The 118,117-nt window shown below is 43.7% G+C and overlaps 2 protein-coding genes across 3 annotated transcripts; both read left to right on the top strand.

Annotated features, from left to right (window-relative positions):
- The first annotated feature begins 3,787 nt into the window (after window positions 1–3,787).
- CCNT1 (cyclin T1) lies at window positions 3,788–41,244 on the top strand. 2 transcript variants are annotated; one of them, XM_047786497.1, is made up of 9 exons: window positions 3,788–4,093; window positions 8,251–8,332; window positions 15,618–15,746; window positions 18,761–18,821; window positions 20,700–20,762; window positions 21,970–22,015; window positions 23,448–23,611; window positions 23,774–23,844; window positions 35,226–41,244. In XM_047786497.1, exons 1-9 carry the CDS (start codon window positions 3,933–3,935, stop codon window positions 36,633–36,635), a joined length of 2,187 nt encoding a protein of 728 aa, XP_047642453.1. In that variant the 5' UTR covers window positions 3,788–3,932; the 3' UTR covers window positions 36,636–41,244. The 2 variants fall into 2 exon arrangements, 1 of the variants encoding a protein (XP_047642453.1); XR_007135795.1 differs by lacking the exon at window positions 23,448–23,611 and having other exon boundaries at window positions 35,226–35,358.
- A 14,235-nt stretch (window positions 41,245–55,479) lies between these two features.
- Window positions 55,480–92,678, top strand: C7H12orf75 (chromosome 7 C12orf75 homolog). Its single transcript, XM_047786488.1, has 6 exons — window positions 55,480–55,903; window positions 69,691–69,715; window positions 87,240–87,275; window positions 88,086–88,165; window positions 89,039–89,073; window positions 92,574–92,678. Exons 1-5 carry the CDS (start codon window positions 55,495–55,497, stop codon window positions 89,041–89,043), a joined length of 555 nt encoding a protein of 184 aa, XP_047642444.1. The 5' UTR covers window positions 55,480–55,494; the 3' UTR covers window positions 89,044–89,073; window positions 92,574–92,678.
- Window positions 92,679–118,117: the final 25,439 nt, after the last annotated feature.

Raw genomic sequence — 118,117 nt, 5'->3', positions numbered from 1 at the left:
GGTCTGGCGTTGCCTTGAGCTGTGGTGTAGGTCTGGGATGCAGCTCGGATCCCGTGTTGCTGTGGCTGTAGCGTAGGCTGGCAGCTGCAGCTCCGATTAGATCCTTAGCCTGGGAACCTCCATATGCTGTAGGTGCGGCCCTAAAAGACCAAAAAATGAAAAGTACTAAATGGTAATGATGTGTGACACAACTGAAATGTCATATTCATAAGCGCAACACAAAATAAGATCAAACCATGAACTATAGTATAATCTTGTACCTAGAAAGAGTAGTCTGGTAAGTCTGGCTATAAGAGGAAAGAGAGCGCTATATTGTTGCAGAAACTGCAGAAACCGTGGCAGTGGAAGGAGACAAACGGCACTGGGAGATGTGGTAAGCAAGGTTTATTCAGCACCGGTTCGGGTTCAGAGGAGTCACTTCCAGAGTCTGAGTGCCAGGTCTTTGTTCTCAGCAGCTTTCATACCATACAGGGTCTTGTTTTTCCCATGTAAGCAGCCCGAGACCTCCCCCTTCCCAGAGCAGACAGTGTTCCTGCCTAAGAAACCGGGCAAGCAAGGTCACAGAAGCGAAACTGATAAGCAATGCTTGGCGCACCATCAGCAGGGCTGCTGGCTGGGACATAGGGCATGTAGTTGCTACATAATTACAAGAAGGATACTACTAGGCCAGCAGAGCTGAAAAGGCAGGCAGCTGCTTTTGCAGACAAGGGGGGTTATGTCTCTGAGTTAAATCTCCCACTTCAATATAAATTTTAAAAAAAGAGAGGAAAATTCCTGTGTTCTTTAAGGGCAGTGTATTTGAAGGCTATCATTATTTTCACATTATTTTGTATTGAAGACCTACCAGGTGCCATATAGTGTTCTGTTCAGGATGACATTTACCATCACACAGCTAGTAGTTCTCTTGTGGCGCAGGGGGTTAAGGATCTGGCCTTGTCACTGAAGCGGCTTGGCCTGGGAACTTCCATGTGCCTCAGGTGCCGCCAAAACGCACGCATGCACGTGCGGGCGCAGAGAATCACACAATTAGTTAAAAGAATAACTGGGAATTTTTAGGACATTACACCAAGAGAAATAGTCACAGAAAGACAAATACTGTATGATTCCGCATATATCAAATATCTATAAAGTAGTCAAACTCAAAGAAATAAAAAGTAGAATGGGAGGTGTCAGGGCTGGGGGAAATGGGGAGTTGTTCAATGGGTATAGAGTTTCAGTTTTGCAAAAAAAAATAAAAAGCTGTAGATACCTGTTGCATAACACTGTGAATATAGTTGACACTACTGAACTGTACTGAACTGTACACGCGAAAATGGTTAAGATAGTTTAAAAAAGGAGTTCCCGTCGTGGCGCAGTGGTTAACGAATCCGACTAGGAACCATGAGGTTGCGGGTTCGGTCCCTGCCCTTGCTCAGTGGGTTAACGATCCGGCGTTGCCGTGAGCTGTGGTGTAGGTTGCAGACGAGGCTCGGATCCCGCGTTGCTGTGGCTCTGGCGTAGGCCGGTGGCTGCAGCTCCGATTCGACCCCTAGCCTGGGAACCTCCATATGCCGCGGGAGCGGCCCAAAGAAATAGCAAAAAGACAAAAAAAAAAAAGATAGTTAAAAAAAAAAAGAATAGTGGGGATTTGAAACAAGGCATGGTCAAAAATTCATGTTTGGCAATTATGTTATCCCTGCTGCCTACTTTCAAATCATTTTAAGTCAAAGAATATTTCTTTTCTCTGATTTACACAGGTGCCCCTTTTCTGTACTGGAAGGTAGCAAGCCATTGGCTAGCAGTTGCATTGCGTGAAGCCTGATAGTTTCTAGGTCTCTTTCTCAGAAGACTGGTACACAGTCACGACAGCAAATTCAAAATGGAGTCATCAATCTAAGAAATTTAGTGGAGAACCAAACACAGGTCAGAAAAATAGGTGAGGGGAATCTGGGAGAAATAATTTTGGCTATTAAGAAGACAACATAGGAGGAGTTCCCATCGTGGCTCAGTGGTTAACGAATCGGACTAGGAACCATGAGATTTCGGGTTCGGTCCCTGGTCTTGCTCAGTGGGTTAAGGATCTGGCATTGCTGTGAGCTGTGGTGTAGACTGCAGAGGTGGCTCGGATCCTGTGTTGCTGTGGCTCTGGTGAAGGCTGGCAGCTACAGCTCCGATTAGACCCCTAGCCTGGGAACCTCCATCTGCCGTGGGAGCGGCCCCAGAAAAGGCAAAAAGACAAAAAATAAAATAAAAGATGACATAACTAAAAAAGTGCTTATTCAATTAAAAAAAAGCATGCAACGGAAGAAGTTTGAAATCATAATTTTTGAAAATATTTTAACTTCAAGTATTTTTTTCCTCAATTTTTCCAGAATAAAATGGAGCAAATGCTAATTGTAGGCAGTGTATGGCAGAGGAGGGCCTAGAATGGAAGAAAATACTTTTGAGAATGAATTAGAATCAAATTGAGTGGGAGCAGCCTTGTCTAGAAATGACAGAACTCAAAATATTTATTATAAAAGACAAGATTTTAATATTACCCAAATTTAATCAAGGTGAGTGTTCCCAAAAAGCAGGAGTACACTCCGCTAGAATGGAGAGAACAATGGAATTAGACTTGATTTTAAAATCTACACTTATAAATGGTGTAGTGTAGGACAAACCACTTAATCTCTCCAAGCTTCAGAGAGGTTTATTTTTTATTTTTTTATTGTTGGTTGTTTTGAGCATTTGTTTGACAAACATTTATTGACCACTGGGGCCAGAACTGTACTAGGGAGGTGATAGATGGATACAAAAATGAAAATGGGTTGTTTTTTTTTTTAAAAGGCTGGTATGGTCCTTGCCCTCAGTTTCAATATGCTATAATAAATATTATAAAAATCTACTGAATTTTTTTATGTGCCAGGTACTGCTCCAGGTGCTTTTAACTCAAATCTTCATTTAATCCTTTTCAGAATCTAAAACGTATATACAGTTGCCATTTACATTTATACAAGGGGCACAGACAAGTATCTTGTCTACGAAGGAACAACCCTCAAGCGTTGGAGCCGGATACAACTTGATAGAGGGCAGAAATTTACAAATTTGTGCATGCGCAGAGTGGTAGTGGAAGCTTTCCACAAGGAAGGAGCAGTTTAAATTCACCCGATCGCAAAACATAGATTAAAATATTATTTGGCGCTGTGCCGGTTAAACTAAACAGTATATTTGAGTCATTCACTACTGTGGTTAGTACTAAATTATTACTACTAATTCCATCTTATTCCCTTAAATTGGCTCACCGCGTCGAAGCTTTAGGAGTTTCAAGGCATTAGTTACATATTGTAAAGCGGCTTCTCCAATGGGTAATTTACATTGTTATCAACAATGCAATAGCTTTCCCGTTGCTTTATGTTACGATAGACGATAGGGCTACTCTCTGATTATTTTTTTCAGCTTTTGACAGTCTCACTTATTTCATCTGTCAAGTTGCGGATGTGCCCCATCTTAAGCGGTCACCTTCGCCACGAGCGAAGTTCACCGCGGAACCGCCGAGCGGCGCGTGGGCGGGCACGTCACCCAGCCAAAGCCGTTGCCCCGCCCCCTCGCTCAGGGCGCGAAGGCTCAACCCAGTTCTCGCGGGAGGAGACTTTTTTTTTTTTGAACGAGAACTCCTAACCCCACCTCGTGCCTCCAGGGTCACGTGATTGGCGCCTGCGTCCTAGGCCCAAGGTTTTTCCGGTCTCCTGCTGGCTGTTAACTCGGCTACAGGCCGACTCGAGGCGCTTTCCGGAAGTGGATCCTTTAACTAGCACCCACCCACCCGACGGAAGCGTGTCACAACCTAGCCGTCCGCCCCCAGCGGAAGTTCGTCACGTCGCAGTAGCCCCCGCATAGCGGATGTGTGTCGCCGAGAAGGTGACGCTGGGAAGTGCTTGCAGCCTCCGCCGCTGCCTTCTGGTTGAAGCACTATGGAGGGAGAGAGAAAGAACAACAATAAACGGTGGTATTTTACTCGAGAACAGCTGGAAAATAGCCCATCCCGTCGTTTTGGCCTGGACCCAGATGAAGAACTTTCTTGTCGCCAGCAGGCGGCCAATCTGCTCCAGGACATGGGCCAGCGTCTTAACGTGTATCCTTGCGGCCTAGGCCTTCGGCCTTGGTGTAAGTCCCGCCCTGCCCCGGCGTCCAGGCCTCAGGGTCTGTCAGACCGAAGGGAAGTGGGTGGGCCGGGAGAGACTGAAATTAAGAGTTCCGCGGGAGGGAAGCGAGGCGAAGTTAATTTCCCGCTTGTTCACCTGTGCCACCAACTTTGCTGGGAATTGCGTATCCTTCCCGCTTTGTGTTTCAACGAGCTTTTACTAGTCGTTAGTCTCTTGTCGGTGTGTTCTAATCGTCTACTCTGCTTTTCTGCTATGCCCTAGGGATCTCGTGGAAGTTTCACGCTTGATGATGCTTCCTGAACTTAGTGTGTAATAAGAGTTTTGAGAAAGTTCACTCTCTGAAGGTCTTTTAAAATGGTTGGTCTAGAATGAATGCTCCAGATTTGGCTCCAAATCCGTTCCTCCCACTTAGTAGTTGTTTAAGAAACCTGTCAAATTATTGGTTTTCTTGTCTGTAAAATAGGGTGATACCTGTTGAATTTGATTTCCATGCCTAACTAACACAGTGCTTAGTGCTCAGATGTTCAAAAAGTAGCTAGTGCTAGAGTCTTACAGCCTTTCAGAGGAAGGGAGGATTTCAGTTTAGATTTGCAGGGATGAAGACCTACAGACGTAATGTTTTAAACCGTTTATGAGATACTGGGCTTTTAAAGTTACTCAGGATACTAATGTATATTCATTTTTCTCCTAATTCAAAGATTTAGTGATTTTTCCCACCTTCAAGTGTTTTTGTCAGAAAACCACATATGGTAGTGGAGAATGCTAATATAGTTTTAAAATTTATTTCCATTCTGGAAGTGACAAGTTATTCTTAGATGCAGCTTCCATTTAAATGTGTGCCAGCTGTGTGTTTGTTTCTTAAGATTGCTCTCACTTCAGAAGAGGTGTCCTCTTTAGTGCTGGTATCTAATTTGTTTCCTAATAAGCCAGTCGGTATTGAGTTACACCTTTTTTTCAAAAAATTCTGTTAAAGTGCATCCTAGCATTTTCCTTTTTACACGTATGTTATTAAGGTTGTTGCCATCGTGGTATTGTCTCATCTGTGTATAGCTCACATTGTGTTCCAAAGTCTTTAGAAGGCATTAAAATTTTTTCTTTTCAAGGGAACTCTTGAATACTATTGGTGGGAGTATAAATTGGTGCAGCCACTGTGGAAAGCGGTATGGAGGTTACTCAAAAAGCTAAAAAGAGAATTACCGTATGTCCCAGCATTCCACTCCTAGATGTGTCCAGAAAACAAAACAAAACAGAAACACTAATTTGGAAAGGTATTTTATTTACAATAGCCAAGACATGGAAGCGTCCTAAATGTCCATTTCCAGATGAATGGATAAAGAAGAGGTGTATATATACAACGGACTGTTACTCAGCCATAAGATAGAATGAAATAATGCCCTTTGAGGCAACATCAGTGGACCTGGAGATTACCACGTTAAATGAAGTTAGTCATAGAAAGGCAAATGATAAATAATACCACCTATATGTGGACTCTTAAAAAATACAACAAACTAGTGAATGAAATAAAAAAGCAGGAGTTCCTGCTGTGGCACAATGGGCCTGGTGCTGCCTCTGCAGCACCAGGATGCAGGTTTGATCCCAAGCCCTGCATAGTGGGTTAAAAGATCTGGCATTGCCACAGCTGCTGCATGGGTCCTGCAGCTGTGGCTTAGATCTGATTAATGGCCCAGGAACTCCATATGCTGCACGGTGTGGCCAAAAATGAAGGAAAAAAAACAAAAACAAAAAAAGCAAACTCAAGTATAGAGAACAAACTGGTGGTTACCAGTGGGGAGGGGAGAGAGGGGTGCTATGAGTGGGGGAGTGGGAGGTACAGACTACTGGATGTAAGTAAGGTAGGCTATCTTTGTACAGTACAAGAATATAGCAGGCACTTTGTAAATGGAATGTAATCTTTAAACATTATTTAAAAATGAAACATTCCCATCATGGCTCAGTGGTTAACAAACCTGACTAGCATCCACAGGGACGTGGGTTCAATCCCTGGCCTTGATCAGTGGATTACGGATCTGGCGTTGCTGTGACCTGTGGTGTAGGCCGCAGACCTAGCTCGGATGCTGAGCTGCTCTGGCTCTGGCGCAAGCTGGCAGCTACAGCTCCAGTTTGACCCCTAGCTTGGGAAAAAATCGGGAAAAAGAGTTTTTATTTTCAGTGACTATCAAATCACTGGATGAATATCAAGTCCTGGTGTTTCTGGCCCTAGGGATCACCTTATGAGAAGGTTTGGTTGCCAGAGAGGTAGAATTGCAAAGTTAATTGCCAGGGGCTTAGATGGTGAGATCAGTGGGGACACACCTAGGGGGCAGATCAGGGAGGGTGTTTAGGGAGGTGAAGAGATAGCCTGTACTAGTGGGTTACCTTGGTAAGATTTTCAGTAGGCAAGTGACGGGTTTAGATTACAGTTTTGTTTATATTTCTTTTTTTGAGGGGGGGTCTTTTTAGGGCCACATGTGCGGCACATGGAGGTTCCCAGGCTATGGGTCTAATGGGAGCTGTAGCCGCCAGCCTTCGCCACAGCCACGGCAACGTGGGATCCCAGGCACGTCTGCGACCTACACCACAGCTCACGGCAAGGATCCTTAACACATGGAGCAGCGAGGCCAGGGATCAAACCGGCAGCCTCATGGTTCCTAGTCAGGTTTGTTTCCGCTGTGCCACAAGGGGAACTCCTTATAGTCCTTCTTGATCCACACATATTGAGAAGTTCGCTTGTTTATTAATTCAGCAACTTTACGGTGAACACCTGTTATGTATAAGGCATTGTGCTAAATGTCCATTGGAGGTTAGTGATTTGATGAAAGAACAAATTTGCCTTTTAATTCTGAGAGGTAAGTATGATTTTCTTTTTTCTTTTAAATGGAACTATAGTAGGTTTACAGTGTTGTCTTAGTTTCTGGTGTATAGCAGAGTGGCCTAGTTTTAGATATGCCTTTCCATTATGTTTTTTTATTATAGGATACTGAATATACTTCCCTGTGCTATACAATAGGACCTTGTTGTTTATTTTATATAGTAGTTTGTATCTCCTAATCCCAAACTCCTACTTTATCCCTCCCCACCACCTTTCCCCTTTGGTAACCATAAGTCTGTTTTCTATGTCTTTGAGTCTTTTTTTTTCCATAGATAAGTTCATTTGTATTTGTGTCTTTTTTTATTTTTTAATGTATTTATTTATTTATTTATTTTGGCCTCGCCTGTAGCATGTGGAATTCCCAGGCCAAGTATTGAATCCGAGCCACAGCAGTGACCCAAGCCACTGCATTGTGAATGCTGCATCCTTAACCTGCTGTGCCACAGAGGAATTCCTATGTCATATTTAGATTCCACATATGAGGAATATTGTATAGTACTTGTCTTTCTCTTTCTTTCTTTCTTTTTTTTTTTTTTGTCTTTTCTAGGGCTGCTCCTGCGGCATATGGAGGTTCCCGGGCTAGGGGCTGAATCGGAGCTGTAGCCACCAGCCTATGCCAGAGCCACAGCAACGCAGGATCTGAGCCGCGTCTGCAATCTACACCACAGCTCACGGCAACGCTGGATCGTTAACCCACTGAGCAAGGCCAGGGATCGAACTCGCAACCTCATGGTTCCTAGTTGGATTCGTTAACCACTGAGCCACGACGGGAACTCCTTGTCTTTCTCTTTCTGACTTACTTCGCTTAGTGTGATAATCTCTAGGTCCATCTGTGTTGCTGCAAATGATATTTCATCCTTTTTTATGGCTGAGTGATATTCCATTGTGTGTGTCGTTTTTACTCATTCATCTCTTGATGGACTTTTAGATTGTTTCCATGTCTTGGCTATTGTAAATATTGCTGCCATGAACATTGGGATGTGTGTATCTTTTTGGATTATAGTTTTGCACAGGAGTTGGGTTGCTGGATCTCTTTTTAGTTTTTTGAGGAACCTCCATCCTGTAACCAACCACTTACATTCCCACCAACAGTATAGGAGAGTTCTTTTTTTTTTCTCTACACCTCTGAGAGGTAAGTATGATTTTCATTTAGGAGCATCTGTTGTGCTTGGCTGCATGGTCCTTTGGGGAGGATATAGAAGTTATATTTTTGGGAATTGTACTACCTGTTTTGTGGCCTTAACATGAACATTTTAGCTCACAATTGACTATCAACACTGCTATAGTATACATGCATCGATTCTACATGATTCAGTCTTTTACACAGTTCCATCAAAATGTAAGTATAACTTTTTTATGTGGTATAATCCTTTTGTGATTAATTCCGACTTCGTATTTTCTGTTTGATACTTGCTGCGAACTGGGATTTGAAGTTTAGAATTTAAGATTGATCACTTTCATTAGGTGTCAAACCGCCATTCTGAATCCAGCCATCCAGATTTCCTGTGAAGTGTCTAACTAGTTCTTTGATAGGTTTAGTGCATCCTTAGAGTAGCTGGATTCTCTATTAAAATAGATTATTGAATACTTAATCTTAACATTTTTTTGGTTGGGGGAGTAGCATTAAAGGGCAAACTATGCTTAATTTAAGCGTTATTTTGGAATTAGCTAATAACAGTATGGGTATAGGAAAACAAGTGAATGTATGTTATTTAGATTTTCTAAAAACCTTTGATAAAATTCCAGTCAATGACCAGTTGGAAGGGGTGGATACATTATGTAATGACTGGGGGGTGACTTTTAAGACACGAAAAAGAAAATAATAGTAATAAAGGGATTTTTTTTTTCTGGACAGAATTGTAAATAATACTATTTTCAGTTTTGCTACCTGAAATGGTCCTATTTATCATTATTGTAAATGACTTGGAAGCAAGTGCATAGTGATATCCCAGTTGCAGGTAAGACTATGTTTGTTTAATAAAATCCCAAGGTAGTAGGATTAACTTGATGAACACTTCATATGAATTTGTGAGTCAATTTTTTTTTTTTCCCTTTTTTCCTCCCAGCTGACCTGCAGCATATGGAAGTTTCCAGGCCAGGGACTGAACCCGTGCCAAGCTGCTGCAGTGGCAATGCTGGATCCCTCCCCGCTTTTTTTTTTTTTTTTAAGAAAAAGTTATGTTTTGAGGAAAGATGTTTCAGACTTATCCTTAGGATGATAGGTTTTGCAGTCCTTTTTTTTTATGTCACAGGAATAGAAACTGTAAAGCTAGATACTGCTCTTGTAAGATATTGATAGACTCAGTTTGGAGAGTAAATGGACAGGAAACCCTTTAGATTTGTGGATAGAGTATTCCCAGTTTTTTCTGACTTTCCAGTCTACTTGGCTATCTCTTACTCTTAACCTCCCTACCTCTAGCCATGCCCTACTCCAATTTCGAGGAACTGACTTTTTCTTTTTTTGGCTGCACCCTGGGCATATGGACATTCCTGGGCCAGGGATTGAACCTGAGCCATAGCAGCAACCTGAGCTGCTGCAGTGACAGCACCAGATCCTTAACCTGCCATACCACATGGGGACTCCAGAACACTCTTATTAAGGAAGAGAGACGCATTTCATGAGGCTGTCTGATAGCTCTGGAATAGAAAGTAGTGAATAAAGAACAGAATTTGAAGAGGAAGTCCATAGCTGTCTTGCCGATTCTAAAGTTTTCTACGTTTTTTTTTATTATGGTAAAGCTTTGAAATCCAGGGTGAACTACGTCACAGATCCGTTTCTCCACTCTGCATGTGTATATGTGTGTCTATATATTTCTTATATACCATATATATTACTTTTATCTTTATGTTATTTTCTGCATGTTAATCTTTGCAAGGACAGAGAGTCACTTTTCTGTGTATCCTCTAAAGCACCTTCAGTAAACTTGATGAATAAATGAATGATCTGGTAATTAATCCAATATTGAGAGATCCTTTTGGATTTTATGACTTTTTCCAAAATCCAGTGAGTCTTTTAATTTAATTTGGGGGTATTTAACCTCTTTAGCAAAATTGATTTAAGGCACATTCTGGAATTAACAGATGAAAAGTGTCACTCCTTTAGTAGGTTAATTCTAAGAATTTAGCTGTAATGAATCCAAATTCACGTTGGAGGGGACTTAATACATTGTTGTGATATGTATTATGTCCTGTGAAGCACTCATACATTTTCCTTGTTATTTTTTTCTTACTGCAAGGGTAATAAATGCTCATAGTAAAAATTAATATGGAAGTGTATAATGTTGCCTTTTCTTGAGCCGCTACCGTGGCATACGGAGGTTCCCAGGCTAGGGGTCAAATTGCAGCTGTAGCCGCCGGCCTACGCCAGATCCACAGCGACGCAGGATCCGAGCTGCGTCTGCAGCCTACACCACAGCTCATGGCAACACTGGGTCCTTAACCCACTGAGCAAGGCCAGGGATCGAACCCACAATCTCATGGTTCCTAGTCAGATTCGTTAACCACTGCGCCATGTTGGGAACTCCTAGAAATAATTTTTAATGAGCACTTTGGCTTATAATATCTCAGACTTTTTTTTTTTTTGTCTTTTTAGGGGTGTACCTGCACCATATGGAAGTTCCCAAGCTAGGGGTCGAATTGGAGCTGCAGCTGCCAGCCTATGCTATAGCCACAGCAACGTCAGATCTGAGCTACATCTGCAACCTATACCACAACTCACGGCAATGCTGGATCTTAACCCATTGAGTGGGGTCAGACATTTTTCTTTGCATATAGTACCAGCATTTATGTTTTTCTATAAAAATCACTTCTTACTATACTGCTCTCACACAGTTGCCTTCATCACTTAACAATATGTACTTATTGGATATTTTCTTAATTGGTTTCTCATTATTTTAAATGGCCACATAGTATTTGAGTAGTTACCATAATTTATTTTACTAGATCCCTCTTGGGTTGTTTCTAGTTTATTATATTACAAACAATGTTATAGAAAATAGTCTGGCACATGTATCATGCACTAACATGACTGTCTTACAAATTCCTCTAGATGGAATTGCTCTGTCCAAGGATATGCATTTAAAAGATTTTTGTTGTGTCAGTTTGCTCTACTGAAATATTGTATCAACATACATTGTTTCCAGCACTGTAGGAGAGGGTTCTTTTCTTTGCTTCTCACTAACAATAAATATTCTTTTTTTTTTTTGTCTTTTCTAGGTCTGCCCCCATGGCATGTGGAGGTTCCCAGGCTAGGGGTCCAATCGGAGCTGTAGCCGCCAGCCTACGCCACAGCCACAGCAACACGGGATCCGAGCCGTGTTTGTGACCTACACCACAGCTCATGGCAACGCCGGATCCTTAACCCACTGGTTGAGGCCAGGAATCGAACCTGAAACCTCATGGTTCCTAGTTGGATTTGTTAACCACTGAGCCATGATGGGAACTCCAGCAACAAATATTCTTTACTTCAGGAAATACTAAGTTCTGCTTGTCAAGCACTTAGGGAGAGTGTGGTGAACAAGATGGAGTCCTAAATAATTTTCTTAATTTAAAGTTATTCAGTTAATGAAGTTGAACTTCCTATGTCTTTTGGTCATTGTTTTTGTGAAATTGAGGAATTGACTTAAAAATTGACTTTGATTCTCTTTGTCCCTATTTTATTGTTTTGGTTGTCTTATTTATTTATTTATGTATTTGGGCCACACTCATGGCATGTGGATGTTCCCAGGCTAGGGGTTGAATCAGAGCCACGGCTGCCAGCCTACGCCACAGCCATAGCAACAGGGGATTGGAGCCACGTCTGTGACCTACACCACAGCTCACGCAATGCTGGATCCTTAACCCATTGAGAGAGGCCAGGGATCAAACCTGCATCCTAGTGGTTACTAGTCAGATTTGTTTACGATGAGCCATGATGGGAACTCCTGTTTTATTTTATTTTATATTTTTTCTTTCTAGGGCCGCATCTGTGGCATATGAAGTTACTGGGCTAGGGGTCGAATTGGAGCTGCATCTGCTGGCCTATACCACAGTTGGACCCAAGTCTCATCTATGACCTGTGCTGCAGCTTGAGGCAATGCCAGATCCCTAAACCAGTGAGTAAGACAAGGGATTGAACCTGCATCCTCTCAGAGATTGTGTCGGGTTCTTAACCTGCTGAGCCACAGTGGGAATTCCATGTTATTCTCTTAAAATGGAGAAAATCTTGTATTCTTAGCTAGTGTAAGAATTCCTCTTAGAGACTGCCTTTAATGGGAAAATAATTTGATAAGCTAGCTTGGTATATGATTCCATGAGGAGCAATGAATATTTTTATGATTGATTGCACAAAAATTAGATTTAAACTTTATTTCTTGCAGTCTTTCACTTAACTGAGATGCTATTTTGCTTTGTTAACCATTATTTGCATGTCATATTTGTTAGATTATCTCCAGTATAGTTTTAGCTCCTTGAAGGCAAAATCGTAGGCTTAAAATCTTACTGTTTTTGAGTTGTCCTTTTCCTTTTCCTCTTTTGTCTAATCAGTTATAAAGTCCAGGGTTTTTTTTTTGTTTGTTGTCCTCCAGCCTTTTTCTAGGGCCGCACCCACGGCATATGGAGGTTCCCAGGCTAGGGGTCCAATTGGAGCTGTAGTTGCCAAGCCTATGCCAGAGCCACAGCAACGCGGGATCCGAGCCGAGTCTCCAACCTATACCACAGCTCACGGCAACGCTGGATCGTTAACCCACTGAGCAAGGGCAGGGACCGAACCCGCAACCTCATGGTTCCTAGTCGGATTCGTTAACCACTGCGCCACGACGGGAACTCCCTAAAGTCCAGTTTTTAAGGTGGTACTGTTTTTTCTCTCCCTATGAATGTATATTATGAAATTAAATGAAGGCGGGTGTTTTGTGGTTGCTCAGTGGGTTAAGGATCCACTGTCACTGCTGTGGCTTGGGTCACTTGTGGTACAGGTTCAGTCCCTGGCCTGGGAACTTCTGCAGGCCATAGGCGTGGCCAAAAAAAAAATAATAATAATAAAAAATAAAAAAAAATAAAGGAGAAAAATGATTTCCTTGTAAGCTGGTGTTCAGTGATATTACTCTTTACATTTTGGCATATATTCCATTATAATTTTCTTCTTTGCATGCAAATACACATGTGTGTGGGTGTTTGTGTATATATATATAAAATTCTTTTTCCATGGTGAAAACTGAATTTCTTTTTCCCTTTATTGCTAGTGCCTACTCTAAACTTTATTTCCTAATGCCTGTATGACAATTTTCCATTTAAGAAAATTAACTTTTGGAGTTCTGCTGTGGCACAATGGGATCAGCAGTGTCTTTGGAGCGCTGGGACGCAGATTCAGTACTCGGCCCAGCATAGTGGCTTACGGATCCTGCAGCAGCATGGGTCATAGCTGCAGCTGGGATTTGGTCCCTGGCCTGGGAACTCCATATGCTATGGAGCAGCCAAATAAGAAAAAAGAAATGAACTTTTAATGTATCTTATCTTTTTCTCTTACTCCATCTACCACTGGATTAATCTTTCTAAATACTACATTTTCACCCAAAATCTTTAGTGTCACTCTCTCAATCTTTTGTGTCTCACATCCCTTTATTTATGTCCTTTAACTGCTCAGTTTAGTGTTCACAATGTGCTTCATGTCCTGATTCCCAAACCCTTGTTCATGCCCATTCACCTTTGGTTTTTCTTTGCTTATCCTAAGGTCTAGTAGAATATGTGTAGGAAGTTCTATATACAATTGCCACAAATACGAAGGAAGAGAATTGTTGATTATGAATTGAATATGTGGAGAAAAATCTGTTCTAGCAAAGTGGAACATAACTGCAGGGATACAAATAAATATTAAAATGCTTGTTAGTTCTACTCAGTAATTAAAACAACTTTCACTTTTATAAAATTATTTATTGCATTTCTTTGATTCCTGGTGAATTCTAGTTCATGCCATTGCCATTTTTAATTGACTGGAATATTCCTGTTAAGATTCTAGAGAGGGAGTTCCTATTGTGGTTCAGAGGGTTAAGAACCCAGCTAGTCATCCATGAGGTTGCAGATTCGATCCCTGGCCATGCTCGGTGGATTGAGGATCTGGTGTTCCTGTAAGCTTTGGCTTGGATCTGGCATTACTGTGGCTGTGGTGTAAGCCAGCAGCTGTAGCTCCAATTAGACCCCTAGCTTGGGAACTTCCATATGCCACAGGTGCAGCCCTGAGAAAAAGAAAAAAAAATATTCTAGAGAAGTTCTACTTCCTGAGGTTTCCCAGATCATCCAGCTACATTTATGTCCTATCGCTCTAATTTCTTGCTGAGTGTCTTGAGTTTTCTGTCTCCTTGTACATATTGGCTTGACTTTTTCTTCCCTGTAAATACCTTCTATGTATAACCTGTTGAATATAGTACTACACTTTGAATTCTTTTTTAAGAATTTTTACTCCTCCCCATATATAAGCATTGAATACAGTAAAATTCCTTTTCTAGTGTACAGTTCACTGGTTTGTAGTATATTAAGAGCTGGGCAACCATCACCATGATCTAATTTCAGGACATTTACATCACCCCAGAAAGAAACCAGTCATGCTTTAGCAATCATTCCCATTCGTCTCTTGTCTCAGCTCCTTGCCACCACTAGTCTACTTTTGTCTCCGGATTTGCTGCTTCTAGACATTTTGATTTACTCCTTAAAAAAAAAAAAAAGTATGTAGAATGATTTTACAAAAAGCTTAATAATCTCACTTTAAGTAGAAAGCTGTCTGTTTATATCAAGTGGCTTCTCCGTAGATAGTTTTTTTTTGTTTTTTGTTTCTGCTTTTTAGGGCCGCACTTACGACATATGGAGGTTCCCAGGCTAAAGGTCCAGTTGGAGCTGTAGCTGCCAGTCCACACCACAGCCACATCAACACCAGATCCGAGCCGTGTCTGTGACCTACACCACAGCTCATGGCAATGCCTGATCCTTAGCCCACTGAGTGAGGCCAAGGATTGAACCCACAATCTCATGGTTTTACTAGTTAGGTTCATTACTACTGTGCCACAGTGAGAACTCCTGCATAGGCAGTTAATTTTTTTTTTTGTCTTTTTGCCTTTCCTAGGGCCGCTTCTCGCGGCATATGGAGGTGTTCCCAGGCTAGGGGTCCAATCGGAGCTGTAGCCGCTGGCCTACGCCAGAGCCACAGCAACACTGGATCCAAGCCGCGTCCCAGGCTAGGGGTCCAATCGGAGCTGTAGCCACTGGCCTACGCCAGAGCCACAGCAACACTGGATCCGAGCCGCGTCTGCGACCTACACCACAGCTCACGGCAACGCCGGATCCTTAACCCACTGAGCAAGGCCAGGGATCAAACTTGCAACCTCATGGTTCCTAGTCGGATTCGTTAACCACTGCGCCACGACAGCAACTCCATGCATAGGTAGTTTTTAATGAGAGTTTGTTGAGGGATTGTTGAAGGTTTTAGGAAATGGACGTGGATTAACGGAGAGAAGATATTTTAAGTAGAGGAGAAAACAAATAAGGTAACAAAGTTGAGGTAAGCAAAGAAGTTGCTTTAGTACTTAGTTCTTATTTAGATCTACCTTGCTATAGAAATAAACAAATAATAAATGTGATTTATTTTTCTCTTTATCCAGTCCGTGGCTCCAGCAGCTTTATTTTTAGCAGCCAAAGTAGAAGAGCAGCCCAAAAAATTGGAACATGTCATCAAGGTAGCACATGCTTGTCTCCATCCGCAGGAATCACTTCCTGATACTAGGAGTGAGGTAGGGGGTTAATTAATTACATCTTTTTTCTTAATTTATTCTGATTATATCTTAGTTTTATAGCTTTGATTTGCTGAAGTCTGAATGGGGGCTATTAAAGGAACTTTTTTTTTTGCTTTTTAGGGCCGCACCTGCAGCATATGGAGGTTCCCAGGCTAGAGGTCAAATCAGAGCTGTAGCTGCTGGCCTACACCACAGCCATAGCAACCTGGATCTGAGCCGTGTCTGTGACCTACACCACAGCTTAGGGCAACATCATGTCCTTAACTAACCCACTGAGCAAGACCAGGGATTGAACCTGTGTCCTCATGGATGCTAGTCAGATTTATTAACTGCTGAGCCATGACAGGAACTCCAAAGAAACTTTTAGTGTTTGTTTTTTCCTTAACAAAAACAGAAATTTTATGGAAAATTTGATTGTATTCACTCTGGTAAAATTGGAGAATACAGAAAAAAATATTAAATATGTCATATATATATTGATATACCTAGATGTAATTTGGACCACAGATATGTAAGTGAACCATTATTCCAGCCCCCCCACTTTGGCCATGCACATAGTGTATGGAATTTCCTGGGGCAGGGATTGAATCCGCATTACAGCAGCAGGCTGAGCCTCTACAGTGACAACACCAGATCCTTAGCCCTCTGTGCCACCAGGGAACTCCAGGTTCTTTTCAATGAGTAGAAAAGACTTATTAGTGTATATATTTCCTATGTGTTTTTTCACTCAGTATATGGCTAATGTTTTCCCTTCAATTCTCCACCGAGATAGGAGAGTTCCTTGGTGGCTCAATGAGTTAAGCATCTGACATTGTCACTGCTGTGGTGTGGGTTTGATCCTTGCCTGGGAATTTTTGTATGTCATGGGCACAACCCCCCCCCCCAAAAAAAATTGAGATGGTATTTCATTATATACATATATATATTATTATTATATTTTATCCATTTTCTGTTAAGATAATTTCCAGTTTTTCACCAATATAATATCATTATGAAGACCATTCTTTTAGATAAATTTTTGTTAATGGATTTTTAAAAAATATCCTGCTATGTGTATGTGTGTATTTAACTTTGAAAGAAATTACAAGTTATATATGCTTATTATAAAATAACTCAAATGGTTAAAAACCATTTAAAGTAAAAGTTAAGAGCTCATCTCCCCTCCTTCCCCTAAGAAGATGCCAATTACAGATATATTCTTCTACATCTTTATCCCATGTGTCTATGTATAGCTTTTTATCCCCCTTTCATCCTTCTTTGATGTTCTTTAGGAAGGGAAATTCTCCTGGCTTTAGAGGTCAGTGACTGGGGAGTGATAAGTTCGGAGAAAAATTATGGATTTCTGCTACTAGATATTTGTCTCTTACAATGAATGCAGGAGTCATCCTATATTAAATAAGTGGAATTATGTGTTCTTCTGATCCTATTAGAAAAGTTGGGAGCGATTTTTGTTTTGTTTTGTTTTGATAATGGCTGCTAATTACATGAATTACGTACGTGTTTGCATAGCAGTGTCTTGACTTCTTTCATTTTCTCTTTGGGCTGCACCAGTAGTTTTTGTTGAAGGGTTGAGGTCTGGACTGTTATTATTTATGTTTGAGACTACTAAATGCCATTGGATAGAATTGACCAAATAACAAAATTTTATTTATTTAGTTTTTTTTAAATTTTTTTGTTGTAGTTGATTTACTGTGAACAAAATTTTAACAAAATAAACCAAAAAATAAAATGCCCACTCTTTCCCCTTCTTTCAAGTATATTTACACGACTTCTCACCCTCTTAGGAGGTGAGAAGGAGAAGATACTTTAACTATATGGAAAGGAGAGCTAGCATAGTTTTAAGTCCTTATTGGACTTATTCCTTTTTCTTTTTTCTTTTTTTAATGATTTTTATTGTTTCCATTATAGCTTTTCCATTTGGTTTACAGTGTTGTCAATTTCTACTATACAGCAAAGTGACCCAGTCACACGTATATATATACATTCTTTTTCTCACATTATCCTCCGTCATGTTCCATCGCAAGTGATTAGATATAGTTCCCTGTGCTGTACAGCAGGATCTCATTGCTTATCCACTCCAAAGGCAATAGTTTGCATCTACGAACCCCAGACTCCCTCCCTCTCCCCCTTGGCAACCACGAGTCTGCCAGGACTTATTTCAAGATCATGAAGTTCAGTGGAAAGTGAAAGGCAACATAAGTTCTCTTAACTCGGCCTGGCTCAAGTCCATTCTCCTAGAGTTCTAGACCAGTGCTGTCCAACAGAAATATAAGAGAAGTCATATATGTAATTAAAAAAATTTAAACTTTCATTAAGCTTTATTTAAAATCTTTATTTAAAAAATTGAAATTAATGTTCTAATCTGTTATATTTAACATAATAATAGTGTGTTTAACCCCAAAATAGTGTCATTTCAGCATATGATCAATTTTAAAACACTAATGAAGTGGTTTACATTATTTTTTGAACTAACTCTTCAAAATTCACTCAGCACATTTCAGTTGCTTGATAGCCATGTGTTAATAGCTATAGCAATGGCTGGTACAAATCTGAAATGGTTTTTTTTTTTTTTTGGTTCCTTTTTCCTTTGAACTCTTCTGTGAGTTTTAAAAATCTAGCATTACTCCAGAAGGAAGGTTTAACAGGAGTCAAATATTTGAGATTGCCTGCAGTACTGTAGGAGGGCTCTGCATTATATTTTAATGATACTGAATAAAAGATATATTTTAAATTTTCTTATGTCTACATCGTATGAACTTTAAAACCTAAAATGTCAGTCTGAAAATTAACCAAATCTCTGGTGCTTTTACTGTAGCTGGTTTTTTTGTTTGTTTGTTTGTTTTTTAAGGAGGATCTGTACTGATAGGGATAAGGATTCATTTCAGTTCCTACTCTCCCTTATAACTCTACTTTTGCCTTTTGTAGCTTTGGTTTCCCTTGGAGGTTTTTAAAATTGTTTATTATATATTATCTTTTTTGGGGGAATAATTTATGTATCTTCTCACCTGTAGGCTTACCTGCAACAAGTTCAAGATCTGGTGATATTAGAAAGCATTATTCTGCAGACCTTAGGTAAGTTTCTTTTCCTTTAAGACATTAAAGAAATATATGTGTAATATAACAGTTTTTAAATTTGCAAAATAAGAAACAGGAAGAGAATCTCTTGGGAAGGTTTTTGCACTTTTTAGAGGTTGTGAGCTCAGAGTTTAACTTTGACCTATACCGCAGAGAAATACAGACATAGCTGACGTTTGAAATAGCATTTAGCAGGGTTTTTTGTTTGTTTGTTTTTTTGTTCTAGGACTCATGATTTGATTTTTAAGATGTGGCAGTGTTTAACTTTCTGATAAATAATGGTAGAAACTATCATTATTTTCATCAGAGACTGCCTTTGGAGTTCCCGTTGTGGCTCAGCAGGTTAAGAACCTGACATCTCCGTGAGGATGCAGGTTCGATCCCTGGTCTTGCTCAGTGAGTTAAGGATCCAGCATTGCTGTAAGCTTCAGTGTGGGTCACAGATGGGGCTAAAATCCAGTGTGGCTGTGATGTAGTAGGCCAGCAGCTTAGCTCTGATTGGAGCCCTAGCCCAGGAACTTCTATATATGCTGCAGGTGTGGCTGTAAAAAAAAAAAAGATTTTCTTGTTCTTTGGTCTATATTTTTCTCTTTAGGTAGGGGATGATTTCATGAGTTGCATTGCAAAGTTACTGGTAGGGCTATATTTTTTTACATACACACACAGACACAATGAATTTTCTAAATTAGTTTCCGCTAATTTATTTTAATTATCTGAAAAGTAACCGTATTTTAGGGGACTGTGATATTTTTCTTATGGAATACTTTTTTTTTATAGCCACACCTGCAGCATATGAAAGTTTCCCAAATATGGGTCAAATTGGAGCTGTAGCTGCTGGCCTATACCACAGCAACACCAGATCCAGGCCATATCTGTGACCCATGCTGCAGCTTGCAGCAACCTCGAATCCTTAACGCAGTGAGCAAGGCCAGGGATTGAACCTGCATCTTCATGGACACTGTGTTGGGTTCTTAACCCGCTGAGCCACAACAAGAACTCCAGATTTTTATTAATACTTTAATGTGGAAACCTGTGAGAGCTAATTTGTAAGAATCAATTATATTTTAGAATAATTTACATCATGTACATTTCACAATAGAATTTCTTTACTTTTTTTTTTCCTTACGGCTGCACAGGTGACATATTGAGGTTCCCAGACTAGGGGTCAGATCAGAGCTACAGCTGCCGGCCTACACCACAGCTCACGGCAATGCCAGATCCTTAACCCCCTGAGCGAGGCTAGGATTGAACCCGAATTCTCATGGATACTAGTTACATTTGTTAACCAATGAGCCACAACGGGAACTCCATAGAATTTCTTTGCTTGTATCTAGAAAATTTTATTTACGTACGCAAACAGAAACCTCACTGAAAATTCTTATGGATATACTGATCTTCCTTAAGTAACTTTGGTGAAGATCATTTGGAGTTGGATAAAATGATCAGTATTTATTATAATTATGATGATGAAAAGGAATAAAACTCAGGTAAGAGAGGACTAGGTTTTAAAATGTTTTCTCAAGATTAAGCTTTTGAAGCTAATCATCACTTGAGTGACTGCTTCTTCCAACCATATACTACATTCTCTTGTTCCCCAAAAATGTTTTTTGTCTAGAGGTTATTGGTAGCTCAGGGATCTTGAGACTGACTTCGTTTTTTTGTCTGAGTGGTGCCTCCTAGCTCAGTATATGAGCACCTTAGGAGATAATGTATCTTACAGAAGAGCATGCCTCATACTTTGTGCGCCTCTCTTAGCCTCTGAGCATGCAGTTTTGGGACGGGAAGGTGAGGGGAGGCCTTGAGTGGTAACTCAGATGAAAGAAGTTTAAAATATTTGGGGTATCTTTAGCTTTTTAACCAGTTACTTTTTTGTAGGCTTCGAACTAACAATTGATCACCCACACACACATGTGGTAAAGTGCACTCAACTTGTTCGAGGTAAGGACTCCTAACTTGAGACACCGTCTTAAATTGTTTTAAATTTTAGAAGCTAAGGTTTGCTGTGGACAAATACATCACGCAGGTGCTTTGGCCAAAATTTAAATTAAAAAACTTACCTGGTTTAAATCAAAATGAGTGGGTGGCGTTCTTCTGTTAGGTTCTTGTACTATTTTGAGGTGATCTCCAGATAGAGAGAGCTTCTTGAGGATATTTTTCAAAGCTGGGGGCAGATTTTGAAAATTCACTAAAACATAAGAATCTAACAGAAATTTTAAGGATGTCTTGGGAGTAGGTGATCTTGATTTGGGGGTTGATTGTCCTAGGCACTCTTAAAGGCTACCCAGGGGTCATCTAGAAGTTATTTGAACTTACTTTCATTGTTGTTAAGCTCTTGGCAGGACTTGCTTATTATTCTGATTTAACTTTGGTAGCTGTAATTGCACGAAACCTGGTTCCTCTTATTTATTTAAATAGTAGTATCACTGTGTAGACACCATTGTGCATTTTAGTTTTGTAGACTTAATTGATAGCACTTATTGGTAGCCTTTATTGTGTGTTTTATCTGAAAACTCCTCAGAGTTTTCCCTGAGTTCTTTACATTTTAAAAGCATTAAAAAGTTTATGTTGAGCAAGGATAGGGTTAAACAGAGATGGATAAATGCTAATATTTAAGGAAGATTAAAAATTGTTTTGTCCCCTGGATCAGGTTTTTGGGGGTTTTTTAATTGTAATATATTTAAATAATTTTTGTTACTTGCTGATTTTTCTAAAATCTATCAAGGTCCTCTGGATTCTAATCTTGCCTCCAAATTAGTTCTTCACCTACCTCAGAATTTCTCAGTGAATTCTTACTTCAGGATCTCTGGGTTACTTGTTAAAAATGCTAATTACATTCAAACATTTTGAGTCAAACTCTAGGGAGGGATGTCCAGGAAATGCATTTTAAACATGTACCCCTGATTCCCTGGTGTGCAGAAAAAAAAACTTAAATCTGGAGTAGCGTAATTATTAATAGTATAATTGGACATTGCTTAATCTGTCTCCTTTGATAGTAGAATGTAAACATCAGGTGTTCAGGGACCATATCTCCCTCATTCACCACTATGCTCTCTGCCTTGGAAATAGTAAATACTTGCTGAATAATTGTTGAACATGAATGGAACTAATAACTTTCTCCCCACCCCCCTTTTGTTTTTTGTTTCAGCAAGCAAGGACCTGGCACAGACTTCTTACTTCATGGCGACCAACAGGTTTATATTTTAACATTTTCCTCTTCTATTTTTGGTATAAGCCTTTTACTTGCATTAGAATTGTTGCTTTTTGTTGGGTCTATGGAAACACGACAGGTCTGGCACTTAGTAAACGAGAAGCCAAAGACCTAGGCAAAGATCTTTGATATGATGTGTCATAGACAATTCTCTGGTAGATGTTGATTTTTCTGTAGTTTTCATGCTATACCTTAAAATTTCCATGCTGCTTTTTTTTTTTTTAATTTGTAAGGTGATAGAATTATTATTGCTGATTGCTTGATAGCTTACTTAATTCTGTATTTTGTTACTTTGCTTTAAAATACCAAGAGTATAGTTCTAAAAGTTTGTTTAAACTTGGGGTTCATTGACAGTGACTAAAAATCTAATTTGGGGAGTTCCCATCATGGCTCAGTGGTTAACGAACCCAACTAGGAACTATGAGGTTGTGGGTTCGATCCCTGGCCTTGCTCAGTGGGTTAAGGATCCGGCGTTGCCGTGAGCTGTGGTGTAGGTTGCAGACGCGGCTTGGATCCTGTGTTGCTGTGGCTCTGGTGTAGGCTGGTGGCTACAGCTCCGATTGGACCCCTAACCTGGGAACCTCCATATGCCGCGGGAGTGGCTCAAGAAAAGGCAAAAAGACGACAAAAAAAAAATCTAATTTGGGGGATCCTGCTATAATTATGATATTTTAAATGACTCTTCTTCTTCACCCACTCCTAGATAAATGGGCATGTATATGTGTAAAGAGTTGTGAGACTTTTCCTTTCTCCTCTTTTTAAAGAAAACAGTATATAACTTGGGTTACAAAACGACTTGTTCATTCTCATCTCCAGTTTATTGGTTGTTCATGGAAAAAGATGCTCCTAATGACTGTCAGGGCTAAGAAGTTCATTTTTTTAGCCTGATGGGAGAAATTTTTAAACTGTCAACTCCATACTTGAGAAAGTGATTGTCTCTTTATTATCTTAAATAGACCAAACTGATGGTTGGCAAGAGACAAGATAATTTTTAGGGTATTTCTAAAGACTTAAGGAAAACTTATAAGATTTTTGATATACGTAATTGGTAAGTTTTGAGCTTATTCTCAGGATAATTGATCCTTCACTTTAAAAAACTGAGTACCTATTCTTTTATTTTTGTTTTGATTTTTTAAATTTTTTTGGTCCTTCATCAGTTTGTAGATTAAATGATGTGTGGTTAAACCAACAAACAAAAGTTGTTACCTGAGCAGGTGAGTTAATGGAGAAATCTGTTGAGTGCTGGATTAGAGCACTGGATATTTTTTTGCCTTTCTTGCTCTCCAGTGGTTTTTTTTTTAATTTTTAAATTTTTTTTTAGTTTTCTCTCTTTTTTTAAATAATGGAGAGTTTTAACTTTGGGTTGAGAATTGAGAGCTCATGACACTCTCTTGTTTCCTTCCCTCTGATGTCAGCCTGCATTTGACCACATTTAGCCTGCAGTACACACCTCCTGTGGTAGCCTGTGTCTGCATTCATCTGGCTTGCAAGTGGTCCAACTGGGAGATCCCAGTCTCAACTGATGGGAAGCACTGGTGGGAGTATGTTGACGCCACTGTGACCTTGGAACTTTTAGATGGTAAGTTTTAGAGTAAGGGACCTTGAAAAGCACTTGCTCTCGATCTGTCACATAGCTGCCCAAAGGTGACTTGATTTCAGATGAAAATAGTTAGTTGAGGTTATTCTCATTTCATTATTCCTGCCTCTGAATTTTTCTTAAATGTTCTAATTTCATTTGTAGAACTGACACATGAATTTCTACAGATTCTGGAGAAAACTCCCAGCAGGCTCAAAGGAATTCGGAATTGGAGGGTAAGCATTACTGCTTTCAGCTTGTGGAATAAACCGTTTTTTCCTTTTCTTCCTCCGTTTTCTTCTTTTGACTGCACCAGTGAATATACCAGAAGTGGATATGTACCCTGGATTAGGAATTCCCCTTTTTGTAGTTACGCAATAGTCATTATTTCAGCTTAACAGCTTGGGTCTTGGCCCAGACGTCAGTTGCTGTAGGTGACAGCAGGATTTATTTTGTGTTTTGCAATTCTTGTGATATAGTCATTTGGTCACATTGGTTGAGTACTTTTTGTGTGGAGACTCTTCACGGGAAAAATTTGGCTTTTCTGAGTCACAGAATATTTGGCCTCTGGTAGAGAAAAGACACAGAGTTAGGAGGTTAGAGCTGGAATCATAATTTTGTCTTTGAAATTATGTTTTTAAATGAATTTTAGAATTTTTAACATAGATTGCAGTCTAAAGTTATTTTTCAGAGTCTTATGAATACTGGAATTATCCACCCCCCCTTTTTTTTCCAGTGTTGGGGAGTTTAAAAATATTCCTTGCATTTCTCAGAAATCTGGACTGATAGGATTAATCTCATTCTCCTGAGTTGAATAAGTATATAATACTACATTTGACCTTGGCCAAGAAGTGATTACATGTACAATATTGTTTTTTTAACTCTAGATACTGTTGACTAAAAAAAAAAATACAACCTGAAAGTTGAGAGTTAAAGTTTTATTTGGGGTGAAATCAGGACTTGAGCCTCAGGCTGTGGGGAGGTAGTGCTAGGATATTTGAGTTTTGCAACAAAGGGAAAGTAGTAGGAATGAAAGATTTACAGATAACCAGATTTACAGAAAACCAGTTTATGGGAAGATAAAGGTCTAGGCTTACTGGAATCACTCCTTTGATATGCACCTCAGCTGTGGGCCAGTCTTTGTTTCTTTTCTAAGTTCCCTCAGGGCTCCCTGGCCTACCCTTGGGAGTGGCTGTTCTCACATATGTCTGTGACATCATTTGTTTTGTCCACTAACTACAGCCGTGGAGGCAGTATTTCAGAGCTGAGATTCTGCCCCGAAGAGGGAAGGAGGATGAGCAAGATGTAAGTCGTAAAGGTGAAGGGGGAGGTGCGTGCAGCCAGGCACACAGTTTACAGAAGTTTGCTGCTGGTCCCCTGAAGGTTGCTGCTGGTCACAGATATCAGTTATCACTGATGGATGTGCTTTTCTAGATATGAGGAGATGCTGCAAGAGTTGGACTCATGAGATCTTCTCCTAAAAATAACTAACTTTCTGAAGACCTGTTTTTCCAGTTTTCCCAGAGCGCAGAGTGCCTCACTTCTGGTCTCCACCCTGAGCTCCGCTCAGTGGGTGCTGGGAGTTGGCAGCTGCAGTGGCTCATGTTTTACTCCATGTAGAGGCTGCTGGCAAGTGCCAAACTCCAGTTCACAATACTGTGCTGTACGGAAGATCTCTGGGACGTAGTGATCTGCGTAACTGCAACTTCGTACCCTTTGACTAATGTCCTTGTTCCCCCTTCCCTCAGTCTTTGATAACCACTGTTCCACTCTCTGCCTCCATGAGTGACTAGTTTAGATTCCTCATGTAAGTAAGATCATGCAGTAATTTGTCTTTCTGTGTCTAGCTTCTTTTACTTTAGTAAAAGTCCTCCAGGTTCATCTTTGTTGTTGCAAATGACAGGATTTCCCACCTTTTTTTTTTTTTTTTTTAAGTTGCAGGAAAATAATTTACTATCTTAGCCATTTTTAAGTGTACAGTTCAGTGGTATTACATACATTTATACTGTTGTGCAACCATTATTACCATCTATACCCATATTTTTCATCTTAGAAAACTGAAACTTTATAACTATTAAACGATAACTGTCTATTCCTCCTGACTCCAGCCGCTAGCAGCACTATTATACTTTCTGTCTTCATGACTTACACTACTCTGTTAGTACCTACATACCTCATGTAGTGGAATCACACATTATTTGTCTTTTTGTGGCTAACTTATTTCAATTAGCATAATTTCCTCAAGGTTCACCCATGTTGTAGTATACTGTAAAAATTTCATTCCTTTTAAAGGCTGAATAATAATATTATGTGTATATACCACAGTTTATATATTCTTCCATTGCTAAATATTTGATTTGTGCCTGTGTTTTAGCTGTCGTGAATAGTGTTGCTATGACCATTGGTATACAATATCTCTTTGAGACCCTGTTTTCTGTTCTTCTGGGTGTATACCCAGAAGTGAAATTGCTGAGTCATATGTGAGTTCTATTTTTAATTTGTTGAGGAACCACTATACTGTTTTCCATAGTGGCTGAACTGTTTTTCATTCCCACCAAACAGTACACAAGAGTTCTATTTTCTGAGGTCCCTCACCAACACTTGCTTTTTTTTTTTTTAAAGCTTTTTAGGGCTGCGCCTGTGTCATATGGACCCTCCCAGGGTAGGGGTTGAATCAGAACTGCAGCTGCCAGCCTATGCCAGAGCCATAGCAATGCCAGATCTGAGCCACATATTTGACCTGTGCTGAAGCTTGCAGCAATGCTGGATCCTTAACCCACTGAGCAAGGCCAGGGATCAGACCCTCATCCTAATGGATACTAGTTGGATTTTTAACCCGCTGAGACACAATGGGAACTCCAACACTTGCTATTATTTTTTTGTTTGTTTTTTGGCCGCACCCTTGGCATATGGAAGTTCCTGGGCCAGGGATCAAATCAAGCTGCATCTGCAAGCTATGCCAGATCCATAACCATTGCACTGGGCTGGGGGTCAAACCAGCAGTACCACAGAGACAAGCCAGATCATTAACCCTCTGTGCTACAGTGGGAACTCTGCTGGCGGTAGCTATCCTAAGGGGTGTGAAGTGGTCTTTCACTGTAGTTTTGATTTGCATTTTCCTAGGGATTAACTCATGATGTTAAGCATATTTTGTATTCTTATTGGCCATTTGTGTATCTTCGGAGAAATGTCTGTTCTAGTCCTGTGCCCCCCCCTTTTTTTTCCACTTTTTGTCTTTTGGGGGGTTTTTTCTTTTTTTTTCTTTTTATTTATTTTAATTTTTTATTGTTGTTGTGTGTGCCCATTTTCGAATTGGGTTCTTTCTCCATTGAGTTTTAGGAGTTCTGCATATTAATCCCTTACCAGATACATAATTTAAAAATATTTTCTCCCACTATATGGGTTTCCTTTTACTCTGGGTAGTGTCTTTTTTTACACCCCAAGCTTTTTAGGGCTGTACCCATGGCATATGAAAGCCAGGGATTGAACCCACATCCTCATGGATACTAGTTGGGTCCTTTACCACTGAGCCACAATGGAAATTCCTGGGTAGTGTCTTTTGATGCACACAATTTTAAATTTTTCATGAAGTCTTTTTTGGTTACCTGTGCCTTTGGTGTCATGTCTAAGAAATGATTACTAAATACAATGTCATGAAGCTTTTGTCTGTTTTCTTCTAAGAGTTTTATTGCTTTGGATCTCAGATTTAGGTGCTTTATCCACGTTGAGTTAATTTTTGTGTATGGTATTAGGTTGCAGCCTCATTATTTTGCATGTGGGTGTGCAATATTCTCAGCATCATTTGTTGGAAAGACTGTCTTTTTCCCGTTGAAATGGTCTTGACACCCTTGTCAAAAATGATTTGACCATATATGGGAGAGTTTATTTCTGGACTTTCTATTCTGTCCCATTCATCAGTATGTCTGTCTTTATATTAGTACCACATTGTTTTGATTACTGTGGTTTTTTAGTAAGTTTTGGAATCAGCAAGTGTGAATCTTCCTGTTCTTCGTTTTCAAGATTGTTTTATTTTTTATTTTTTTTTTAGGGCCACAGATGTGGTGTATAGAAGCTTCCAGGTGAGGGGTTGAATCAGAAAGACAGCTGCTGCCCCATGCCATAGTCATAGCAAGGCCAGAGCCGAGCCATGTCTGCGACATACACAAGCTTGTGCCAATGATAGATCCTTAACCTACTGAGCGGGGCCAGGGATTGAACCTGCATCCTCATTCCTCACAGATACCATTCAGGTTCCTTTTCCTTTCTGCTGAGCCATAACAGGAACTCCAAATCAATTAAGTAATTTCTTTTTAGGGCATTTTCAAGATTGTTTTGACAATTCAGGGTCCTTTGAGATTCCATATGGTTGTTTTTTGTTTTTGTTTTTTGGGGCCGCACTGAGGCAATATGGAAGTTCCCAGGCCGCACCTGAGGCACATGAAAGTTCCTAGGGATTGAACTATGCCACAACTGTGACGTGATCCATAGCAGTGATAATGCCAGATCCTTAACCCCCTACACCACCACAGAACTCCTGGGATGAATTTTTTATTTCTGCAAAAAAATTTCATTGGGATTTTGGTAGGGATTGCATTGAATCTATAGACGTCTTTGGGTATTCACATTTTAATATTCATGTTTGAATTAATGTTCAGGTCCAGAAATGGGATGAATTTCCAGTTATATTTCTTTCAGCAGTGTTTTGCAGTTTTCATTGTATAAGTGTTTCACTTTCTTGGTTAATTCCTCAGTGTTTTTATTCTTTTTGATACTGTTGTAAATTAATTATTTTCACAATTTCCTTTGAAGATTGTTTATTGTTTGTGTAGAAAGATGCAACTGAATTTTATTTGTTGAATTTGTATCCTGCTACTTTGCCAAACTCATTTATATTAATTCTAATAAAACTAGGAATTTTTTTTTTTTTTTTTTTGGTAGAATCAGAGTTTTTCTCACATATAAGCTCGTGTTATCTACAAACAGATAATCTTACTTCTTATCCAGTTTGGATGCTTTTTATTTCTTTTTCTTGCCTGATTGCTGTGCCTAGGACTTCCTGTACTATGTTGATTAGAAGTGGTGAAAGTGGGCATCCTTTCCTTATTTCTGATCTTAAAGAAAGCTTTCAGTCTTTTACCGTTAAATATGATGTTCAACTGTGAGGTTTTTTTATATAGCTTTTATTATTATGTTGAGGTAGTTACCTTATATTCCTAGTTTGTTGAGTGTTTTTATCCTCAAAGTGTGTCGAATTTTGTCGGATGCTTTTTCTGCATGAATTGAGATGATCATTTGATTTTTTTTCATTCATTCTATCCATGTGGCATTCCATGTGTTGAACCATCCTTATATTCCAGGAATAAATCCTACTTGGTCGTGATACATAATTTTTTAGTGTGTTGCTGAATTCATTTTGCTAGTATTTTGTGAGGAGTTTTTTTAATCAATGGTTATAAGGGATATTGGTCTGTAGTTTTCCTTTCTTATGGTGTTTTTGTCTGGCTTTGGTATCAGGGTAATGCTGGCCTCAGAGAATAAGTTGAGAAAAGTGTTCCCTTCTCTTCAAATTTTTGAGTTTTTCTTTCTTTCTTTCTTTCTTTCTTTCTTTCTTTTTTTTTTTTGGTGCCACACTCACAACATGTGTGTGGAAGTTCCCAGGCCAGGGATCAAGCTGGTGCCACAGCAGAGACCTGAACCACTGAATGACAACACCAGATCCTTAATCCACTGAGCCGCAAGAGAGCTCCTCCACTTTTATTTCTGATTTTAGTAGTTTCAGTCTTCACCTTTTCTTTTCCTTTGGCTGCATCCACGGCATGGGGAAGGTCTGGGGCCAGTGATCAAACCCATGCCATAGCAGTGACAACACCGATTCTTTAATCTACTGTGCCGCAAGAGAACTCCTTTTGCTCTTTTATTCTCAGATTTGTCGATTGCGTTGACCATCTCAAAAAACCAATTTTTGTTTCGATTTTTTAATTTTTTCTATTTTATCTCTGCTTTAATCTTGATTATATCTTTTCTTCTGTTAGCGTTGGGTTTAGTTCTTTATCTAGTCCTTAAGTTAGTTTATTATTTTGAGGTATTTCTTTTTTTTTTTTTTTGGCGCCCTTTGGCATAGGAAGTTCCCAGACCAGGGATGAGATCCGAGCCATAATTGCGACCTGCACCACAGCTGGGCAGCACCGGATCCTTTAACTCTCTCTGCTGGGCTGGGGATCGAACCTGCATCTTGGTGCTATGAGACGCCACCAATCCACTTGCACTACAGTAGGAATGCCTTATTTTTTAATGTAGTGTTTTGTGGCTATAAATTTCTCCCTTGGCACCACTTTTGCTGCATCCCTTAAGTTTTTATTTTCTAAGAAATTTTTTTAAATAAAAAAATCTTTTGTTATAGTTGATTTACAGTATTGTGCCAATTTCTGCTGTACAGCAAAGTGACCCAGTCATATATTCGTATACATTGTTTTTTTAAATACTATTTTCCATCATGGTATATCCCAGGAAATTGGATATAGTTCTGTGTTCTCTACAGTAGGACCTTGTTTATCCATTCTAAATGTTGTAGTTTGCATCAAACTCCTAGTCTAGTCCCATCTCTCTCCTCTCCCCCTTGGCAACCACAAGTCTGTTCTCTATATGAGTCTGTTTCTATTTTGTAGATAGGTTCATTTGGGCTCTATTTTAGAGTCCGCATGTTAGAGGTATCATCGGGTATTTCTCTTTCTGACTTTACTTAGTATGAGAATGTCTAGTTGCATTCGTTTTGCTGCAAATGGCATTATTTCATTATTTTTCATGGCTGAATAGTATTGCATTGTATTTATGTACCACATCTTCTTCATCCATTCTTCTGTCCATGGACATTTAAGTTGTTTCCCTGTCTTGGCTATTTTGAGTAGTGCTGCTATGAACATTTGGGTGCATGTGTATTTTTGAAATATCGTTTTGTCTGTCCGGATGTATGCCCAGGGGTGGGATTCCTGCATCCCTTGGTTTGCAGCCTAACATATGGTCTATCCTGGAAAATGTCCCATATGTGCTTGAGAAGAATGTGTGCACTGCTGTTTTGGGGCAAAATGTTATTAAGTCCTATTTCCTTATCTTCTGTCTGGTCTATTTTTGTGAGTGCGTTATTGGAAGTCTCCAACTATTAGTGTAAAACTGTTTTCTTTTTTGCTTTTTAGGGCTGCACCTGCACATATGGAGGTTCCCAGGCTAGGGTTGAATCAGGGCTACTAGCTGCTGGCCTGCACCACGGCCACAGCAACTCAGGATCTGAGCCACATCTGCGACCTACACGACAGCTCACAGCAAGGCCAGATCCCCAACCGAGCAAGGCCAGGGATCAAACCCGAGTCCTCATGAATACTAGTCCGATTTGTTTCCACTTCACCACAATGGGAACTCCCTGTCTATTTCTTTTTAATTCTCTTAGTTTTTGACTTTGTAAATTTTGATGATCTGTCATTAGGTATGTAAATGTTTATAATTGTTATGTCTTATTTCTGTAGCTAGCCTTTTAAAATGTATACTGTCCTCTTTGTTGAAACATTTTTTGATTTAGAATCTGTTTTGTCTGCTATTAGTATAGTTATGTCTGCTCTCTTTTGGTTATGGTTTACATGGTATATCTTCTTCCATTTTTTCATTTTCAGTATGTTTGGGTCTTTGGATCTGTTACTTGTCGATAGCATATAGTTGGAGCATATGTTTTTATTCATTTTATGTCTTTTCCTTCAGAGTAAGTAATTACAAATAAGAAAGGCAGTTCCCGTCGTAGCTCAGTGGACATGAATCTGACTAGTATCCATGAAGACATAGGTTTGATCCCTGGCCTCACTCAGTGGGTTAAGGATCTGGTGTTGCCATGAGCTGTGGTGTCGGTTGCGGGTGTGGCTCAGATCTGGTGTTGCTGTGGCTGGCAGCTGTAGCTCCAGTTTGACCCCTAGCCTGGGAACCTCACATTTTGGTAATTCTCGCAATATTTTAAAGTTTTTCTGTTGTTATATTTGTTATGGTTATCCGTGATCAGAAGTTTTTAATATTACTGCTAGGACTCTCTGAAAGCTCAAATGATGGTTAGCATTTTTTAGCAATAAGATATTTTTAATTAAGGTATGTACTTTTTTTTACATAATGCTGTTGCACATTTAATAGACTATTAGTGTAAACAATCCATAGTTTTTTATGTATTGGAAAATGGAGAATATTGTGTCTCACTTTATTGTGGTATTTGCTTTAATATAAATTACGTGGGTCTGGAACTGAACTCATGTATCTCCAAGGTATGCCTGTATGCCATATAGCTTTTTCATTCCTCATTTCCTGCATTACTGTTGTCTTTTCTCCTTCCTTTTTTGTATTCTAGGCTATTTTCTTTGTGTTTACCATGGGGCTTATATTTAACATCCTGAAGTTAAAATACTCTAATTTGAAATTTACACTAGTTTAACTCCCACTGACATGCAAAACTTCTTTATAACTGAATCCTCACCTCTTTTGGTTGTTGATGTTATAAAATTAAATATTTATACATTGTGTGCCCCCAAAACAATTCCTCTAGATGCATTAGGTTCTTACTCTATATGAAAAATAGTGTTTGGAATTATAAACCAAAGTTACAGTAATATTAGCTTTTACACTATTTTTTCTTTCCTTAGAATGCATTAGTCTCCTAAATCATGTAGAAAGAAAAAAAAAATTAAAAACCATTGTTACAATACTAGCTTTTATAGTTGCCCATACTTTTACTGAGATCTTTATTTCTCTGTATGGCTAGTTACTGTCTTGGAGGACTCCCTTGGGCCTTTCTTGTATGCCTGGTCTAGTGATCACAAGCTCCCTCAGCTTTTGTTTATCTGAAGATATCTTAATTTCTCCCTCACTTTTTGTAAGGAAATTCTTTCTGGATAAAGGATTCTTGGCTGATGGTTTTTTCTTTTAGCATTTGGAATGTATCAGCTCACTCTGTTCTGGCTTCCAAAGTTTCTGGTGAGAAATCTCACAATCTCGAGGATCCCTTGTGACAATTTGCTTCTCACTGCTTTCAAAATTCTCTGGCTTTGGCTTTTGAAAGTTGGAGTATGCTATGTCTTGGTGTGAGTCTCTTCGAGTTCATCTGATTAGAGTTCATTGAGCTTCTTTTAGGTCTCTGTTCATGTTTTTCATCAAATTTGGAAAGTTTTTAGCCACTGTTTCTTCAAATATTCTCCCTGCCCTTTTTCTTTTCTTTCTTTGAAATTCCCACAATCTATATGCTGCATATGCTGGTCTACTTGATGGTGTCCCATAGGTCCCTTGGGCTCTGTTTGCTTGCTTCAGTCTTATCTTTCTATTCGTTAGACTTGATAATTTTCATAGTCTTGTCTTCAGGTTTGCCCATTCTTTTCTGCCTGGGGAGATCTGGCCGAATCCCTCCAGTGTATTTTTCAGCTCCAGGATTTCTTTTTGGTTTCTTTTTAAGTTTTCTATTTATTTACTGATACTATCATTTTTCTTTTTCTTTCTTTTTTTTGGGGGGGGGGGTCTGTTTTAGGGCTGAACCTGTGGCATATGGAGGTTCCCAGGCTAGGGGTGGAATTGGAGCTGTAGCCAATGGCCTACGGCACAGCCACACCAGATCCAAGCCACCACTGCAACATTAACGTACTGAGCGAGGCCAGGGATCAAACCCGCATCCTCATGGATCACAGTCAGACTCATTTCTGCTGCACCACAACGGGAACGCCTCATTTTTCTTTCACATGTTTTTTTGACTTTGACATCTTCCTATTTATTTGGGGTGTTTTTCTCTTGTTTCTTTGGCTGGGCCTGTGGCATGCAGAAGTTCCTTGCCCAGGGATGGAACTCTAGCCACTACAGTGACAACACTGAATCTTTAACCAGTAGGCCCCAGGGAACTCCTTTTAGTATCTTTAAGGGGGTTATTTCAATGTCTTTGGTAGATCTGCCCTTGGGTCTCTTTCAGGGATAATTTGTTTTTTTTTCCTTCGGGCAGTACTTTCTTTTTCTTTATATGTTTTGTGATTGTTGTTGTTGAAGACTAGACATTTGAATCTAATAACTGGTAACTCTGGAATCTGATTCTCTTCCCCTTCCCCTGAGTTTGCTGGGTTTTTTTTTTTTTTTTAATTGTTTTTGTATAGTTGGGGTGGGTTTGGGGTGGGGGGTTGATTTTGAAGAATGTCTCTGCTGAGAATCAACCTGATGTGTAAACTTCAGGTCTTCGCAGTCCTTGTCTGAGTATTTCCCTGTACATTCCTGTATATGTGGTTGGTTTTGAATGTCCTACTCTAATATCTATTTCCCAAAGCGGGGGAGAAACCAAAAAATGAAGTTAAGAGGAAGGGTATTAGCCTTTTATATCTGGGGAAGTTCTGTCAACCACAGGGGGAGGGGATTGCTCAGTAGTGGAGGTAACAACAAACAATGGCTCTCTGCCTCTTTGTACCTCTGGTCAAAAGCAGCAATGAGCAGTCACATCATAGATCTCCAATATTTGGGGATTAGAGCCCTTTTTGCTGAACCTAGCTTCCGCAAGCTGTATGCAAGCCACTCTAAGAACAGGTGCACAGTTGGCTGGGGCTGGGAGCTGAAATTGAAGGAAATTAACCCCGATTTACTGTCCAAGTCTTACTCTGGAAGTTAAAAGCCTTCAGCAGACTGCAGCATTCCAAAATAGTTATATCCGATAGAATCTGCCTGTGCAGTTATTGTCTAGGTGGGAGACAGATTCCTGGTTGTTTCCTACTCTGCCGTCTTCACATTCTTCACAGAATCTTCCTTCTCTTTTAAGGCTAAATGATAATTCATTCTATTTATAGACCACTTTTTTGTTTGTTCATTTTGCTTTTTAGGGCTGCACCCACGGCATATGGAGGTTCCCAGGCTAGCGGTCCAATTGGAGTTAACAGCTGCCAGCCTACACCAGAGCCACAGCAACATCAGATCTGAGCTGTGTCTGCAACCTACATACACCACAGTTCACGGCAACACCGGATCCTTAACCCACTGAGTGAAGCCAGAGATCGAACCGCAATCTCACGGTTCCTAGTCAGACTTGTTTCCACTGCACCACGACAAGAACTCCCAAGAACTCTTTTATTTATTTATTTTTTAAATGGCTGCATCCACAGCAGATGGATGTTTCAGGGCCAGGAATTGAATCCAAGCTGCACCTGTGACCTTCACTGTAGCTGCAGCTATGCAGGATCCTTAACCAACCACTCCAGGGCTGGGATCAAATCCGAGCCTCCATAGTGACCCAAGTTGCTGCAGTTGGATTCTCAACCCACTGTGCCACAGTGGGCGCTCCTAGACCACATTTTAAAAATCCATTCATTCATTGATGCACACTTGGGTTGCTTTCATATCTTGGGTATCATGAGTAGTTCTACAGTGAACATGGGAGTTCAGGTACCTCTTTGGGATCTTATGACCCTTGATTGTAGCTTTAAAAAAAGCTGATGGTCATCTCATCGTGTTAGAGCCGCCTCCTGGTTGTGGGTCATCTCAGACTTGCAGTGTCACAGCAAACAGTTTACTCATTTCAGTGTTTTTTTCCATTTAATAAATTACCTGAGGTGAAAAGATGTCATTTGCTTCATTCTAGGCATGCCAGGCTGCCAGGAAAACAAAACCAGATGACCGAGGGCCAGATGGGAACACTTCAGAGCAGACCATCCTCAACATGATCTCCCAGAGCTCTTCAGATACAACTATCGCAGGTTTAATGAGCATGTCGGCTTCTTCTACCACAAGCACAGTGCCTTCCCTTCCAGCAACTGAAGCATCTACCAGCAACTTAAGCAGTGTGAAGATGTTGCCAGGCGAGCGTTGGCTGTCCTCCCACCCTCCTTTTAAAGTAGAACCTGCTCACGGTCACCGGACTAGTGAGAATGTAGCACTTATGGGAGTCGATCATTCCTTGCAACAGGATGGTTCAAATGCATTTATTTCTCAGAGGCAGACCAGCAAGAGTGTGCCGTCCGCTAAAGTGTCACTGAAAGAATACCGTGCAAAGCATGCAGAAGAGTTGGCTGCCCAGAAGAGGCAGCTGGAGAACATGGAAGCCAATGTGAAGTCCCAGTACGCATATGCTGCCCAGAATCTCCTGTCGCACCATGACAGCCATTCTTCGGTCATTCTGAAAAAGCCCCTAGAGGGCTCCGAAAACCCTGAGCGGCCTTTTCTGGAAAAGACTGACAAAACCGCTCTCAAAATGAGAATCCCAATGACAAGCGGAGATAAAACTGCCTCCTCCAAACCAGAGGAGATCAAAATGCGCATTAAAGTTCACGCTGCGGCTGACAAGCACAATTCTGTAGATGACAGTGTCGCAAAGAGCCGAGAGCACAAAGAAAAGCACAAGACTCACCCCTCTAATCATCATCATCATCATCATAATCACCACTCACACAAGCACTCTCATCCACAGCTTCCGCCTGGTCCTGGGAACAAGCGCCCAGGTGACCCCAAACATGGTAGCCAGACCAGCAGCTCAGCACACAAGCCCTATAGCTTGTCTGGCTCCTCGTCCTCTTCCAGTTCTTCTCGTAAAAGGCCCCTCCCCGAAGAGATGGCGGGCGCAGGGTATGATCATGCAGCCAAGACTGCCAAGAGTACAAAATCCTCTTCCATCAATTTCTCCTTCCCTCCTCTCCCTCCGGTGGCCCAGTTGCCTGGGCATAGCTCAGACGCAAGTGGCCTTCCCTTTTCTCAGCCGAGCTGTAAAAGTCGAGTTCCTCACATGAAATCGGATAAAGGCTCCTCTGGAGCCAACGGTCACAATGCAACCCAGACCATAGACTATCAAGATACTGTGAATATGCTTCACTCCCTTCTCAGTGCCCAGGGTGTTCAGCCCACTCAGCCCCCTGCATTTGAGTTTGTTCATTCTTACGGGGAGTATCTGAATCCACGAGCTGGTGGAATGTCCTCCAGACCTGGCAATGCAGACAAACCCCGGCTCCCACCTCTACCATCAGAACCTCCTCCACCACTACCACCCCTTCCCAAGTAAAAAAGAAAAAGGAGGAAAAAAACTTCTTTAAAACCGTATTTTTTTTATTATTTTTAAACTACTGATTCTGGACTAAGAAAGTTACTTCCCTTATGAAATATATCACCCATCCTGGACTAGGGGATAAATTAATATGGAGACATAGGCAGGAGGGTGGTCGAGGACCTTGGTTCTCTCTCCTGCCTCAGAAATTTAACTATGTTATTATAGTTTTTACAGGTATTAGAGAGGTGAGAATGTGTTAAAGCTGTGAAGGATTCAGAATACTTTCTCTGTTCTTGGCCTCTCCACCTCCTAATTAGGTTGATTAGAATTGGTATCTTCCCTCTTCTTGCCAGGACTGAAATATGGAGGGTTTGTTTTATCAAACAGTTGTGGATCCTTTTGGTGTTTAATATATCAGAAGAGAGGAAGTATTTAAATGTCAAAATCTTTTAAGAGACTTTTAAAAAATAATTTAAAGAAAGTAAGTTATCTGTTTAGTTTTTTATATAATTGGGGAGGGGTTAGGGGCTTGGCTGTGTGTAAGAGATACATGGCAGTGAGTCCCGGGGTGGGGGTGGAGGGTGTGGGGTGTGTGTGTGTGTAGAGGGATGGGAGGATAGGATTTGGGCCGTGAGGTTTGAAATAGGCTCCGACCCCTTGAAGTGTTGCGACCTTTAAGTATGTATGTTAGTGTGGGTATGTGTGTTTTTAAGTGTGTGTGTTTAAAAATCATGTTTTATCTTTCCCTCCCTGTCCTTCACCCTTTTCACTTCCCAACAGTCTACTAGAGAGAACACAGTGTGGCCTTTAGAACATAAAGGAGGGAAGAGGCATGTATTCAACATGGTATTTTGCCCTTTCTTTGTGTTGTAATTGAGGGTAGCCTTCTAAATTCTGGTTTGGCAGGTGCAGCCAGTGGTCCGACTCTGGACTCCATTATAGAAACTTCCTTTTCACCCCGTCTTCTTTCTGATGTAGAACAAAGGTGGGTTGAGGAAGAAAGTTGGAGAGCTAGGCTGGCTTCCGTCCTGCAGAATTGGATGTGTCTTTTTTCACGTTGGACTTTGGGAAGGTGCTAAGTGAGAACAGTCTCAGGGTCCCTGAAGGGAAGGGTCATGTGCTGTCCTTCCTGTGAAAGCCCAGAGCATTTGTGAGAATGGTTCTGGGAGAAGCCATGGAGCTAGAGGATACTGAAAACAATGAAATTGTGATTGGGGATTTTTAAGACATTATATTTTAAATTATATTATGAATGTAAGACTTGCTTTTTTATCTGTATATCTGAAGGAAACAGCTGCATCCTCAATTTCTGCAGCCTATATGACTTCAGAGATTGGAGCTTATGGATTTAACAGTACTGGTGCCATGAGGGTGAGCAGGACAGCCTGCAGAAACTGTTATGTTTAGATTGGCCCTCTTTGGTGGCTTTAGCTTCTAGGCAGAAGTTCTTTGGGAGATCTCCAAGCTTGCTTTAGAAAAATGGATCAGGAGCCCTGTTCTTATGAGTGCTGGATTATCCCAAACTATAGGAGTGAACATTTTTGTTGAGAAAGGAAATCTTTCTAAGCCAAGTTGTCCAGCTGAAAAATGCCAAATAGCTACAGATCATTTAATGTGATGTTCTTTGGTCTTTATGGCATTTTTTTTTGCCACGGAAAAGGTGATGCAATTTGAATTTGTTTTCTTGTTTTTAATGCAGCTTCCTTCACACTAAATAGTCTTTATGGATAAATTAAAGTTGTGTCATTGGAAGTCACAGGGAGGGAGGAGTTGTGCCTGTGCGCTGCTGCTTGCCAGGACCAGGTTGGGGGAAAAACTGAGGCAATTGGAACTGACGATGCACTTGCCTAATATGGGAAGGAATTTGTACAATTCAACGTTAACTGAAGGTGAATTAGTGTCCTGCATCTCCGCATATTTGAAGTGTTTAGAGTGCCTGCCATTGCTGTGTGAAAGGAGCTCTCTGATCTGTATGTACAGTAGTAATACTTTTCTTGAAATGTCGCTTTTATGGATGACATTTTCCTCTTTCTCCTTGATGTTTTTCTGTGTCGTACTAGGTAATTGGTAGATGTATGGTGTGTTTACTAAATTTAGGCTTCCTCTTTGTTTTGATTTTGTTCGGTGGAGTCGGCTTTCCTTCCTGACCTTCCGCAAAAGTTATTTAGTTTGCATCTATATCTTTGTGGATTTGATGATCCCTGATTTGATTATGGAAGTGTCATTTGCAGCTTTCAGGTTTTCTCATCAAAGATCACATATTTTCTAATCACATTTACTCCCCCACCAGAGAGATACACACATCCACTCGGCCTCAGCAGTTTTCTGTGGCAGTCTGTAGTTACTTCCTTAGAACTTTGTCAGGAGTGACTTTGAACAAAGTGCTTACTAGAGCCTAAAAGCTGCTTTATGCTGCATAGTCTGGCTTTTGCACTAGCAGATCATTGCTGGTCTAGGTCAGTTTAGAGACTTTTTCTATATTAATGCCTCCTGATAATGTTGTAAGATACTTACAGTGTCTACTTTTAAGATCTGTGCATCTGTCATGAACCTCCTTCTGGGCTTTGCATGAAGTTGCTTGGTACCTTGTCTTTGGGTTAGCAGATGTGCCTGTCAGCTAGCGTGCATGTTATCCAAACTCCATAGACTTAGGCTTCAGAATGTTGTGTGGTTTCTAAACTCTGTGTCTTCTCTACCTTTACCACTTCAAAGGGTGAGAAACGGGACTTACACACCCAAAGTTAGTCTAGTGAACATTTCCTCCCTCCTTTTAACCTAGACTATCCAGGATGAGTGGTGGTAAGCAGGCCTGGAGCCTCAAGTTCTGTAAATCTCATTCCTCAAACTGCTTGAATTTCATGTTGGCAAAAACAATTACCTGTGAATTGTCCTTAGGGCTTTTAATCAGATACCTGTGTTGCTGTTAGCTGAACTAGTGAAGCATTAATCTAAAGCTACATTGGTCTGAGATATCAGTTATGCTTTTTGGACTTAGAAAATACATGGGAATTAGTCTAGTCTTTTCACTCATGAATCAGTGTGTTTCCATATCTGAGACCCTCAACTTCCTTTTTTTTTTTTTATATATTTTAGTGTTTTGATTTAATGGATCCTTTTACTTAGTCCTCTGTTGTTGGCTTCACCAGTATTAATAGAAAAATTTAAATCTCCAGTTGGAAACAGCAATGGATTAGGATATAGAAATAAAATCATGGTAACATCAGTGCTGGATTTCCTTAAGCCTCTGCTATGTAATTCTCTATTGAAAATCCGTACCCCTTAAACCCTGTGTCTTGACAAAGGCAATGAAAGGGGTCTTAATTCCAGTAGGGTTGGATTTTATACATATCTGTGTTTCCCACAGAAACATAGGACTGTGGGAAACTTGGGAACTGATTAAATTTTAAAGGTTTGTTTTGTTCATTGTTTTGATACTAATGCTAGGAAAAGGGATCTAGAACATCTTGAAGTCAGAATACAAATATCATTCCCTTGGGTTTGGGAGAATTTAAGCAGTCTCTGCAACCCTTCACATGGTGAGAATATAAGCCTTCTGTAGTCCCACTAAACTTTCGGTGACTTTGCTGCCTCCCCCAATTTCTCATGTTGCTGCTTGTTAACACCCAGCTTGTAACTGAGTGTTTGTTCCTGGTGGTTTAAAAAGGGTTCATGTTGTATCAAACTGTCAATTTCTATCTTCTTATCCCTCTGCGGATGTGAACTTAAAACAAGCATGGTACTGTAACCCTGCCTGTTGGAGTGGTCTGGAAGGAGAATCCTTTTTTAAGTGGGAGACCTTTCCATTTTAATGTGTCTAAAGTTTTTAGTATGAACTTGGCGTTGGAAGAGGGACGGGAGCAGGGCGGAAAGAATGTTTCCTAAAAGCCAGTGTCTACTCTTCCCCTTTATGAGTGTGTATTCATAGTGGATGAAAAGAAGAGAGAGACTTGGGTTTGTTGCCATGTTCAGCATGAAGAGGGATGCTTGACAGCATGGTAGCTGGAGCCAGAGCACACATGTCTCCATCAGGAACACGGCTGTTGAAAGCTGAGGGCTTAACTGATTAGTGGGTGATCACAATTGGAATTGGTTACAAGGTGGAAGTGCTGGCTGGGTTAAGTACCCCAAGAAAAGAATGCAGCAGACTAACAGTGTTAACCTACATTCTGGTTTTGAACTGATCTCCCCACCCTGCTCCACACACCTAAAATTGTCTGTTTTCTTATCTGACCAAAGAGCAAAGAAGGAAAAAAGTAAAACACTTTACCAATCTATGTCACTCAGGTACAATTTTGTGGTAATATTGTTATCTGTTTTTTCTTTGTATTGCCCTTAAGAGTCCTCTCTCGGCATATTATCCTGCTCTTGCCTCTGTCCCCCTTGGGGCACCTCGGTTCTGGATGCTACCCCTGGGATCTCTACTGCTGTTATGTGAATGATAAGATGTAAGTGACCATTATAGTAAGGGCTCTTTGTAAAAAATTAAAATTTTTTTTAAAAATTTTAAAAAAGGATGTTGTATACATTTTATAGTCTGGCTGTCAGTTTGATATCTTGCTGTCAAGTATGTTTCTCGATCTGTATTTATCCATCCCATCAATAAATGTTAATGATAAAACACTCATCTCGTTTCTGTATACTGAGTCTTCAAGTGAGTCTTGATGAATTTATTGATACGATTATAGTTTTTTAGTTTTGGTAACATAGTATGTATTTTCTTACTGAACAAGGTCCTGTGGGGATTTTTAGGTTAATTGAAAAGCCCTAAGATACGATCATCGCTGTGAACCTGATAGATAAAGTGTGATATAGGCAGAGGGGAAAAAACCCTCATTCTGCATTGTTGCACAGATACTTGGAAGGGTAACTTGTACGCATGAAAGTATAGCTCACAGGTGACAGCACATGGACTGCTTATCTAGCAAGGGTAGGGACAGCCAGCAGTGGGTGACTGTAGAAGGAAATCAACCTTTCCCTCTCTTGAGAAGCTGACTGTTCAGGCAGGAAGAAGAAGCATTTGAGAAGCAGTGCGAAGCAGAATACAATATATCCCTAACATCCAATGCCCAGGAGCTGTTGAACAAGGTGCACATTTAACCAGAAAAGTCTTTGGGGAGGAGTCGAGCTACCCTACCCGTTAGATGGGGGCATGAGAACCGTTTGGGTGACGCAGGCGTGCACCCCCAATCCTAGTGCTTTTGTAAGATCACTCTCAATAGAGGAATGTGATCTTTCCCCAACCTGGAACTGTATACGAGGACTTCCTGTATTTTCCACTCAGTGAAGATTCAGTGCATTTCTCTGGCAGAGTGTTGAGTCTAGACCCTAAACTGGAGAGAACCATCTGGATTAAAGCCTCTGCTACATACAGGGCAGGGAGCTTTTGCTTTCTCTCTCTCTGATCTCCACTCTCACCTGTCTCCCTCTTTCTCTCGCTGTCTCTGTCTCTCTCAATAGCAGTCAGATTGTCTGTGCCCTTGTTTTCCCTCGAAGAGATTCCCTAACTGGGCTGATACATGAGCACCCCCGTGCCGGAGCCGATGCTCCCCAGGTGTTCCCCACAGTACAGTCATTCACGTAGCTTGTTGGGTCTGCCGTGTAAACCCGAGATTCTCCTTTTATGTGAACCAGAAAGTCTCTGAGTTTGCATGGTTGTGCGTATCTATCAGAGCCTATTTTCAGCACAGGCTGAGGCTGTAGAAATTCTTTGCAGCAGCAGAGTCATTTCAGAAGTGTTCTGCTTATGGTAGTTGATTGAATTGGTGGGTTGTTTTTCTCCCTGAGATATGTAACTGGCAGCTATCTGATCATAACTTTGTGGGCAGTTTATTATTAGAATGTTTCTGTAATAGTTCTTCTGTTATTTATGTAATAATAGTCTGAGGAGGCAGGGAAGAGGAATCGAACAGTTATTTATCCTTTTACCAGCGTACTCGGGGAGCTACCGTAATTCTTTGGGGTCCAATTACTTAGGTTATCTCCTTACCCTCAATTAGATGGATTAAAAAAAAATGCAATTAAGGGCTACAGCTGCAGCCTATTGGGGTTCTCAGGCTAAAGGTCGGATTAGAGCTGTAGCTGCTGGCCTATGCCATAGCTACAACAATGCCAGATCCAAGATATGGCTACAACCTACACCACACTCATGGCAACGCCACATCCTTAACCCACTGAGCGAGACAAAGGATCAAACCTACGTACTCATGGATGCAGGTCAGATTCATTTCCGAAGAGCCACAATGGGAACTTCCTGCATTTCCTTTTGATGTAGCTGACTGTGGTCCAGCCTTAAGCCACCTCTGTAAATGGTTTGGTAGTATGGAAATTCTGCTGCTGTGCTTAGCATGGGTTTAGGCCATGTGCAGGAAATATAAAATGTTGCTATCATCAAAGCAGTCACTTACATCTTACGCTGCTTCCCCCGAGCTCACTTAAAGCTCACTTAAAGCTCGCTTGGGCCCCGGGCCCACCATCCTTCCTACTAAGCTTTAAATATGCTAGATTCATTCTTGTTTTCCATGAGTTTGAAATATCTGTTTGAAATCTCTTTGCTGAAGAGCTGATTTTGTTTATTTATGTATTGTCTCTTTTGTTCCTCTTCCCCAAATGTTGGCCTCATGAGAGGCTCATACATCTTGTTCACAGCTGGACCCTGAGCCTCTAGACCAACATCCAAACTGTCAATGGAATTTTTGGGATCTTAAAACATTTTTTTGGTTGAAGCAATAAATACACATATTGGGGAAACAGAGAAGATGCAAAATCATGTCCTAAATGGTGTGGCATTTAGGACATGATGTAACACTGGAGGGAATGCAGTAAAACCAAGCAATCTGGGAAGAGGTGGGACTCGATTAGACTTTGAAGAATAGGTTGGATTTGGATAAGTGGAAAACGGCAGGGAGGGCGTTTTTACAGTGGCATGAAAACAAGAAGAGAAATGGGCTCGGTGCGTTTTAGGGCAGTGAGGAGCCTGGCCTGACTGGGCGAGGAGTTCACGGTGGTCACAGGATGTTGGAAGTAAGAACAGCCCAGATGGGATGAGGAAGACACCGTCAGTAAGGCCTGAGAGGAGGCTCTGGAGCCAAAAGAGCCCAGTTCAAGGCCTGCTTTCGTCATTTATCAGCTGCACGACCTTGGGCACGTTGCTTAAACTGCCTGTCCCTTAGTTCTTCAGCTGTCAAATGGGAAGGTACTTACAGAACCTATTCGAGATCAAAGGAGTTAGTATATGCCAAGGGCCTAGACAGCGCCCTGCATGTTATAAGCACTCAGTGTGCTCTTGTTTCTTATTACTATAGGGAAAGACATTCATGACTGGGGGAGAAGGAAAGAGTGAGCATAGAGAGTGACCTAATTTAACACTGCCGATGGGGGGCGGTCAGTGAAGCGAGAGGGGTGTTGGCGAGTGATGGAGGCACCGAGGTCAGGGACCCCCTGGAAGCCAGCGGGGCCGAGGATGGGCTACATGTGAGGGAGGAAGGAGGAGGGAGACATCAGAAATGGACCCAAGCTGTTCAAGCCTGGAGATGCTGCTTCCGCTACAGGGAAGGCGGGAGGATGCAGGTGATCCACGTGGTCTTGGCTGTGGCACGTTTGCCGTGCTGTTGTTGACTGCAGGTGTGGAAACACCTCTGCTCAGACAGTTCTCAGGGATGCCACAGCATCGGGAGGTGCACTCGTTCCAGCTCCCCAGAACTGCTGGTGCGTGAACGGTTTGCAGAGGCGACCCGCGTGAATTATTCAGTTCTGCCATGAGCCACTGGGCAGACATGGCTCAGTATAGACATGGCTTAAATGAGAGCAGCTAAATGTCAATGGCTACCTTATGTCTACTTCTGTGCCTGTTTTTGTGTGTGAATTTTTATCTGCTGACAGCATAGCTACTCCACAGGGACAACCTGTCTGTCAACAGAGATTTTCTGTAAGCACGTCCACGTTCCTTAAAGGAATTTTATTTGGGACAGCATGGATTGGACCTAGCGGATATTTTGCTCGGTGGAATAGGTCCCACAGAGCAAGACAGAGACTGTGTGTTCCCCCTTCTATTCAGAATCTGCAAGATGAAACAAACGAATGGCTGTAACAAGAGGGAAACAGACCCACAGAAACAGAGAAGAAACTGGCGGTTGCCAAGGGGTGCGGGTGGGGGTTGTGGGTGAAAGAGATGAAGGGGATTAGGAGGTACAAGCTACCAACTCTAAGATAAGTAAGAAACGGGGACGGGGACGTAAAGTACAGCACGAGGAATAGAAGTCAATAATAACTTTGGTGCCTGATCTATGAAAATACCGAGTCCTATGTTATAAATTTCTAAGTGGTGTTAATTTCAGGTGTATATTTCTAGGACACATTAACCTGAATTTTTCCTCCATTATTGGAGAAATGACTTATGAATTGCTCTCTCTGATTATCTAAAGCAATGTTTATTTTTCAATAAGCTAAACGAAAGCTGTTTTTCTGCTTATTTTGGCCAAGTCGCGACTATGCCAGAGTTGTAGAGCTATCATTGGTCAGAGGAGGGACATGGCAAGCTGTCAATAGTACAGGGAATTTTGTTTATTTTTCTGTAGTTTGTTTATACAGTTCTCAGAGGCATGTTTTTCTTTTATACACCAAATAAAAAGGAAACCGTTCCTGCGTACTTTTATTATTTCCCATAAGAGCCATAATCGTTTCTATTTCTAATCACTTATTGCTGAAAGAGGAGTGATTTGTCAATCTTTAGTACCTGGTGGAAATTCATGTACATCATTTTGGTTTTGGGGTGTGTGTGTGTATGTGTGTGTGTGTTTAAGTTATCACGACTCAGTCTGAACAAAGAGATACAATTTAAAATGTAATTTAGGAATTCGCTTACTTGTGGATAGTTCCAGTATGTTACACAAATTCTGTCGAGTGCATAGAGAACAGTGATGAAAAGGCACTCACAGGCTTTTTTTCAAACGTAACAATATATGTGATCTTCCTTTTGAAAGAGGTAAATATTTCCTTTATGTTAGAATTTGGAATGTGTGAGGAAACTCGTAACAATAAATACATGACTCCAAACGATTTTGAAAACACACCAGGCAGTACAGCTCAATCTTTTTAACATCTAAGACTGATTAGATCGCAAAGAAACATCTGTCTATAGGGACCACGGTGTTCTAAGTACCTACTCAGTATCTGTGAACCGATGTAGGATCTTGCAGCTGGCTTGCTTTTATCATGCACTGGGAAGGAACGTTTGTCTGTAGAACGTATGCTGTGTCATGTTAGATGCATTCTCCGTAGCTGTTCATTTGGCTCTGTATTTCTTTTCAAAAGGGAACGCCTGTGTTTGGGGGAGGGGGGAGGGCCAGGGCCGAGAAAGTGTGTTGGGTTGAACAGTGACCTGTGCAGAGATGGGTTCGCATCCTAATCCCTGAAGGGTGTGAATGTTCTCTTGTTTGGCAAAGGGGTCTTTGCAGATAGAATGCAGAGAAGGATTTTTTTTTGTTTGTTTTGTTTTGTTGTTGTTGTTATTGTTGTTGTTGTTGCTATTTCTTGGGCCGCTCCCGCGGCATATGGAGGTTCCCAGGGTAGGGGTTGAATCGGAGCTGTAGCCACCAGCCTACGCCAGAGCCACAGCAACGCGGGATCCGAGCCGCGTCCGCAACCTACACCACAGCTCACAGCAACACCGGATCGCTAACCCACTGAGCAAGGGCAGGGACCGAACCTGCAACCTCATGGTTCCTAGTCGGATTCGTTAACCACTGCGCCACGATGGGAACTCCCAGAGAAGGATTTTGAGGTGAGGAAAAGGTCCTTGCTTATCTGGGTAGGCCCTAAACCCAATGTTCGGTGTCCTTACAAGAGACAGATGCGGAAAAGACGGATACCAAGAGGAGGTGATGTGAGCGCAGAGAGCCCGAGCCTGCCAAGGGCGGCTCGGTGTCCGCAGATGCTGAGAGAGGCTGGGATAGGTGCTTCCCCAGAGCCTCGGTAGGGAGTGTGGACCTAGTGACACCTTGATTTTGTACTTCTGGGCTCCAGAAGCCTGAGAGCACATATTTCTGGAGTTTTAAGCCACTTGGCTCGTGATGATTTGGTACAACAGTCGTACGAAGCTAATAGAGTAGGTCCATACTCCCTACGTCTAAGACGATTAGATCGCAAAGAAACATAGGAACCGAGATGTTATAAATATCTGCTTACTATCTTTGAACTGATGTAGTGTCTTGCAGCTAGCGGCTTGCTTTTATCAGGCACTGGGAGTAAATTGTGGAATGTTTGATATGTCCTGTTAGATTGAATTCACTGCAGATACTAATTTTGCTATATATTCCTTTTCAAAGGTATTTTCTGGTTTTTGGAGGGTGGAGGAGGTCAGGGACGAGAAAGTGTATTGGGTTGAATGGTGACCTGTAAAAAGATGGGTTCACGTCACAGCCCCGGTCCTGAAGCTCTCTGGGGTCCTGGCACGAGTCCCCTCATTAGGACGAAAGAGGCTTCTCACCCCTATCACTCAGGAAATTCCAAGGGTTTTAGAAGCTCTGTGCCAGGAGTGGGGAATAAAGACCAAATGCCTTTCTGTGAATCCTCACCATCAGATTAATGTTTGAATCAGTTCGGGGTGCCATGCACTTTTACGTGACTGAGACTTTGACTTTGGGACTCATCAATCAACTTTTAAAATTTTTTGACCAAAGCAAAAGGCCCTCCTATTAGTGCACCTCGGCTCTGTTTAAACAGTCGGGAGTCATCCTGGCAGGAGATGAAGTGGTACGAACAGGGATAAACGCCCTGTTTCGGGGGCCTAAGAAAGAAGTAGATCCATCACCGTAACTATCTGCTTCATAAATGATGAATCACATGAGCCATAGACACGGCATAAAGCAGACGGGATTTTGCCGTTATCCCAATCATTCTAGTGCACGTCTCTTTTGCGGAAATGATCTCGAGTAGATCTCGCCATCTGGTTAATTATCATCAATACCGATTACGGGTGTCGCGTGATTGAAAAGTTGCGGTGAGGGTAGTCATGATTTTTCTATTTTTTTTTTTTTCTTCTGATAGGTAAGAAACAGATGTATTAGGCTAGGACGCTTGTGAGAGATGCAAGCGGGCAGGCAAGGAAGCTCTGCCTCTCCTGTTTCTAATCATCTTACGATTTTATACTTTTGCAGGACAAGGTATTTCATGTTCACATACCTAGATATTGAGAGAGATTTGCTGAGGGTTTCAACAATTACAGAATTTTTTTGTTTTTCTCTGAGTAGCTGTGAGTTGGGGAGCTGTGTTCTGCCTGCCCTGGTTATAAGCTTATCATTTATCCCACGTTTCCTCGCTTCTAAGAGGCCTGTTTTCTTCCCTTAAAAACGGAGCGCATGTTCCGATCACATGTATGTACTTGATGTCAAGTGTTGGATTTCTTGGCCCAGTTCTCACCCTCGCAGGTTCTCAGTAGCAGGTGCCCTTTAAACGAGGGACATTAGCGAACAGAGGAAATGATGTGCTGACTTCCTTGTGGAAGGTGACACCAGGCATCGGCCTTGGGCCTGCTGGGGTGTTAGGTGGTGAAGCCAGCAGGCAAGGGGCCCCGAGGGGGTCCAGGGCCTGGTGCCATCAAGGTGAAGAGGATGCAGGCTTCCTGGGGGCTGGTTAAAATAAGTACCAAGGAGACAAGGCGGGCCTGTTGTGAAACCACTTTCGCGCACATGTCCGGTGCTTGGTCTTTCTCAGCCGCCTTTGAGGAGCTGAAGCAGAGGCATCTAGTGGCTTTAGACTTGGGGTGGAATTCCCTTGGGTCCTCTGCTTTCCCTGCCACCCTGCCGCCATGCTGTCCCTGAGCTGCAGTGGGCTGGCTTCTGTCTGCTCTGCCTTCCCAATGGCTTGTGCTAGATGGCCCTCCGTCTCCAGAGGCCCCGCACCGGCGGCCCTCACATTATCATCAGTTCTTCTCTCTGATGTCACCGAATCAGTTCTCAAGACCTCCGGCCCTCCCCTCCTTTCCCCCTCCCCTCCCCTGCACACAGCAACCCCCCAAGCCTTCCCCCTCCTTTTCCATGCAGATACGAACATGAGGATATTTATTTTCTTTCTAGACTTTCTTCCAGATTCTCATGCTTGTTTTAACTCTGCAATAAAACATTCATTTTTGTGGGGTTTTGGTGGCAGTAATCCTTTATTTATTTTTTCCTGTCAAAAACACTCTACTGTTACTGTTTTTGTTTTAGGGCTGCACCCACGGCAAATGGAGGTTTCCAAGCTAGGGGTCGAATCGGGAGCTGTAGCCACCGGCCTACACCACAGCCACAGCAATGCAGGATCTGAGCCTCCTCTGCAACCTACACCACAGCTCAGGGCGATGCCAGATCCTTAACCCATTGAGTGAGGCCAGGGACTGAACCTGCGTCCTCACGGATACTAGGCAGACTTGTTTCTGCTGAGCCACGAAAGGAACTCCTAAGATTATTTTTAAATTTTAGAATTTTTTCTTTTTTTGCTTTTATGATCTCAGATTTCAAAGCAGTTTTTATTTCTATAACTTTAATGGTAGTTGTAGAACAGAAATGTTTCTCTTCCCTGAGTAAAGATTAAGTTTGTTACAATGTGCAGGTTTGGTCAACATCTTAAAAGAATTTATTTAAGACACCGTCTTGATTACTGTCTGCTCCGTTTTGAATGTGCAGTATTCCAGATCTTCAGTGAATATCACTAGGGTAGAGTTCTTAAGATTTTGGCCATTCCTTTTCCTGCAGACTTGGTTTCTTATTTCATAGCACATTTTCCTTTATCTTCACAGCTCTGTGACTGGCTGAAGTTAAATCCCATTTCATAGATAGGGAAAGTGAGACGCTAAGGAAAATGTAACTGCTAATACTAACTTAGCTATCTTTATGTGCCAGATTTTGCTGTTTGTATCTTTTCATCACCTTTACCATTTATTAAAATTTTTTTTTTACTAAAATATAACTGACATATGATTTTGGTTTCAGGTTTATAACATAATTCTATCTATAGTGACATGATCACCACAGTGCATCTAGTTACCGTCTGTCCCCATATGCAGGTGACTTTTAGGATTTGCTGTCTTGGCATCTCTTAAGTGTGCTCTACAGTGTTGCTGAGTAGAGACCCTGGGCTCTACATGGCATCCTCATGGCCTATTTACTGTAGAACTGGAAGTTTCTACCTCTGGGCCACCTGCACTTGTTCTGCCCATTCCCTAAACCCCTGTCCCTCTGGCAACCACCACTTCTTTCTCTGTATCTACGATTTTTGTTTTATGTTTTCATTCTTTTTGTTTTTCAGATTCCACATATGCATGAAACCACACCACTCGGTGTTTGTCTTTCTCTGTCTGACTTATTTTACTTGGCATCATTCTCCCAAGGTCCATCCATGTTGTTGCCAATGGCAAGATTTCATTTTTTTTTTTTCCTTTTGGCCACACTGGCATCATATGGAAGTTCCTGGGCCAGGGATGGAATCTGAGATGCAGCTGTGCCCTATGCCACAGCTCTGGCAAAGTGAGATCCCCTAACCTACTGCTCCGGGCTGGGGATTGAACCTGAGCCTCCATGGTGACTGGAGCCACAGTAGTTGTATCCTTAACCCACTGCACCATAGAGGGAACGCCTCATTCTTTTATTATCTATTCTATCTTCTTATATATACAAATCTATATATATACCTCATATCTTCATCCATTCATCCATTGATGGACACTTAGGTTGTTGACAATTTTGGCTATTGTGAATAATGCTACAGTGAACATAGGGGTGTATGTATCTTTTTGAATTAGTTTTTTTGTTTTCTTTGGATAAATACCCAGGAATGGAATTTCTGGATCATGTGGTAGTTCTATTTTTACTTTTCTGAGGAACCTCTATACTGTTTTCCCTAGTAGCTGCAGAAAGATTAGAAAGAAAGTAATAAAGACTGGAAATAAATGAAGTGTAAACGAAACAAAAGTAAATGGTAAAAAAGTGAATTCTGAAACACCAATAAAATGGGCAAATCTACAGAAAGACTAAACAAGAAAAGAAAAATTGCAAATAAACACTGTGGGACAGCAAAAGGCAACACACCCACGGATATAAATGAGATCAAAATCACCACAAGAAAATACTGTGGTCAGTTTTATGCCAATACATTTGAAAAATGTATATTGTATTAAACACAGGTTTGGTTGCTGTATCTGTGTTATGATATGTTGTGAAATGCTATGCTGATTTGGTATGATGTGGTATGTTATGATATACCCGTTGGTATATTATGACAACCCTCACATCTCAGTGGCTTAAATATAACAGAAGTTTCTTGCTCATGCTGCAGGCTCAGTGTGGGTGTGGATCTGCCTGGTGCAGTGACTTAGGGATCCAGGCTGATGCAGGACGCAACTCCTGCACACAAGCTTCCAGGGCTCTGGCAGCTGGAGAATCTAACAGTTGCAATCGAGAACTTCTTGTGCCACAGGCTTGGAAATGTGCTGTTCAGATTTCCCTTCGAGAGAGAACCTGCTGTGAGGGAGTGAGCGACAGTCCCCTGCTCTTGGCACCTCTGGGATCTGCTGCTGTGGTCAAGCTGAGGTCGAGACCTCTCTGGGCAGCTTACTAGTACCTGGTCCTCTCTGCCCAGCATGGGGCTACCTTTACAAGCAATCTGCTTGTGAAGCTCTGTTGGTGCTGGCTCAGACTTTCTCAGAGCTGCATCACAGCCTGAGCTGCTTCCTAACCCGGTGCTGCTTATAGATCCGTCTTCTTACTTCCCACATGGGGGGTCACACCTGCAATGGAGCCTGAAGAGCTCTCCCTGCCTGCTTCTGATTCTTCTCCCCTGTATCTTTCAGACTTTGCCCATTATGTTTCTTGTACCTCTCCCAGGAACTGAGAGTGCCTCTAAGTCATATTTCACTTTTACTCACATTTCATTGGCCAAACCTAGTCGAATGTCAGTGTGCCCCTCTTCAAGGGGGTGGGACACCTAATCCAGGAGACAACTAGGTACTAGAGCCCATTTGTAATACCTGTCACAGTTACTGATCAAGCAGCTCTTAGACCCCTCTTTTCTTTGCCAGCAGAGCCCCAGTTCTGTTCAGGTGTCTATTCTGTGACTCAGGGCAAACTGTAACTTACCAGAGCCAATTATAACCATCCTATTCACCTTCCCAATATTTGGATCAGGAAGTGGCACATGATCTTGTTCTGGCCAATGAAATGGGAACGGGAAGGGTTTTGGGTGCCTCCTGGTTTTAAAAAGGGACACGAAAGGGGGGAAAAGCCTGCTCTGTGTTCCTGAGAATGGTCACGTGTGGTTGAGCTACTCAGAGCTGAGGCAGCCGTCGTGCAGCTTGTCAACAGGAAAAAGAGGAAGACCAAAATCAGACTCAGGCTGTCCAGTTTTGTGGAAGGTCCTTTACGGAAGACAAACCATGAAAACTGAGACGGACTGGACCGCGCTGTGTTCGCTTACATGTGGCTTTCTTTTTCTTGTCAGATGTGTTTCAGTCACACACGTCTTCTCCCACCTTCTTCTTCTCCCACCTTCTTCTTCTCCCACCAAGAAATCACCGCATGATTTCTTGTTTAAAGAGTGGCAAAACAACAGCTAACTGGTGTGATTTAAACTGGCACGGAGAGAGGGGGATGGGGAAGGAATGGGATGGATGGGGTGTTTGGGGTTAATAGATGCAAACTATTGCCTTTGGAGTGGATAAGCAATGAGCTCCCGCTGTGTGGCACAGGAAACCATATCTTGTCACTTGTGATGCAACATGATGGAGGATAGTGTGAGAAGTATATATGACTGGGTCACTCTGGTGTACAGCACAAATTGACACAACATTGTAAATCAACTATAACGGCAAACTAAAAATCTTAAAAAAATGAATCGGCACAGAGAAAGAAAAAATTGACGAGCCAGGAAAAGAGGCACGCATTGATGATTTTCTTCAGACTCATTGTTTTTTGAAAGCATCCAAATGCAGCTAGCCATTGTCTATAAATTAAAATAAATTCCTAAAAAGGAGACACCAGATTCACTGTCCCTCTGCATGAGGGAGAGGACTGACATTTAAGCAGCACTTACTGTATGCCTGACATTTTATTCGGAACTTTTCATAGTCTGTGTCATCAGATGGTTTTGCACTGCCCTTTGAATAGCATTTCAACTGCTTTCAAAGCTCACTACCCAGTGTGATTTGGTTACCTCCTCCGTTATCTCCCTCCATCTCTGCTCTAGTCTGGCCATCCTGGCCTTTTTTTTTTTTGGTGAGACACACCCAGCATGTTCCCGCCCCAGGACTCTTTGTACTTCCCATTCCCTCTGCCTGGAAATGATCTCTCTTGTTCTCGCATCTCTGATTTCTTCTCGTCAGACCTCAGTCAAATAGCCCTTCCTCAGAGGGGTCTTCCTTGACCATCCAGCGTGACATAGCACCTCAGCCTCTCGCCTTAGGCACCTATTGCAGTGCCCTGCTTTATATTTTTCCCATTGCACTTCAAGTACCTGAAATTATCTTTGATTTGATTTGGATCTGTCTCCTTTCATTAGATTTTCCCTCTGTGCCTTGTTCGCTGCTGTATCTCAAGCATTAGAAAAGTGGATGGCACAAACCAGACACTCGATAGCGTTCGCTGCAAGAATAGACATAGCACATCCTGGAACCTCATAAGGCAGAGTACATATTATTTACAAGGTTCGATGTCCTCCAGGCAAAGACCACCAGAAGCATCCTGGGAGGTGAACAGTTGGGTTTATTGCTCATTGCAGTGACAGAGAATGTACACCAAGGGGAACTATAAGGCATCTCACTAAGAGTGTTTTGGAAAGGACTAAAGATCTGGGTTCAAGTTAGGTAATTTTGATTGGGGTTTAAGGAAGTTTTTTTTCTTTCCTGGATTGGATGTGGTCAGAAAGCCCAATTCTATGATGGGATATTCTTAATGAATCTCACCTACAAGGCAGGAATTCTGGAATGATGCTAAAACTATAACTGATAATACAAAAAAGTTGCAACCATTCATCTTGGTCAGGATTGGATGATGTTTGGTGTTTTTGTGGTTTGTCAGGGACTTTGTTTTTGTCATATTCACACAAGACGACGGCGTGGGGTCTTATTTTTGGCCTTCCTTCCACATAGCTATTGAGGGGCTGTCTCTGTATTGATATTCTGTGAAACTGTCTTTAACAGGAGAACATGAAGACCTGCCTGTGAGGGTTAGGCCGTTTTCTGGATGCCAGGGTCTGGTTTTCTTTTTCTTCCGAGGGCCCTAGGGCTGGGGTCCAGTGTCACACAGTGAAGAAAAGCAAGAGTGTTTCTTTCGGCTGTTTGATAGTTTCCCCCTTTTTTCCATCACCAGTTCTGTATTTGTATGGAGGTAGCCAATGAACCAAGGTGGTAGAGGCCAAGGTAGAAAAGCAGGGGCTTCTAGAAGTGAAACAACTAAAACACACTATCCTTGCTCAAGAGTTAATTACCTCAGCATGTGCCCAAGTATACCTAATTTTCAAATGGGGTCTAGGGTGTCTTTTGTATTCTGAGTGATAGGACTACCCGATCCTCACCATTGCCTCAAAGATCAAGTTCAGTCATGCAGGGCCTTGGTTCTGGTTCAAGGTTTTCTCCAAACACAGTTGTACAGTTTTAGTAAAGTCTTTTAACCAGTATCCCAGCACCCTCTGGGCTCCCTCTATCCCTCTGGTAGCATCCTTGCTCTATTGTGATTCACTTGCTTATAATCTGTCTGCCTGGTTAGACTGTATCCCACATGTTTGAATCCCTGGAGCTTTATTTCCTTTTTGTTTTTTGCTTTTTAGGGCCACACCTGTGACGAATGGAAGTTCCCAGGCTAGGGGTCAAATCGGAGTTATGCTGCCGGCCTACGCCACAGCCACACCAGATGCAAGCCGCATCTGTGACCTAAACCACAGCTCACGGCAATGCTGGATCCTTGACCCACTGACTGAGGCCAGGGATTGAACCCACGGATCCTCACGGATACGAGTCGGAATCGTTTCCCCTGCGCCACAACAGGAACTCCTGGAACTTAATTTTAACAAAGGGCTTGGCACAGGCCAGACTCTCTATAAATGGTAAATGAATTTAAAATGGAGATTTAATTCCTGGCTAGAATTCATCTCACACAGCATTTATGGAGACTGTCCCATGAGCCAGGAGGACATTTTGATAAATCAGATAGTCCTTACCTTCAGGGAATTAACACCTACTCCTGACAGATTTAAGAAAAAGAAGAGCTGCCATTTATTTAGGGTCAGGCATTATGTTAGGTGCCTTGCATGTGTCTGAGTTATTGCCGTTTTATAAGTATAACAACTACCCTGTGGGTTAAGTACTTTTGCTGAGATCACACAGCTATTGAGGCGGCAGAGCAAGGATTTTACTTCACACAGTCTGACTCCAGTAATAGTTGTCTAACCATTAGGCTGAAAGGTGCCATGTAAATTCACAGTTCTGTCATTAAATCAGTGTTCAGACTTTGGATCCAGGTCATCCAATTACGGCAGATATTTAAAGTGAAAGAGGTTAGTATGACCAACCCGGGAAGATTTTATGTTGGTTCCTAGCCAGTTTGGATGGGGGGACAGAGCTGCCTTGGCTTTCTGTTACAGCAGAAATGGATCTCAGTGTTGGCTTCCGTCTACAACATTTATTGGGTACCCATTGAGCTCAAAACAGGTGTTCCCTGCCACTTCCTCCCCCCCACCCCCACATCCTGGAGCGGGGAGGGGAAGTGGGGAAAGAAAAGAAAAGGCAGAGAGGATGTGGAGGGCGGGCAGGTGGGCATCCTCTGCCACCCTGGCTCACCCTCCACCCTGCGTCGGCCACGCCCCTCGGCCCCCAAACCCTCTTTAAACTCCCGCCCCCTCTTAACGACGACCAATGCTCAGCCAGGGAGATCTCAGAAGGCTGCGGATTGGCCGGCGCCGCGGTTGCCGAGGTGACGGGTGGGTCTGGTGGGGTCTGGTAGGGTCCGGAACCCGGGAGCAGAGCTGGGCGGGCGGGGCGAGGTGGGGCAGGGGCAAGGGGTGCCCAGCGGTTTCCGCCCGGCCCCGCCCTGTTTGGCCCTGCCCAGGTCTCCCCGGGTCTGCGGCGGGAGGGGGCGGTCCCCGTGCGTCCCGGGTCCCACACGCCCCTCGCCGGCCTCGCGCTCCAGGCGCGCCACCCTCCGTCTCCGTCTCCGTCTCCGCCCCCAGGATCTGCGGCTGCCAGCTCCTGAGAGCAGCTTCCCTGGCCAGAGGCGCGATGGGCTGCGGGAATTCCACTGCCACCAGCGCGGGCGCGAGCCAAGGTGAGAGAGGCAGGCGGGTGGCTGGGGCCCCGGGACTGCGACTCGGGGGCGGTGGGGAGCCCTGCGGGGCGGGCCGTCCCTGCGGGAGAGGCCAGGAGAGAGGAGGCTGGAAGGAAAGGTGCAGGGACCCGGAGCAGGGAGAGCATCCAGCCCCCTCGCTTCGTCCCTCTTTTCGGGACAGGAGCCGACCGCCTGGTTTTGCAAAGACCTAAAGGTTGGCATTTCCCTCCGTGTGGGGGCGATCACGGCCCGGATGGGAATGCCCGCAGGGCGATCCTGCTGAGGGAGGGAAGGAGGGAGGGCGTGCGGGGAGCCCTGGCGGCCGGGCTCCCCTGCAGCGGGTAGACCCGGCACTCCCCTGGAAGAGAGGATTCCTAGTCGTGGCCTGTGTCCTCTCCCTCCCTCCCACACTCGCTCCCCCAGGCCTCGCCCCCAGCCCCTCGGAACCCAGAGGCTGTACCTGGAAAAGTGCAGCAGAGCTTTCAGGACTTTTTTTTTTTTTTTTGGTGGGGAGGCTTGCTAGTGGGGTTGAAGAGAAATGCAAACAGAGCTCTAAAAATTCATTGAGTCTGTCTTGATGTTGGGCTGCTTGTAGGGTTTCCCTGAGAAGCTGCAGTGTTGAGGCTGCCTTAGAATAATACGTGTGACAGGGCTTTTTAATATTAGCAATGATCTGTTGCTATATTTTTCGTTTAAAAAATATTGAAACTTTTTATACCACTTCATTTTGATGATTGGCAGGGGAAGTCCTCCAGATTCCCCCAGTCAGCCATGCTTGGTGTCAGATGACTTAGAACTCAAGCCTTCTCTTTCACCCAGCCAGTGTCTACTGATTTGAGAGTTTGGATCTGTTTTGAGTAGTATCTGCTGACCTATTTTGGTCTTTTGGATAAAGAGCTGTATCTCCATATCTCCTCCAATTGAGATCAATCAGATGCCACCCTCCTATTCCAGCCAGCAAATGGGAACAGTGCTCTGATGCTGCAGTATTTCCTAGGCGGGTGTGGATGCCCTGCCAAGGACTTTGTGACCTTGGGCCTGTCACTTCCCTTAACCCAGACCTTGTGGAAGACGTAGCTTAAAACTCAAGCCTTTTTCATTTATTTTAAAGTTTATTTTGATGGTCACCTATGGGATCAGGTATAGAACTCTGCTGTCACTGGCCAAGTTGGTCGTTCCTTTTTGGCTGTCAGTGACTGTGCAAACGGAGTATTTGAAAAGAGGGCACTTTCTGGGGGATTCTAGTCCTAGAGCAGGGAATGAACCCAGGTCATGATTCATTGAAAGGTTCATCTCTTACAGGTAATCTTTACCATCTCGAATTAAACTCTCGTCCTTGTGATAGGCAGAGAGCCACTGGGCAACACATCTTTTCAATTCCCGTAACAGTGACACAGAGGTTAGTTAGCTTAGTGTCTTAGGGCAAGGACAGGGTTCTGACTTGAGAGTGTCCACAGGGCTCAGCATGAGACCTGGAACAATGTCAAGGCCACATCCTGCACCAGGGGAACAACACCAGTGTGAACTGCTCGGGTCCACTTATACACGGATTTCCCCCCGCCCCCCCATAGTAAGTGCTCTAGTACTATCCAGTCTCCAGTCATTTGAATCCCAGGGTGTGGAACTGCAGAGGTGGAGGGCTGACCCTAAGTTAGACTCCAAGGGTTGGTGCCCTTAACTCTCGCGTTGTTCAAGGGTCAGGTGTCTCTCTCCCAATCTCACGTGCACCGTGGTCCTCTGCCTTCCGCTGCCCGTGCACCCTACCTTTAAAAAGGTTCAGAACAATGAGCCTCCTTACAGAAAGCATCAGAGGAAGGATTTGTAACAGGTTTCCTTCACCGCAGAGCTAATTCAGCTCATGGACATTTTTATTGATGAATGAACTGCTTGTCAGGTTTGGGGATAGAGGACGGAGTACCATTGCTAAACCAGAATGATGCCAAGATCGCGTTAGGAATGATGCATTGGTCCTGTAAGGAAAGGCAAAAATACGATTCTCTTTACAAACATTTGGTTGACCTTCCTCGCCTCCACCGCCCGGCACATCCCTTATTATATAAAGGGAGGTGCAGTTGTACAGCAAGAACCACGCTGAGTGCATGTTTTCCTGATGAGTAGCCTCGCTTTTGTTCCTGAAGGGCAGCTTCTCTCAGAGCGTGCTGTTCCCTCCCCAAGCTCGCTCTTTGCTAAAAATTACTTTTGTGTTCAGAGAAGAGCGAGAGAGCAAGTGCAGACTGTAAAAACACGAAGGCGTTATTGCCTCACCTCTTTGATGGCTCTGCCCTTGTCTGAGAAGTCACTCCCCAAACATTTTTCTGCTGGTGGGTGAGTCCAGCTGGCCTAGTTGGGGGTTTGGGTCGTTGTTATTTTGAAATTTTCCCGCAGCCGGTGGTAGGACTGCAGTTTCAGAAAGGAAATGCATGGGGAGGAGAGATGGGGTTAAGAACACTGAGCCCCAGTGCAAAGGTACTTAAATCCCTTTCCGTCGTGACCTTTGGCAGCAGCATCAACTACACCGTTGCCCAAGCTGCAGATGTGTGTTAACTGAGCCCAAGAGGAATGAAATGGATTACAGAGATGTTGTCCCCATCCTCCGGGTAATTATCATGACTGACTCCCCAAATGTCCGAGTCCTACCATTCAACAGTCATGTTTACGTTTTTCGGCAGAGACAATGTATAGAGAAAGATGGCAGGCGGGGTGCTGAGCTTGAGCCTGGAGAGGGAGGCTCAAGCTTGACATTGGCACCATGTTGGTTGTGTTATTGTGGGCATCTCATTTCACTTATTTGAGCTACAGGGTGAAAGCACTCTGTATTGTCATTATGTATCGTAATGGAATATTATCATGTAGAGGTTTTTCCCTGATTCTTTTTCTATACGAACACAGCAAATCTACTCTCAAAGGATGCCTTAGCATCTTATAATAAAGACCCCCTAGTGTAGACGCTCCATTAGACACCCTGTTTTACTCCCTAAGTCATTTAGCTAAAACCACATAATTATTTCTCTTTTTTCCTGAGCTCCCTGGACAGCTGCCTTTCTTGGCTTTTGCCTGGTGGAATTAGTTTATACGACAAATGGATATTTAGTAGTGTACTTGAGTAAATTTGATTCTGTATGTCCACTGTGGGGAGAAACTGAAATGCAGCAGAATGGTCAAACAGCCAGAAGGAATCAGATCACTCAGATCCTGGGTAATGCAGGTTCAGTTTCCCGTATCGTAGATTTCTACCTGGCAGCTTGTACACAGTCCCCCTCTGTGTGCCAAGCTGTGTCCCCTCTCAGGACGTTTCCGGGCAAGGGTAGGGACAGCCAGCAGTGGGTGACTGTAGAAGGAAATCGAACTTTCCCTCTCTTGAGAAGCTGACTGTTTAGGCAGGAAGAAGAAGCATTTGAGAAGCAGTGCGAAGCAGAATACAATATATCCCTAACATCCAATGCCCAGGAGCTGTTGAACAAGGTGCACATTTAACCAGAAAAGTCTTTGGGGAGGAGTCGAGCTACCCTACCCGTTAGATGGGGGCCTGAGAACCGTTTGGGTGACGCAGGCGTGCACCCCCCATCCTAGTGCTTTTGTAAGATCACTCTCAATAGAGGAATGTGATCTGGAATGTGAACTGTATACGTGGACTTCCTGTATTTTCCACTCAGTGAAGATTCAGTGCATTTCTCTGGCAGAGTGTTGAGTCTAGACCCTAAACTGGAGAGAACCATCTGGATTAAAGCCTCTGCTACATACAGGGCAGGGAGCTTTTGCTTTCTCTCTCTCTGATCTCCACTCTCACCTGTCTCCCTCTTTCTCTCGCTGTCTCTGTCTCTCTCAATAGCAGTCAGATTGTCTGTGCCCTTCCTTGTTTTCCCTCGAAGAGAATCCCTAACTGGGCTGATACATGAGCACCCCTGTGCCGGAGCCGATGCTCCCCAGGTGTTCCCCACAGACAGTCATTCACGTAGCTTGTTGGGTCTGCCGTGTAAACCCGAGATTCTCCTTTTATGTGAACCAGAAAGTCTCTGAGTTTGCATGGTTGTGCGTATCTATCAGAGCCTATTTTCAGCACAGGCTGAGGCTGTAGAAATTCTTTGCAGCAGCAGAGTCATTTCAGAAGTGTTCTGCTTATGGTAGTTGATTGAATTGGTGGGTTGTTTTTCTCCCTGAGATATGTAACTGGCAGCTATCTGATCATAACTTTGTGGGCAGTTTATTATTAGAATGTTTCTGTAATAGTTCTTCTGTTATTTATGTAATAATAGTCTGAGGAGGCAGGGAAGAGGAATCGAACAGTTATTTATCCTTTTACCAGCGTACTCGGGGAGCTACCGTAATTCTTTGGGGTCCAATTACTTAGGTTATCTCCTTACCCTCAATTAGATAATCGCATTCTCTTCTTTTGATGTAGCTGACTATGGTCCAGCCTTAAGCTACATTTCTAAATGGTTTGGTACTATGGAAGTTCTGCTGATGGGGGGCGGTCAGTGAAGTGAGAGGGGTGTTGGCGAGTGATGGAGGCACCGAGGTCAGGGACCCCCTGGAAGCCAGCGGAGCCGAGGATGGGCTACATGTGAGGGAGGAAGGAGGAGGGAGACATCAGAAATGGACCCAAGCTGTTCAAGGAGATGCTGCTTCTGCTACAGGGAAGGCGGGAGGATGCAGGTGATCCACGTGGTCTTGGCTGTGGCACGTTTGCCGTGCTGTTGTTGACTGCAGGTGTGGAAACACCTCTGCTCAGACAGTTCTCAGGGATGCCACAGCATCGGGAGGTGCACTCGTTCCAGCTCCGCAGAACTGCTGGTGCGTGAATGGTTTGCAGAGGCGACCCGCGTGAATTATTCAGTTCTGCCATGAGCCACTGGGCAGACATGGCTCAGTATAGACATGGCTTAAATGAGAGCAGCTAAATGTCAATGCGCTACCTTATGTCTACTTCTGTGCCTGCTTTTGTGTGTGAATTTTTATCTGCTGACAGCATAGCTACTCCACAGGGACAACCTGTCTGTCAACAGATTTTCTGTAAGCACGTCCACGTTCCTTAAAGGAATTTTATTTGGGACAGCATGGATTGGACCTAGCGGATATTTTGCTCGGTGGAATAGGTCCCACAGAGCAAGACAGAGACTGTGTGTTACCCCTTCTATTCAGAATCTGCAAGATGAAACAAATGAATAGCTGTAACAAGAGGGAAACAGACCCACAGAAACACAGAAGAAACTGGCAGTTGCCAAGGGGTGCGGGTGGGGGTTGTGGGTGAAAGAGATGAAGGGGATTAGGAGGTACAAGCTACCAACTCTAAGATAAGTAAGAAACGGGGACGGGGACGTAAAGTACAGCCCGAGGAATAGAAGTCAATAATAACTTTGGTGCCTGATCTATGAAAATACCGAGTCCTATGTTATAAATTTCTAAGTGGTGTTAACTTCGGGTGTATATTTCTAGGACACATTAACCTGAATTTTTCCTCCATTATTGGAGAAATGACTTATGAATTGCTCTCTGATTATCTAAAGCAATGTTTATTTTTCAATAAGCTAAACGAAAGCTGTTTTTCTGCTTATTTTGGCCAAGTCGCGACTATGCCAGAGTTGTAGAGCTATCATTGGTCAGAGGAGGGACATAGCAAGCTGTCAATAGTACAGGGTATTTTGTTTATTTTTCTGTAGTTTGTTTATACAGTTCTCAGAGGCATGTTTTTCTTTTATACACCAAATAAAAAGGAAACCGTTCCTGCGTACTTTTATTATTTCCCATAAGAGCCATAATCGTTTCTATTTCTAATCACTTATTGCTGAAAGAGGAGTGATTTGTCAATCTTTAGTACCTGGTGGAAATTCATGTACATCATTTTGGTTTTGGGGTGTGTGTGTGTATGTGTGTGTGTGTTTAAGTTATCACGACTCAGTCTGAACAAAGAGATACAATTTAAAATGTAATTTAGGAATTCGCTTACTTGTGGATAGTTCCAGTATGTTACATAAACTCTGTCGAGTGCATAGAGAACAGTGATGAAAAGGCACTCACAGACTTTTTTTCAAACGTAACAATATATGTGATCTTCCTTTTGAAAGAGGTAAGTATTTCCTTTATGTTAGAATTTGGAATGTGTGAGGAAACTCGTAACAATAAATATATGACTCCAAACGATTTTGAAAACACACCAGGCAGTACAGCTCAATCTTTTTAACATCTAAGACTGATTAGATCGCAAAGAAACATCTGTCTATAGGAACCACGGTGTTCTAAGTACCTACTCAGTATCTGTGAACCAATGTAGGATCTTGCAGCTGGCTTGCTTTTATCATGCACTGGGAAGGAACGTTTGTCTGTAGAACGTATGCTGTGTCATGTTAGATGCATTCTCCGTAGCTGTTCATTTGGCTCTGTATTTCTTTTCAAAAGGGAACGCCTGTGTTTGGGGGCGGGGGAGGGCCAGGGCCGAGAAAGTGTGTTGGGTTGAACAGTGACCTGTGCAGAGATGGGTTCGCATCCTAATCCCTGAAGGGTGTGAATGTTCTCTTGTTTGGCAAAGGGGTCTTTGCAGATAGAATGCAGAGAAGGATTTTGTTGTTGTTGTTGTTGTTATTGTTGTTATTGTTGCTATTTCTTGGGCCGCTCCCTCGGCATATGGAGGTTCCCAGGCTAGGGGTTGAATCGGAGCTGTAGCCACCGGCCTACGCCAGAGCCACAGCAACGCGGGATCCGAGCCGCGTCTGCAACCTACACCACAGCTCACGGCAACGCCAGATCGTTAACCCACTGAGCAAGGGCAGGGACCGAACCTGCAACCTCATGGTTCCTAGTCGGATTCGTTAACCACTGCGCCACGATGGGAACTCCCAGAGAAGGATTTTGAGGTGAGGAAAAGGTCCTTGCTTATCTGGGTAGGCCCTAAACCCAATGTTCGGTGTCCTTACAAGAGACAGATGCGGAAAAGACGGATACCAAGAGGAGGTGATGTGAGCGCAGAGAGCCCGAGCCTGCCAAGGGCGGCTCGGTGTCCGCAGATGCTGAGAGAGGCTGGGATAGGTGCTTCCCCAGAGCCTCGGTAGGGAGTGTGGACCTAGTGACACCTTGATTTTGTACTTCTGGGCTCCAGAAGCCTGAGAGCACATATTTCTGGAGTTTTAAGCCACTTGGCTCGTGATGATTTGGTACAGCAGTCCTACGAAGCTAATACAGAGGCCTTCCTGTACTTGTTCTGGGGATGGGGTAAAATTAGAACATCGGAAAATGTAGTTTAAAAAGTATCCCTGAAGTTCCCGTCGTGGCGCAGTGGTTAACGAATCCGACTAGGAACCATGAGGTTGCGGGTTCGGTCCCTGCCCTTGCTCAGTGGGTTAACGATCCGGCGTTGCCGTGAGCTGTGGTGTAGGTTGCAGACGAGGCTCGGATCCCGCGTTGCTGTGGCTCTGGCGTAGGCCGGGGGCTACAGCTCCGATTCAACCCCTAGCCTGGGAACCTCCATATGCCGAGGGAGCGGCCCAAGAAATAGCAACGCCAACAGCAATAACAACAACAAAAGACAAAAAAAAAAAAATAGTATCCCTTGAGTATAAATAATTATTTGCTGAACAGATAACAGCACAGTTTAATCTTGGTGTGATTCAGAAGACATTTCAAGGTGCTTCAGAACCTCAGTTACTTACTAGGCTACCCAATTTTTATAAAACGGGAAGACTGTCTGAGATGTTTTCCCTTTCCTTCTGGTACCATCTGGTTCTCTAATTCTCCCAGAGCAACTGGGCTCTCCTACAGCCCAGTTCGGTTCGGAGTTAGTGTCAGTCCCCGTGGGCTTCAGGGCTTCCCGGGGGCGGGATGGTCAGATGCCAGTTACAAGTCTCCAGGTTACTTGCATTTCTCGCTGACTTGGCAGCACTTGTGGGGGTTCCCACAGGCCCTCCCCCTTCAGATTTGATTATTTGCTAGGATGGCTCACAGAATTCAGGAAGGCCCTTCCCTTATTGGTTTAAGGACCAGTAATTATTATGAAGGACCCATAATAAGCTGGAGAGGTCCAAGAGCCTGCTCAGTGTCTAAGCACTAGAGTCTTTGCTCCCCAGGGAGTTGGGGTACACACCCCTCCTGCCACAAGGATGTGTTCCCTAACTCGGAAGTTCTCTGAATCCTGTCCTTTGAGGGTTTTTATGGAGGTTTCATTGCATAGGAGGACAGGGAATGGGGCTGAAAGTTCCCAGCTCCTAATCCAGGCTTGGCCTTTCCAGAGACTAGCCCCAGTCCTGAAGCCCTCTGGGGTCTTGGCAAGAGTCCCCTCATTAGGACAAGAGAGGCTCCTATCGTCCTTATCACTCAGGAAATTCCAAGGGCTTTAGAAACTCTGTGCCCCGGGTGGGGAATAAAGACCAGATGTCTTTCTGTGAGTCCTCACTATCAGATTAAGTGTTTTAAATGTTTGACGCTGTTGGGTTTGCTGTGCATTTCAGTGACCGAGGCTTTGGACTTTGGGACTCGTGAATCAACTTTTAAAGTCTTTTGACCCAAGTCAAAGGTATAAATAACCCTGGTGAAATGAAGTGGGATTGTGAACAGCAGCAGTCTTTGAGTGTTGGAGACGACGGTGACATTCAGAAGGAAATGTTCCTTACATACCCAAGCCGTGTTCAGTGTGTCACTGGAACTGTGTATGATGCCTTTTCTGAGAGCAGACCTCTCCCCCGCCATCCCTTCTCTTTTTCAGGGAGAAATTGAAAATTATGTTTATCACTGTACAATGTTGGGAAATAGTCATGAAATATTTTGAGCTGCAGAAATTCTAATGGTCTATATATTTTGCGGTGCTTCTATCCCATCAGAGCCATTGTTACTTTCTCTCCAGCTCAGTTTCTCCTGAGGCCCTGCTATTAGTGCACCTCGGCTCTGTTTAAACAGTCGGGAGTCATCCTGGCAGGAGATGAAGTGGTACGAACAGGGATAAACGCCCTGTTTCGGGGGCCTAAGAAAGAAGTAGATCCATCACCGTAACTATCTGCTTCATAAATGATGAATCACATGGACCATAGACACGGCATAAAGCAGACGGGATTTTGCCGTTATCCCAATCATTCTAGTGCACGTCTCTTTTGCGGAAATGATCTCGAGTAGATCTCGCCATCTGGTTAATTATCATCAATACCGATTACGGGTGTCGCGTGATTGAAAAGTTGCGGTGAGGGTAGTCATGATTTTTCTATTTTTTTTTTTTTCTTCTGATAGGTAAGAAACAGATGTATTAGGCTAGGACGCTTGTGAGAGATGCAAGCGGGCAGGCAAGGAAGCTCTGCCTCTCCTGTTTCTAATCATCTTACGATTTTATACTTTTGCAGGACAAGGTATTTCATGTTCACATACCTAGATATTGAGAGAGATTTGCTGAGGGTTTCAACAATTACAGAATTTTTTTGTTTTTCTCTGAGTAGCTGTGAGTTGGGGAGCTGTGTTCTGCCTGCCCTGGTTATAAGCTTATCATTTATCCCACGTTTCCTCGCTTCTAAGAGGCCTGTTTTCTTCCCTTAAAAACGGAGCGCATGTTCCAATCACATGTATGTACTTGATGTCAAGTGTTGGATTTCTTGGCCCAGTTCTCACCCTCGCAGGTTCTCAGTAGCAGGTGCCCTTTAAACGAGGGACATTAGCGAACAGAGGAAATGATGTGCTGACTTCCTTGTGGAAGGTGACACCAGGCATCGGCCTTGGGCCTGCTGGGGTGTTAGGTGGTGAAGCCAGCAGGCAAGGGGCCCCGAGGGGGTCCAGGGCCTGGTGCCATCAAGGTGAAGAGGATGCAGGCTTCCTGGGGGCTGGTTAAAATAAGTACCAAGGAGACAAGGCGGGCCTGTTGTGAAACCACTTTCATGCACGTGTCTTTCTCAGCCGCCTTTGAGGAGCTGAAGCAGAGGCATCTAGTGGCTTTAGACTTGGGGTGGAATTCCCTTGGGTCCTCTGCTTTCCCTGCCACCCTGCCGCCATGCTGTCCCTGAGCTGCAGTGGGCTGGCTTCTGTCTGCTCTGCCTTCCCAATGGCTTGTGCTAGATGGCCCTCCGTCTCCAGAGGCCCCGCACCGGCGGCCCTCACATTATCATCAGTTCTTCTCTCTGATGTCACCGAATCAGTTCTCAAGACCTCCGGCCCTCCCCTCCTCTCCCCCTCCCCTCCCCTGCACACAGCAACCCCCCAAGCCTTCCCCCCTCCTTTTCCATGCAGATACGAACATGAGGATATTTATTTTCTTTCTAGACTTTCTTCCAGATTCTCATGCTTGTTTTAACTCGCAATAAAACATTCATTTTTGTGGGGTTTTGGTGGCAGTAATCTTTTATTGTTTCCTGTCAAAACACTCCACTATTATAAGATTTTAAATTTTAAGTTTTAGAATTTTTGCTTTCATGATCTCAGATTATAGAAATAAAAACTGCTTTGAAATTTTAACGGTAGTGTAGAACAGAAATATTACTCTTCCCTGAGTAAAGACCCTTAACGTTTGTTACAAAGTTCAGGTTTGATCAACATCTTATAAGAATTTGAGACATAGTTTTGATTATTTTATGCTCTTTTGAGTGTGCAGTATTCCAGAGCCTAAGTGAATATCCCTAGGGTATAGTTCTTAACCCTAAACCGTAGTTCTTATAGGGTAAGTTTTGGCCATTCCTTTTCCTGCAGACTTTGTTGCTTATTTCATAGCACATTTTCCTTTATCTTCACAGCTCTGTGACTGGCTGAAGTTAAATCCCATTTCATAGATAGGGAAAGTGAGACGTTAAGGAAAATGTAACTGCTAATACTAACAGCTATTTTTATGTGCCAGATTTTGCTGTTTGTATCTTTTCATCACCTTTACCATTTATTAAAATTTTTTTTTACTAAAATATAACTGACATATGATTTTGGTTTCAGGTTTATAACATAATTCTATCTATAGTGACATGATCACCACAGTGCGTCTAGTTACCGTCTGTCCCCATATGCAGGTGACTTTTAGGATTTGCTGTCTTGGCATCTCTTAAGTGTGCTCTACAGTGTTGCCGAGTAGAGACCCTGGGCTCTACATGGCATCCTCATGGCCTATTTACTGTAGAACTGGAAGTTTCTACCTCTGGGCCACCTGCACTTGTTCTGCCCATTCCCTAAACCCCTGTCCCTCTGGCAACCACCACTTCTTTCTCTGTTATCTATGCTTTTTATGTTTTCATTCGTTTTGTTTTTCAGATTCCACATATGCATGAAACCACACCACTCGGTGTTTGTCTTTCTCTGTCTGACTTATTTTACTTGGCATCATTCTCCCAAGGTCCATCCATGTTGTTGCCAATGGCACAATGTTCCTTCTTTCTTTTGGCTGCACCAGCAGCCTATGGACATTGCCTGGTCCAGGGATCGAACCCAAGCTGCGGCTGTGATCTGTCACAGCTCTGGCAAAGCCAGATCCTTGACCCACTGCTCTGGGCCAGGGATTGAACCTGTTTCTCTGCAGCAACCCAAGCCACAGTAGTTGGATCCTTAACCCACTGCACCACAGCGGGAACTCCTCATTCTTTTTTAATGGCTGAGGAGAATTCTGTTATTCTGTGCTCTTAGATATCTGTGTGTAACTCCCATCTTCTTTATCGATTCATCGAGTGACTTAGGTTGTTGACAGTTTTGGCTATTGTGAATAATGCTGCAGTGACATAGGGGTGTATGTATCTTTTTGAATTAGTTTTTTTTTTGTTTTCTTTGGATAAATACCCAGGAATGGAATTTCTGGATCATGAGGTAGTTCTATTTTTAATTTTTTGAGGAATCTTCATACTGTGCTCCATAATAGCTTCCCCAATTTGCATTCCCACTAACAGTGTGCTCTGGTGTCCCCGTTTATCCATGTCACTTGCCAGCACCTCTTATTTATTGCCTTTAATAATAACCATTCTAACAGGTATGAGCTGATTTTATGGTTTTTGTCTTCCGTTTCTCTGATGATTAGTGCTGTTGTGCCTTTGGCCATATGTAGGTCTTTGGAAAAAAGGTTTATTCGGATCCTTTGCCCATTTGAAAATCAGATTTCTTTCTTCCTTTCCCTATGGAGTCTGATTTCTTTATATGTTTAGGATATTAACCCCTCATCAAATATATGATTTAAGAATATTTTCTCCCACTCAATAGATTTTTCATTTTTTGATGGTTTTCTTTGCTGTGCAGAAGGGTTTTTTTTTTTTTTTTGATGTATTCCCACTGCCTTTTTTTTCTCCTTTTGCAACCAGATGCAAACTTTTAATTGCCAAGACTGATGTCAGATATTTAATACCTATGTTTTCCTTCTAGGAGTTTTATGGTCTTGGGTCTTACATTCAAGACTTTAATCCACTTTGAGTTAATTTTTGTTTGTGGTATAAGATGGTTCAGTTTCTTTTTTTTTTTGGGGGTCTTTTTGCCTTTTCTAGGGCCACTTCCACGGCATATGGAGGTTCCCAGGCTAAGGGTTGGATCGGAGCTGTAGCCACCGGCCTACACCAGAGCCACAGCAACGCAGGATCCAAGCTGCGTCTGTGACCTACATCACAGCTCACAGCAACGCCGGATCGTTAACCCCCTGAGCAAGGGCAGGGACCGAACCCGCAACCTCATGGTTCCTAGTCGGATTCGTTAACCACTGCGCCACGATGGGACCTCTCAGTTTCATTCTTTTTCATATGACTATTCAGCTTTCCCAACACCATATATTGAAGAAACTGCCCTTTCCCCATTGTATAGTCTTGCCTCCTTTGTTGTAAATTAATTGGCCATATATGCGTGGGTTTATTCTTCTGGGTTCTGTATTCTGTTTCATTGATCTCGTGTGTCTTTTTTTTTTTTTTTGCACCAGTAACATACTGTTTTGATTACTATAGCTTTGTCATATAGTTTGAAATCAAGGAGCATGATGCTTCCAGGTTTGTTTCTCAAGATTGCTTTGGTGATGCAGGGTCTACTGTGGATCCAGAGAAATTTTAGGATTATTTAGGATTAGTCAATTTCTTTGAAACATGTCATTGCTATTTTGATATCTTTAAAAAAAACTTAATAAAAAGCTTAGTAACCTTTGAGAAAGTACTGTTATATTCCTCATTTGACACAAGGGGGAAGTGAGGTTTTAAGAGGTGAAAGGATATTTAATATCATGATGCTTGTAAAGTTGGAACCAAGGTCTGTGTTGTTCCAAAAAGGCTATTAGGGGGAGGAAGTAGAGATGGAACTGTGTTGTGGGCAGTGAATCTGATAAATGATGGGAATGGGCTCCACAAGAGATGGGTTTTTGGCATGTGAGTGGGAAGCAGCAATGAGAGGGCTCAGTGGCAAGCAGGAACAGTTAGAAATGTCTGTTATTCTTTTTGGAGCTGCGCCTGCATCCTGGCGACTCCCTAATTCATTTAGGACACCACATTTTGTCTTGTGACTTGCTTCCCTTTGTGATTAGTATGTAGTGGACTTGTAACAATTCCATGGAGATAGCAGCTTAGTTTCTTGTCTAAGCCATGAACCGCCTATTTCTCAAATCTGTCCATTTCCCTTATCTATAAAATGAGGAGATGAGATTAGATGGTCTGTAAAATCCCCTTCAGAATCAACACCTTATAATTGATAGGAATTGTTAAAAATGGGCAGAAGGAATTCTACACTTGTTTTTTTTTTTTATTTTCCTGTTTTTTTTTTTGCAATGAGCTTTAAAAAAAAAAAAATCACTCTCAACCCATCCCTTCTAGAATATTATTTTAGTTGGGTATTGATTTGGCTTAAGATTTTTGTAGCAGTACTATCAAGATAATAGAAAGCTTTTTCTTTCTTTCTAGGCCCTGCAGGAGCAGCTAAAGATGTGTAAGTACTTAATATTATGATTTTCTAAACTCTTTCTGAGGGAGCCATGCTTTTCATGGTGATGACCTTTAGATATGTAGGTTTGGCGGAAAAGACATCGAAGTACTTTTTGCACTGAGCACAAATCAAGATTATTATTGGGTTTATAACTAAAGTGCTTTTTGAAGAATGGAATTATTTGTGACTTTTCATTCAGCCTTTCAGTTGCCCTCTCATGTTCAGAACTTTGAGAGGGAAATGTGTAATTGTGCTTCCATCCCAACTTGTGTAGACATTTCTTCTAGTTGCAAGCAAATGATTGTGGGAGGATTAAGCAGCTGTTTCCTGTGGCTGTGCAGCCTCTGAGAGTTGGCCTTGGATGTCAGGACTGACGGTGCCACATACACCCCAAGAGGGTAGGAAAAGATGTATTTCCTCGTATAATGAGGTTTTCTGGGGAGAGCAGGGTGGGCTCCCCAGAGGGTCCATTCAGTTTGAGTGAAGGAAGGGATGAGTGGCTATGGTTTTTATCGTGGTCGGGGTGCAGGTGGGGGTGCTGGGATGAGGGCTTCTGGGGAGGAGCCTGGAGCCAGGCATTTACCAAACGCACATTGAATCATTTTAAAGTTGATAGATATTTGAGTGAATGTATATGACCATTCAAGGTAGTCAGTATTGAGTTGAACTTGAGACCACAGGACTCTTTCGGTGTTTCCATCATGCCCCTTTTTTTGCATCTTCCCACCTCCAATCTGGGTACAGTAAGGAAGTAGCAATTCTTTATTTAAAGGTGTTTGTGTGATACAGGCAACTATATTCTATATCCTATAGTAAACCATAATAGAAAAGAATATGAAAAAGAATATACATACATGATGTGTATATATATATATATAAACTGAATTACTTTGCTATACACCAGAAACTAACAAAACATTGTAAACCAACTATACTTCAATTTCAAAAAGGTAAAAAGCAATAGTTCTGAAAAAAAGAAAAATAAAGTGCCACTAGAAAGCTGGGGTATAGAACCCCAAGGATAACAAAAAGGGTGTTTGTGGTCACTCCGCGGAGAATGGAATCAGCGTCTGCCTCGCCCACCCCTGTGGCCTTGGATGTCAGGACTGATGGTGCCACATACACCCCAAGAGGGTAGGAAAAGATGTATTTCCTCGTATAATGAGGTTTTCTGGGGAGAGCAGGGTGGGCTCCCCAGAGGGTCCATTCAGTTTGAGTGAAGGAAGGGATGAGTGGCTATGGTTTTTATCGTGGTCGGGGTGCAGGTGGGGGTGCTGGGATGAGGGCTTCTGGCGCATGCGCAGAGGAGTGCCTGGCTCTGTCTTCCCCCTCAGCACAAATGCAGGAGTTCCTCATCTTCAAGTCCTGCACAGGAGTGGGGCCAAAGGAGTGGTGGGGCTTGAAAGCTGTTGTCAAAAACAGAGTCCACCTTTTTTTTTCAAAATCATTATTGCCAAAAGGAATCCAGAGAAGACTAGAACAGGGTTGTCAAGTTTGGGGAAAATTAACTAAGCATTTCATATGGGTGCAAAGGAAGCCGTTTAGATTGCTTCCATCTCGTGGTTAACAGTGGTCGGGTTTATTACGGAAGCATTTAGCAACAACGAGTTCGCCATCCCTAACTCTTCCTGTTACTGCAGCATCTCTGACTTTCCTTCACTCTCCCGCTCCATTTCTATATGTTGTTGCCAGATGAATCCCCTGCCCTTTTAGGACCACTGCTCCAAACTTTTGCTTAGTCTCCATTGCCCAGAATCCTTCGGGAAAAGGAGGGCCCTTCACGTTTCAGCCGTTAGCCGAGCGACTGTGCATGAGGTAGAAGGAAACAGTGCAGGCAGGGCGTGAACGCAGTCCTGGACTGAGAGGTGAGCTGGAGTCCTGCTCTGGGCCAACTCTCAGGGGCTCACACTGACCTCGTGTTTCCTGTCCCGGCTCCTCGTTTTTGTTGTTTGTTCTTTGCTTTGCTCCCTGCTTGTGAGGGCATTTCCCCCACTTCTGTCTATTCTTCTGGGCTTATGTTTTATCCTTTACAGGAAGAACTTCCTGGATCTCTACCGGGTATGGTGTCTCTCTCTTCTAAACTCGTGCAGCAGCTTGGCCCTCTCTTGTGCTACATCATATTGGGCTTATGTTGTAGTCATTTATCTTCTTGTCTTTTCTCCCTCGGGCATTGAGAGACGTCCCCTCTAGTTAATAGTATGTCCCGGGAACATGCTGTTTAGCGAATGAATTCCGTCTTTCTTCTTAAGGAGAGCTGGATTTCCTAACTTGGTCTTTTAGAGGCATGGAAATTTCTGAGACAGTTTAGTAGTGATGCCTCTGTGGACATTTTGTCGACAGCATTAATGCCTCCAGGAAGTGAGATGCGCTTTAGCTACTTTTAAAAACCCTGAATTCTCTAAGCTTTCGGTGACTATGTATACCTTGTAGGATCTATAACCAAAAAGATGTAATTTTACTACTAAATGATCCTTGAAAAATACAATAAATTCAGTTATAAAAAAGTTATTATACTTTTATTTTTGCCTGCACAGAAGGTATGTTCAAAGACTTTATTTTTTATTTATTTTTTTTAGTGAGGCAATTAAGTGTTTATTTCAAGAGAGAGGAGATAGGTGCGGAGAAAACATGGGCACGGACAGGCAGGGTGGGAGCAGGGCATGTGGCGGTGGGTAGAGAAAGAGCAAGAGAGGAAGAGAGCAAAGACTTTTTTTTTTTTTTTTTTAAAAAGCAGAAGCTGTAGACTTATAAACCTTGGCCATAACATTAGGTGGTGCCATGAATGAAGAGGAGCTCTGAAATTAAGGCAATTTAAATTTTCATTATGAAGATTTAAAATTCTTGTTTTTGTTTTTAATCTAAAGAGACCGAGTCCAAATCAAAAGAAGTGGCCAAACTCATGTCACGGATAAAAAGTCAGAGCTTCAAATAGGGCAACCAACGTATTATACACACCACATAAAAGTCTTTTAGCGGGGAATTATGGTTGTTTTAGACTCAGAAATACTATAATTACTCCCTTAATATATAAGAAAAATCAGTTCTCTAGGGAAGGTTTGGGATTTTTATTATATCTCCCCTTTCCTATTTATTTGCCTGTTTTCTGTAGACAAGAAGCCAGGATATAAGAATGAATAAAATGATATTTCTGCCCTAAAGTTGGTCACTGTCTGCTGGGGACCAAAATACAGGGTGATGCTAAGTGCTCGTTATTACAGTGGTCAAGAAGTTCCCTGGTGCCTTGGAGGTTAAGGATCTGGTGTTGATAATGCTGTGGCACGGGTTTGATCCTGGCCTGGGAACTTCCACATGCTTTTTTGGGTGTGGCCAAAAAACAGTCAAAATGTAATGCTAGTCCGGGTCCGAAGCATGAGCAAGAGCGTGCATGGGAAGGGGAAGAATGGCAGCACGGGCAGGGGCAAGAGCGTGACGAGGGGCACGCGGGTGCAAGAGAGCCTCTGCTGGGAAGTCAGTCAGTTTGCCCAGAGCCTGAGGTACAGACTCGGCAGAGGTGGAAGAGGAGGCTGATGGGCTGGAGCCGGCTTGGGAAGGGCCTTTGGTGCCGGGCCAGCCAGCAATTGTACTTGATTTTTACATCACATTCAAGAGCCATTAGAACTTTTAAGGTGGAGAGTTACATAACTGTGTTGGAGCTTTAGGGCTTTGGCTTCCAGGCAGTGGCATATGAGGTAGGGGAAGGGTGGAGGTGCAGAGGGTCAGGGGGCTGAGGCCATGCGAGGGCCAGACAGCAGACAGGGTGCAGGAAAGGAGAGGAGCTGATGCATTCAAGGGCCACTTGGAAGCATCGTCAGTGAGACGTGTTGAATGACTGAACGGGGAAAGAAAGGAAGGGGAAATCTGAGGTGAGGATAACCCTGTGGTTTCAAACTTGAGCCAAGGGAAGAGATGGCTGATGGTTCCAAGAGGTCACTTGATCTCAAGGGAGAAGAGAAGCCACTGGATGTGGTGTGATGGTCACTGGGGGACAGTGTTTCAGCTGAGGGGTGCGAGTCCCAGTGGACTCAGAGTGGAAACACACTACGAGTCGGAAGGTGATGCTCCATCTTTTGTTTCAGTGTTTGGCAGTAAGGGATGGAAAGATGTTGGTAGCTTAAAGAGGATGGGTGATTTTGTGTGTTGAAGTCTTTTTCTTTTCTCTGTTCATTTTTAATGGAGGAGACATAGGTGAACCCATAGATAGAAGCGGGGGGAACCAGTAGGGTTAGAAAAGCAGAGGGTGGTTTGGGGAGGGGTTATCTGTGTGAGGCAGAGAATCATTGATCGATGTAGAACCTCGAACATGCAAGAAGGATTAAAAACAGAAGGCTCACCCTCGAAACTTGAGAGAAAGAGGCAAGTGTGGGTGAAGAGAGAAATTTAATCATTTTAAGACAGACCCTTCATGTATATTAGGGAATGAGACTTTTTCTCTCTCCCTTTTTCTTTTCCTCCAAGTTAAACCACAGTATAATGACATGCGGAGCAAAACAGAATTTAACTCAATGTGATGATATTTGGCTGTTTTCACAAACCTAAATTTTATTTCAGGGAGTTAGCTTTTTGGCACAAATAGGTTTTGTTGGGATATTTTTGGTTGGAAATGGCAGAAGCCCAGCTTTAACTGGCCTAAACAAACAAACATAAAGGAATTTATTGGCATGTGTAACAGAAAAGCTCCAGGGGTTTGGCCTTCATCACAGCTGGATCCAGGTGCTCCGATGACAGGAAGAAACTCACTCATTTCTGCTTTCCTGTTTTTGGCCCCATTCTTAGACATTTTCCCCCAAGTGGTGATGGAGATGGCCAGTTTATATCTTATCAGCTTATTAGTGGCTGTGGACAAAAGAGTTTCTTTTTCCCTGTAGTTTGATCAAAAGTCCTAGGGCTAAGCTCTCCCTGGCCGTGATGAGGGGTCAGGTGCCTCTCTCTGAACCATTCAGTGGGCCAGGGGGAACATGGGCTTCTCATTGGCCAGACCTGGGTCACGTGCCCACTGCTGGAGCCAATCATAATTGTTCTTCTCACCTAACTGTACAGCTAAACAGTGGGAGAGCAGTGGTTCCCTCACCAAAGAGAAATGGGGATACTCCCACCCAAACAGGGAGCAATTATAACTGGGCCAGCAGAAACAAAGTAGGTTCTCTATGTAGGTCAGCTTTCATGTTCCCAAAAAATTTGATTTAAAATTTAAGAAAAAATGTATACAAGGCATATGTGGATGTATGTGAATCGTACAAAAATACTTCAAGTACGAAACAGTGTTAAACACTGTTTGCTGTAATGTTTTCTGTTGCAAATAAAAGATCATGGCCACTTGATTTAAACACGATAGTTTATATACTTCTTTCACTTAAAACTTGTTTATGATATCACAAAGATTTTTTTCTGGACCAACCAACTTCATTGTTATGCAAGGTGACAGCTCTAGAGAAAAATATCTTGGAACGAGTTCCCATAAAACATGAAGCACTGTCTTATTTTTATTTATTTTTGTCTTTTTTTTTTGGTCTTTTTGCCATTTCTTGGGCCGCTTCTGCAGCATATGGAGGTTCCCAGGCTAGGGGTCCAATCAGAGCTGCAGCCACCGGCCCACGCCAGAGCCACAGCAATGCAGGATCTGAGCCGCGTCTGCGACCCACACCACAGCTCACGGCAACGCCAGATCCTTAACCCACTGAGCAGGCCAGGGATCGAACCCGCAACCTCATGGTTCCTAGTCGGATTCGTTAACCACTGCGCCACGACGGGAACTCCTGAGCCCTGTTCTAATTACAGACCTGAGGGTGTCAGGTGGCCTCCTTTCTTCCCTGTGAGGTGGCAGGCAAGGGTGTCTCCTGCGCGTGGTGAGGAGGATGGGGTGGAAATAGCATTGAAAAAGCACGCGTTTTGGAAGCAGAGAGACCTGTGTTCAAACCGCCCTTCCTCCTTTGCTAGCTGTGTGATCTTGTGCCCTTAAATATTATTTGTAAAATTGGGATGATACTAACCATTGAGAGTTACCATCTTCATTATCATCCTCAATTTTTATAGCTCCTCTTGATTGAGAGCTGCATACTATCTAGCGATTTCAGCACATTATCTCATTCAGTACCTCTGATGGGGACAGTCGTGCTGTTCCATTTTACAAATGAGGCGCTGGGACACGGAGAGGTTAAGTAACTGCTTGAGGGTTATGATGGGTTTTGGTACAGTGTACTCAGTATCCTAAAGTAATACTTGGTATCATGCTTTGCTGCCCCGCTCGTAAATGGTAACTAGGATTTTTCAGTGATTTAAAGGTTGTTGAAGAGATTCAGCAGTGCCTCGTCCCGAATCCCTGATGGCCGAAGACCCAGAGCATTTCTAACCATCTTTCTGTGGTTAGAAACCTTACATTCCCATTGGCTGCCCATCAATACATGGTTTGATTTATTTCCCTGGTGGGACCCAGCATAGCGGGAACAGGCAGAGAAGCAATTAGGTGGCTTCATTCAGGGGTAGAGAGGGATTGGTGGTGACCAGCAAGTATTGCTGAAATGCTTGACTGCAAGGCACACACTAGAGAGGGGGGCGGGGAAGCCCTAAGGGGCTGATGAAGGGGGACTGTACTGGAGGCTTCTTGGGAATTGGGATGGGAGTGGGGGAGATGGAAGGAAGATTTCCACCCCCACCTCCCCAGGGAGTGGGATTGACCAAAATATCAGAAGTGAACTAGTTCCAGGAACTAATAAGCTCCATGGAGCACCCATGGGAGTCAATGATCAGAATAGCAATAAAAGCTGTTGGGATAGAGGAAGTCAGCAAAATGTGAAGCAAGAGGTCAATCGGGTGATTTTCATGGGATTTAAAATTGTCCAAGACGATGATGGTTAGAAGAAAGCCTTTGAAGTCAGGGCCAAAATCTTTGATGCATCCAGGGAGGGTATGGCAGGGTTCTGACTTCGAAGGGGAGAGTCTTTGAAGGCGAAGTTGGCCCCATCTGAGAGATCTTACTGGGGATGTTGGGAGCACTCTGGCTCCGTCTCTGACGGGAGACACTGGGACATGGGAAAACAAGCTGTATAGTCTTGAGGTTTTGAGAAAAGTGATACATCAGAGAAAAACAAGGTTTCTTTTTTTTGGCTTTTGTCTTTTTGTCTTTTGTTGTTGTTGTTGTTGCTATTTCTTGGGCCGCTCTCGCGGCATATGGAGGTTCCCAGGCAGAGGTTCCCAGGCCAGGGGTCGAATCGGAGCTGTAGCCACCGGCCTACGCCAGAGCCACAGCAACGCGGGATCCAAGCCGCGTCCGCAACCTACACCACAGCTCACAGCAACGCCGGATCGCCAACCCACTGAGCAAGGGCAGGGACCGAACCCGCAACCTCATGGTTCCTAGTCGGATTCGTTAACCACTGCGCCACGACGGGAACTTCTTAGAAGGAGAGCAGTAGATGGATAGGAAAATTGCAATTTAATTCTTGACCCCTTACCCCATACAAAGAGCAGATGTTACTCGTGTTCTCCAGGAATACATTCTGGGAGAAAGGAGCCAGTATTAGCCGAGGGGCCCATCCAGCGAGGGAGGCTGAAAGCTGACTGTCCAAAGATATTTCAAAGTTGTGAAGAAATGAGGAAATGCATGAGATTGCATATAGGCCCAAGCAGTCAATGGTAAGACAGTTCTGTCCAAAATCCTGTGTAGTTAAATGCTCGGTAGAATTGATTGGAACCTCCCTGAGAAGCAGGAGCCATCGTAAAAAATTAAAAAGAAAATTAAATGATTACTGTTTATCGGGAGGACTGTAGTGTTGGTAGAAGTAAACACTGTTGATTAATAAACCTATTCCAAAAGATCATGAATGGTAACTAAATATAGATAATTGGAGCTACACACAGGATCCCCTGAGGTTTCCATATTGAATTTGTACCATTTACAAATCATAATAAGTGTGGCCTCTTATTGGCACTGCTCACATGGAAAAAGAAAAGACTGCAGCTGCTTCTTAGATCACTCATAAGAATAGCTCTGTATTTAGAACATTTTTCTTGATGACTAAGTAAAAAAATAAATCATTTCTTTGCCACAGAACTCTGTCATTATGGAAGGCTAGGAAAGGGAGAACCTTCTGAATTTCAAGGCAAAGTGGAGCCACGATGAGTTAGGGGATGTGGAGTGGCTGCCTGCTGCCTGATATTTATCATCTGTGTTTGTTGTGCAGTGTGTACATAACGTATCTGTGCCATGGTTCCATTTGTTTACCTTTGAAACCTTTTTGTAGGTCATTTGGGACAGCTATTTTATTACAACCTAGAAACTAAGCAAATATAGTGACGGAAATATTTTGATTCCCCTGTGCTGCCGAGGAAGAAAAAAGTAAAGGTGTGTGTTTGATGTAGTACCTCTGAATGAGGCTTCTCTTTATTGAGGGACTCATCATTGATAAGGTGAAAGTTTAGGTCTTCTCTGTGGATACTGGGTTTTAAATAGGAATATACACAAAATAGGTGAATGAAAAAAAGACAGATGGAGGAAAGCCAGCAGGTCCCAGAGAGCAACCACAGACTTATCTAGCTGGTTTGGAGACAGCTCACCTTCTGGAAGCTGGACTTAAAACAAGTCACAGCTTGTTTATGACTGGAGGAAATTCAGTCTCTCTGCTTCATCTAGGAAAGGTCTGCAAAGCTAGGAGAAGTCGTTGAGTGTGCGTTACCTAGACAATGTGGATCAGCAAACATACTCAATCTGAGAAGGGCGAAGAGAGTACCATGCTGATTTCGCAGGAAGTAGGCTAGAAGCATGGGGCGGAAACAGATATAAAAAAGCAGTTTTGAAACCAATGGGTGCTTCCCCCCCCCCCCCCCTTATTCTAACAAGCCTGTGGGAAGGCCACTTCGGGTCAACTTTGGTAAGATAGAGATCACCGAACAGTATACCACCCTGCAAGGATTAAAACTATCATTGGAGATCTTTTCAACAATCCCTAAATGGGGGGGGGGGTGATGGACCGGTGGTCACACCTCAATTAACACTTGGTTCTGCAAAACATTTTTATGGCTGAAGTGGCCAACAGTCTGAGCCAGGGCATGGGAACCTGTGATCTTGCTTCAGGAGATGATCATGAGGCTTAGTGGGTGGCTTTAACCTTGACATTCTTTCTCCTCGAACATCCATTCTTTGATAAAAGGAGCTAACAAAAAGGGACCCAGTGATACTGAAATGCAGAGAATTTTTAAAACTTGGTCCAAAATTGTTAACACATGTTCCACAGGTCTTAGGAAATGTACTTGTGGTTTAATTTTTTTTTTTTCCTAAGATGAGACGTGAGCTTTTAATGAAAAAAAATCTCACTACTCAAACATTTTTTCCAAATATGACATCGCTTTCCACAAATTTTCAGATGCTGTATGTGCTCAGAAATAAAACACTGACTTGATACCAGAGAAAGCAGTTTACCAAGAGGCTTTCAGTCTTGCTCCCTCTGGAAAAAAACAAGTGCATCACACAAGTTTACTCTGTAGAAACTTGAGAAAATGGAGTAACCACTTGCTCAACTTTAAATTCCATAGTCCTGCTTTGCCCCTTTACTCTTTGGACTCAGAAATAAGTCCTTCTGTGATTGGTCCTGGACACACCCATGAAACAGACCATGTTTCTACCCAAACCCCAGCTCTGAGAGCTCTAGCTCCTCTCCAGGGACCCTGTCATCCTCTCTCTCCTATGCTTCTCCCTTCACTGACACTGAGCTACCCATGACCAATCATGGAGAACTTGAATTTGCAAGTTGAGCCAACAGGTAAAATTAAACTATATTTAAATCGGCCTTTCTAGACCCTTGAAATTATTCAAATAGGTAGTGCTTCCATCACTGAAAAGGAAAAGCCAACCTACTTGCCTCTTTATACCTTTCTTCCCTCCCCCACCCCCCACCTGCTTCCTCTTCGCTTAGTTGGGGAGGCCAGAAATCAGGGTGGTCTCTGTGGCCTTTGTCATGATATCAGGGCATGAAAACTGTTCAGCGGCAGGGCTTTCTCTGTTAGCTGTTTTCTATTCAGTTCCACATTGCGGAGAGTATTTTGTGTCCATTTAGTCCCTGGTTAGAGCTGTTGTAGCCTCATCTTGTTCCCATTTCATCTCTCAAGCACACTAGACTGGCCTAAATTTGAACTGGGGTGAAGCTAATGATGAAGCGCTGACTTTCTCTCCCCACCTTTGCCAGCCGGAAACTTTCTCTCTTCCTGGCAGTGCCATTGAGAAAGGGCTAGACCAGTTGGGAGGGGAGGCTTGGAACTGGGTCCCCTTGCTTGGGTGGTTGCCACATTAGGGGGTGCTTGTCCTCCTCAGGACCCACTGTGAACACCCCTTATTGCTGATGGATCCATAGTCAGCTCTCAGGATGCTCCCCCAGGACAAGCACCAAGACTGACCTGGGCGGGAAGGGCTTATATCCTTATACTTGGCCAGGATTTTCTAGTTTCTTTGGCCAGAATTCTCAGGAATATGTGTGGAAATGGACCCTAGGGGTGTGAGGCCAAGGAGGAAGGAGTGTCTACAGAGTGAGACTGGATTTATTGATATGGTTATATTTAACAGAGATTCCAGATTTAATTGTTTAAGTGCATGGCTGGGACTCTTTAATGGTTTAGTCCACTTGGTTGATGAAACTTAACCAAATGAGCCTACGTTTTCAGCAGGGGAGGAATGTACCAGATTCCCTGGTGGGCTGGAGAGGGAGGAATCCAAAGACGTGAGGCGATAGGAATGTTGGTGTGAATTTCTCAAGTTGAGCTGCTCCCCACCACAGGCACTGAGAAAACAGAAACAGGCGGTGAAGGGAATCTGCAGGGTGATGGTTCTCTGGAAGGCGGCCTTTAACAGCAGGAGATGATGCCACCCAGATGGGTTGTTTCCTTGGCCATGATGGGATCCCAGAGAAGCAAAGGCCAAGAACTTAACCACCCAAGCAAGACAGGCACACTCCTCTTAATGGACAGCAGGGATGAAGAGGTAGAGTGTTTCATCCTGGGAGGAATTTTGATGATAACGAGTTGATCATTCTCCCAAGGGATAAATCAGAAGGATGGTCTTCTTGAGGTTCACTCTCTCCCTCTATGTATTTTGTAAGCAGAAGATGCCTGGTCTGAGCCAGAGACCTGAGCTGAGCCATCACAGGGGAAAGGCACAGCTTTTTAATGCAGCTTCTAGACCTAAGTCAGACTCAGAGTGATTAAGGCCATGTTCCCTTGAGGGAATCGTAAACACTGCCACATGCATGTCCGGTAGATATTCTTTCGGGTCTTCCCCCAGAGAGGCTTGTGTTCACTTACTAAGCAGCTGTGTCCAAAACAGAAGGAAGCACCTGGGCCTTTTAGAGATTTCTAGGCACTGGCTCTGAGTTGATGTTAATATCTGAGGACCCAAGATGCCACTCTGGTCCATCGGTCCATGTGTGGGCTTATAGTGGTCAGGTAAAAAATGGAATTCTGGCTGATCTAAAAATGGCAGTGGTTCCAGGAGTCTACAGACCCATGCTCGGGTTGCTTGCTTCATCAGGGGAGATGTATTTGACAACTGACAGAATCTCCACATTGGCTCTCTGACTTGTGAGGGAAGAGCTATCAGTGGTGGGAAGGGTCAAGTGGAAGTCCATGGAAATTTCCCTTCTATACCAGAATAGCAGAAAGGAAAACTGCATTCCTGGTGGAGTTGCAGAGATGAATGCTCCCAACAAAGACTTGAAGAAATGAAGATAGCAAGTTGCTTCTCATATCTCCTTCCACCTTGGCTGTTTGGTCCATGCAGAAGGCAGATTTATTTTAGAGAGTGACTTTGGAGTCGTGTAAGCTTAAGGAAATGCTGATTCCAATTTCAGCTGCTGTTGAAGGTATGGTATCTTTATTGCAAACTATCAATACAGCCCCTGCCTCCCCTCATGCAACCTTTGGCAAATACTTTGTCTCTGAACCAGATGGCAGAAGCACTTTGCTTTTACCTGGCAAAGCTAACAATATACTGTCACAGTCTTGACTCCATCCTCAATTTTGCACTATGATGTCCCATGGCACCCTGTACTGGTCCAGGACATTTATGACATTATAGTGATTGGACCTGATACACAGGAAATAAGTCCTTTAGATGCCTTAGTGAGACACAGTCAGACCAGGGGGTGGCAGATAAACCCCATTCTTGCTACCAATTCATGTATTGGTTCGTGTCCAGTTAGGGGAGCGGGAACCACATTAACTCTTTAAGCAGAGAGAATTTACTATTATTAGGGATTGGTTGAGCAGGTCATGGAGGATGGAGGGTGTAGGAAAGGAAGGCTGAGATTGGCAGGGAGAGTGGTAGCAGGAAGTGGCTACTGCTCCTGGGGCCCACTTCTAGGGCAGGAGTGACAAAGGAAAGAGGTTGGGTCATCAAAATCCAGGAGCCGGGAGGAGGGGTGCTTCTATGGGGCTGTGACCCAGACATCTGGGGAGAGGGTATTACTGCCAGGTCTGGACTTTGTATTCTATTAGTAACCACAGCTCAAGGCTACACAGTAGCCACTGGCCGCCAGCTTGAGCTGTAGTGACCAGGAAAGAGTGTTAATCGGGCCTGTTCTGAAAGCTGCGGGGTGCTGTCTCTTGCATTTTGTGTCTCTCGAGCATCACCTTCAGTGGAACCTAACAGGGAGCCAGGAGGCAAGGGAGGGTGTTCTCAGAGCCCTTGCCCCTGTCCCTGAATCACAGAGTGGGGAGGGGAAGGGGCCAGGGGCCAGCTCAGCTTCCCTGGCTGGAGCAGATTTTGTCCAGAGAGGCCATGTGCTTGTTTCCAGGTCACTTTTGACCCCTTGGTAATTTGTGCTAGTTTTCCTTCCCCTCATTGACCTCAGCCTCCTTGGTGGTGAACTTGGAGCTGGGGCTGGGGCAAGGGGAGGGAAACTGGTACAAAGTTGCCTTTCACTTTTTTGTTTTTAGGTGATTTGGTTTATGGTACCTGGTCCCTTACCTCCTAAAACCCTGTGGTTTGGTTCTCTTGGTAGAGCCTTCATCTCAAGTTTCCTCCCCATTTATGCAAGATTCCAGAGGTGGTTTTCTCCCTGAATCCCTTCTCTCTCGTTCCTTTTCACAGCCTCTGCTTGTGGTGCCGCGAGCTGTGTTTTAGAACTATTATCTAGAAGCAGATTAGAGATTTAAGATGATAAGTGTCTCCTGCTTGGTGCAAGTCCCCCCTGCTCCTTCCCTAAAGCAGCAAGATTATGGGGAGGGCCGAGTTTGTGAACCAATGAACTCCCCAGCGGTGTTCTCAAGAGCCCGGAGCAGTTTGGCCTCTTCCAGCTCATCTACTGTGAATTGGCCTCATTTTCACTTTGCTTATCATTTCCAGCATGGAATAATTTTATCTCCAGTCTGTTTTCTAAGGGAACACTCAAGGGTGAAGTCCTCTCATTCTCTGCCTTTGGAACTGGCAGAAAACAGGGCCATGAATGTCCATGACCCTGCGGCTTCTAGACGCTGTCAGTGGCTGCTCTTCTCCCTAAGCCAGGGACTGTGTGCCTTTCTCTCCTGCTCTCAGTGGTTTGGGGAACAAATCTCACGATCCATCGTCAGTCATAGCTGCAGGCTGCACAACAGCCATTGCCCTTCCACTAACACTGTAGGGACCAGACAAGAAAAGCAAAGAAGTCCTCTGTGCCAAACAGAGGTCATGAAGCTCATCCAAGAGCTTCATAGTAGCGGTGGTGGTGCTGGAACTCCGGCCCAAGCCTGGTTCCCAGCCCGATGCTCTGATTCAGCGGGGTTGAAGGTCTACAGGCTGTTTTCATTTCTTCAGAAACTGAACAGAAATCTGCACGTGCCCACAGTGAGGCTTTATGTTACCCATGTGTAGATTTACTGTTGATTCAAATTTATAAGATTTCTGTGGGAACCATGCCACGCGCATCAGGAGCACCCACCCTTTGGCACTTGTTTGTCGGGGAAGATATCAGCAAATGAATGATTAAGGCCAGTGGAGAAGAAATCCTTTTGTGAAGGGAAACAGTTCTCAAGTGATTCCTGAAAATGGTGCCCAAGTGGGGCAGCCCAGGCATGATTCATCACTTGAGTGTCTCCCTAGTTTGAGAATCCTAAAGACTTCAGTTTCCTGCTGAGTTGCCTGGCAGTCAGATACATTTACTGCCCTAAGGTAATTGCTACTTTTTATCAACAAGAAATGCCCTTTCAGAGAAGTTAGGCCCCACATCAGAAGATACAGATTTTTCAGATGTCCACTTGGAGTGACTAGTAACCATGAGACAATTCCACTAGTTTTGCAGGGTCTGTGGCTTAACACCTCAGAGTCTTCCTCATACAGGAAATTTTACTACTGCTTGATGCACCATTTCTTCTGAATGCTCCAGCCTGTGCAGCCAGGGCAGGACCACGGCACCCCAGCTGGATGGGTGCGGTCCTTGTGGACCGGCAGGGCAGCACTTGGCTTTCAGGCAGCTACACAGAGTGGCTTGAATCTCTGTCCACAAGGAGATTTGGTTTGGACCAACCGCCATTTTTTGATTTAACCTCAATTTGAATCTGGTTGTCCAGACAAATAGATTCTAATGTAACTGCTGATCAGGGGAGGTATTCTTAATGGGATAAAAATGAATTACATAGCCATCAATCTACAAAGATTGACTGTCTCTGGCATCTGTTAAAAGCTCTCTCCAGTGTTCATGAATTGTTGACCAAGACCCTTCTGCCATCTTGGCTCCTTCTCTCCTTAGGTGGGATGAGAAAAATCAAGGAGCCCCAGCTTGGGAGATGGGGATGCTTCTCTGATACGGATTAGCCCGTGCTCGCAGTTCATGAAGCAGGCCTGGAGCTATAGAACCTTGGTTTGCATTCGAGCTCTCTTCCCTGGTCATGTAACCTTGGTCATGCTACCCAGTCTTTGAGTCTCCGTTTTTCATTGTTCACTGTGGTGAATCTTGCAAGATTGTGATGAGGATTAAAGGAAATAGTGGAAGAGCGTGAGCAATGTAGCACGAGCAATGTGCCTGTCCTGCTTCCACAAGCAGGCTGTGAGACAGGGGTGAAGTTCAGAGCTTTTCCAAGAGAGGTCGGAGGCCACAGCCACTCTAGGGGGAGCCACCTAGAAGAGTTTTTGACTTTTACATCTTATCTGAGCGGCATAAGAGTGGTGGATTAGCACATGGAGCGTGGCTTTGGTGTCAGATGGATGGGATTTCAGTGTGGGTCTTGCTTATTGGACTTGCATATGTATTAATTACCTGGCTTTCCGAACCCATTTCCTCAGCTCTCAGCGCTATTGCGAGGAACAGCACTGATGCATATGGAGTGACCAGCGCTATGTCTGACTCCCAGGAAGGATTCATTGATGATGCTGTTTTTACCACATAGTCTTTAACCCCCAGTCTTCTATTGTAGAATACTGATGGAAGGAAGGGGTGAAGCAGCCGTCTCAGATGTGCACGCGTATAGGCAAAGGCAGGCCTTATAACTTACTTCAACCTTTAAAAGAACGGAAGTCTGATGAGCCTTCATAAATAGTATTTTTAAAGATTTTGTAATTAGATGTGGTTGATTCCTTGTATCATAGAGAACACGTATTGGCCTTCAGGGTATTGAGTAACTCGAGAATAGATTACAAATAATTTACTCTTACATCGGGGGATGTTAAATATGTTTTGAAACCTTGAATATATCCTTCAGCCAAATTAGCTGAGAGGGGCAAGAGTGAAGATAAACAGATATGTCACTGGATGTGAAGAGAATAACCGTGGCAAAATATGAGACATTCTGTGTGTCCAAATTTGGTTAGAGAGAGCTTCAAAAACAGTTTCATGATAACCTTGGCCATTCAGGACCAAAGTAAACAGTTCTGATCATCATTTTTTTTTAATTGAAATAGTTGATTTACAATGTGGTGTTAATTTCTGCTGTACAGCAAAGTGATTCCTACGTATCTTTTTATGTACTTTGTAGTATACTTTTCCATTAGGGTTTCTCTCAGGAGATGGAATATAGTTCCCTGTGCTCCACATTAGCACCTTGTTGACCCATTCTGCAGGTCATAGTTGGCATAGTTCTGATAATCTTGAACAAACCTGTCACCGTCATTTGCCTAGTATCTGTACTCACAGGTTATAAATCCATTTTAATTAAAAGTGGTAAAAGCAACGCCTGACAGTGTTAACATCCGTCACCAAGTGTTGCACCAGTTCTCATACAGTATGACGTTGACACCTTTGAACTGAGAAATGATCCAGCTTTAGCAAGTGATAAATGAAGTTGATAATTGGTGAATTTAGGTTATGGGCTCGATTTGAACAAATCAGAATGCAGGATGGGTTTTGCCCTCTGTTGGAGGGCTTGCTGAGGGTGCATGGATGATGTTCAACAGATAATTTCCAAGTCTCTGCTTCCCTTCGCTATAGACTTGGGATTTACTGGCTGTTGAAATGATCCCACATCTCATAGACATGTACCTTCACAACTCTTTAAATGGGTGAAACCCAGGTTAGACAGTCCCTAGAGTTGAAAGATTCCGTGAAACTCTTGAGATGCTTTCAGTCCACTTTCTCCTTGACCGAAGCCCCTTAGAATTCCATGCTGAGTTCAACCAGATACACTTGAGTCTTTTCTCTTTCAGAAAAATAACTCATTTATACCAGCTAGTGCTTCAAGAAAATCTTCCTGATCCTCCTAAAAATATGCCAAGGAATTCTAGGAGAAAATGGATTCCTCTTCTTCAAGGAAAAGAGGCCATGCATTTTAGACTAGGAATTCCCTCCAAAAACTTTTTGAAGATTTCCTCCTCCTCTTTGTAATAGGTCATATGTAAAGTGTTTTTTTTTTTTTTTTTTTTTCCTTCGGCTGTACCCTCAGCATATGGAAGTTCCTGGGCCAGGAATCGAATCCAAGGCAGAGCTTCCACCTATAGCACAGCTGCAGCAATGCTGGATCCTTCACACTCTACGCTGGGCTGGGGATGGAACTGCACCTCCACAGAGACAAGCTGGATCACTAACCCACTGTGCCATAGCGGGAACTCCCTAAAATGTTTTTTTTTAAAGGTTAAATTGATTTTAACCCTTTCTGCACCAGATAAATCTTTCATAACTAAAGTTGTGCCACTGAGCTGACATGAGACACTGAATCATCGTGTGTTAAGACTAGAAAGGACCTTGAGTCATCTGGTCGACCCCCTTATTTTACAGATGGGATATCGGCAGACAATTTGCCCACAGCCTGTCCATCACACAGGAGGCAGGTGGCACAGCCAAGACAAAACCCAGGCTTCGTGATGCCTAATGGTGCTCTTTCTAATCTTGGCTGCCCTCAAGTTTTTCATTTTGTTTAGCAGTTGGGCTTGTTGGCACTTGCACTTTTCAGTAAGTAGAACATTGCCAGTTTTTTAGTATATGGATGATTGAGGTGGAGTCAGAATACTGTGTTACCAAAACACTGGGTGGAAGAACTTGAAATGAACAAAATTGGCTTTAACTCATCAGTTCCCTTCTTCTCAGAGCCAAAAATGAAGTCTCTTTGTAACCAGATGGCTCATAAAATGTTTTTGACCTTTCAGAACAGAAGACTCGATAGCAGAAGATGACAAGAGGAGGTATGTTTGGTATTGAGGCTGCTTTAAATTTGAATAATTTTGGCCACACCTGATGGATTTAATGTAACATGAATTCATTTAATTCATGGGTTTAATCAACCGCTCTAGCCCATTGCCAATAATACAGATCCCACCAAGAAAACTTTTGGCACAGAGAGTCACAGGTAGGAGCATGTGATCTGATCAAGAACTCGCCCAGGGTTCCTAATTGTGGGCTTCTTTCGAGCACGCTTGGGTTGTCCTGTGCACACGGCCTGGGCTAGTTTCCACCCTGTGGCCTCTGGCTGTGCTGTGCTCCCAAATTGGAGGACCTCCCTTCATTCCCGCTGCCTTCTGTCGTCCCATCCGCTGAGCCACTGCACTCCACTCTCACTCCTCCTTACCTCTCGGCTCTGTCCTCACTTTGCATCTACCTGTAGGTAAAATGACTGTCCGTAACACCTGTTCCCGAGTTGACCACTCTGAATCCTTCATAACTGCTGACTGATCAACTGTAACATGTCACTGTACTGATACTCCTTACTCTACAAAATTGTAACAATCCCAACTTCTCTTCTTTCCCACTGCAGGCAAAATATCTAAAAATTCTACTATACAGCTTTTTTATATATAGCTTTTTTTGAGCACAGAAAAAGTTCTATCTCCAAGGACAATAATATTCTGAATTCGACTTTTGAAAAAGTCATGAGTTATTTTAAAAGTTCCGTCATTGTTCGAAGGACTCCATGCTTTCATGTGTTCATAATTTTCTGCAGGTGTAGAGTACACCATGTAGTTTGGTCTGATTTTTCTCTGCTTCTTCTCCTTAAGAAACTACGGAGGGGTGTATGTTGGTCTACCATCTGAAGCCGTCAATATGGTATCCAGCCAAACAAAGACGGTACGAAAAAGTAAGTAAAACCATGTGATTTTTTTTTTTTGTTTTGTGAAAAAAAGTAAAATTGTTATTTCAGCTTTCCTGCTCCTCCTGTAGCACCAAAGTCACAGTGGGCCATGTTTAAGAGCTGTATTTGCTCATTGTGATCATTGTCAAAATCGCCACCCACATGATGCAAGTAATTCCAGAGCAAAATTGAACAACTAACTGTTCATGGTTATGTTCCATGGAGGACTCTTGAGAAATGAATGACTAGTTATACAAGAAGAGCAAGAGGGGAAGTGGGGGAAGGGGAGGGGACTGGAGGGGCGAGAAAAGGCCATAGGAACAGCTCCCCAAGGTGGACAGGACAGAGCAGGCGATCCCTGTCCTGCACAGATTGTCCCTTTCAGTGATGATCTGTGTGAAAACGAAAGCACACGTTTCTTTAAGTTTAGGAAACTGTGGTAGAATAGAGGTAAACTCCTGCCATAGATGATAAATGGGACTGATAAGTCATCTGGTAAATAGAAAAAACTGCTTATTGGGTAATGAAATGACGTTAAGGCTCCTTTCTGGGTTTTATTAGTAATTATGAAGTCCTTTTGAAATAAGTACGATTGCGACCTTCTTGCTTGAATAAAAGTTTTTAAGTGTGGCTCGTGGTAAAAGAATGTCGATTTACTCATCACTGTACACTGATATATAGCTTTCAAGAGCTATTAATGTTTAATTTGTGCACAAGCCTTGTATTATTTTAACGTATTATTTTTCCTCATTCTCTTTTTCTGGTTGATGATTTAGACTCGCAAGGACATCCATGTCACTACTATTTGTAGCTTTATGGGAAACTAGAATTAGGTTCTTTATAACTGAACATTGAACTTTTCTTCATTTTCTCTTTAAGATTAGAAGAGAATATCATGACTCAATCAGCAAGAGGTACTGTATGTTTCTGTAAATAATTCTATGTATTTAGCCTTGATGAATGAATTGTAGCTATTATAATGCTTCTAAGAAATCTTGAGCCTCAAGATTAACAAGGGGTCTTATCTTCTTAAATCTGTGGAACCCAACATGTTTTATTGTAAAGAGCTCTTTATGATTAAATGAGTTTTCTTGCAGCTTTTTTTCCCCCCAGCTCCCCCCCCCCATGCAACCCTTAATTCATTTGGTAAGAACAAGCTAAGCGTTTGACTAAAATACCAAGCTTTCAGAGTTCCCTGGTGGCCTAGCAATTAAGGGCTCAGTGTTGTCGTTGCCGTGGCTTGGGTTCTATCCCTGGCCCTTTTACATGCCATGGGCACGGCCCATAAATAATAAATAACCAAGGTTTCATTCTTCCTTGTCAAAATCTTTGTGGGGTTAGGACCTTGGAAGTAACAGATAAGCAGACTAGAGAGGCTGGGAATTAGATTAGGATCGATATTAAATGTTTGGCAGTAGCCAGGGGATAGTTAATATACAGAGGGAAAAAAATGTGTCAGTACCAAAGCTGCAGTGGAGCTGAGCAGTCCATGTGCAGAGATGCAGTTCCGCAGAAAGGAATCAAGTCATAGACCGAATTTCCAGGTTAAGGTGTTATAAAACATGTTCATCATGGACAAAAGAACCCACTGCCCAAAAGATGAAGCACTGTGAACCTCAGGAAGATCTTAGAAGTAACTCCGAGAGAACAAGAACCAGGACAGAAGAAAAGATAGCTTCCATTTATTAACTACCCTCTGGGTACCAGTCTCTAAAGATTACTGACCTGCATTTGCATACAGGCAAAGAGTTTGAGTTCACCTGGTCCAAAATTACACATGGTGCTTGGGTCCCCACTGTCTTTCAATTTGCTGAATGACAGTCCACCTCTTTGGAATACTCCGTGATCAGGAATGCTCTGTCCTCTGGCATAGCCTTGCTCTCTCTGGGAAGCAGACCACCTTGGATTGAATTGAGACTGTTTTTACTTACTAGCTGGGCAAATTACTTCCTCTTCGTAACCTTCATTTTGTAATCTGTAAAATGGAACGCATGCTTATCTTGAGGGGTTCTTGTTAGGGTTAAATATGAAGTGAACGGTAGCTCCTGCTAGAATAGTCAGGGCCACCATCAGCATCACTGTCATCCTGAGGATCCAGCCCCCGGTAGACCAGAAGCAAGACTGATTTGTTAACGAACCAACCTCTTGCTCAGGGCCAGTAATGGTGCTGGCTTTGGGGGTGGGATGGGTTGCAGGATAAGCTCACAGGTGGCGACAAATGAACTTTCCTACCTGGGGAAAAGGACCTGGAAGTCATAACTGGTTTCTGCCCGACTAGAAATACAATCTTGGGCATCCACTTCTTCCAAGACTCTCTCTACAAGGCAGCAACATGATGGAGCTTCCCTGGTGCTCACAGGCACATGAGGGTGGGGGAATTTCTCTTTAGGGATTTGTTGGAGATTTTCTATTTCTGGGATTTTTGGTAGAGTTCTCATTCTCCTGTAGATTCCTAAGTTCCCTGCTAGCTTTCCCTTATGCAGCAGCATTTTTGTCATTTGCATTAAATTGGAAAAAAAGATGATCTCTTTGAAAGGAAGCATACATGACTATTCACCCTTCTGAAAACAGGGTGTATTTCAGAAAGCATCTGAGGACAGTGGGATGAGGGGCATGTAGATGGCGAACAGGACACTTGGTAGCGATGCTGGAGCACAAGACCCTAGATCTGTTACCTTCTTCCAGTTTTCACATGAGAGACAAGATTGTTGTCCAACTTTGCATGTGGGTCTAAGATTTCCTAAGAACAGTTGAGCAACGCTGTTGGCGAGTCAGCCTAGACGGCTGACTAGAAGACTGCTCATGGCTATCAATATAAAAATAAACATTTTATTGCCATCCTTCTCTCTTCTCAGTTATCACTCTGACTCAGTTATAAACATATACATTTTTAAAATCATCTTTTCCATTATGGTTTAATCCCAGGATACCAAATATAGTTTAGTTTCCTATGCTATCCAGTAGGACCTTGTTGTTATCCATTTTATAGGTAATCGTCTGTATCTGCCAACCTCAAAGTCCCACTCCATCCCTCTCCTACCCACCCTCCTCCTTGGCAACCACAGGTCTGTCCTCTTTGAATGTTTCTGTTCTGTGGATAGGTTCATTTGAGTCACATTTTAGATTCCACATGTAAGTGATATCAGATGGTATTTGTCTTTCTCTGACTTGTTTTCCTTAGAGTGTAATAATCTCTGGGTGCATCTGTGTTGCTGCAAATGACATTATTTCATTCTTTTTTACGGCTGAGTAGTATTCCATTGCGTATATGTACCACTTCTTTATCCATTCTTCTGTCAATGGACATTTAGGTTCTTTCCATGTCTTGGCTATTGTGAATAGTGTTGCTATGAACACAGGGGTGCATGTATCTTTTTGAATTATGGTTTTGTCTAGATATATGCCCAGGAATAGGATTGCTAGATCATATGGTAATTCTGTTTTTAGTTTTCTACCTCCATACTGGTTTCCATAGTGGCTGCACCAACTTATATTCCCACTTACAGTGCACAAGGAGTCCCTTTTCTCCGTACCCTCTCCAACATTTGTTATAGACTTCCTATTTGTTACTTGCAGATTCCTATTTTTTTTGTTTTTTTAGGGCCCCACCCGTGGCATGTGGAGGCTCCCAGGCTAGAGGTTGAATTGGAGCTGTAACCACTGGCCTACAATAGCCACAGCAATGCCAGATCTGAGCCCTGTCCGTGACCTACACCACAGCTCACAGCAACACCGACCGGATCCTTACTTAACCCACTGAGTGAGGCCAGAGATTGAACCTGCATCCTCGTGGTTACTAGTCAGATTCATTTCCACTGAGCCACAGTGGGAACTCCTTTGTAGACTTTTTAATGATGGCCAGAGGAATGCTTTTAGAGTCTCTTAAAATTATGTATATCATGATACGGATGGGTAGTTTCTTCCACTGATGAACCAAGGCTGAAGAGTTTTGCCCATTTGGATGTACAGAGTGCTGCTAGCACAGTGGTGCTTCTCAGAGGCTATTGGCTGTGCTCACTGCATCAGATCCCTGGTGGGGTGGGGGGTTGAGACCCCAGGAGGGTCTGACCAGCAGCGAAGGGCTGGGTTATGGCTGAGCAGCCTCTATCTTTGCAATATTGACAGGTGGCTAGGTTGGGGCATCATGTTGTTGTATTTTCACTCTAAGTTTCAGAAGTCTTTCTCCACCCTATCTTGTCTCATGGGTCAGCAGTGGTTTAACACTGCCCTGGCCACCTATTATTAAGTCTCAAGATATTGAACAGATATTGAACATGTGTGTTGCCGAAAAGAAAAATGAGTAGATCATTTGCAGGCCTAAGGCTGTTTTTTTTTTTTTCTTTTTAAGTCCAAGTGGTGCCTTTTTGCGCTTACGGATAACTCTTTTCCCCTTTTCTGTTTGTTGCCTCCATAGCTTGCTCATCAAGATCTGGATGGGATTTCGGCGTCATGGGACATTGTGACGTGCACAGACATTTCCAAGGAAATTCCCAGTTTGTAGTTAAAGCCATGGGTACACATTGAATGTTACAGGACTAGAAAGGAATGGGTTGAACAGTACACTCATGCCTGGCACTTGCCATGGTTCACCTGTGCAAGACGAGCTCACAAGCGGTTCTTGACCAGCTGGCCGCTGGTTCCTAGCGGTCATCACAGCTCATGAAGATCATGTCTTTTTCATTGATACTTTTTGGATCCTTTTTATATAACAAAATCCTTCATCTATTTATAACTTAAAATAAGGCACGGTAAATGAATTACCCAAAGTAATATATTTGTTCTCTTTCACTATTTCTACTTCATGTTAATTGTTAGCTGTCAAACAAAGTGATTCTAATGGTTCACTCTTTTTTTACTATTTGTTTTTCAGCTTTATTTAAATGTCAGGCGATTTTCTTTATTAAGGATGGTGTATTACATTGTAACACTTAAACTGCTGAGATTTGCATGCTACACCTACCATTTGATTTACTTCCTATTTTCTTTAGTCAAAGGCTTATTATGTAACTGCAAATACTTCATAGCCATGAGGCTCCCGTTTCTACTTGTGATCAGAGCATTTCATCATGTTAATTCTATACTGTTTAAGAACTTGTCACTGATGGTCAGTGGGATATTTGGGAATTTCTTCCTTTGCTAATGAACATGCATCCACTTCGTACTGCACTGTAAATCACTTAATGTGCCAATGTATTTCAATAATTAAAACTTTTTATCCCCCTTTACCTGGATTTCTTAATTCTTTTTTGAAAGAACACTTTCAAATAAGTCACCCATTGTGACGTAGAGATATAACATATTGGCATGAAAAAAATCATCATGTATCGATTACCATGAAAAACCAGAATTATGCACAAGATGAAAAGCATTCTCAGATATTTTGGCCCATACAGCTGTCATAGGGGCGTCAAGTTGATTTTTAAAAACCTGAAGGTTAGAATCACTGAGAAATGATTACGCTACACATCCTCCTGTCTCATGTCCACGCGCGCATGGTGGCCTTTAACTGGAAGCTCAGCAGTTTATCCCATTGGAGATTAATCGATGAACTTTTTGAAAACCTTTTGAATTACCTAGGTTTACAGCTTCATCCATAAACTTAGTATGTTTGTCCAAACTGAGATTAACCACGACCACTTGGATGGGGCATCTGTCAGTTGTCTCCACCATAAGGTTTCTTTTTGTCTCCATCCTGTTTCTTCTAAACGAGTCATAAGTTTAGACCACACTCAAAGGAGAAGGGAATTAAGCTCCACCTCCTGGAGGAAAGAGTATCAAGGAATTTTTAGAATTTATGAAAAGCCTTATATACCTATAGTGAAATAGTAGCCATAAAAAGGAGTGAAATCTTGCCATTTGTGAATATAAATGGACTTAGCGGGTATTATGTTAAGTGGAACATGTCCGAGAAAGACACACACAGTGTGATTTCACATTTACGTGGAATCTAAAAACCAAACATAACAGAAACAGAGTCATAGATTTAAACAGGTGTTTGCCAGAGGGAAGGGAATTGGCAGGTGTGTGAAAGGGGTGAAGGTGATTTAAGAGGTGCAAACTTCCAGTTACAAAAAATGAGTCATGGGGATTATCGTCAGTCATAAGGTAGTATCTTTGTATAGTGACAGGTGGTAATGAGACTTACAGGGTGATCATTTTGAAATGTAGAGAAATAAGTGAGTCACTACGCTGGGTACCAGGAACGAACGAAGTGGTATCGGTCAGTCATACCTCAGTGTAAAAACCAAGTGAAAAGAAAAACAGGAAAAAAAAAAAAAAACAAAAAAAACCAAAAAACCCACAAGCCCCACACTGATTAGTAAGTATTTTACAGAAGGTACTTTGCGACTCTGCACATGTCCTGTTTCTCCTTAGAGCTGCCCACTGACTCATCCTTGGACCTTGCCTGCAATGTTTACTGCAGGATACCAATGCCAGTTTTCTACTTCCCTCGTTCATTCCTTCATGGGTATTACTTGAAATTCTCTAAGGAGTATTTGAATAAAAAAAAATAAATAAATGGGGAGAGGAGACAATCATTTCTTTATATGCATGTGGTCTCATAGCTATCAATTTCTTTTTTCTTTCACTAGGTTATTGCTCAAGTTGTTCAAGCTTTGCCCATTGGTAGTTTTTTCATGTTGGTTCTTTTCATTTTTCCCCTTAGGTTGACTTTTAATAGCAAGCAGAATAAAAATCCAACTCAAAAATCAGTTAAAACACACTCCTAAAACTTCAAAATTATAAATGAATGGAGTTTTCCATATTATGGCAGGTCTTAATGTTTTCCTTCAACTCGACATTTAAATTTAGAACTTGTGATTCTTCCATGTTAATATCACCCACTTACCTAAGTCTTAAGGCTAATTATTTTTATTAAGTATTGCAAGGATCTCCAGTGAAAGTCTTAAAGATTAATTAGTAACATTAAGAACTTTCAAAAGACAAGTTGAGAGATTGGAGAAGCCTTTGAAATGCCTGAAATTTAAGCATTAAAAGCTTTTCCAAACAATGTATTTCTGGTTCTTTGTAAGATTGTTACTAAAATATCCTAGAGAGAGAAGAGTTTCAAAGAACTTCTGATTAATGAAATTGTTGATTAAAGAAAGGTTTTCTTAAACCTTCTAAGCTAGGAGACATTTATGCCTCGACTTGATTAAAGGAGATGGCTAGAATTTAATTTTGGAAGAACTGTTTAGATCTCTGGAATGTAGAGATCTGGTTTTGGCAAGTACAACTAACTTCTGGGGTTTTATTGAAGAGTATCTGGCCTGGCAAACTGAGTTCTCAAAAGCGATCTGGAGTAGGCTCTGGGGTGAAGCAGAGAACAAGAGAAGGGTCTTAGAGCCACGGAGACGTTACCCCTCTGGGCTTTTGAATTGGAAAGGGCTTGGAGAGGAAGAGAAAACAGGTTCCATTGTGCACAGGGGAGCTTTGTGTGGCTGTGTCGTATCTGTGCCCAGAGTTGTGAAGAGCTTCAGGACTGCAGAGTTATGTGAGGAACTCAGTCGCTGGAGAGTTTACATTTCATTTGCTTAGACTTCATGCACTTGCTAAGTCCAAGTAGAACAAAATGCTGTGCTTTTCCATAGACTGGGTTCTGACACCTCATTTTTTCCAGTCATTTATTGACCCTCACCCGCCGAGGTCTTGCTCTGCCCCAGGGGAACACTAGTTCCTGAGGGTCCTGCTGGAAGACCCAACCTCTGCATGTGGGGCTCTTTCGAATAGTGGGGGTACCCTGGGGAACCTGTCACACACACAGAGCAGTATGGGCCCAGGGGAGCAGGACGACTTTGGGAGCACAGCCCACAGGCCCCTATGTCAAGACTCATGGCTTGGGAAAGACTTCCTGGAGAGCAGGCCCCTCAGAGCCATGAGTTAGCCAATTAGAGGCAGCAGAAAGTTGGGGCAGAGAACCACAGGCGCAGCGGCACAGAGTCCTCAAGCCCCTTGCGTGTCCTGGGCAGAGCTGGGAGTTCCTCCTGGCTGGGGTGGGGGTGGGGGGCAAAGTCAGCTGTGGCGAGCTTCTCCTGAGGTCTGTAGGAGACCCCTGGAGAGGGAAGCAATTGTGGGGGTTATTTGCTGGGTCCCCCCCCCCATTCACCTGTCCCCTGGGGGCCATCAGAAGTCTTGGTCTTCTGGTCTCTTCCACCTCCTGCTATGTGAGTCTCTCTAAGAGGCACAGCTGACACTTGCAGCTCTATTTTAAGGTGGGCCTTTCCCATTTCACCAGTAATACAGATGATAGTGCGATTTGTGGAATGGTTCGAGAGACAACTGAAGGCAAGGGGCAGCTGGCCTGTGAGGTTCCTCTTCTTCCGGAGACACCCCTTCAAGGCCTGGCTGTTTAATCCAAGGCATTGAAACCAACACAGAGTCAAGGACAATGACGAAACAAACGTGTCCAAACAAAACATTCCTCCAGGAAGGTCAGAACACCACTCTGGGGCTGGGCTAGGCCTTTCCCAGCACCAGGTGTCATCGAGGGCCTGGTGATCGGGTTTGATAATGTTGAGGCTGGTCCCAGGCTTCCCATTCTCTCTTGCACTTTGCTCTCCACTAAAGCAATCCAGTAAATGACACAATCCTTTCTCCATCAGGGGAGTCTGAACGTACCCAAAACTTAGCACTCCATTACCTATCTTGCTTATTTATTTAATATTAAAATACTGCAGACTCCTTAGAAGGCAGGCACCTCATATAGTCTCTTCCATTTTTCTTAGAATTGGGTCGCAGGGACCTACTAGGGAGAAATGGCCTTGGGTTAGGATGAAAGCAAGAGAACTTGTGACTCTCAGCGACAGACTGGTGGCTTCTCTTAGAGCACTAGAGTCTTGGGGACAGATTTAAGGCCTCTGCTAAATCGTGTGGCTTTTCTGTGCCTGGGACATCTTCAATGAATGGCACAAAATCTACTCTTCATTTTCTGCTACGACGGTTAGCAGAATTCGTTGATGGATTGATTGATCCAGAGGTATCTCCCGAGGGTCTCTTCTAGGCCTGGCGCTGTTTAGGCAGCAGAGATGCCGAAGTGAGCACATCAGACAGAAGTCCTTGATGTGGGGTTTACAGAGCGGAGATGCACTAGGTGAATGCACGTTGTATTTGTAGTTGTCAGAGTGACAGCTTCTGTGGGGAAAACGACGCCAGGAGAGGGAACAGAGCCAGGTGGGTACCACGGTTTTAAGGACACAGCAGGGAATTACTCGCTGAAAAGACATGCAAGGGCAGAGAACTGAAGGCGATGTGGCTGCCCACGTGGGTTTTAGCAGAAGGATATTTTTAGGAGAAGGGCTGAGTTAAAACGCCCCATGCCAGGAACGTGTCTAGAATAGGTGAAAAAGAGCAAAGAGCTCAGTGGGGCTGGAAAAAGATGGCAAATGGGAGTCACAGAAGTTAGAGGCTGCTGAGGAGCAGGGGCGTTTGGGAGGCAGATCAGCCCTATTCTAGACCAGTGGCTTTATAATTTTTTATTTTCCCACTGTACAGCAAGGGGGTCAGGTTATCCTTACATGTATACATTACAATTACATTTTTCCCCCACCCTTTGTTCTGTTGCAACATGAGTAGCTAGACAAAGTTCTCAATGCTATTCAGCAGGATCTCCTTGTAAATCTATTCTAAGTTGTGTCTGATAAGCCCAAGCTCCCTCCCCCTCCCATCAGGCAGCCAAAAGTCTCTTCTCCAAGTCCATGATTTTCTTTTCTGAGGAGATGTTCATTTGTGCTGGATATTAGATTCCAGTTATAAGTGGTATCATATGGTATTTGTCTGTCTTTCTGGCTCATTTCGCTCAGTATGAGATTCTCTAGTTCCATCCATGTTGCTGCAAATGGCATTATGTCATTCTTTTTTATGGCTGGGTAGTATTCCACTGTGTATATATACCACATCTTCTGAATCCAATCATCTGTTGATGGACATTTGGGTTGTTTCCATGTCTTGGCTATTGTGAATAGTGCTGCAATGAACATGCGGGTGCACGTGTCTCTTTTAAGTAGAGTTTTGTCCGGATAGATGCCCAAGAGTGGGATTGCAGGGTCATATGGAAGTTCTATGTATAGATTTCTAAGGTATCTCCAAACTGTTCTCCATAGTGGCTGTACCAGTTGACATTCCCACCAACAGTGCAGGAGGGTTCCCTTTTCTCCACAGCCCCTCCAGCACTTGTTATTTGTGGATTTATTAATGATGGCCATTCTGACTGGTGTGAGGTGATATCTCATGGTGGTTTTGATTTGCATTTCTCTTATCAGCGATGTTGAGCATTTTTTCATGTGTTTGTTGGCCATCTGTGTATCTTCTTTGGAGAAATGTCTATTCAGGTCTTTTGCCCATTTTTCCATTGATTGATTGGCTTTTTTGCTATTGGGTTGTATAAGTTGTTTATATATTCTAGAGATTAAGCCCTTGTCGGTTGCATCATTTGATACTATTTTCTCCCATTCTGAAAGTTGTCTTTTTGTTTTCTTTTGGGTTTCCTTTGCTGTGCAAAAGCTTTTCAGTTTGATGAGGTCCCATGGGTTTATTTTTGCTCTAATTTCTATTGCTTTGGGAGACTGACCTGAGAAAATATTCATGATGTTGATGTCAGAGAGTGTTTTGCCTATGTTTTCTTCTAGGAGTTTGATGGTGTCCTGTCGTATATTTAAGTCTTTCAGCCATTTTGGAGTTTATTTTTGTGCATGGTGTGAGGGTGTGTTCTAGTTTCATTGCTTTGCATGCAGGTGTCCAGGTTTCCCAGCAATGCTTGCTGAATAGACTTTCTTTTTCCCATTTGATGTTCTTGCCTCCCTTGTCAAAGATTAATTGACCATAGGTGTCAGGGTTTATTTCCGGGTTCTCTATTCTGTTCCATTGGTCTGTCTGTCTGTTTTGATACCAGTACCACACTGTTTTGATGACTGTGGCTTTGTAGTATTTCTTGAAGTCTGGGAGAGTTATGCCTTTTTTTCCCTAGGGCCGCTCCCACAGCATATGGAGATTCCCAGGCTAGGGGTCTAACCGGAGCAGTAGCCGCTGGCCTACGCTACAGCCACAGCAATGCACAACCTGAGCCTCATCTGCCACCTACACCACAGCTTGTGGCAACACCAGATCCTTAACTCACTGAGCGAGGCCAGGGATCGAACCCTCAACCTTGTGGTTCCTAGTCAGATTCGTTAACGACTGAGCCATGAGGGGAACTCCCACAAATGGCAGAATGTCTTTAGAGGTGATTAATATATTTTTTTGGCCACACTGGAGGCATGAGAAAGTTCCTGGGCCAGCGATTCAACCTGTACCACAGCAGTAACCAGGGGCACAGCAGTAATAATGCTGGATCCTTAACCTGCTGTGCTCCCAGAATGCCAGATGATTAATATTCCATTGTGTGTATATATATCCATATTCTTTATCCATTCACCTGTCAGTGGACACAGTTGTGTCCAGGTCTTAGCTATTGTGAATAATACTGCAGTGAACATGGGGGCACAGATCTCTCTTTGAGCCTGATTTCATTTCCTTCAGGAAGAAGGACTCCTGGATCCTATGGGAGCTGTATTTTGCAATTTGAGGAACCTCCGTATTGTTTTCCATAGTTACCACACCAATTTACATTTCCACCAACGGAGTACAAGGGTTCCACATCCCTTCTCGCACTTAGCACTCTTTTTGATGATAGCCTTTCTTCTTTTTTAGGGCCACATCTGTGGCACATGGAAGTTTTCAGGCCAGGGGTTGAATCAGACCTGCAGCTGCCTGCCTGGACCCACAGCCACAGCTAACTCCGGATCCGAGCTGCATCTGCAACTTATACCACAGCTCACGGCAACGCCAGATCCTAAACCCACTGAGTGAGGCCAGGGATCGAACCTACATCCTCATGGATACTAGTTGGGTTCATTAACCATTGAGCCACGACGGCGCTCCTGATGATAGCCATTCTAACAGGTGTGAAGTCGTAGTTCATTGTGGTTTTGATTTGCATTTTCCTGATGATTAGTCAGATTGAACACTTATTCTCGTACCTGTTGGCCATTAGAATGTCTTCTTTTGAGAAGGGTCTTTTCAGATTCTTTGCTTATTTTTAAATTGGGTTATTTCCTTGCTATCGAGTTCCTTATATTTTGGGGCTATTAAACAAACCCCTTATCAGAAAGATTAAGATTTGGTTTGCAAATATTTTTTCACCCGTAAGTTTCTCTTCACCCTGTTGATTGTTTCCTTTGCGGTGTTTGACGATAAAGGAATACTTTCAAATTGTAAGTCTGCTATGTAGGAATATTATATAGTCATAAAAGTCAGGCTTTTGAAGTCTATGTAGTTTAGTGAGAAAATGTACGCAGTCTATTTCAGAAATCAAAAATAAAAATTACACAAATTATCCCAGATACGTGTGTATGTATGCACACAGAAAATGGGTGGGTGGGTTGTTAGGTCCTTGTCCCTCGATGTTCAGTGACCTTCATGCCTGATGCCCCCTGACCTCTAGCACTAATGCCGTGTTAGGCTCACAGGAGGAAGGATGGTTTAGTGAACCCTGATGTCTGAAGAAGTCCTTTTTATTGGTTTATTGGACACTTAACTATATTGTATTTATCTCAGAAATCTACACTTTAATAGGAAAATAGTTTCATTCTTCCTTAACAATTGACGTAAGATCTGTGATACCCTCGCATTGAACCTCTTAAAAAGCCAAGCTCCGCCGGCTACGGTCATGCCTATATAACATGCATCTACTGCCCTCTGGTGGAATCAACTTCTAACAGCAGCTTTATTTCTTCCCCTTTCTTGCTAAAGGTGGGAGTAATTCTTATCTAACTTTCCTTAACATAGTCATAGATTTGAGGATTCAGCAGTTTCTTCCTAATAGATCATATCCTGGCTTTTGCCACTTACTAGCTGTGTATCTTGGGCAATTTGCTTAACTTCTGGGTCTCAGTTTCCTCATCTGTAACATGGAGACAAATAATGATAAAATATTAAAGATATGTACCAAATACTTCCTACATGCCTTGCATTAATTCACTGAATTTCCACAATAATCTTATGATACTGGAACAAATGTTATTTCAATTTTACAAACAAGGAAACCAAGGGCCCGGAGATAAATCGTTGCTACTTCTCAGCCAAGTGTGAGAATCAAATGAGTTAATGATACATGTAAGGGGGTTCAAAGATGACCTGACTGAACACTCCAAGTCAGCCATCTGTCATCACCTTTTTGAGTTATTACAAGATTGGGTCTGTGCTAACGACATTGCTCTGGACCACATGGGTCTTTACTTATGTGTGGGTTACTCCCATTTGTAACCCAGGCCAGTTACTTGCATAATGAGACATACACTGTGTCAAATAGTAAAACGTGATTATTTATACCTATTTTTCTAGACACTTTTAATTTCTCCAGGGGCTGATGTGAGGTCAGCCTATTTCACTCATGACTGTCCTGGCAAATTCCAAGGAGGGGACGAAGGTTTAAAGGGCAGATTTAGTATGTCTATTAATTTGCTGTTGTCTGTAGGTAGATGGGATCTCTACATATTTTCCCAGTCTGGGTTCGGGGAGCAGCGTGCAGGGAACCAGGGTGGTGCCCAAAACTATTTGTGTAGCGCCTTGCTCTGCCCATTGCTTTATTCACCTACTCAAAAATTATGTATGAGCCCCTCAATCTTGTACTGTTCTAAGCACTGGCCTCTCCATCAATGCGCCCTTATAAAATTCATCATGCTGCTGACACCAACAGAAATTAAAGAGTCAGGGACACAGATTAAGTTGGGAACACAGCCAACAGATGGACTTTCTCAGACAATTTTTTTCATATTACATCTTATAAAGAAAAAAGTATAGTCAAGAAATTCAATACTGGTATTGTGGACATTTGAACTTTCAACAACTGGCGTTCTATTTGATTTTTGATCGAGGGGCAAATTACGCAAAATTAAAAACCGAACTTACAATTTAAATGATCAAGTCCAATAGTCATGGAGAATGGAGGCAAGTTATTGGGGGTGGGAGGGCATGCACTTTGGAACTTGTTTTTTAAGTAGAGCCCTAGAGGACGGCACATAGAAAGCTGAGCGAGTATTAAGAGTCACCAGGATGTGACCAGCACACAGGGTGCTCCACAGGAAGATGGGCTAGATGCCAAGTTCAGTTTGAAGATGAGTGGTGTCATAACAGCACCGGCTGCTTCATGGGAAGCAGGCAGCTGCCCTGCCATGCCCTTAACTTAAAAGGCGCCTAGTCTCACCAATACAGTTGCCGTGGAAGTACGTTCTGAACACAGTAGATGTTATTAGACAATTTGTTGCCATCCAGCTGTCTACTGGAAGTCTTATCCAAGGTCTTTTAACCTGAAGACTTTAGAATCTAGGTCCCTCCCTCCCCTCCTCTCCCTTTTGTTGCAAGGTTTTTTTTTTTATTTTTTTATTTTTTTTTATTGTTGCTGTCTTTTTGCCTTTTCTTGAGCCACTCCCGCGGCATATGGAGGTTCCCAGGCTAGGGGTCTAATCGGAGCTGTAGCCGCCGGTCTACACCAGAGCCATGGCAACGCCAGATCCCAAGCCACGTCTGCAACCTACACCACAGCTCACGGCAACACTGGATCCTTAACCCACTGAGCAAGGCCAGGGATCGAACCTGCAACCTTATGGTTCCTAGTCGGATTCGTAAACTGCTGAGCCACGACGGGAACTCCCCAAGGATGTGTACTTTTTGGAGAGGAACCAAGAAGTGGAGACCGTGATCCATTCTACACCCACTGTCCTTGAATTCCTCATGCCCGTCATTGTTCAGGACAGGGGCCACATGTCTTCAGTCACCCCCCCTCCCTTTAAGATTTACTTTTCATACCATATGATATCACTTATAACTGGAATCTAATATCCAGCACAAATGAACATCTCCTCAGAAAAGAAAATCATGGACTTGGAGAAGAGACTTGTGGCTGCCTGATGGGAGGGGGAGGGAGTGGGAGGGATCGGGAGCTTGGGCTTATCAGACGCAACTTAGAATAGATTTACAAGGAGATCCTGCTCAGTAGCATTGAGAACTTTGTCTAGATACTCATGTTGCAACAGAACAAAGGGTGGGGGAAAAATGTAATTGTAATGTATACATGTAAGGATAACCCGACCCCCTTGCTGTACAGTGGGAAAATAAAATTAAAAGAATTAGATAAAAATATTAAGTAAAAAAAAAAAAAAAGATTTACTTTCCAAGGATGCTTTGTTTCCAGAGATCTCAGGTGATCATTTAATTGCTGGATTTACCCACCAAATGCCCTGTCCTACCAGCATCCCATCTTCCACTTTAGCTGTCATCTCCTGACTTCAGACCCAGTCAAGCCAGAAATCCATCCTGGAGTCCTGCGTGTCTTTGAGTGTCTGTGGCCGAGGACCTCCTCCGACACGAATTTCTAGAACAGTCAGGGCTTTGGTTGAAGCTGCAGAGTCTGCTTTAATTTTAGAAAAGGAACTTAGCAAAGGCATTAGGAGGGCAGGATTCTGGGGTGGGGGAGTCCAAGGGAAGCAGAGAGGGTCAGGCTCTGAGGCTGTTTCAGCCAGAAGCAGCACCCAGACCATCCCCGAGGGCTGCCCCAGTGAAGACCCCGCTGTGGCTGCTGCTGCTCTGTGCAGACCCTGATGGTGATGGGACTGGACGCCTGAGTACCCCCCCCACACACACACACACACTGCCATCTTCAGCTACCTCTTCCAGGAAGTTACGAATACCGTGCCTCCCTCCACTTGGTCCCTTCCCTGACACCGGCTTTTATGTCGCTGTGGCTTTCATCGACACCGTGGGAAGCACTGCACAACTCCACCTTCGGCAGAACTGCCCGTCCCCCCCCATCCCCCCAGGCTTCCCCCCCCTTTCCGCCCCAGGTTCTCGCTCATACTTTTTTGCTCTTCCCTCAGACTCTGGAGCTGCAGAGATTTCTACTTTTCTCCTGCATGCCTCCGTGGAGAGGGGCCCAGAAGCTTTGTAGTTGGAAAAGCTCGAAGCGAGGGTTGGTGTGTGGGAGGGCGGGGGGGTGGGGGGGCGCCAGGTGGGGGGCTAGCACACGGTGGGCTGCAGGAACCAGCTCCTGGTGTTAAGGCTCGGCTTTGAAAGTCTCTAGGGCTGCTGCTCTGCCTATTGTGGTGAACAATGGTGGGTTCTCTTTACTCCCAGAATAATTCACGCAACAATGTTCTTGCTCCCTTGATTCTGCTCCTGTAGGACTATTTATTCTGTGGTGCAACATCGTTCATCCAGCACAGCGGGGCTCTCTGTTGTTTATGATCACTTCCGTGTTTCTGATGAGGAAGCCGAGATACAGGAGAGCAGAGCCCTTGCTTCCAAGCCTCCCATCCGACAGCAGATTCTGCCCATACATTTACTGGTCACACATGAGGGGTCAGGCCCCGAGGGCTGGTAAGTGGCAGCGTGGGTCTTGAATCCAGGTTTTCACAATCTCAAAGCCTTTTGACTACAGCGTGGCAGTACTTTTCAGAGACTCGGTTCCCCAAAGAGTGGTTACAAAGCAAAAAAGAGATAAGAGAAAATGACAGGGAAGAAGAGAAAAAAGTATGCAAGAGAGAAGTGGCCTCATTATGGTGTGTTTTAGAGGTTGCAAACAGCCAGCATTCGTGTTACCTGTGGCTGCTGGACTTTTAGGAAGTAAAGAAGCAACAGCCTTTTTCGTCCTCTGTCCATTGGAGCCAAGGTAGAGATAGACACAGGAAATCAGATGGAGATTAAAAGGTCACTCTTAAAAAACCCCCCAAATTCATGTCCTCTCCAAACCTCAGAATGTGACCTGGTTTGGAAATAGGGTCTTTACCGATGTAGTTAAGATGAGGTCATATGGGATCAAACGGGCCCTACATCCACCGAGGTCTCTTAGAAGAAGGGAAAACAGAGCCACAGAGACACACAGGGAGAAGTCCCGCGAAGACAGAGGCAGAGATGAGAATGATGCAGTTGGAAGCCGCAGAATGCCAAGGGTTGCCAGGAGCCACCAGAAGCTGGAAGGGGCAAGAGAGAGGCTTCTTCCCTACAACCTGCAGCGGAAGTCTGGCTCTGCTGACACCCCGATTTTGGACACCTAGCTTCCAGAACTGAGAGAATACAGTTTTGTTTGAAGCCACCCAGTATGTGGTACTGCAGCCCCAGGAAACTCCCACCGATGAAAGTCTGGAACACATGGATTTCTGCTTGCAAGGAAGTGGGTTTGGAGTGTCCTATCCTTGACTAGATGAATGCTGTTCCCCCCGCCCCCTGCCTTTCTTTGAAGCTTTTCCCAAGGGCAGGCTGGGCTCCACAGGAGGATGGAGATTGGCTGAGCAAGCCCGGTTCCTTCCAGGAACCTCAGAGGGGAAGGATGGGAATAAGTGGGGAATAAGAGCTCCTGCCTAGCCGGGGGCTGTAAATGCCAGTTTTTCCGCCTGTGCCATGTTTTTCTAAAAACATTTAAATCCATTCCCAACGTTCAAAAGTTGAAACCTGGCTTTTCTATGAAGAGTCCCAAGCTTTTTCAGAAAAATGGAAAATCCGGCCACACTGGGCCGCAATTCCCACGGGAGTAGGACTGGCTGTTGCTGCAAAGTGGTAGCTTCTCCAGATGGGGGCAGGCCCTCTGGCTGCCCATTCTGCCCACCTTTCCCCTCGTCTTAACCACCGCCCCCGCCTCTTCCCTCCTGGCCCTTTAGATATTTCCGCTTAGGAGTCTCAGCTGTGGTTGAGAGCTCAGGGGCCAGGCAGACAAGTCCTGGGTTCAGATCTGTGCTCAGGTTAGCTCCTAAACGTGTGGGCTTGGGCAGTTTACCGCCTCGAGCCTCAGTTTCCTCACTGGTGCGATGGGAAGAATAGAACCCACCAGAGTTCCGCTTGTTGCTCCGTGGCGGTGAACCCACTAGTATGCATGAGGACATGAGGATGTGGGTTCGATCCCTGGCCTCGGTCAGTGGCTTAAGGCTCCAGCGTTGCCATGAGCTGTGGTGTATGTGGCAGATGTGGCTGGGATCTAGCGTGGCTCTGGGGTAGGTTGGCAGGTACAGCTCTGATGTCTACTCCTGGCCTGGGAACTTCCATATACTGAACATTTGCGTGCCCCCCCTGCCCCCGCCCCAACAACAAAACAACCAACCACCACCCTGACCTTATGGGACCATGGAGAGAATTGAATCATTTCACCATGCTAGTCTTACACATACAAACCACATCCTAAGTGCCCAATAGATGGGAGCTATTGCTGTTTAAAAAAAGCAAAACCCAACCATGTAAGAGGAACCCTGGAAGGAGAAAGCCTCTGGCGAGAAGTCTGCTTTGTCTGGTTTTAGGGCTGCCCTCCATCTCCCCAGTGTTCAGACAAATATTTTAATAAGCCAGCTTCCAAGGAGCCCCTTTCTGTAGCAAGGAGTCCAAGGGCAATTTGGGGAATTGCAGCGCCAGTGAAGGTAGTTTTTCTTCCTCCTCAACAGTTTGATTCTCTTCTGTAAGGAGGAGGTTGCAGGGAGGCAGGAAACCCTGGATCCCATCCAAATACTTTGATGTCTGGGTTTTAAAATTCTTGCGATCGTAGCTGGCTTTGCCGACTTCCTAGTGATTCTCCAAGGAGCATTTCTGTTCTGACTGATCACTTCTCCTGGGAGGCCCCGAATGCTGGAAGGCCCAGAAGGAAATGATCGACCTCAAATAGCCTATTTCCACGTGGAGGCGAGGAGCCAGGTGGAAACAGAGGGGAATTTTTTTTTTTAAATGAAGGACCTATCAACGTCTCACTGGAAGACCGGCCTTGTGAGGAGGCCACTGGCCTCTGAAATCATTGCAAGCTACAGAAGCCAACTCGAGCCAGTCCTTGTAAAACCTGAGAGTTAATTTAGAGGAGTAACAGAGCCATAGACCCCAACGACGGTGAAGCCTCCCCAAGGGCTAGAGCCAGGAACGAGAGTGAACAGGTAGCAGGTGCAAAAGGATTGGTACAACTTAGTGGTGGATACAAGAGAAGCTATCTGGTTGCTTCAGCATCATGGATTGAGTCATCCAGCTTTTCTCCGTTGATTTGAAAGGGCACCTTTTTCACATTCTAATTTTTTGGTGTGTGTGTTTGGGTCCATTTCTGGTAAAATTCTACTTCCCCTGCTCTCCCTGGTTGGCATGGGTTGAATTGTGTATCCCACAGAAGTAGGTAAGGAGTTCTCCCTGTGGTGCAGTGGGGTCCGCTGTGTCTCTGCAGTGCCAGGATGCAGGTGCAATCCCTGGCCTGGCAAGTGGGTTACGGGATCCAGCATTGCCATAGCTGCAGCATAGATCACAACTGGGGCCCAGATCGGATCCCTGGCCCAGATCTCCATATGCCCCCCCCCCCCCGGGGGGGGGGTGGCCAAAAAAAAAAAAAAAGATAGGTTGGAGTGTTAACCCCCTAGTCCCTCAGAATGTGGCTTTATTTGGAGAGTAGGTCTTTAAAGAGGTCATCACATTAACATGAACTCACTGGGGGGGGGCCTTAATCCAATATAGTTTTTGTCCCTACAAAGGGGGAATTTGGACCAAGAGCTAGATGTGCACAGAGAGAAGGATGGTAGCCATACATAGAACAATCAGTGTGATGGATCTCTAAGCTGAGGCATGCCAGAGACTACTGGGAACCACCAGAAGCCAGGAAGAGGTGGGGGATCCTTCCCCAAAAAGTTTCAGAGGGAGCCTGGCCCTGCTGCCACCTCGGATTTTAAGCCTCCAGGACTGTGAGACAATGTATCTCTCCAGATTGTGGTACTTCATTAGAGCAGCTCTAGCAAGCAGACAGTGCTCCAACGTAGCTACCTCTTTTTAAGTATTATAGCTTTATAACCTTTAAAAATACTTGGTCATGTTAATCCCAGCGATCTTAAGATGGGAAAGGTTAGATCTAATGTAAATGCTAAAGACTGTAACCCAGAATACAGTTAGAAAGTTTTTAGGAGGTCCCATTGTGGTGCACTGGAAACAAATCTGATTAGGAACCATGAGGTTGTGGGTTCCATCTCCGGCCTCACTCAGTGGGTTAAGGATCTGGCGTTGCTGTGAGCTGTACGTGTAGGTCACAGATGCTGCTTGGATCCTGCACTGCTGTGGCTGAAGTGTAGGCCAGTAGCTACAGCTCCGATTTGATCCCTAGCCTGGGAACCTCTATAGCCGCAGGTGTGGGGGGAAAAAAATTAAGTCATTTAGAAAACCCCTTAAGATGTACTCTTGAAGGGGGTACTTTTTGGTCTTTTTAGGGCCACACCTGCAGCACATGGAGGTTCCCAAGCTAGGAGTCAAATAGGAGCTGTAGCCGCTGGCCTACATCGCAGCCACAGCAACGTGGGATCCAAGCCTCATCTGTGACCTGCACCACAGCTCATGGCAACGCTGGATCCTTAACCCACTGAGCAGGGCCAGGGATCGAACCTGTGTCCTCATGGAGGCTAGTCAGATTCGTTTCTGCTGAGCCACAATGGGAATTCTGAAATGTGTCCATTTTATTGCATGTTAACTATACCCCAGTAAAATTAAGTGGTTAGACTTGTATGTATTATATACCTCAGTGCAGCAAGTGGGGGTCACCGCTATCTTGCTTTTTCACATGTTGCATGGATTGTGCAAACTTTGGACCAGAGCTCTGTACATACATAAAATTCTGGTGGAGGTCCCATGGACCGGCGGGACTGGAGTTCTACACTCACATTTAGAAACAATTTAGGCCAGCACTCATCCACTTGCTCCAAACTCTGCATGTGGATTAATTCTTCTAACACACGTGCAGACCATGCTCAAAATACAGGCTGGGTGAGGCTCTGTCGTAGCTTAATAGATCAGCTGAGTAGTAAGAGCAGATCTTAAAACATGATGACTTGTGACCATCTCATGTCTTAGATCATTTCCGTATTTAAGTTCTGGCTGCAGTTCTGACTCGAATAGGCCACATGGTTTCAATAGAGCGAGGCACGACTCACGTTACCTTGGCTACAGGAGCCGTGAAAGCTTCATTCACGTCATTGAAAGATTCATTTTGTTCCGAATGTTGAGTCCACAATTGAAGTCAGGTATTTTTAGAGCATTCTGCAAATATCCGACAGAAGGGGAATGGAGACTTCCAGTAATTAAAAATGTTGTCATCGAATGTTTCAAGACATAGTCCAGAAGGGTCCTGGTTTTTCAAAACAAGGAAAACGTAAATGGATGGAAGACCTTGATCATCAAGGCCCTCTGCAGACAAGACTCGGTAATTAGGGAATGTGAATAATTGTGTGAGTGATTGATTGTTGGGTCAGCAATTCCTACTCTCAGGCTCTGGGTCTGTGCTATTAAAGTGAGATTGGAAGGTGAGCCTGAAAGCTTTCGCATGTTCGGCTACTTATGTAAATTAAGGGAGCTGTGCTAGTTATGGGTTTTGTCTGCTTAGCACCCTTCCCTTTTCCCCTCCTCCCTGTGGGAAACCCATTCCTTGTGGATGGGAGGGGCTGACCTCACAACCTCCCTGCCACCACGATGGCAATGGGGGCCCTAATCTGGTCTGTAAGGGGGTCCCTTATTTTCATTACCTATAGTTGTGTTCCTTCTGAGAAGAGCAGTGACCCAGGAATGCCTGATTAGCATCTGCCCTGAGATTTTCTCCAGACCTTTAAGGGGGGAAAAATATCCCCCTCCCACCCCCCGCCCAAGATCATGATCTTGAACTAGAATGTAAGCCTACAGCTCCTGGGGCCATCTTTCCTTCCAGTATGGGGAGGCTGTCTTGAGAATAAAGCCAACTTGAGGGGGGAGCAGGGCCGAGAGGTGGAGAGATTGCCAGGGCTGAAGCTCTTTAAGCCCTTGACTCTTTCTCATGGGAGCTGGACAATGCTCCCCTTCTACTTTTTCTTTATCCAAGTTGAATGGAGTTTCTCTCACATGCGACATAGCAATTCCTGGCAAATTGTAATTACGGTTACTAGCAAATTGCCCAAGTCTTAAAAAAAAATAAAATCAAGATCCTCTTGGAACTGTGCAACAGCAGCGACAAAAATTAGGTGCCGAAGCTGACCCAGAACAGAATTCTCTTCCATTATGCAGAATCCCACCATATAATTTGTTGTATTCATCTAAAAGAACCTCAAACTCAATGACAAGTGATGTCTTTAACAACGGGATACATGTGATTCACACCACTGTATGGTCTATGTGGAAGTTGAGAGCAAATCCTCAGTACTTTGTCCCAAGGAAAAAGCTTTCCTGTTCTTTCCATTTTGTATCTATAGGAGATGATGGATAGATCACTAAATGTACTATGGTGCTCATTTCATGATGTATTAAGTCATTACACTGTGCCCCTTAAACTTTTAGAATAAAATGACATGTTTATATGAAATATTACTTTACTCATTTTCCGCACCAGGGCTTTGGATACAATTTCATTGGATGAACGTGTTCTCCTAAAATGATTTTAGAACAACTAAATTGGATCATCCTTCCCTGCTCTCCCAGCTTTGAGATTTTGAAGTTCAAATATCCTTCCCTAGGTTGGGGAAAGAGAAAGAAAAATATCATGAAGGAATGTTGGCCTAATTTATTTTGGTGTTCACGGGTCTGCGCAGGCAAGGAAGGCCCCCCAACCCCCCTTCAGGAGAATCCGTGGATTCATTAGAAAAAGAGGCAGGGATGAATCCTCAGGGAAAATGGCAGAAGAACTTTGGGAAGGATGTGCTGGAGATTGAGATGCTCCTTTTTCTATTATTGCTCATCCAAGTTGCTCAAAGCAGCCTTCTTACCAAGAGTTGTTTGGGTGCAGACAAGTAGAGGTCTGATCTCTTGTTCAGCACTAGTTTTCCTTCCTTTTCCTAAAGGATAAGGAGGAACGAACTGGTTACCTCTCATGAGCAATAGCAGGGTATTCCTGAAGTCTTCCTTTATCGGCTGCATTTAAACACCTGGAGGCCCTTTTCCTACCCTGGCCCCTTCACGCTCTCTGGAGAGGTTTCCCACTTTGCTGGTTCTGAGATAGAATGAACCACTCCCAAAAGTTGGAAAGGGCCTATGGAGCAGGAAACAGGGCATCTGTACCCTGGTCAACCCCGCAAGGCTGACCTCTCCCTTGGTTGAGTAACAGAAGTAATGACCAAATACAGAGAGCCCTGGCCATGTGCCAGGCACTCCCCAGGCTCTCATTCCGTTTTAATCGTCCCAAGAATCTAGGAGGTAAATGCAACCATGGCTCATGACCTCTCCAGGCCAAAATTCCTCTCTCCTATGCTCTTTGATGTTCTGTAACTTTCCTCAGAGCGTTTACCTCTATTTCTTGGGTTATCAACTAGGATTATTTAAGTCTCCCCCATGGGAATGTCATCTTAGCCATCACGGGAACTAGGTCTATTAACTACGGATGACCAGCCCTAACGCAGTGCCTGACATGTAGCAGGCACTCAGGAAGCATTTGTGGAATAAAGACATCCTCATGCAATACGGAGACAGTAAAGCTCAGAGAGGTTGAGTATCTTGCTCAAGACTGCGAAATCTAACAAGCAGTGCAGCCAGTACTGGACTTCATGTTCTCATTCTTTGTCCCCCCCCCCCCCCCCCCGAGAAACAAGCCTGCTTTCCTGGCTGCCTCTGTTGATGCCTACTTAGAGAGGCAACCGAAGTAGTTAAGTGTAGTCAAAGCAATGTTGTGCTATTTGAGTAACAAGGGTGAGAACCCTCTACCAGTTGATGGTACTCTGTCCACCAGTTGATAGGCGTCTGTGGGACTAGAGTGGATGGAGTGGACTTAGCATCACTGTGAAGGAGAGGAGGTTGGCTTTCAGAACTCACCCATGGCCAGTCCCTGATGTTTGACTTAGGTTGTTTCTGCTTGATCATCACCTAATGTGTCATTTTCCCTGGAAGTTCTTGACTTGTAATAGGGGGACACAAATATTTCAACCCCAGGAGTGCCTGGCTGTCTTGAATCGGGGTCTCTAACTTATCAACCGATTGCAAAATCACACTTTGGTAGAGGTACCATAGCCCCTTCCCCCAACTGATGGCTATTGAATAGTCTTGCCAGAGAGGCTGGAGGATGCGAGTACATCCACAGGCTCTTTTCTCTAGAACTTACTCAGTGATGCCCAAGTTGTGTTAGATCACCATGGCTACTGGGCTATTCTACACAACTTCACACTTTTTCTCTCAAGTCACTGTATTCTTACCAAGAGGGAATTGTGTTGGTTTCCAAAGCTATTCAGCCAATTATACTTAATGCAATTACCAAGGAAATATTTTAATGTTAAAAATTTCTGAAATAGCGTAGAAAAAAAGGGCTGTTGAATTTCCAAAGATAAAAAACAAGATGCTTAGAAAAACCCATTAAAATAGTTATGAGGTGAAAATTTACCAAAAATTTAGAGATTCTGAAGCTCACTAGCATCTTTAAGCTCATATTCCATTTTCAAGAAATAGGCTATCTTAGCTAATGCACAATGGGTGGGATTTATACAAGAAAAAGTGGAACTCCCATCAGCACATCCACATTCAAAGAAAAATCCTTGCCCTAAACATCACGTGTTTGCACTAGTTTTCTGCCCGCCTTTCTCTCCAAGAACAACAAAACCCCCCCAAAACTGATTTCTTTCAGTAGCAATAGCAGAATGTTCCAGGAATTTGTTTTATTTTAAAAATAAAATACAACGTTTGTATGTATTACTTAAAAAAGCTTTTTCCCCTGCTTTAGCCATCTTTCCTGATTAACCATCTCTGGAGTCATTCAGGTCACAGGGTCTTTAGATCTAAAGTTCTATTAGAGATGTCCAGCTCCTTCCAAAATGGTGAATGGCTCAGGCGTCAAACTTTATAACCCAACCCCCAGCCAATTCTGGAGAGGTTTTAAAGGAAAGCATGTGGAATACAGGAAATAAAGAACCAAAACAGAGCGATAGCAACCAACCAACCAGACAAGCACCCAAGTTCTGTGAGGAAGCTCTAGGGAGATGGACAGCTGCTGGGAAGTGTGGGCTTGGGGCTAGGGTGGGGCTGGGGCGGGGGCGGGAGGGCCTGCTGCCTGGGAGGGAGGAAGCACCACGTGTGCTTCCATCAATTAGAACTACCCCCACTAAGGCGCCAGACTTCCTGATCCATGGAACCTGCGAGATAAGGACTTGTGATTGCCTTAGGCTGCTAAGTGTTGGGGTAATTTATTATGCGGCAATAGATGTAAACACAGTGTCCCACTTCCTTGTTGAAATCCCAAGTTCTTTCCCCCCCCCCACCTTCGTCTTTGTGTGGCCCTCAGGTGTGCCTCCGTGTGGGCGAGTCCTTTCCATATTGCACCTTCATCGAGCTCCCTTCTTTCTGCCATTGCCTCTCTCAGAGAAGGATTCAGTAGGAAAAGGGCTTTTTTAAAGGAGTGCTTCACTCTCTTCCCAAGCTGCAGCACAGGGAGTGTCACTGACAGTTAAAGGGGACCTGGGAACCCATCCCTGGGAGGGTGGCCCTGAATGGGACCCAGGGGTGTTATCTTGCTCAATCTTGCCCCGTGAATGGAAGCCGCTGATTTTGCCTTTGAGGTCAGGGTACTTTCACTAATTGGGGGAAGGAGGAGTGGGGAGGCTTTGGCTGTAGAAAGGAGATGCTTCTCTGCTGACCATAGAAAGTGACTCTTCCCTGGTCAGAGCCTTCTCAGATGGCTTTGAAATGGGTTTTTTTTCCAACGAAGGGCGGGTGGTCGAGGGTCAAGCGGTTGGAAGAGGCTTTTGTCAGAGGACAAGCCGAGGAACGTATCTTCCTGGATTTTGCACAACCCCCTGTTGGGTTCTGTCCCAGAAGTGTTTGCCCCAGTTGTCCCCTGTGGATGGTTGGGGATCAGCACTTGGTCTCACCCTAGCCTCCACATCTGGAGCTTTTTAAGAGAATGAGTAGACTGTAGGTTCTCACCTCTGCCTGATTGTCAATCAACTACTTTTGATGTTGTTTTCAGGTGCTGTGCTGGGCTTGATTTGAGCCAAAATGCTCTCCTGTCTCCCCATAAACCTAAGAGCTGCCCTTTTTGTAGAGGTCACTCTGGGTCAGGTACTATATCCTGTGGTGTATCTGGATTCTCTCGCCGAACCCTCCCCAAACCTGTACGGCAAGGCCCACCACTGCTATGTTGCAGATGGGGTGGCCGAGGCTCTCGCAGGTGAGGTGATTTGTCCTTGACCGTGGAATTAGTGCATAGAGGAGAATCGACCCCAAGCTAGTGGGATTCCAAAGCTGCTTTGTTTGAGGCAGCCCCAGGAGGCTACCCCTGTGTGAAGTGCCGAGAGTGATGAAGAGGCTACCTGCTGGCCCAACCGCCCCCCCCCAAGAGGTTTGGGACCTTTAGTTGAGGTCACCCACCACGGAGTTATTTTCCCACCGGGAAGAACTTAAGCCCTGATCACTATGCCCACGACTCTGACAACGACAAAGGTCCTTCAGTAAATTCTTCCTCCAAGGAATCCACAGTGAGGAAGCTTGACACACTGCATCTTCTCGGGGCAGTGCCAACTGTGTCCTTTTGTGTGTCTAGGTGTGAGGGTGCATATGTGAAGCCTTGCCCTAAATACCCCCGTGACCGCTCCTGCTCTCCCAGCCCGGCCCCTGCCGCATCCTGAGTACCATAATTTCCACCTGCCGTAGTGCTCTTCAGCCCCGTCCATTGGCCACTCCTATTGGCTATTGCTAAAACCTTCCCTCCACCCCACAACACAGGCCATTCCCCTTCAAGGCTTTGAGGGGGACCCCCTATACACACCTCTGCCAAGTTCCCCTAGTCGTTACCCAGTCTTTTGGGAGAGTGAACACCCCTCTTCCAGAGCCAGGAAGGTGTGGTGCTCAGTTAGGGGCTATGGCTGCCTGCCTGCAGTTGTTCTTGTGGCCTGACTCCCTTCTCCCTGTGTGCCCTCAGGCACGTTGCCTAACCTCTCTGAACTTTAGCTTTCCCATCTATGAAGATATCAGAGGACCCACCCCCTTGAAAGCAGTGAAGAGTAGCTTACACCAGGCGCTTTGGCACTAGTGGACAGAATCATCTAGAAAACGAAGATCTTTTTAGCTTTTCCTTCCTTAACTCAAACATTTTCTCTAGCAGGTCTTGAAGTCTGAGGGAATATGTTCTAACAGCTTAGACTTCTTGGGACTTTTGGTTCTCCTGACTGTGGACAGGCTGGGGCTTCAGTTGAACCTGGGTGTTACACTGCCTAACATGCAGAGAAGCCAATATCATGGCACCGGCTTTTGAGAAAGAAAAAGAAGAAAGAAAAAGAGCTGAATCATGAGACTGACTGGCAAGGAGACAGGAAGCAAAGCTTGCAACCCTGTCTCCCAGATCCAGGGACTAGAGTGAAATTTAAAGGGTTCGGGGAATTTCCAACTTGGAAGCTGATTGGCTGGTCTCCCATCAGGACATATTAGGTACGCGGGCTGCCAGAAGCCAGGTTTTCCTTCTTGAAGCACATCTTGCTTCATCAAGGGCTGTGGTGGCAACATTTCTATCCGAGTTCTGTAGATTGGAGATTCTTGGTTCCAGGTCATCCTGGAGACCCAGGCTCCTGTCTAGCACGTGTGCTGTGCTATAACCCCAACCTTAGCATAATTCAAAGTTTGACCAGTCAATCCACCAAACCCTGTTTAGGGTGGTCAGTGGTTTCCATGCCATTTCACAGGTTCCTCTCTCTCTGGGTTTCTCCTTCTCCACGGGTTTTGGGGTCTGACTCAGCTTTGAGGCCTCTGCGTGCTCGACTTTGGCCTTCATCCTCTCAAGGAGCCCCCTACCCCTCCCTGCTCGGCTCCCAGCCTCCCAAGCCCAGTGTGTGATGTCACATGACCCCTTGTGGGACGCCTGTGTTGTGCTGGCGACATTATCATTTTCCATTCAGTCTCACTTGTAATGAACCTGAGAGACAAAACCCTGCTTGGGAACTGGCCCAGGGGGACACATAACTGCCCGTCTCCTCTCTTGGCTGTGGGAAGCGGTGATCTTGGCTGAAAGACATGTTCACACTTCTGAGAACCGTGGAATGTGAGTGCTGCAGAGGCTTGCAGGGCAAAGTCCATTTTACAGACCAGGAAGCTGAGGCCAGGAGAAGGGAGAAGGCTGCGTGTTACAGGAAGACAGGGTAGGGTGCTCAGGAAGCTGACTCAGGTTCAAATTTGGATTCTTTCACGTACTCGTTCTGTGGCCCTGAACAAATCACGGGCTGTCTCTAAATCTCGGCTTCTTCTGTACAATGAGAATGATAGCAGTGCCTCCTCGTGGTGGAGTTATGGAGAGGGTTAAATGAGGCGGCCTGGGGGTGTGTGTGGGGGTGTGTGCCTGGCACCAAGGCAGTGCTCCACCAGGACTGTGACTTGCCCGTTCACCCTAATTCTCCTTCACTTTTCTTTTCTGAGCCCCTGCCGTGGAGTGTGCCTACCGCCCTCAAGGCAGCTGTAGCTGAAGCCTCCATTCTTACTCACTGTGATGCCCACGATTCTGGAATCTGAAGACCTGGGAATTGCCCTCATTTTGTCTTGTAGGTTTCATATATGCTGTAGTTTTTTTTTAAAAAATGGCTTCTTAAAAACATGTGAGAGTTGGGGAGTTCCCATCGTGGCGCAGCAGAAATGAATCCAACTAGGAACCGTGAAGTTGCGGGTTCGATCCCTGGCCTTGCTCAGTGGGTTAAGGACCTGGCATTGCTGTGAGCTGTGGTGTAGATCGCAGACACGGCTCGGATCCCACGTTGCTGTGGCCCTGGTGTAGGCTGGCGGCAACAGCTCCAGTTAGACCCCTAGCCTGGTCTAAAAAGGACAAACGACAAAAAAGAAAAGAAAAAAAAATGTGAGGGTTGGAGGTGATGGGTGGAAAAACAGTCAGGGTAAAGGAGAAAGTCTTTATTTTTGAGTCTGGGCTCATTTAAAGAGCTCTTTTACACTGTCCTCAATGTTCTCGGCTTTTCCATTTTTCTCCTGTTAGTGGTTTTGCCCCGTCTCTGTTTATTTTGTGACTTGTGCCCGTAGGGATGTTCTTGAAAGAGAATCCTCCACCCTGCATCTTGTTTTGGCCATGTGTTGCCCATTCTCCCTCGGTCAAGGCCCTTTTTGTGCGGGGGGAGGGAGGGCTTATTCTGGTTGACGGGGATGCCATAAGGGGTGATGTTTTGCTGGGGGAGGGACAGGCGGAGGGTCCCCTCGTCGAAGGTCAAACCAGACATGTGTTCTTCCTGGTCCCAGCACCACTTCAGGGGTGGATACGTGCCCAAGGGTCTGCTGTGGGTGACTGGAACCCATCAAGATTTCCGTGATTTTAGTCAGAAGGAAGAACAGAAAATTTTGCTCAAGGAGAGGGGCTCACTCAAGGGCTATGACTGATGGGGCCCAAAGATGTTTTGGGCCCCAAAGATGTTTTGGGCCCCACAGGACGTTACAGCCATAAGTCACCCTCTCTGGCTTTCAGATGGTGCAGGGGTCCCCCCCTCCCCTCTTTTCTTGGGCTGTGCGGTCTCCTTTGAGCCTCTGTTTCCTCATCTGCATAACAGTCCTAGACTGGTCAGGGGCCTAGGCTCAGGGAGCAGAAGCTGGTTGTTCATCCCGGCCCGTTGCCACTTCCTAAACTTTGGGCAAATCCGTGTGTGCGGTTCTGTTTCCTCACTGGTGAAATGAGCCCCGTCAAACTCCCGGTGGCTGAGAGGTTTCAGTAGGTTAATACTTGGCAAGTACTTAGCACAGTACCTGGTGCTGGGTGGTGCTCAGCTTGGGTTGGTGTGGTTGTCTCTTGTGACTGGCTTCCTTTGCTTGCACATGGCCAAGCAGAGCCACAGCCAAGGGTTCCATTAACCCTGCTAGTTCTTTTTTCTTTTCTTTCTTTTTTTTTTTTTTGCTTTTAGGGCTGCACTAGCGGCATATGAAGGTTCCCAGGCTAGGTGTTGAATCGGAGCTGCAGCTGCCAGCCTGCACCACAGCCATAGCAATGCAGGATCTGAGCCACGTCTGCGACCTACACCACAGCTC

The sequence above is a fragment of the Phacochoerus africanus genome, chromosome 7 (assembly GCF_016906955.1).
Source record: "Phacochoerus africanus isolate WHEZ1 chromosome 7, ROS_Pafr_v1, whole genome shotgun sequence".
Classification (NCBI taxonomy): Eukaryota; Metazoa; Chordata; class Mammalia; order Artiodactyla; family Suidae; genus Phacochoerus; species Phacochoerus africanus.
This window is presented reverse-complemented; position numbering and strand designations above follow the sequence as displayed.

Coding starts and splice junctions, on each gene's coding strand:
- CCNT1 (XM_047786497.1), top strand. CDS start 3,933: ATGGAGGGAGAGAGAAAGAACAACAATAAACGGTGGTATTTTACTCGA. Junction 15,747..18,760: donor TTCCTGATACTAGGAGTGAG/GTAGGGGGTTAA, acceptor TCTCACCTGTAG/GCTTACCTGCAACAAGTTCA. Junction 22,016..23,447: donor TACTTCATGGCGACCAACAG/GTTTATATTTTA, acceptor CTCTGATGTCAG/CCTGCATTTGACCACATTTA.
- C7H12orf75 (XM_047786488.1), top strand. CDS start 55,495: ATGCTCAGCCAGGGAGATCTCAGAAGGCTGCGGATTGGCCGGCGCCGC. Junction 55,904..69,690: donor CAGCGCGGGCGCGAGCCAAG/GTGAGAGAGGCA, acceptor CTTTCTTTCTAG/GCCCTGCAGGAGCAGCTAAA. Junction 87,276..88,085: donor GCAGAAGATGACAAGAGGAG/GTATGTTTGGTA, acceptor CTTCTCCTTAAG/AAACTACGGAGGGGTGTATG.